The sequence below is a fragment of the Strigops habroptila genome, chromosome 8 (assembly GCF_004027225.2).
Source record: "Strigops habroptila isolate Jane chromosome 8, bStrHab1.2.pri, whole genome shotgun sequence".
NCBI classification, from domain to species: Eukaryota; Metazoa; Chordata; class Aves; order Psittaciformes; family Psittacidae; genus Strigops; species Strigops habroptila.
In genome coordinates, this window is record NC_044284.2 from 35,168,924 (window position 1) to 35,273,154 (window position 104,231).

Genomic DNA, 104,231 nt, shown 5'->3' on the forward strand with positions numbered 1-104,231 from the left:
GTTGCAGGCCCGCGGCTAGGGGTGACGGGCGGCACGGCGGCTGTGCACAGAAGCCAGCTCTCCATTCCCAACTGCGGTGAATGTTAAGCCCCAGATAAGGACACAGTCGCGCTTTCCCCAGCCCAAAGGCTGTAAATAAGCTGCAGTAAAGGACAGGCTGGTGCAAACCACCGGCCAGCAGAGAGGCCGAAGCGGGACGCGCGCGCCTGCTCCTGTAGCCACCAGCCCCCACCGCTGCCGCTCCGCCTCTGCAACCCGGGCAGCGCCCTGCGGCAGCGCCCGGAGCCAGGAGCCGCCCGCGACAGGACAGGGGCGTAGGGAATCGAGATCACCCTCGTCCTCCCCACAACTCGGCGCCGGGTCCCTCCGCTTCGCATGCGGCGTTCTGAGCAGCGCTGGGTCCTGCTCCCGCCCCACCCTCGCTCGGTGCGGTCGGCTCGCCCCGTCCTTCCCGCGCTGCGCGGGGTGCACGGTACTGCACTGCACTGGGCTGCACCGCAGCGCATTCGTGCTGCAACGCGATGCGCTGCGCTGCACTGCGCTGCACTGCGCTGCACTGCTGCCATGCCGTGCTGCGCCGGGGCGCGCACCCCACCACGGCGGCTCACGGCGAACGTTCCAGACCCACCACGCTGCGGCACGACCGGCGGGAAGCGGCTAGGCGGGGCCCGGCGGGACGGAGGGTGGTAGCTACACAGAGGTGGCCCGCGCGGTTCCTTCTGGGAAACGTAGTTCCTCGGGCGGAGGCCGGCGGGCGGCAGGCGCCGAGGCGCGGACTACATTTCCCGTGGGGCACCAGGAGGGAACGGCCGCCGCAGCCCTCGCCCTCCTATCCGCGCAGGCGCAGTGGGGACGCCGGAGCCGCTATAAGGGATGTTGTTTGGTTCTGCGGCCGCTGAGTGGAGAAGCCGCATCGGGGGTAGCCGCCGGGCGGAGGTGAGCGGGGCCGCCCCGCCCGTTACCGGGGGCAGGTGCTGAGGTGGGGTTGGGCAGCGACCCTTTGTGTGGGTGAGGGGGCCGCCGGGGAGGCAGCTTGCCCCCTCTTCTGTGGTGCGGCCGGTCGAGCAGCTCCCCCCTCCCCAGACCCCCCAGTGAAGGGGGCTGCGCTGTGCCACCTCCTGCCAGGAGCTCGGGGCCATCGCAGCCCGTCCCACCCGGCTGCAGCGGGGAGGGCCTCTCTTGTTTACGCCGGTACGGCGGAGACACGGGGAGGCGGGGAGGGAGACAGCTCTCCCCCCTCCTTTCCCCCCCTTCTGAGTTTCTTGAGGTGTCAGGTCGGGGGAGGCTGGCTTGCGTCCCTTTTGCAGGAGGGGGGGGATGGAGGGCCAGGAGGCTGCAGCAGCCCCGGGACCTGCAGCTCTGCAGCATCCTCGCCTGGCGCTGACACGCAGGGCACTGGTGATGGGAGAGCCGTGCGGAGCGGGGGGCGGCCTGGGGCTGGGGCTGCGAGGGCTGCTCTATAGGCGGCTTGTGTCAGCGGATGGGGGAAGGAGGCTCTTTCTGCCCCTTCTGCGGAGAGGTGGCAGCCCTGCGCGCCAAGCCAAGCCTGCTGATGCAGGTTCTGACTAATGTAACTGAATCAGGCTTCTTCCGTCGTCTTAGTTTAAGGCAAGTGATAAAATGCAAGAACGCAGAGTTAGTAAACAAAGCCTTGCAGTAGGAAGTGTTTTTCTTTTCGGGACTCTGATTCTCCTTCTGACCTTAGAGTGTAACTTGATAGGTTGAGGGAAAACCTGCAGCACCGAGGATGTGACTCCTTCCTGTGCATGTTAGTACTTAATGATAGCTAAAGCCTATGTAGTAAGTGAATAATGCTAAAGAGAAGGTATATATTTTTCTCTAATGCTCAATTTTATCGTGTGATATCTCCAGAAAAATCAGTTTTACAGAACCTTGTACTCGTAAGTTGTTGGGTATGTGCAACTTTAGACACTAACAAAAGATTTCAGTGATTTTGTCTTCCAAGTCAAGTTTCTCAAGGTTTTAAGTAAATACTGTAGTTGCTACTTTAAATATATCAGATTGCATAATTGTATTTCAGAGTTCTAAAGGAGGAAGTATGACAGTACTCTAGTGCATTGAGAATCATTGTACTTATTTGGTTGCTCCAGGGTATGTTTAAACTACTTCAGGAGAAGTTAGTCTTCTGTGGGTTTCCCAAGTGACACTATTACAGTCCTATTGTAATGAAAGTCTTTTACAATTGCTTTCTGATTTTTATTTTAAAAAATAAACTTTAAAAATTACTAAAAGTAATTGATGTGTCTGACATAGCACATAATGAAGTGGAATTTAATTTTTTGGATTATGTATTTTTTTTCCAGATATTTGAGGTGAAAATACACGTGTAAACCCTGGCGTTTACAGAAGATGAAAGACATTGACATAGGAAAAGAGTACATTATACCGAGTCCTGGGTATAGAAGTGTGAGGGAGAGAGCCAACTCAATGCAGCATGAAGAGCAGGAAGGGTCAAAATTTCAGCATACTAAACATCAGGTCAGTTTATTTTTTCCATTGTTTGTTTTGCAGTCTCATTATTAAATTACATGCAGCAGCAGCCTTTTTGCTGTGCCAGCTCTATATAGATTCACTGCATTGAAGGTCAATAATGAATATTCCCTTTTGTGTGAAAGAGGTCAATCCAAAGGGTATTGTAGCTATCTTGGTAACAAGTCTGAGCACTTATTAAACATTTTTCACTTTTAAATGTGACATTTTAATAACATTTAAACAAAATAAACTTTTATAGTACTCAGATCTTCATGTGAATTTGGGCAATATTTTAAGCTTTTGCACTTAAGAGGATCGTTTCAACCAAGTAAGAACAGTGAAGAGCTCAGCACAAATCATGTACCATTCAGTATTGGCAGCTGAAAAAAACCCTCTTAATCATGCTGTGGATTTCTCAAGGATTAATTTTCTAAAGCAGATGTCTTGCTTGCTCTGGTAGCAATACTTTACTTTTTCCCTCAGATGGAAGTAATTTGTATTGAATGCTGTTTTGTGTGCATCTGTGTGTTTAATATGGTGAGGTGCTGTTGTAATTAATTCTAGCTTAATTTGAGAGCTGGGTCTTGAAATAACCACTGGCTTAAAGCTTGTGTGTCCTTGTTCTGAGCTTCTAATTTTTAGGACTTGTTCTCAATGAAGAGAGTGCATATACCAAGTGCTCTAGGGCAAAAAAAGATAAATGCTCAGATAAATGGCAACACCCACACTGGTGAAAGATCTGGTCTGAAACTAATAACCTGTGCCAGATGAAGAATATAAAAATATTAGCTGTTCTGAATGCTAGCACTGGAATATTTTCTTACATGTCCTGTTCTTAACCTCTCCTAAAATACTAACACAGAACTTTCTGAAGTTAATACTGCCTATGTCTGATTTTTTGCAATGACCAGGTGCTTGCAGATGTGTTGCCAAACATTCCGTATAGATTGCCTATGATAGCTCTGGTGTGAGAGGGTTGGAAATAGGGGGACTTGTTGTATTTGTATGGAAGAATTGTGAAGACGTTTTAAAAGGATTAACTTTTAATGCATTATGTTAGACACTGAGATAGGATGTACTTCAGATATGGCTTACCTTGTTTCACTGGGGCTTAAATGGTATTGCCAGGTGTTTTTATGTGGGCTAACAGTGCTGCACTGCTGGTTTTTGAGATCAGAGTGATGTGTGCTACAGCAGGCTGAGTGCAGTTTGCAGTTGCAGGCCCTGCAGCTTCTAGTGTCCCCACAGGCTCTATGACTCAGCAGACTATTGCTAATGGTATTCAGAGGAAGGTAGAGTGATTGCATTAGAGCAGGCACTGCTGCGGAACTAAGAGCCCTCTGGAGTCACTGTACAGCTTCTTAATGGCATTTATTATGTTGATGTCATAGGCCTGCTGTCCACTGTGTCATCGTCGTAGACTGCCCAGTAGCAAGTCTGCTCTGTCAGATTACTGGTGACAACAGTGATGCTATTGGTGAACAGCTTTGTTTCCTGACCAGTGGCAGTGGAGTTAAGCAGTAATCATAGCATGTTATCTCTGTCTGTAGGTGTGCATCTTCTGATCATGTTGATGCCTGGTTTAACTTATGAGTCAAAAATCCTTATTTTACCTCTAAACCTTTTAAATGAGTAAAATCAATCAAACCAATGTGTGTATTTTATTTTTTTTTTTCTGAAGGCTGAAAGTAAGCCAAGCCCTACACGCCTGTACAGCATGGCATTAAAATCTCTAACTTTGAGGCAGCTTCAGGTTAGCTTGACTTTGTTGCTTTAGTCTTGTTTACTCTTCTACCTCTACTGTTTGATTTGATGCCTATGAATACAGGGTAGTAGACCCAGATAATTGATTGCAAAACAGGGATTCTGTAAAATTTGTGATTAATGATGCAAGAAAATGGCTCACTCTAGTTCTTACCTGGAACTTTATCTGGTTTGGTTTGTTTGAGTAAAGGAATGAACTTGACTTGTTTTGCTAATGAAATGGGCTAGTTTTGATAGGTTACCCATTTTACTTGCTAGGTCTGCTGTTCAATATACCAGGGTTAATTTCTAGCCGAAACATAGGTGCCTTCTTTTTTTTGCTAGCCTTATAGCTTGGATGTATCCATAAACACAAATAGCTCTGAGTTTGTTGCTGCATGTCAGTAAGATTATATCCTGCTTACTTGCAAAATGCTGAGGTCAAGTAAAAGGAGCTGTATTCGTAGTACCTTATCTAAGTTACATGTTCATGTTTGTGTGTACCAAGCTTCTTTCTAGTTGAAACAAGCTCTGGTTTCAGCAGCGTTCTTGGCCTTATCACTTGAGATGCTTTATTTTTCGTAACAGGGATAAGCAGAGACTTTGCTTTCATAAGGCTGAGCTTTGCCTGTCTGGTCAAGCACTTCCCCTCTGCCTGTAACAAAAGTGTAGAAGCTGTAGCTCAGCTGCTAGGAAAAATGTGTTTCAAGGGGACAGAAGGGACTGTGTCCTTCACTACTTCATCCTTTATGAAACCTGATACTGGGTCAGATGCCTTAGCTGGCTTATTGGGTGCATGTTGGCATGGCTGGTGACAGAACACAGCAATTCCAATAGAGGGGTTAAGCTGTAGTAGAACTCCGTCATTTGGACAAAACAGTCCAGTGTGCCATCAATAGAGATTCTGGGACTCAAATTTCTTGCAGAAAACCTAGCTCAGGACTTGAACTAGCTTGACCAGAAAATAAAGCTGCAAGCATGATCTATATAGCAAATAACAAGCTGCAAGCAGATTAAGGCTGTTATTTCACTACTGACTTAAGATCTTTGTAGAAGAGCTTGTGCAGGTTTTTGACTGTTTTGTATCAGACGTAGTGCATGAGGTAGACTATTTGCTAACATGTTGCATAGGTGCCTCATACCTTGTAGTGTGAGGTAGAACTGCATAGTTCCCTCTGAGGAGGATACAGGAGCATGCTGCCTCTGGTAGTCAAGGACTTCTGGTTAATGGCCTGTGGCAGTGATGTGCCTGTAGCCCTGCCAGAAGTGGTGAGTGATCAATAAAATGACTCACTGGTTTTTCTGTTGCCTGTATTGCTGCATCTTTATACACCCTTCTTAAGCTGAAGTGGACAAGATTAGTTGATTGCCTGATAAAGATCTTTATAGGTGAAAGACCTATTTTACTACGAACCAAGGTCCCAGAGCCTTTTTATATGTCTCTTTGCATTGCATAAAGGTTGTATTCAACTTTGCTCTTTTTGTTCTGAAACATCCATATTGGTGTTCAGGTTTCCTGCTGAAAGGATGCTGTAATCAGTGTTCATGACAATAATGAAAAAAACCTTGTAATTCTTTCCTTAGAAGCTTAAATGCTGTTTGGTCACAGTCTGAAAGATCACTTATTTGAGAGACAGGAGCTTTTTAAATAGGCTTCCTGGAATCATAATTGAAATCATGCTGCAATGTAAGTAGGTCTAATCCAGCATTTCCTGGTGCTTAATGGGAATGTTGCTATAGAAATTTAGACCTGTGAAATAGGCACTCAGGGACCGAAAATCAAGAAACAATTTTTGTTCAGCTTGTGAATACATATAGTCAACTCATGAATAAGTTACTGCAGTGTGTTCTTGTAACAATTGATTTTTAAGGCTTTGGAGACCTTAATGTCACTTACAAAATAGAGTGTTAACTACATGTTCCTAAGGCATAATACCATGCTAATTGGGCTTATTGTATGTGGGGGCATGGCTCTTCTGAATAAAGATGCACTTCTAGGTGCACTTGCTGCCTAGCACTATAGTCATCAGCCTTCAACTGCAAGAAGTTGTTACATTACCAGTGAATAAAAATTAAGGATGTTTTGAAATATTGATTCATACCTTTAGAACTTTTTGTTCTCAGAATGCTTGTGTGCCCTTTGTGTTGTATCTGAAGTGATTGTATTTAGTTTTTCTTGTGGAAGCAGTGTGTCCTGTGGAGGAGGGCAGATCCCAGCAGTGAGACCTGAGGAGGAGGGCAGATCCCATTGTGTCCATGAAATGTACTATGAAATGATAGATGAGTAAGAAATAATTTGTTTTCAAAGTGGCTTTGGAATAGGTTCTTAAATGTAGACTTCATGTTTATTTGATGGAACAGTAGGCGAGTGAGCATTTTGCTCTTCTACCCCATTATGCTCTCAACAACAGGAGAGGATGTAGAAGCAGCTTGTTCTCATGGTACACAATGCTTATGAGAACTCAATTCTTGAAATTAGAGTCCCTAATTCAACAATGCCAGGGCACTAATTTACAACTTGTACTCCAAGCTGTAATTAGTTCTGACTGCAATGTCTGCAGCATCTGCAGTAAGCCTTAAGTGTGGATTGTTGCATTTCAAGACACTGGACAGTGTGGAACTGTAGAGAGTGCTTTAAATATGCACGAAAAATGTGTTGCTAACTTTAACTATCGGAAGCCTTACTAACACTTCTGTCCTCACCTCAATCTCTTATCTTTCAGGTTTGTCTCTGACAGCTTTTGCCAAAGACAGCAGAGAATGTGATCAGAACTTGTTGGAGTTGATGTAAATCCTTCAAGCACTGATAGCTTTGAAGTAATTTATCACAATCTTACTGTTCAATACTCAGATCAACTCTGCCTCTCAACATCTCTGGAGCATCTGAAGTATCTGAACCAACTGTGCTGAACAACAATTTCAAAAATAGGAATGTGAATGTAGCGTGTGTACTAGTGCTGTGGTGCTCTGCTTGGAGCAGGCCTTCTAGATGGTGTAATTATAAGCTTTTCGTTGTAGCTGGAGCTGCTGGAAGTCTCTGCATTTTTTCCTAGAAGATTTAATGTTTTCATAATCAAGTAACCACATAACTTTAGGAACTGCAGCCCAAGTAGGCTCTTGAGGCCTGTAGGTGTTCTGAATCAGTCTCTAAACAGAAAAATGCTGCTATATGGTTGGCTCAGATTACAGCTAGAAGCTGTAGTAGTTTGAGCTGATGCCCATGCTCACTGCGTGTGAAGGTGAAACTGCAGTTGACTGCTTGATCAAGGTAGTGGGTGAAGTGCTTACTTCTGAGGAAAAAGCAGCCACCATAATTTGTCATATTGAGAGGAGGGAGATGGCAGGAAAAAGTCAAGGCCTTAAATATAAAGGAAGGTTAGAAATTGGAACACATAAGCTCCTATGATGGAGACTAAGGTGAACAATGCATGAAATTGAAGGATAGCATTGCTCAGACCCAGTTTCAGTGACTGAACTGCCCTGACAGTGCCTAGAATATCTGTGACTGTACCCTTTGTCAGTAGTTCTGTTATCTTTGAGAACTTTGAACACAATTAGATGTGCAGAAGCAAACACTCAATTTCTAAAAATGCATCAATTCCATGATATCCCAAAGGACTGAATGTATCTCGGTTACGATAATTTCTGTCAAGTTGTTGTGCCATTGAACTTTCTGCTACTGAAGTACTTGCCAACTTGACACAAGATTCTTGACGTGGTTGTTGATGAATGTTTTAAGATGATTCTCCAACCACTCTGAAGACGTGATATTTCTACCTTGTATTCTGTGTATATGTGCACATACTACCAGCTGAGAAAGGCCTGTATCTGTCAACCAGTCATGTACTAAAAGTTTACCTGAAACTTGGAGGGGGGGTTAACTGTATCTGAGAAGCCTTATACTTAGTAATAGGAGGAACAAAAAGGCAAAATCCTTCTCTGGGCAGAGACATTCTCTAGAGGAACACTGGTGTTCTGGCTAATTCATGGCTTCCATTAAAAGTTGGCTACCTCCTTTAGTGCACTAACCATCTTTTTGTCTAAGTTTTAGCCACATAACACCTCAGATCTTGTCACTTGCCAGCATTCTTTGACTACTGCTGGTTGCATTCCCTTTGTCCAAAGCAGATATGTATATCAGCCTGCTCATGACCGAAAGTGTATAAGGAGCAGATTAACCTTCAGTGAAGGAAAGCTTGCAGTATCTTTTTAATTATAGTGTTCCATATTAGTGCTGGAGCCATTCTGCCCGGTGGCTATCTCAGAAACTCCATGTACAATTATAAGGATTGCCAGAGGGATTTGATGGATATATATCAAATTACTGGAGAACTTAACTTGAAATAAATCAAGACTTAATTTGCCTCTTGAGTGGGGTGTCCTTTGCTTTTGGAAGCATGTGTTAGTACAGGAAGGTGAGTTGAATAAAAGGCTGTTGTATTAGGCTTGGTAAATGCTGTGGTGTCAAATCTTCTGCCATCACTCACTGGTGGTTGCACTCCACAGAAGCTTGAGTTAAAGACTCCCTGGATGCTTCTGGTGTTGTACTAAACTGATCTGCGTAGCTTCTATTGTGACCTAGTTTAAGCATGGCCCAAGTAAAGGATATTACTGGAAAAAATGTCTCCAGCATATGGCAGGCTGTCTGCATGTGGTTCAGGATAGTACAGCCTATCTGAGCAAGTCAGGATTCAAATCCTCAGCCTCCGCTATGCTGGTTTTAACTGCTTAGTGAGGAGTTAGTTTCCCAGCTTTGTGGTCCAAGCTCATATAGGATGCTAATTCTGTAGAGAAACTTGTAGTTAAGGATGATCATTATTTCCAATTCAGTTGGAGTCTGCTGTTACTATACTGTTAGTGTGCATGCACTATGTAGTTTCAGTGCTGGATGCTTCGTGTACAACCTCAGCTCTGAATAAATCCTATATCCTTTGATTACAAGATCATGAATACTAGTTCTCCTGCAAAACAATACATGGATTCATGTATACCAGAAGCCTAAGCATGTGCACAGCTGTTATCAGATGTATACATAGCAGCTACTGTTACAAAATCCCAAAATGAATGCTACGTGCCAAACTGTGCATTTCCTGGATTAGAAGAATGAATGGATTTGCCAGGAAAATTTAGAACATCTCACCTCAGTGCTAATGTTTGCCAGAATTCAAGGGCAAGGTCAAATAAGCAATGTTCCTGGAAGAAACTGATATGCCTGTCCTCAACAAGGACTTTGTTCATCAAGTAAAAGTGCTTAAGAATGTGACTAAAATATTCAGGCTCATCACAAACATGCATACCCTGATCTTGTTTGGCTGCAAAGCCCTCATATCAGTGCCAGGCACTACTGAGAGACTTCTGCTCTACTCTGAGGATGCCTAAACTCAGGCTAGCTTTGAAACAATGACTCAAATACCAATTCAGTTTCTGCTAATCATAGCCCAGAAGAGTAACTGCAGAGGTCTTGTGTAATGAAGTCACATATAACTGTGTTAGAGCAAATGACTGGACTTCAAGCTGTTGAATCTCTGAACTCTTGTGGAAAGTCAGAGCACACTCTGAACAGCTAGTTTTCTCTTCACATTTGAGAAATATGGCAGAGCTGCACTTATTCCTTCATTTAGATATATAGTTGGTGCTGTAAGGAGCTATTCTTCCCTGTGGCAGAAGCTGGGAAGGCAGCAGAGACATGAGCTTTCATTTATACTCCGCTTGTCAGGAGGTGGAAGGGAATGGAGGTCTGAACTCCTTGGCTTGGTTCATTGCAACACTCCTGGAAGCCATAACAGTAATTTTTAGGCTTCTAAAGCTATCTGGTGGTCTCATCCCTGTGCTGTATGAATTCAGCTGTGCTGTCTGTACTTTGTAGTCAATGTATGTAGGTGTCTAAAGGATCAACGCCTCCTTCCTCACACCCATTGTCTGTGAGTTAGCCCAGTGCCTGCTCCTTGCTGCCTCTCCTTCAGGGAGACAGCTGGTGTGGGCGGATGATACACCAAACTAGTCTTAAATAGTTCATGTTCTAATCGGGCAGAGTATTATAAAGCATTCTAGCTACAGAGTAGGCTGGGAGTCTAATGCTGCAAATCTTTCTGTTAATACTTTTGTAGATTGTGTACTGCATCAAACCCAGTGAAAGGAGAAGAGGAAAATTGTCTTAGTGGAATATAAAGTTCATTGAGCACTTGTTACTTCACCAAGCAACAGCAGATTTGATAATGTTTGGACCTGCAAACCTACCTAGTTTTCAGATGCTCCTGGGGTTGGTGGCTTACAGAAGTCTGCACACCAGGGCTTTAGGGGTGGCCTGTGCTACCTGCAAAAGCCTAACTACTACTACTATTACCCCCTAACTACTTTCAGGTGGGGTTATTCTTGGAAAGACTTGGAAGGATTTCTGGGAAGAAGGATGTAATTACAACTTTCAAGCAATCTCTTCCTAGGCTCTTGTTTTATTTTGGTTTAATTATCCTTAAGTTGACTGGAACAGTTGATCCTATTCTTCCCCAGCCCATACCAACTAATAACTAATCTTGTTTTGAAACACCAGTCCTTTAATGAAAACTCTTAAATACTTTAAAATTGCTGTTCATCCCAGAGTTGTAAAATGAGAATGCTTTAAGCACTGAGCAGAACTGGTGATCATCTAGTTGTTCTTCTCCCCATGTGCCTGCCTAGTTCTGAGCTCTGTCATGCTGGTTTGTTTCCCATTCGCCTCTCCTTACTGGGGACTTGAACAAAAGAGTGAGGAAACCTGCTGAGCTCTGCCTTCTAAATGCAAGAAGTGGGAGCTCCTGTTCAGCAGTGGTGCTAAGTCAGAGTTCTTTACTACTTAAATAAAGCAGTCTTACCTTTACATAATAACAAATTAACCACAGTAGGTTTTGTATTCTGTATCAGCTGCAAGAATTAATAAAAGAAGATTTCATGTCTACTCTGCTCTAGTTTCCTGTCAGGTAGCACTAGGACTAGAAGAGATGCACGTTCTTCCTTGTGGTGATCTGAACCCTGGAAGATATTCTGCTTTATGGAGGAGGAAGACAGTACTTGTTGGTGGGTGGGGTTTGGGTCATATGTTGGCAGCATATACATTAAATTCTTTTTCTTTAAGATAAGAGATGTAAAAAAAAAAAAGTCTGTTTTACTTTGCCTGGTTTTGCTGTTATCATCTGATGTTGCAGTTGTCAAGCAATAAGTTGGTACCTTCTCTGTAAATATGAGATTGCCTAGGATCTCACTTTTTAAAAAAAATTTTTTTTTTTTTTTTTTTAATTTCTTCCTGCATACCACACAGCTGCCTCCTTTCCCTTCACCCACTCCTCATCCTCAGAGATAAATGCCCGTGTTGGCAGCTTAGCAGGTTTTCAGAAGTATCCTTTTATTTCACATATGTGAGTTTGCTTGCCTTTCTGCATAATGTTCCTGATGCCCCACTTGCTTCCTACAGAACTTTCATCTTGCTAACCTCTGACGCTGTGTGTATTTGATAACATTGTAGCTTGGCTCCTAAATTTTCAGTATTTTCATGGCCTTCTCACCTGGCCTTGGTACGCAGATTGTGAATTTGGTATTGCTGTCGCAAATTTAATGAGCAAATCTTTTTCCTTGCCCTTAAATTACTTATTTTCCTTACCTGCCCAGACCTTCCGTCATGAGCCAACCACGTTATCTTCCTGGCTCTTGCATTATCTTATGTGGTCACTATTGCTATGAGCAGTTTGTTAGGCAAGACATCATAACGGGTGCTGGTAAGGTTTTGTTGCTCTCTGAAGCTGCAGAAAGTTGGAGGGGGCAGGTGTGCTCTGTGGTAGCAGCACCAGCCATGCTTCTCTTTGCCTTCTGCCTGTGAACTTGCTGTGGAGGTAAAAGAACAAGACAGTATTGTGTGTAGTGGTACTTCCTCAGTACTCTTCGTACTCTCAGGGATTGCCCTCAGGATTTTTTTCTTCATCTGTTAATTTTCCCAGTCATCTGTTGAATCGCATCATCCTGTACCCAGGTGTGTCACAGCATCGTGAAACGTGGAGTGCAGAACCATTACCTTCTGTGAGGAGCTGCCCAGGGCTCCAGATTTTTCTTTTTTTCTTTTTTTCTTTTTTTTTTTTTTTTTTTTTTTTTTTTTTTTTGAATCCATCAGCTATTAATAAGATGCCTGGTAAATGATTGCTGTTGCCCTCTCTTATGCATTTAATAATAAGCCATGATGTGCTTATTCTATGTGAGTTTAATCCTGCCATTTTTAGTCCATTTATGTATTTGAACTTTACAGCATCCTATGACAGAGAATTTTAAATTTTAAGTGTACTTTGTGGAAAAACATTAATTTCACCGAGTGTCCCCAGTTTTTTTGTTGTAAGAACAGTTGCTGATCATTCCGTAGTTCTCCTCTTCATGCCCTTCATGACTTTATGGACCTATCAAATTCCTGTACCTGATCTTTATTCCTCTCTCCTATTCAGCTGTAAAGTCTTAAATTTATGCTTGTGTGGGAGCTGTTCCTATTCCAACTGTTCTCATTGCTCGCAGAAAGTAATTTTAAGTATAATACTCTTATTGAACTGAAGTGACAGGGGACCAACTGGTGTTCAAAAAGGAGGCAAACCGTAAGATTTTAGGTGGTATGCTAATATTTCCTGCTTTATTCTTTGTGTCTTTTGTAACGATTCTTCATTGTCTCTTGGCCTTTTTGATGATACCAAGTAGTGAGCTGCTATTTTCCAAGAAATATCTGAATTATATCCCCTCTGTGCCATTAGTGATCTCTGATTTAGACTTGCTTTGTTTCTGTGGGCTTATCTTTAGAGTTATCAACACTGTGTTGTATCACCTGGTTCATTGCTTGTATTGGTGTATAAGTAAGTTGCTGAATTAGAAAAAGTGCTGTCTGATTTGTTTGATAGTGCTTGATTTATTAGACATTTATTTCAAGAGCAGTGCTGGAGCCTGTTATACCACATTGCTAATGACTTCTTCAAGGTTTTAGTTTCCAATAAAACTGTACATGCATGCAGGCAGTCAGGCTATTGCCACTTGATGAGCACCTGAAAAAACAACAGGGATTCAGAAACCTAAATGAACAGTAGTGGGGCTGTTGCTAAATTTTGTACTTCAGTCTTTTGCTCTAGAAATGCATTGTAAAACTGCTTAGGAGTCTCATTTCTTCCTGATAAAACTCTGTGCTTTGAAGGTTTTCTAACATGACACACAACTGTATGGTCTTTCTTAGAATCTTAGTTGCACAGTAGTGTGATGCACTTGTTTCTTGATAGTTGTACATGTGGGATTTTGACAACCTTTCCAAGCTGGAGATGAGCAATATTCTCAGCTAGGGGTTTGTGCTAATACTTTACCTGTATGGCAAGACTTCAAAGGCAGTGCTCTAGCCTTTTATCAAAGCGTCTTTTCCACCTTTTTTGAGAGAATTCTGTTGACTAGCTCTGGAGAGTTTAATTATTTTTCAGAGTGAGTGCTTAAGAACATTATCTTTGGACTGCATGAAAATACAGTATCTTGCAATTGTGCTTTCTTATTAAAAAGCTATTCTTGTTTGTAAGGGGTGAAGAACTTTTTTTTGCTGACAAATACAGTGGGTTTAGTTTTTGAAGACTTTTTTTTTTTCTTTTTTTTTTGTTGAACTTGCAGGCACTTTTTGTGTGCTCTGGAAAACAGTGATTTCTGCAAATAGCCTGTGGCGTCACTTACAAACAAGCATCTTATCAGCAGCAGGGTGTTTGGGCAGATTTGCCTGGGGCTCTTGCAGAGGGTAACATAGCAAACTAACTATGAATTCCTCTGCTGTAAGCAGAAAATCAGTGGTGCAGAACTTTTCCCCACTACTGAGTCCTTCGAGACATCTTTGGCAGGTCTCTTATTAATGCTGATTTGGGTGGATTTAGTAAGACGATATTGCCCTTAGTGAGTCAGTAATTTAATATAAAATGAGTGAGAAGTGTTTTAATTCAGATTGCGTGGCATATTTTTGAGTCACTTCATGTGTTATAATGTTGTAATATTCTTGTGCTTTCTTAGTACTTCCCTATCTTATTTTGTAATCATAGCTTTAGGTTTAGTGAGTATGTTTTTTGAGGTCAGGACCAGTTGCTGTTTTCAAAGAAACAAAATAACTTGCTCTGGTAAGGCAACTAATAAGGGTAAACATAGTATCTCTGTGAGACTGCCAGGATGGTTTTTCCTTCAGAACTCGGGGTTTTTTTCCCCACAAAGTAGCTCCATTTCAAAAAAACCCCAGACTACAAACAGGTAACATGGCACTGCAATAAATGGTCTATTAAATTAGCAGAACCAATAGTGAGCCCTCTGTGAGTATAGATAACAAGCTTATATCTTCAAATAGTTTTGCCACATCTAGCTTCTGATCAACAGGTTTATTTGAACTCTGCAACATTTTAACTACTCCATATCATTGCTGTTTCCTCTCTCCTCTTAGATAATTGTTTAGGTTTGCCTTTCACTGGGATGATGGAAAGACTCCCCTGATCTAAGAATTGCCTTTTAAATGGTTTTTAATAAAATTGCTGAGTTGTTTAGAAGCGTGGCAGGGAGCAGAGAAAATTGTCATAGTTGTTCCTTTTAGTTTAGGGAAAAAGAGAAAAGTAGGAATATGATAAAAGAAAGTACAATTCTGCTTAATGTGTATTTCTTTTTTGATCTAATCCAAGATATTTTTGAGGAAGGGACTTTAGTAGTATTCTGAAAACAATTTGAAATTTCTGTGAATAAGAATTTCTAAATTACACTGAGAGCATGTAAATTCATCTCAAATATATGTCTTAAATTCATGGCATAAGCCAGTCATTGATTTCCTGAACTGATGTTATAGGTAGTTGATTTTGTAATTTTTCTCTACTGTATTACCTGTGGCAGGATGCAAGATAAGTCTGGTCTGTCCATTTATCCTTTGAGTGCACAGGCACAGTACTAGTGTTAATGAATGCTTTACAAATTCAGCAATCTAATGCAGATCTAGAATGTGTGCTTTCTGTCTCTTTGCTGCTAGCCTGAAGCCTGTCCTCTAGGACATTTAAATTATAGTGGTGGTTGTTGTGCGATACTTTGCAGAAGAAAGTGGAGCAGAGTTGCTGGAGTTGGGAATCATGGACTTTAAAAGTAGTTTTGAAGTCTGACTACTCTGACTGTCTTGTAAAAGCAGATTGAATGCCAGGATGCCTTGGAAGCAGCTGCTCGGGCAGAAGGCCTGCCACTGGACACCTCTGTGCATTCCCAGCTGAGAATGCTGGATGAAGAGCATCACAAGAGCAAATACCACCATGGCTTGAATGTGCTGAAGCCCATACGGACTACTTCCAAGTAAGTCTTTAGGCTACAAAAGAACTGATACAGCAGTTGCTTTTCAAACCATTCACAAAGCAGAATTGCAGCTGTAGGTCTGCTGACTGATACAGAGAACATCAGATTTGTTTAGCAAGTATGACTGGTGTGGGCTATTTGGTACTCTGAGTACTTTCAATGAGAGGAGGCTTTGTTTTTCTCAGGGATTTACAGTTCTGTTTTCTTTTTTCATTTGTGTTTGCTTTTTTTTTGTTTTTTTCTTTTAGACACGAGCACCCTGTTGATAATGCTGGGCTTTTCTCCTGCATGACCTTCTCCTGGCTAACTCCTTTGGCCCACAGAGCATACAAAAAAGGGGAGTTGTTTATGAATGATGTATGGTCTTTATCAAGTCATGAGTCTTCAGATGTCAATTGCAGAAGGTAGAGACATCTTGTTCCTTATTTCCTTGTTTTCTTTTTTTTTTTCCCCATACGTTAGTTCACAGGCAATGATACAATATTGCCCTAGAAAAGCACCAGTGATATTTTGTTCTGTCTTTCTCAGTATAGTGGAATTTAGTTTTGTCCTTCAGAGACCACTTCCTCCTGCTGCACCGTTTCTGTACTCTTGCTGATATCAGTGAACTTAGAGGATTCTGTCTCCAGGAGTGTTTAGCAATTGTTTTTCTGATTTTGTATGTCTATTTTTTATCGAAACAAAGTTCTTAAGGCTACACTGAAGATAATCTTCTGCTAAAATAATGAAAATTAATACTGACAATAGCAAGGTGCTTTGAATATGGTCGGATCTTGTGATCAGGCTAACCTCTCATGACTAATGAGAATTTTTCTCAGGTTTTGACTCTACAACTCTTCTGTCAGATCAGCAAGGAAAGGCTGTGGCAAGTCAGTGTATTAAGATTGTCAAAGAGACTTTAGGGAAAGCAAAGGCATTGTGTTTTTCATACCTTTCTTCTGTAGAAGTAACACAACATAGAAATTTCAAGGTGCGGATTTTTCTCTTTACCTAACAGACTGTACCATGTATATATTTCTCTGATGTCTAGTAATTTTTGTTGCTCTGAGCTAGGAAGTGATTGGAATTTTCACAAAAAAGTTCCTATGAGATTGTACCTTCTCACATGGTGAAAAATTTATAACATGAGGCTTCTGTTTTTATTAGGCTAGAGAGATTGTGGCAGGAAGAACTGAAAGAAAGTGGGCCTGATGATGCTTCTCTCCGGAGGGTTGTGTGGATTTTCTGCCGCACCAGGCTCATCATTTCCATAGTGTGTCTGATGATCACGCAACTCGCGGGTTTTAGTGGACCAGTAAGTAATATCCATCCTTTTTTTAACAACCCCAGAGGGCTCCATCTCATGGCCAACTGTAAAATCTTAAAGTTTCATTGCAGAGTCACTTAAATGTTCTGACTAGCTAGAAATTTTGGGGCAAAATTCCATAGTGATTCAATAATGCAAGATAGGTTTCCTGCAGCTGGTGGATCACTTGCTGAATACCGAGGCAAGTTCTTGGAGAAGGGTGGGGGAGTGTAGGTATCTTGGAGGAAACGCACACTTGTTTTTCTCTTTGGTTTTGAGTATAGTTTAAAGTTGTTCCTTAACTCTGGTCTTTTTTGCATAGAATTCTTATGTGCAGGTCTTCTAATTGTTTTCTTTTTCTTTTTGCAATTCTGTAAATGTATCTTGGAATAAAATTCAGCCTGATAAAATACTAATCTTAGATTATTGGCTTTAATAACACAGTCTTCGAGAAGTGGAATGAAACAGTTTTATATTAGAGCACTACTTAAAACTAATGCAAGCAGTTCTCAAGAGGTGTGTGGGTATAGTCTTTACTGATCCTACAGAGAACGGTCAGACAGGAGAAGTGTTAGAGTATGTTACTGCCTTTAGGAACTGCTGCTGTTTGCTGTGGGTCATACTGAAGATAACAACATACGGGACTTGACATTCACACCATTTTTTGTCACCTGTTTGTTGCACGTGCTGTGCAGATTTACAGTTGAAATCTTGACTAAATTTATTCTCTACACATTTCCCTTGAGGAGTAGGAGCAGTATTACTGCTAGTAGTACACGTTTCAGTGTGCTGGTAAGCTGAAGGTTCATTTCTTGGGTAAGTACACTTGGGTGCACTGTTAGGTGAAATGTCTTTTTAAAATGTTTTCCTGCTTTTAAATGTCTTATCAAAATGTTCTGCTTTTTAAGACTTTTTAAAGTTTGCCTTGTTTCATGTAATGTGAATAACAATAAATGTTTCTGTGGTATTGTTTTCTTGGTTATAATTTATAGTAGCTTGTGTTATGAAATACATGAATGTACTTTGATAATTAACATAAATAATGATTAAGGTTTTAACAGCACTAGCTTTCCCCAAGAAGAGCTTCTGTCATTGTTTCACTACAGGGCTTTAGTAACTGCTTTTATCTTTAGAACAGAACTTGCAGGAGGGTTGCCCCTAATTTCTATAGTGTAATTTTCTCAATTTGTCTCAGCTGATTGCTGAATGAGAGAGAGCAGGAGGGGAAGTTGGAAAACAACCTACTTGGTTAGGCTGGGGGCTACCACTGCAATTGATGCTTGATTTTGGGTAATTTAAAATTATCTATAAGACATTTGCCCATTTACAGGGAACCTTAGTAATTTCTCTGAGTGAGGAACAATTCCCTTCTGGTTCCATCATTTGGCATGAGAAAAGTCTTTACCATCCCTCCTCCCTGTTTTTAAAAATGGCATGCCTCATAGATATGCCTGTGCTGTCTCCTCAGAAGTATCAGTGCTTCTTGTGTTGTTACACCCTTTCAGTCACCTGAAAAGGGATATCAGGAAAAGCACTTGACTTGACTTCCATATTGGTGAAAACTATAAAATGGAGTTAAACACTACTGAACTTCAAAAATTTTAATTGAAAGTCTATGACCTTGAAGTGCCAGCCAACAGCTGTGGCTTTGTCGCTTTGCTAATGAGCATTGTGATGGTTGTAACTGGAAAGGAGTTGTGGCAGACTTCCTGTGTGTTTGGGGTCTTTTGGTGTGGGTTTTTTTATATTGGATAGATCCTTCAAGGGTCTTTTCTTTTTCTTTTATTTTTTATTTATTTTGGTAAATTCTGCATCTGGCACAATATCCAAACCTGTAACCTGGTGAGACAGCTGCATGTGTCAGAATGCCTTGTAATAACCATCAGAATGTGCTAGAATAGGTGAGATACTATTTATCTCCAGTGAATATTTGCTGTCATTTGATCAGCTACCTAAACTTTCAAGTTCGGGTTGAGGAGCAAAGAAGTTTTTTGATTACTAAACATAATCAGTTTAACTCCAGGTCTGAACAATGTACCCGTTCAGAGCTATTCTTCCTGTTTGGGAGATGGGGAAACTTGCTATCTTAATGGAGTACAGCTTGACAGTTTGGTCAGTTGTTGGAGGGGGGAGTGGTAAGCTACTGGAGGTAAGTTTCCCGATTTCCCAGTTGGCTCCAGTTGCAGCCTGCCCCGTGCTGTCGCACGCTGGCTGCAGCAGGGATGCCGGCACTGCAGTGGGACCAGTGACAGAAGCTGTTCTTCAGAATTTTCAGGATGGCTGTTTTCTGCGTCAGAATGAGACAGTCCTGCTGGGCAGAGCCAACGCCAAGAGCAAAGGTAAGGTAATGTTTATTCAATGGGAATGCTTAAGACAGCCGAGCAGCTAGTACCAACTACTACAATAATAGTCACAGGAGTTCCTTTTTCCCCATTAGCTTGAGTTTGAGTTTTGTACTGTAACTTTATTGTTTTGTAAATAACTTTATGCTGGATTCTTGTCATTAAACTAGTTTGATTTCAACTAGTATGTGTTCAGACGCAAATGTTAATTCTGTGTGACCTTTTCCCCTCCCTTTTCAAAATTCTTTAATCTGCTGTTTCCTCTTTTCTTTCTTCTGGAAAAAAAAAATGGGGGTATAATGTAAGCTGGTCTCTATTTCATCACGGGAGATGCTGAATCTATAACATAGTGCTGAAAGATTGCACTAAAAAGTTTTGGGAGGAATGAGACCCCAGGAAACATCTGCTATCTTTATACATCCTCTCTTGGAGACTTTCGCAATGCTGTGGTGTACGAGAAAATGCTCTGCGACCATGCTGAGTTACAGCTCGTGATGAAAAAGGGGGATTTTCACCCCAGTTGCTCAGTGACTCGGTTGCATATGTTGGATTGAATATGGGAAAAAGAAGTGAGTAATCTCCTTTAGTAACTGCAAACCAACTGTATGCAGTTGTGGTCCAAACACACGATGTAAAACTAAAACCAGTTAAGGAGAGAGCTGGAATGCAATAGATCTGTGAATGTGAGCTCCTCATATTTGTTCAGGGATTGGTATGTAAATTTTCTCTGGCCATTCTAGAACCTGGTGGACATCTGGCTTTAATTCACAGCTGTGAAAAAGAAAGAGCAAAATTATTTACAGCATGTTTCCTTGGTTCTGACATGCAGAATTACTTTCCTCAGAACAGATGAATTTGATCTCCATTTTTTTCTGTTATTTGGTGCTGGGCTATAGCTATCAATACCTTTGCTGAAATAGTGGGGTTTTGTTTTTTCTCCTCTCTCTTCAACCTATACAGAACTCTTATTTGCAAAACCTGGTTTAGCCAAGAGGACTTCAACGGACTATGATGTGAAAGGCTTCTCAAATATTTTCTTTGATTTCAGATTTTTTTTGTTGCTTTTTATTGTGGGCAAAGGTAATTCTCTGCTTTGTACTAGCATATCAAAAGCACCAGTATCTTAAAGCATCATTTGTTGAAAAGTTCTCTAGGAAATATTTTGCTGTCTGTGAAGCCTTATTGTAGGATACTTTTTAAACCAGATTTCAGAATTTGTGCAGCCTCAGAAGCCTCCTCTGTTGGCACCTGCAAGTTTGACTTCTTTTGGACTTCATGAACAAATACTATTCTGTTTTTGTATCTTTATAATTTGTGTGTAGTTTCAAATCTAGCATATGTTAGAGGCTAAGACTGACTGTTAGATGTTAGTCCTTTATAATTATCCTGTATGTGCAGATTGTATGTTTATACAATGCTCTACCTGTTGTACAGTGTTTTTGAGATGTTACCATTTAAGATGACACTTTATTTCAAATAAAAGCCTATTGTTTCGCAGTCAATAGTATTTAATTAGTATTGCTGGTGATTGAGTTGTATGATGTTATGTTGTGCCATTGGACCACAAAGAGCTGGAGGTGGGAATCAGTGGTTCTGGGGGCTGTCCTCTTTTTGCAGGTGATGTTTGAAATGTGATTCCTGAGGTAAAGTGTTTATGATTTTGGGGGGAGAGGGTATGGGGAGGGATCAAATGGTTAATTTTTTTCCTTTTTTTTTTTTTTTTTTCTCCCCATCCCTAATGATTTGTGGTATTGCGTACCTTGTGCTTTCTACTTGTTTTTTTCTTTACTATTAAACTGCTGATGTTTATTTCCAGGAATGTTTTGCAAATGTCCTTCTCACTCTTCCCCTCTACAACTGTAGGTACATTGTTCCTTTTTATCAAATAAGCACGTTTGAAGCAAGCCAAAGATAAAATAAAAGAGGTCTTAATGTCACGTAAAGGAATGTTTCTTAATGTGCGCAGATGTATAAGTAGTGACTATATTTTAAAATTCTTCTATATGATAATGCATTGCTTTCAGCTGACAGACAGATTTATGTTAAGTTAGAAGACACGGAGGATTAGAAGCGTGCTGCGAGGAATATGATTCCAAATTAAACTCTATTTACTTACTAAATTTGACTCAGTGCTTGGCTCTCAGCAGGGCTTTGTGTTACAGTACTTCTTGTATTGACACCTTTTACTTCTAGAAAGAAGATGCTTTCTATTTCAAACGGCTCTTTTAAAAGCAAAGTAGCCTACTTATTTCTAACTTAACATAAAGTTGTTGCATGGTCTTCTGGGATGATGGGGTGTTCATGCAAGCTTGCATTTCTTCCTGTAGGCATTCGTTGTGAAACATCTTCTGGAGTATACCCAACAGAGTGAGTCCAACCTGCAGTACAGCTTGTTCTTAGTTTTTGGCATCTTTATGACGGAAGTGGTGCGATCTTGGTCCCTCGCACTAACCTGGGCTTTGAATTACCGCACGGGGGTTAGACTGCGTGGAGCTGTCTTGACAATGGCATTTAAGAAAATTCTTAAGCTGAAGAACATCAAAGAAAAGTCTCTTGGAGAGGTAAGCTGTAGCGTCATTTTGGAAACTGCAATGTGAAAAGGGATACGTGGTATATTCTCTTGAGAATGAGCCGTGCCTTAAATCTAAATGATCTGTTATGTGTATTTTTCAGCTCATAAATGTGTGTTCCAATGATGGTCAAAGGATGTTTGAAGCTGCAGCAGTTGGCAGTTTGTTGGCTGGGGGCCCTATTGTGGCCATCTTAGGAATGGTTTATAATGTGATTATTCTGGGTCCAACAGGCTTCTTGGGCTCTGCTGTCTTCATCCTTTTCTACCCAGCAATGGTGAGTTGTAAAGAGTTAAGACTTGCTTCATTTTTATTAGGTCAGACATATCTATAGTTCTGAATAGGAGGTGTTGAAATGTGCTAGATTTAGTCCATTTATGGTGCTGCATGTCATCAAAGGTGTTATTGAAGGTGTTTCTGGAGACAGTGTATGAAGCAGAAATTTGGAAACAGGAAGCTCAAAATAAATTAAAAAATGGAAATAGGAAACCTGGTAGATTTGACTGAGATGTATAGATGCATAGATGCACAGCTAAATCAAATTGCGAAATGCTAGGTGCTTGTGGTCAAGGTTGGAAAGACACAAGGCCTCCAGCTTGTGTATAGGAGCTCAGTGTTGCATGAGCACATTGCTCTTCATTTCAACAAAAGGTGTTGAAAAGCACCATATCTGGGAGAACGTGTGCTTGATTAATCCTGCCTCTACTTCTGATGAGCACTGAAATAGCCTAGTTCAAGCCAAAATCTTCTTGCCTCTAAGATGTCGTGTAAGGCTGCTGAAGATGTGTCAATGTATTCATTGTTAAAATTATACAAATTTTTATAAAGCATGGAGGCTGAATGTTGTGAGGTCCACTTTGGTCCATTTTATCTGGCCAGTAGTAAGAATTAAAATAATGGGAATAATATTTTATAAGAGGGGAATGAAGAGTGGAGTTTGGTCATCTTTCCCAGTTCTTTTCAGCAGTCCTTCTGTATTGATGGGGACTCAAAAGAGATTGCAGGAGTATGAAGAAGGGCAAGGGGCTGAAAACTTCTGAAATTACTGTGTTGGTTTTGAATTTCAGACCAGGAATGTAAGAGTAGCAAAACCTTAGAAACACTTGAACAGCTGCTTATTTTTAGATTGGTTTAGTAAAAATGTTAAAACTGTTTTACCACCTTCGTAGCATTGGCATATGGTAGAAGTTGATCTGGCTGTGCAAAGTCGAGCTTGCTCTTTTGCCTTAAGGACCAGGTTAAAAGGTTGGCTAAATTGGGTTCTACTATTCATTTGCCATGAGGGTCGACATGATATGTCTTTAGGTTAATGTGTTTATAGTCTTTGTGCTTCAGAAACTTTAACAAATCTGGTAGTATTCAATGTTGGTAAAAGCACACACCTTTATTTTCACAAATTTTATTTTTGTTAAAACTTGTTATCATGAATGCAGTGTTCAGTGCAGATGGGGTGGGAGAATATGAATAGTATTTCCAGCCTGACTTTTATGGTAGAACAACAGTTGCTTTGCCCCATCCTTGAATCCCTTTTTCAGATTCAAAGTTGGCTTTCTCTGGTAATTAGGATGAGTTGAACGTACTTGCTCTTTCTGAATTGCCATTAATGTTGCATGGTGTTGCCTTTTGTTTCAGATGTTTGTTTCACGCCTCACGGCTTATTTCAGAAGAAAATGTGTATCAACAACAGATGAGCGTGTGCAGAAGATGAATGAAGTTCTTAATTACATTAAGTTCATTAAAATGTATGCCTGGGTCAAACCGTTTTCTCAGAATGTTCAAAGTGAGTTCATACAATCTGTAAATGTTCCCTTCTGAGCAGGAGCCCTGTTGCTTAGTAGCCTGGTGTCTCCTTGCTTAGTACCGTAGATGTTGATGTATATACAATGCAATAACACTTTCATCCTTGGGGCTTCCTATTTGTTATGCATGATGGTTTGGACAAACAGACCTGCTTCTAAAGTTTCACCTTCTAGCATAATTATGTTTGTGGCTTGGCACTAATCTTAATTTTTTAATTTTTTTCAATTTTTTTATCAATTTTATCGTAAATGTGCTGGCTGCTCCATTTTTAAATTTAAAAGGTATCTATCCTTATGGAGATTTACAGAGCATTATAGTTTGCTCCTCTGGAACTGTAGTCTTTAGATGAGATGGTATATAATGTGATATATAAGTGCTAAAGCGTAGAGTTAGGCCTCTTAGTGTTTAGTGCTATGGTAGTGTCTGTTGTGTATGTACCTCCCAAATCGTACTTCAAATGTAAATATATATTTCTAGAAATTCGTGAGGAAGAACGTAAAATCTTGGAGCGTGCGGGCTACTTCCAGAGCATCACTGTGGGTGTGGCGCCCATAGTTGTGGTCATCGCCAGTGTGGTGACCTTTTCTGTCCACATGATCCTTGGCTACGATCTTACAGCAGCTCAGGTAACTTACCGCAGTGTTGAAAATATTCTTTACAATATTGCTACAAGCCATTTCTCTTCACTATGTTCTTTGCTTTGTGGCTGTGCCTGTGTGGCCCGGCTGTAGCCTTTCTCACAGAAATGAACATCTGATGGGTGTGACAGCAGCAAATGTAGTCTGATATTTTGCACAAAAAGTTCTCAGTGCTGTTTCAGTCCTGACTTCCTGGAACAGGTTTGGAACTGAATGTAAATGAGCACTCCTATTTGCTATTCAGGGCATTTGGGTTACTGGATGTTTTTGATTTACAGTGTGCCTGGATGCGAACAGCACAAATGTCTTACAACACGATTTGAACTTAGGTCTTCTCAAGTAATAGGCTAGTGCAGAATTTGCTAGCTGCTGCTTTGAGTAGACTTCCAAACCCAACTGAAGATGTCTCTCTTGGTCTGTTACAAAGCACAGGAGAAAGAGTTGGGTAGATCTGCTGTTTTCTGCCATTTGAGAATATGTTGAAAATTTAAATGGTTATTCTTGGACTGTGATCCTTTTCCACGGCTTTGGATTGCTGCTGTGACATTTCACCGTTTAAAAGGTTGGAGTTGTTAGTATATTGCATCCAAATGTGATTCTCTTTCTTGTCTCATTTTTAGGCATTCACAGTGGTCACTGTTTTTAATTCAATGACTTTTGCTCTAAAAGTAACACCTTTCTCAGTGAAGTCTCTGTCTGAGGCATCTGTTTCTGTTGACAGATTTAAGGTAAGCAGTCATTTGGCTTGCAGTTTTAACTGTGTGGGGTGTTATATGTGTATAATAGAAATTAAGGGAAGACTTGGAAGGTCTTAGCACTCCACATTATTGGATTCTGCAAAAGAGATATAAATCTAGTGAAGAAATATTAGAAATTTAAGATGATACTAGTGAGGGAAGCAAAATATTCTTATTTAATGATTTCAGGATTTTTGTGTTGGCCACTGTAGGAGATAGAATACAAGACCAAATGGCTCTCAGTATAATAATTCTTAAACTCCCTTTTAAGACCATCTGCATGAAAACAGAATCTATGGCAGAAAATTAAAACCCCTATATAAGCAATCTTATCTCATCCTTCAGTCCCTGTGGAGTGAATATGCTGTGTGTACTTCATTATGAATTCAGAGGACAAGCCTTTATTTTGGCTTCTCCCTTGAAGACAATAGTGCATTGCACATTGCAGAAATTTCCAAACAGGATTCCACAAGCATTGACAGATAGATGGATCCTTTGTAATGCATTCATGAAACACTCCTGGGTGTGAGGAGATTGGGATCTGCAGAAAGGTTTTGAAATACCATTGCTTTTGAACATTTTTGTTTCATCATCTGAGTTATGCCAAATCAGGCTTTTTTAAATCCAAGTGCACTGAAGGGAGTTTGGGGAGAGGAGAAGAGGGGAAATTATAATATCTCCCAGTTTGACTGTAAAAAGTGTAATCTGTGCAGGGAGTGTAACGAAAGGTGGGGATACTCTCAACATGACAGTAAGAATGTAATTGACTTCTTGGTTCTGTAAATGAGTATGAGCTTTCTTATGAATGTATGATTTGAGCATAACAATTGCAAGAATAAGGCTGAGAATTGAGAAGTCTTCACAAAAGGCTTCTTAGTTCAAAACATAAATTATGTAAGTGGAAAACACTTTTTTTTATCTTGTTATTAAACTGTTTAAAAAAAATCTCTTCGTAATCTGTGTTGATTGTAAATACTGATGGATGTGGTGGAAAATGTGATACAATGAACTTAATGGCTTACTACTTATTGTCAAGCAGCCTACGATAGAAAGGTCAGCTAAATTTGTGTGGGATGACTTTTTCCCAGCAGAAAAATTGAAGGGTGAAGGCTGAAGTTAAAAGTCATTCTATCTCCATCGTTCTGTCTCCTTCTATAATGAGTTGGTGTGCAGGACAAGTCCGTCACTTTCCCACAAAGTGACCTCTCTTTATCAACCGATGTATTCTACTCATGGCTTTAAACCGGAAGTTACACAGCTGCAGTTGCAAACAGTGTTAAAAGAATAAGCCCCTCTCATATCACATCCAGAGTATTGCAGTTCTGTAAAAATCTGTGTGTCAAAGTGTTTCCACCACATCCAGGAATGCCCCGGCCACCTAGCAGGCCTGGAGTTAGTTGACACTAATGAGCTACCTTTTGCTCTTCAGCTTCCTCCTACTGTATAGCCTGATGTGTTTTGCTGCGTGAGTGTGCCATAGGCTTGTCTCCCAGTCTTGATCAGGTGTCTCATCTTTACACCTCTCTCACAACTCCTATCAGAGTTTATTTCTAATGGAAGAGGTTCATATGATAAAGAAAAAACCAGCCAATCCTCACACCGCGATAGAGGTGAAAAATGCTACCTTGGCTTGGGAATTCTCCCACGCCAGCGTCCAGAGCTCACCAAAGTTGACCCCCAAAGTGAAAAAAGACAAGAAAGTCACCAAGGGCAAGAAAGAGAAAATGAAGCTACAGAATGAGGGACAGCAAGCTGTGCTGGCAGAGCAGAAGGGCCATCTTCTAGTGGACAGTGATGACCATCCTAGCCCCGAAGAGGAGAACAAAATTATCCACCTGGTTAACCTTCGGCTTCAGAGGACTCTGTACAACATTGACTTGGAGATAGAAAAGGTAAGAGAAAAAAGGAAGAAATCTGAGCTTTCAAAAGGCCTCATTTTTAGCTGTGCCTTGGAATAGAGCGCTGTGTATTTTTGCATGAAATGGAGCACATTGCTTTTGTGCACTCCTGTAATATCCACGGCAACTGCAGTATCCAGGATGCAGAGTCTGATCTTGCTGTAAACAGCTGTGCCATTTTAGCAAACTAGATCTTTGCAAGCAGCCTATGAAACAACTGCAGGTTGTATAGCTTTCAGATCTAACTGATGGTTTTGTTCTTTGTAGCTCTCTGTACAGTACATGAGCCATTTAGCTTAAAGAATCAGCAGGGCAACAGGGTTATCAGTGGGGTATTGGTAGATGGTGTGTTCCTGCAGCCATTTGATAATTTGGCAGGGTTTCAGCTATGTTCTAGGTGAACATTTTAGATGATTAGGTGTTCTAATGGAGCCTAACAGCTCTTTTCATTGAAGAACATGCAATTTTCTTCCTGGAGAATTTTTGTACAGTAGAAGGACACAGATTTTCAAGAATTTAAAAGTGGTTGGAGTCCTCATTCTAAGATGGGTAAAAGCACGTAAAATGTCAAAGAAAAAGCATTGAATTTGATACATGACATCTACAAATACAAAAGTTTTGCAGTTTGGCAGTTGGATGTTGTAGTAATGGGTTCCATGTACTTAGGGTATTTATGGTTAAATTGTCTTCTGTAGTCATATGAGTAGAGAGATAGTTTAAACTATTTTAAGCTGTTAAAAACCCTATATTTTAAATTTTGAGGAGGATGCTATAGTTTAAAAAATAGCCTTGAAAAAGGAGTATACAGTTACTTGAAAATGTAAAGGCTGTTTTTCTGTCAGAAGCTTGTAAATGAGAAGAGGCACAGCAGTGTATTCTACAAGTGGCTATATACCCTTTTTGTCTACTTTACATTTTTTACACAGAAGAAACAAAAGTAGTTTTGATTAATTCATTGATTAATGTGAGTATCAACCCATCCATTTTATTTCAGAGAAATTCTTCAAAGTGGCTGGACTCTAGCCTTTTTTTGGTATGTGTTCCTTGGCAAACTGCATCTCTTAGGCAAGGAGCTTTACTGGACCCATATATCTTAAATTCTGTTTTTCTTTCAGTCTTTCCCCTCTTTATATTTTCCCTTACCACTCTCAAAAGCATCTTGGTGCATTCTGTTCAGGCAGGCCTTAGTGCTTTTGTCTGACTGCAGCATTTTCTGGGCCTGTATCACACTCAGTCAAAGGGAAGCTGATCTTAAAATACATCAATTTTTACCTGCAGAGTTGATGTGGTTTTAGTCCACTGTGGGATCGTATTCACCCTTTGTTATTCAAGAGTTAAAATACTGTCTTGCTTTTTTGTCTATTATGTCCCTTTATAGCTGTCATTAATGTCCAGCTGTCCCCTCAGAGGTACAAAAGGTAGTCCAAATTCTGAAACAGATGGAGTATGTAAGGAATGAGTGCCATAATTTATTTTTTCTCTGTCTAGGGAAAACTTGTTGGAATTTGTGGCAGTGTGGGGAGTGGAAAAACTTCACTTATCTCAGCCATTTTAGGACAGGTGAGAATTCCTGTTTGACTACTTCTGTTCTTCTCTTTCCTCTTCTTTCATTTATTTGTCTGTAGAAGAAAGTCTGTTCTAAACATGGAATAGCATAATTTCACAGTTTTATCTTTAATTTCAGATGACCCTGTTGGAGGGTAGCATTGCAGTAAGTGGAATGTTTGCATATGTGGCCCAGCAGGCCTGGATTCTCAATGCTACACTTCGGGACAACATTCTTTTTGGCAAGGAATATGATGAAGAAAGGTTTGTCAGAACTATTTGCTGATTTTCATGAAAGCTTAGCAACTCTTGGCTCAAATGTGAGAAATTTTGATACAGAATGTACTGCAGTTAAAGCCTATGTATCCTTTTAGAGTCTGTCTTTAAGACTTTAAGTCTCATTTAAGAGCCTGTCTCTCTTGCATGTGGTCTGTATAGCTGATGGCTGTCAGCGTGTCTGTCATTGCTCATTTGTGGTGAGGGCTGTACCTCATGCTGGAGTACTGTCTGACCTCTGTTTTTTAGCAGCTGCTGTGGAGCAGCACTGCAGTGTCATTTGCTCTTGCTGTCCTGGTCTTTCCTTCTTTAAACACAACTCCTGCTTGCAATGTATTGGCATCTTCCGTGGCTCTTCCCCAGCCAGGCCCTTCCTGTGGCCTGCGCTAGCTGTCCCTGGAAATAAATTGCATCCTTACCTTCACAATACTTCACAAAATCTTTTAGGTTGGAAAAGACCTTTAACATCAAGTCCAACCAATAACCAAGCACTGCCAAGTCCACCACTAAACCATGTCCCTCAGTGCCACATCCACATGTCTTTTAAATACCTTCAGGGATGGTGACTTAACCGCTTTCCTGGGCAGCCTGTACCAATGCTTGACAATCCTTTTGATGAAGAAATTTTTCCTAATACCCAATCTAAACCTTCCCTGGTGCAACTTTGGGTTAACTCGTCTTGTCCTGTTGCTTGTACGTGGGAGAAGAGACTGACACCCATGTTGCTACAACCTCCTTTCAGGTAGTTGGAGAGTGAGAATGTCCCCCTTGACCCTCCTTTTCTCCAAGCTGAACACCCCCAGCTCCTTTTCTACTGGGCAGTTGATTAATTACTGTCTTCAATTTCCTCCTGGGAATTCAAGGCAGATCATTTGTTTCAGGCTGCTGGTATGTTTGCTATTAGTTTAGAAAGTGAGATAATGCTGTGCTAGCTAATAAAAACCCGAGTTCTTACTATTTATCTATTTGTTCCTTAGATACAATACGGTGTTGAATGGTTGCTGTCTAAGGCCTGATCTAGCCATCCTTCCAAATGGGGACCTGACAGAGGTACAAATTTTGCTTATAGTAATTAGTAGATGGAGAAAGTAGTTTTGATTTGGCAGACTAGACTGGAGTGAGGAGAACATCAGTCTGGTATGCATGTAAGCCAAATTGTTGAATGTACTATCTTGAGCTGAACTTATCAGTGCAGGCCATTGGCTGCTGAGAGTTGTGCCATGTTTTTGACTCAGATATTGATGTTTGAGAATTTTTAACTGTGTTGTAAATTTAGATACCTTAACAGGACCTATTCGAACTTGATTTAAAATAGCTAAGGAAAAAAAGCATGGATTTGTTAATACAAAAAAGTAAAATAAGCAAAATACTGCCACATCTCAAGCATACTAACCATGAGTTTAAATGTATAACACATTTCACAAAGAAGTGGACACCTAAAGTAGAATATATATATAGTATTAAACCAGTAAATAATATTGTGGGGGTGTGTGCATGTATACATACATAAATAAAAATCTTATGGACTGCTTCATCCCAGTCACCTCTTGAGCTCTGAGTATCTATGTTGCATGGTGCTGTAGAAATAAAATAACCGGTGTGTATCTGTACAGATTGGTGAACGAGGGGCTAACCTGAGTGGAGGACAGCGTCAGAGAATCAGTCTGGCTCGAGCCCTGTACAGTGACAGGGACATTTACATCCTCGATGATCCCCTGAGTGCCTTAGATGCTCATGTTGGAAATCACATTTTTAACAGTGCAATCAGGAAGCATCTGAAGTCAAAGACTGTCCTTTTCATCACTCATCAGCTTCAGGTATAACATCTCTCACTTTTTCTTTGAATTTCTTGAAATGTTGTTTAGTCAGTTGTTTTCATACTGGAAATTTCTATGCCCTGAACTGTTAGAGCACAATCCTGTCTGCCTATAGGATGCATGGTTTACAAACTAGGTTTGCAAATACGCCTGGAGCACAATCTAATTCTTTATTTGATACCAGTGCTGCTTGGTGTCTGATTGGGACTGGTAACATTTGGCTAATGTTACCAGTAGTGACTGGTAACTTTTGCTAACTTGGTTTGTTACATCAGAAAACACTTAGATTTGGTATCAGTAAATCAGAATTGATGTAATCTGAGATTTTTTTTCTCCATCTTCAGTGCATAGAAATATTGATACTTGGTATATCAGTATTTGCAATGTTTAAGTATCCTGAATTGTGTCATCCATAACAGATTGGCTTTGATAGAACATAACTTTATTTGTATATGGTGAGAGTAATCATGGTGGTCTAGTCAATGCAGGACCTTTGAATATTAGATGTGTGTTACAGAAGAAGAGCTGTGTTGTATGCAGATGCCTATAAATTACTGAAAAGTATTGTGTGGGAGTGTGATGAGCGGACATAATGATGGAGGCTTGTTCTTACTGCCATTTTCTCCAGTATCTTGTTGACTGTGATGAAGTGATCTTCATGAAAGAAGGCTGCATTACTGAGCGAGGAAGTCATGAGGAACTGATGAATTTAAATGGAGATTATGCAACTATTTTTAATAACCTACAGCTGGGAGAAACACCACATATTGAGGTACTTGTTTATTTTGAGGTGCTCTGAATGTTGACTTTTCTGATGAGATGAACCAAATGATGTAGTTGGAAGACTGGAAAATGGCTTCACACATTCATGTGCTGATGTGACCAATAGATTTCCTGTAGAACAATCTGTGCTTCATTAGCACTTTGTATTTGCAGTCAACGGTTCACGTTTAGGGAATGCCTAGTAGAAGGACTCTGCCGATGAGCTCATGAGTTGAACATGAAAGTAATGTATCATCTCCCCTGGTGATGCTCAAACTAGGAAGCCTGTCTCTTTTATTGTACACCTCACTTCTTAATATATCTCCAAATTAGCCCAGGCCTGGAACAACCTTTGTCTGAAAAATTTCTTAATGGTTTGTTACTTTTTTCACATGGGTGTGACTGAGGCACAACAAAAATGATGCAGTTTGTCAAAAGTTAGGTGTGACAGTATTTTGGAAATGTAATGAAAAATGCTTTGCTGGGGGGGGTGGTGGGGTTCTGTTGCTTGACATTGTGTTATGAAACAGTGACTGTAAATGCGAACTTCTGCTCCAGTATTTTAGTTGGTGGAAAAAACGTAAATCTAGACAATAACAAGAACCATTCAGTAGGACATGCATTTAAATTATCAGAAATCTATTTTTTTCCACTTTTCTCCTGCTTGTTTCCTGAAGTTATTCTTTGGAGTAAGCAAGTTTGCTGCTTTATATTTGACGATGATTTACTTTTCTAAGTCTTGTGTGCATTTTCTCTTTGTAAGAAGAGGTTAAGAAGCACATCAGCAGTTTATTTTTTAAGAGATGAGAGGCTCCATATTTACAAGTTGCAGACATTTAAAAAAATAAAGTTTCTGAAAAGGTAGTATTGTGATAAATACAAGATATAGAAGGTGCTGGGTGAAATTTTCTCCTGGGAGATGGCAGTTAAAGAAGTAAAAGAATATAATGCATTACTCTGCATATCCTGAGGCATGAAGATGATAGTTCTGCCATTGTAAGATTAATGTCGTGATAGTTAACATGAGATTCTCCAGTCTGCATGCTTGGCTGACCTTTGCTGTCTCTCTGTAAAGACTAGCTCATGGAAGGAGCATTAATTTGCATTCCCTGTGAGATAAGAAGAAATGGATGGTAAAGTTAGATTCTCTGTGGTTTGATATATGTGAGATGTTTCTTCTCACATCAAGTGTGGGAAGATGACCCTGAGAATGGTGTGTAGGTGGTTTCAATTAATGTAGACTGTTTCTGAACAGGTTGTAACTTCCATTTGTGGAAGATGGCTGGGTTTGGAACAGTAAGTGCAGTTTAGTGTTTGGACATTTGATTTCTGGAAGACCAAGTTAACCTGACTTCATCCTTACAGACATTTCATGAGAGCTTTCCTGAGTGAAGTACTAGAGTGTTTGGGGCAAAAAAGCCTCTTAATAAAATTGTGAGTTATTTTTAAAAGGGACAGGGGATTCTATCTTTCTCTCATTCTTCTCTGTGTATGCTCATAGTGTCACTGATTCTGGAAATTAACCTTGCACGCTACCAGTACAGACTGGTAGCAGTTCAGATTAAGAGAGGAGGAGAATTTAATCCACTAGAGTTGGCAGTCATCCATAATAACAGCAAAGTTAATACCTCCGTTATATGAATGCTAAACTATTGAAAGCTTTTGTTCTTAGGAGGCAGCATGTAAAAAGTTTGGGTTCAGATATGAAAATGTCAAAGCAAATTACTTCGGTATGTTTACTGTCATTGTTTCCCTGCAGATTAATATAAAGAAGAACACAAACAGTTCACTGAAAAGACCCCAGGACAAAAGTACCAAAACAGGGTCTGTGAAGAAGGAGAAAGTTGTAAAGAAGGAAGAGGGTAACTATTTAGTCAGATTTCTGGCTGTAATTATTTTATACACCAATAAGCTTAAAATATTTGCTTTCGAAGTGTATTAGGAATATACCTCTCTGGTTTTGAAAGCTTTTTCAAGTCATGATCACTCAACATGGATGACAGGACATGGGCAGCAGCCAAAGAACATTCATTAAATATGTGTGCCTGCACAATGTTGAAGTTCAATCAGGCTGCTGCTGGTCAGAACATCAGCACAAAGGAGTTGTAATACCCTGTTTCTCAGTCCACCTCTTCCTCCTGTCCTAAGAGGGCAATGTGTATAGCCTGGAACTCACAGAGTCTTAGCCAGGGCATGGCATTTAGGTATGAAGAATTAGAAGGTCTGACGTTTGTTCTGTGGTTCCCTATGTTTAATGTTAATTTTACTTTCAGCAGTGCTTAAAAATCTGTAGAGAGTCTGATACCAGCCTAGTATTTAAGTCTGTGCTGAGGAAGCTTTTTCAGACATACTATGATGTGAATGATTCTGCAGATGAAATGTGACTTTTTGAGAAACTGTTTGAATCATTGAGTTCCGCGTATGAAGTAATGTCTGCATTTCTGAAAGTACTCTGCAGTTTGAAAATGACTGTAGTTTTGCATATGTTCACAAATTTACAGAAGTTTCATGGAACAGCTCGCTTTTCTTCACTCCTTTTTCTTCCTCCTCTTTTGTTTCACAGGCCAGTTGGTCCAGTTGGAAGAGAAAGGGAAAGGCTCTGTCCCCTGGTCTGTTTATGGTGTCTACATTCAGGCAGCTGGAGGCCCTTTTGCATTCCTTGTCATCATGGCACTGTTTGTGCTGAATGTGGGCAGTACAGCTTTTAGCAATTGGTGGCTGAGTTTCTGGATCAAGCAAGGCAGTGGCGTAAGATAAAAAGCTTTTCTACTCTCTTTCTGTCTAATGGGCAGGGGGGTTGCTCATTGCTCTCGTAGACTAATCTCTAGCAGTCTCATGAGACCAAATGGTGCTTCCTAATTTAAGCAAGTTGTAAGGCTCCCCGGAAGGTGATCTCGCTAGAGAATTCATCTCAAAGAATAAGAGAGCTCAACTAGTAAGAAAGATATAAATAGCTCATGTGGTTTTATACTGCCCTCTTGTTCCTTGTCTTGGTTAGCCTAAGAAAAGGAAGTGAAAATGTGAAAGGGGCCAACAAGCTGCAGGAGGAATTACTAATTTTACTGCTGTTTTTTGTTTGAATGTGACCTTGAATCTAACCGGATAATCTTTTTAAAATACATAGCTTTAAGTCAAATGACTTTTGGGAGTTGCTTTGAAGACTGTGATGATGTGGGATGGTTTGGGACTTTCCCCACTCTAGGGGCTTTGATTGCAAGTCTTGTTGCATTTAAAGATTGAAATACAACTGCAAGATTTTTGGGGGGAGGAGAAGGGGAAGCAAGCTGCTAACCTCCGAGCAGAAAAAAAATGAATGAGAATGTGTGACAGTGAAGAATTTACTGCAAACTGGCAGAAAATAACTGTTTGATAAGACTATACAACGTATTCGAGGTGAGCATTGCTGTGTGTGGAAGTATCTAGCATTGTTCAGAAGAACACAAGAAAGAAGCATGAGATGAGGGATTAGGGATCAGATGAAGTAGGTATAGTGGTAGTTTTTTCAAAGATATTGCAGGAAAAAGGCCAAGGGCTACAAATCTGCAAGTCAGCAATCTCTGCTAGGGAAATCTTTCTGAAGTATTCAAAGATCACTGAAGTACTTTAAAGAAATATCAAATATAGTGGGAGGAGACACAAGACTGTTAAGTTCTACCACATGTAATGTGTACATGCTTAATCCTTGTCTTAGCTATTCACTGAAACCTTGAATTTTCTGCAGAACACTACTGTGACTTTGGGAAATGATACTGTGGTAAGCAACAGTATGAAAGATAACCCTCATATGCATTACTATGCTGGCATCTATGCACTCTCTATGGCAGTTATGTTGATCCTGAAGGCTGTTCGTGGTGTTGTCTTTGTAAAGGTATGTGCCAATGTACTTATTTTTCTTATCCTCGCCCCACCTTTTTCCCTTACTTCTGCTTACTGCTGTCACTGTGGTTCTTTTGGTCGCCTACCAAGATTGACTTTTGGACCAGAGGAAGTCAGATCAGAGGTTGTGAGGTTTCCATAAGTCATCTCTTGGGGCTGCACCATGCTTTCTATTAAACTTCTGCCCAGTTAATAGCTTCCTCCCACTAGTTGGAAGCACAGAATGCTAGGGGAAGAAAACCCTTATGGTTGGAGACTGAAAATGAGCAGGGTGTTTTGGTGCCCAGGGGAGGTGCAGTGATGGGAAGGCAAACATCTTTCATAATGCTGCAATGTTTTCTGCATTGTCAGGGAACTCTCAGAGCATCTTCAAGGCTCCATGATGAGCTCTTCCGACGGATTCTGCGTAGCCCCATGAAGTTCTTTGACACTACACCCACTGGGCGTATTCTCAACAGGTTTTCCAAAGACATGGATGAAGGTATCTCCCGCTGTATGCGCTGTAAATCCCACATTCAGGCCTCAGTTAACTCCTTAATACTCTCTGGTCTCTTTCTATTGGGGTGATCGTATCCTGTATCTATTGCCAAATGTGCACTTGGAATAGACAAAGCAGGAATTGGGACATACCTAGGTTATGATTCTCGAAGGCAGCTGATCTCAAGTCTGTCAACTTATAAAGAAGAAAATGTGCAGCTACTTTTGTAACTATAGACTGCAGGTGGACTCTTAGCAGTTAATGGTATAAGGGTGAAGCTAATGTGCAGCAAAGTAGTAATTAAGTCAATTGTATCCATGGTATTTCTGCAAATGGGAATACTTGGAAAGACTACTAGCACCTCAGAAGACAAAAGCACCCCTGATGAAAAAGTGCGGTTTTAATTTGAATAAACCAGGAGAAATCACTGTCCTTGATGACGATGTACAGCTGAACTGAGTTGCTTTAAATAGATTGGTTTAGCTTTCTGTACTCAAGATCTCTTTTTTTTTTTCCCCTCCGTCTTTTCCAGTTGATGTTCGTTTGCCATTTCAAGCAGAGATGTTCATTCAGAATGTCATCCTTGTGTTCTTCTGTGTGGGGATGATTTCTGGGGTTTTCCCCTGGTTCCTGGTGGCGGTGGGGCCTCTCATTGTCCTGTTCACAGTTCTACATGTTGTGTCTAGGTAAGTGCAGCTTCTTTGACTAAAAGTAAAGATGCTTTAACCTGTTAGTAGGACATAGGTTTCTTCAAGCATATATGCGTTTATGTAGTGGTTGGCATATGGTGGTTGTACTTGTCACTTAAAAATGGTTCTTTCCTTGCAGAGTCTTTATTCGAGAGCTCAAGCGTCTGGACAACATCACACAGTCTCCATTCCTGTCTCATATTACATCTAGCATCCAGGGTCTCTCCACAATCCATGCCTACCACAAAGGACAGGAATTTCTGCACAGGTCAGTCTAGATAGCCATCTGAGAGTGGTGGAGCACAAAGCAGGGTACAACAGGTTTACATTCAGAATGATTTATTAATGGTTCTGTAGCTGATGGCATGCAAATTTGCTCTACAGGGTGAAAGTCACTTTTCAGGGTCAAAAATAAGAGAGAACAAGGAGAAAGGGTAAGGAAAAACTCCCCTGTAGCCAACTAGAACAGTGGTAGAGTCCTAGGTGAATGCCCTTCTCTGGAGTTCTCTGCAGCACAGCAGGTGGCAATGATGATGGTGAGGACAACTTTTTGGCCATACTTTTTCTCAGGTAGTGTATACTTTCCATCAGGTCCTGCTCGTGCTTTCTACTTGTTGTTTCTCCTTTGGTATTAGCATTAGTTTAGAGCATGCTAACAAAAACTCAGTGTGCGTGTTGATGAGCTGTTAGTTTCTGTGCACATGTATAATCAGATAGCATTTATGAAGTATTTAAGTGATTGTTAGCTGCCTTGTGCACTAAGCTTGTTTTCTCCTAGTATAAACTAAAATCTGCAAAACAAATGTTAGTGAGGGAAAGTGAAACATTTCTCACATGAGTGGTAGCTGCTCATGAGAACCTGCCGTAACAGTTATCAAGGTTTTGCAGGTGCAAGGTCATGAGACCAACAGTGTTGGAGCACAGGGAAAATTGCCATAGAAGCTCTGGAAAACACTGCTACACCAGTTTAGATGAGAAGCTGTGGAGGTGCAAATAGCAGTCCCTTAGCATTGCTGGTGCTAGAGCGCTAAGGCACTGCACACACTGTTCAACAGTGATTGGTGTAAAACTGAGTTAGATGATCAGAAAATCTAGTTATTGGCTTTGTGAATGTCTCAAGTGTCTCCCCTTAAATAAACTTTCTCAGCTCTGCAGCGTCAGGGTTGTAAATTAAGTGGTTATCAATGTGTTTTAATTAGTGTCACTAATTCTATCAAAACTTACTGTAACTTTTATACGCTTGTGTATAAGATAACGCATTCTGTGCATATTCTGAAGCTCTGCTGCTGTTGCCTGTGGAGTAATTTGTAGCCATTGAGCATCCTCTGGAGGGTCTTGCATAGGTGAAGTTGTGAAAGTATGTGTAATGTCCCTGAATTTTGGTTCACCGCAGTGTGAACTCGTTGTACAGAGTGTTGGGGAGAAGCTGCCACCTGAGCATTCATACACCATTCAAGGAATTGCACAGACATAACGCAAGACTTTAGCTGCTAGGACTGAAGTCCCTTCACAGAGGTTGGCTCCAGTGAGCTGATGGGTATCCCTTTTGACTTCCTTGCATATGTGCACACCTGTGCCTTTCTAGTCCAATGGTGATTTTTTGTTCTGGGGTCTTCTAACACCTTATTGGATTCACAACCCAAGGCTTAAGCAAATACTCATGCTAAGCTAGTAAAGTTAAGCCAATAGCATGCTAAACCACACAATATTATAACTCTGACTCAAACTATTTAAAACTTACCTATTTAAGCTAAGTAACTAATATCTCTCAACACACAGAAACTTGGTAATTTGACTTCCAAGAGTTTGAACTAAATAGACATCTCACGTGATTTGTGAAAGTTTGTAGGCTTTTGTGGCCTAGTTGGAGACTTTGTCAGAGACAGGCTAGTCTTCTTACCCTAACTTCTGGTACTGGAACAGGTGTTTAAGTGGCTCTGCTATTTGTAGAATGTCAGGCTTGTGAAAGTCTACTAACCTTTTCTGTATGTGTTTCAGATATCAGGAGCTCCTAGATGACAATCAGGCACCATTTTACCTGTTCAGCTGTGCAATGCGCTGGCTAGCTGTACGGCTGGACATTATCAGCATTGCTCTCATCACAACCACTGGCCTTATGATTGTCTTAATGCATGGCCAGATTCCTCCTGCCTATGCTGGGCTGGCAATCTCATATGCTGTCCAGGTGAGTATGTCCACATACACAGTTGTTGCTAATAAGTAAAAGTAACACACCATTGGAAGCTTTCCTTAATGCACTAGAATGGAAGAAGATACTGCTGCCCATTTTGGTAACGGAAGGGAAAGCAATTCAGAGTTGGGACCTTTTGCTAGCAGCCAAATTACAAATTATGGGGAGCTAGCTGTTTAAGACTATTGTTTTGGGGAGCTGCCTCTCTTTAAATGATGAAGTGGAAACCATTTGAGTTTCTTTATATGCTGCAAATTGCAATTTTCCTGGATATTTCCAGAAATTGGATTGACAGTAGGAAAGACAGATGCCAGACTGATGTCTAAATATATTTTCTGCAGTATGTTTTCACAGCAAACAGCATCCAGCATTGCAGCTGTGCGGATTGGTTAGGCTTCAGGGCTCAGAATACTTGCAATTAAAGCTGTTGTTTGGCCTTTTCTGTCTCCTGGTGGTTGTAAGGTGAAACTACAAAACAGACAGCTAATATTTAGAACTGTTGCTTGTGGGAAACCTTTCTAAACTTATGGCTTTACAAGTGATTAATAAATTATGGTTATTCTAAAATTAACTATGAAGTAAAATTAACTTGCCTTGGGCACCTTAGCTATATGGTGCCCAATGCCAAGAGTACTAGTATCAGATATCATAAAATCATAGACAGGAAAATACCTTTAATACCATCAAGTCCAACCATTAACCCAGCACTGCTAAGTTCACCACTAAATCATGCCCCTCAGTGCCACATCCACATGTCTTTTAAATATCTTTAGGGATGGTGACTCCACCACCTCCCTGCACAGCCTGTTCCAATGCTTGAGAACCATTTCAGTGAAGAAATTTTCTGATACCAAATCTAAACTTCCCTGGTGCAACTCAAGGCCATTTCCTCTTATCCTATTGCTTGTTACCTGGGAGAAGAGACCAACTCCCTCCTCACTGCCACTTCTTTCAGGTAGTTGTAGAGACCTATAAGGTCCTCCCTGAGCCTTCTCCAGGCTGAACAGCCCCAGTTCCCTCAGCCACTCCTCATAAGACTTGTGCTCCAGACCCTTCACCAGCTCTGTTGCCCTTCTTTGGACCTGCTCCAACACATCAATGTCTGTCTTGTAGTGAGGGGCCCAAAGTTGAACACAGTATTTGAGATGCAGCCTCACCAGTGCCAAGTATGGAGGGATGATCACTTCCCTAGTCCTGCTGGCAACACCATACATTAGGTTAATCTCTTAATTCAATGCTAAATCACAGCTCTCTAAATTTGTTTTTGTTTTCTCCTGTCGCTACAGTTAACAGGGTTATTCCAGTTTACAGTCAGACTTGCTTCAGAGACAGAAGCTCGCTTTACCTCAGTTGAGAGAATTGATCACTATATCAAGGTAGGACAATAATACATTTCAGTTGTCTGTTGTAAAGTTTCTTGTTGCTGGCATAAGAGAAAAGAAAGTCAACCATAGTCTACCTCAGTACAGAATGTATGTTTCTGATCTTGTATACACATTAATACACATGCCGTAATACTGCAGAGTGAATTTGTCTTGTGAAGCGTGTGTATAAGCATTTGGCAAGATGAATGGCACAAGAGGTAGTAGGTAACTAAGCTTAAAGGCATCACTTGCCTGGCATCACTGAAGTTATGTAAGGATATTGAAAGTTTGCTGACACCCTCAGTAAGGAGTGGAGTATGTGAAAGGGGTAGCTAGGAATTCAATACAATGTTTTACAGTAAAATGATGATATTCTGGCATCCTTCATTCCAAACCTAATGGAACTCCTTCATTTAAGCGCAGTAACTGTTTGTTACTTTATCTATATGTGATTCTGCTTCATCCTAATAAGTCTACTTCTTTTTCCACAGCTGTCTTGTATAACGTATTTCTATATACTTAAAAAGTCAAGGAATTGCTCTCATTGCAGAACTGAGCATAGGTCAATGGGGAGAGTGTAGCCAGGAGAAAGCCTTCTGCTGGGTCTGGTCTTTGAGGTGAAAGGCTTTTTTACTTAACACATAATATACATTCCCTCTGAACTCTGGAGAGAGATATGTATCTATTTTGTAAATCTGGACTATGTAGTAGTTGATATTTATAGAATGCTTTTTTAATCTGTGGATTTAATACTGAAGAGAAAAAAATAATTAAACTACACACTCCCCCAGTTGAAAAAATAAATCCTCTTTCTAAGTAGAAAATTTCTATGTGGAAGACTTGGTGTCCACACAAGCTGACAACTGTGTGCCAAATACTGCATGATGTCTCTCACTGGGCTGAGATAGGTTTATCACTGTCAGTGACAAAACCTATAGTTGTAGGCTGTTGGTTTGGTTGATTAAGTTATTGTCTATCATTATATATTGCTATTAAGCAACACTTTCTCTGGTTTTTATTATTTGAATCTCTAGACAGCCATTTTACTATGAAACTGTAAAACTAGTTTGAATATAAAGCGAAGGGGTGTGTGAGCAGTGAAACACTGCAGGTTCTGTGTCTTACAAGTCCCAGGCTTGGCTTCTTTCAGTGTGGACTCTGAGGCTGCTGTTCTAAGCATCAAGCTCAAAGAACTGTAGCACTATTGTAGCAAATTGCTGTTCTTCTCAAACTTTTGGAGTACAATTAGTCTGTCTGTAATTAGATATTGCAGATGTCCACAACTGACATAGTCCCTGTGGGATCTTTCTATAGTCAATGTAGGAAATGGGGTATCTCCAGAGAGCAATTTTTTACCTGTTCTAGGTGTTTATATTAGAATGAGAAAAATCAGTAATGCTGGCTGCTTTGTAGTGACTATAAAGGAGTTGACGGGGCCTGGTTCATTTGGAGATTCTTACTTTGTATGGGTTTAAAGTTACATGAGGTGAATCCCATGGCAGGATTTCTGTGTTCTTTGAGGCTGCTTGAGCCAAATGTGGGAGGTGACCTTGGCTTCATTCTAAACATGCTATAAAGACACTTGTTTGGCTTTCTGCTTTTCTGTTTAATCTGTGAACTGCTTAATGAGGGACCTGTTAAGTGGCAGAGTAAAATTGCGAAAGTGAGCAAGCTGGAGGGGGCCCAACTGACTCAGTGATTTAATAGAACAGGGAAGAATGAAGAAAAGAAGGAAAAGCATTTGTACAATGTGTTATGTGGGTGTTCTCTCCTGTGTCAGGATACACAGAGGTGACCCTAGCATGGCATAGCAAATAAGACATAGAAATACAGTAGATCTTGCATCCAGAAGCATCCAGGCTTTGGAGTGCCACAGAACTCAATAGGGTTGTACTCATAAATAATAGGCCTAAAATACATTTTGAATTCCATTGATCAAAAACATCGTTGCATTAGAAGGACCAGTGTCATTACTGAGGCAACAAAAGGCGAATAATGGTGTGGTCAGTAACACAGTAAACTTCTGAACCACTGGGCTCACATCCAGCTATACAGCTCATCATAAAACTGCCATGAACTGATACGGGCCAAGTCTGCAGGGAAGAACTCCTGCTGAAAGCTGCAACTGATAATTTTCCTTTCTGGTGTTTTGTTTACTGGAAACTGAACTTCTGGGTTTTGGGTTTTGTTTTTGTTTTTAAAGACACTTTCCCTGGAAGCTCCTGCTCGAATTAAAAATAAGACTCCTCCTCTGGACTGGCCACAGGAAGGTGAAGTTGTTTTTGAAAATGCAGAGATGCGGTACCGAGAGAACCTTCCTCTAGTACTTAAAAAAGTGTCCTTTACCATCAAACCGAAGGAAAAGATTGGCATTGTGGGAAGGACAGGCTCAGGTAAGGAAGAACAAGCAGTTACATTACTGCTTTCACAGAATGGGGATGTAATAGCGTGGGACAGTCCTATTGGTTCTCCTCTTGTCTTCTCTGTGTTTGAGTAAATTGTTAATTGCACAAGAATGGTCCAGCAGTCTGTCAGTGGTTGATTGTTTCATGGGCATACATAAGCAGGATCCTGTAAACAATAATGAAGGCAAGTTTCCATTTAACGTAGAGGGATATCCTACTATACCTGAGCCAGTGTGCTCATAATGTTTAACACCCAAGCTGCTTATTGGCACAGAATGCTCATTGCAGCTTATTTGACTCTCTTGAAAGTTTTTTTACTGATGTTGCAGCCAGGTTTGGCTCTAAGCTGTCTCAGAAGTCTGTACTGTGAAGAATCAAACCCTCTGTCTGTGAGATGACTTAAATCAACTCCAAAACGTCATTTCTAAATAAGTAATTAATATTGCTGTATTGGGTTTATGTGGCGTGGTTTTGGTACTGGGGATGGGGCAGCACAGCAGGGGTGGTTTCTGGGAGAAGAGATTAGGAGCTGCCCCTACAACTGCTTAGAAGTTTAAATGCTGAACCCCAGCATTTACCAGCATTGTTTGCCAGGACTTTATGGTATTTAAAATGCTTTTCTTACACATGGCCATCTTTTAAAATGCTTTCTCATCTCAAAGCTGCTATGGCTCTGTAGAAACACTAATACTGCTTTTCCTGTCTCATTTTCAGGGAAGTCTTCTCTTGGAATGGCACTCTTTCGTCTTGTTGAACTATCTGGAGGCTGTATTAAAATTGATGGAGTGAAAATAAATGACATTGGTTTGGCAGATCTTCGTAGCAAACTCTCAATAATTCCTCAGGAACCTGTGCTATTCAGTGGCACTGTGAGGTTAGTGAGACCATAAGAAGTCAGGAGGACTAAGCAGGCTACCAGTTTATACTTGAACTCGGGTGCTTGGTGAGATGTTAGTTCTCAGGCATACTACCTTCTGTACTCTGTTTTTGAAACAAACAAAAAAGCACAGCTAAATTATTTCAACTGACCCAGTGCAGAACTGGATGTGATCATCCTCTATGGAAGTCTTGCTTTCCCTTTAGATTTAATTGAAACTTTTGTATCTTTGTCTTCCATCTCTACTCTTTTGTTCTTTGGCTACTCTAACCTCAGAGTGCAGGGAGCATCTGATTTCCTTGGCAAGGCACTTCTGTCAGTGGAAGGCTGGATGGGAATCATCTGTCTGGATAGATTAGCACACTGCTGTTTTGTCATTCATTGCTGAATAAAAATTCTGGTTATGTTTTCTATTTCCCCCTCCAGATCAAATTTGGATCCTTTCAATCAGTACAGTGAGGAACAAATCTGGGATGCTTTGGAAAGGACTCACATGAAGGAGTGTGTAAGTATTATGTGCCCTATGAGATAACTGTTTGTGTTTTGGCTTCCAAACCAACAAGTTCTATTAGTAGTTACTTCAGAGACCTTTAGGTAAAGCTTTTTCTTTGCAACTTTTTCCCCTTCTTGTTTATGCTTTATTTGACAGAGTGCTTTTATCACATGGACTCCTAGGATGTCGCAATGTTTCAAGTGATATTTTTCTGTATGTGCCTTACGTGTACATTCTGCATTTACATTTGTGAATGTTAATGTCACCATTGCACATTTATACTGAACTTAAAATTTGCCCTTTGTGAGGCCCCCTGCAGCAAGTCTCACTGCCATGATTTTTCCAATCCAATTCTTTTCTTGTAAGTCAGGTGGCATGTATGGCTGTGGTACATAGGTTGCAGTAACTCATGCAGGGACTAGATTCACTCTTTTCTTTAGGTCAGAAAGATTGTCAGGAGATCTCTATTCATGTTGATGTGATTTTGTGCAATGCTCTAAGATTTTTTTGCCTCTTTCTGACACAGGTTGCCCAGCTGCCTATGAAACTTGATTCAGAAGTGATGGAAAATGGAGAAAACTTCTCAGTTGGAGAGAGACAGTTACTGTGCATAGCTAGAGCTCTACTGCGTCGTTGCAAAGTAAGCATAGCAGTGAAAGAAATAGATGGAAATAGAAAACTGATAGGATTGAGGAAGCCTTTTGTGCCTGATTGAGTCTATCTGTCAGAGAAATCACACCAACAATATTGCAACCCAGAGAGGCATAGGATTAGAACAACTAGGAAGGCATCTGTAGCCAACTGCTAACTCCTGTAATGTCCTGCCATCAGAAAGGTATCGCTCATTAGTGTTATTAATAGGGTATCAGACTGGCCTAGTCATTTATTCAGAGTGTCCTGTTACTGGTGAGCATCAGATTCATTTCTTCTTCCACCTTTTTGTGAATGCTGGCCAAGTTTTTTCTTCTGCATTATGCTCCACTAAAATGTAGACTCCAAGTGGAATTTGGGACCATGCTGTGCCGGCAAAGTTAAAGGTTTTGCAGGAATGGAAGACAAATAATTACAGTGAGAAAGGGCTTTTGGATTGAGGTTGACGAGGATTCTGATTTTAACATCCTTTTTTCTCAAATATGGCACACCAAAAAATGTGTGTGCCATGTGTGATGGGTAATAACTCTGCATCTGTTTTAAAGCCAGACTACTCAGCAGAAGTTACTGCTCTCTCTGCAGTACCTGCACAAAACAAGTCTAGTTTAGCTTTGACAAGACACCTCTCCAAATCAGTTTATGTCTGGCTCTGAGAGAAAGGGTAATTCTTTCCAGCATAAGAAAGCTAGTAAGCCTAGTTAGTATTGACTCATTCCAGAAGGAATGTCACTACCAAGGACGTCTCAGTAGAATTTATATTTGAGATTTAGCTGCTGAATGTAAAACTGAAAGTGGTGGAAACTTGAGGTCCAGGTCAGAACCCAAACATCTCGTGGCTCTAGGATGTGACCATAAAATGAAAGTGTGATCCATAGGCTAAGTTTATTGAAGGCAATTACATAAAGAAAACCAAAAGGGTGCTTGTAAAAACTACGTTTGTGACCACAGCTCCATAAGGAACTTGTGGACAGCTCTTGGTCATGATAATTCTGCCACTCTACATTTATGGTTTTTATGCTCAGGGAGGGAAAGCATTCTTATGGGTAACAGCTAGGATTCTGTGCTGCTTTCAGATTTTGATCCTGGATGAAGCAACAGCTGCCATGGACACTGAGACAGACTTACTGATTCAGGAAACTATCAGAGAGGCATTTGCAGACTGCACTATGTTAACAATTGCTCATCGCCTGCACACGGTACTGGGCTCTGATCGGATCATGGTGCTAACACAAGGACAGGTAAGCAGAAAGACTTGTGGCTGCAGTTCCTGTTGCAATCTGGTGGTGCCATATGTGCAGGCTGAACTGAAGGAGCAGCTAGTATTGCAGTGTAGAGGGAAAATCCCCTGTGTTCATTCACATCCTTGGTAAGAATACTCCAATAGAGTCAGCTATTGCCTGACTATGACAAGCAAAGGACAAAATTTGTTTTACACTTCAAGAAAGTACCATAGAACAACAGTCTCTCTTTTAAAAGTGTTTTTAAAACTCTTTGTAGATTAATTCTGAGATGGGTAATAATGTAAGCATCTCTGCTGGGGCTCAGTGGCAGTTTCTGCTTACTTTCATGAAGCCCTGTGCTATCAAACAGGCATATGAGAGATCCTTTACCCACTTTTCAGGCTTCCATGTGGGAGCCATAAACAGATCGAATGTAAGAACATTTGGCAAAGCTCTTAAAGGCAGAGAGGACAAAACCGCATAGCATCTGCCCCTGTTTGCCAGAGCCACCAGATGTTGTTTCCTGCTGGGTAGTTCTAATGTTTGAGCAAGTTTGAAGCATCCTGGGTTACAGTATGTATGCATAAATGTGTGCACTTTCACCCTCTGTTGTCTCATCTAAAGATGAATGCCATGTTTTAGCTTCTTCAGTACTGTGTCATGAGTCCAAGGCAGGGTGGGAATCCATTTTCTGCTGGATTTTACTGACATACTTTACCTGCCTTCTTTGCTTTTAGGTAGTGGAATTTGACAAGCCGTCTGCCCTTCTGGCCAATGAGAACTCGCGTTTCTATGCTATGTTTGCTGCTGCGGAGAACAAGGTTGCTGTCAAGGGCTAAAATTCAGGGCAAAGTCACTTTAATTTTGGAGAGCTACACTCTCTGCCTGTGGCAGGCCAGCTCTTCTTCCTCCTCCTCCTTCAAGCAGATTATTGCCTTTTCATCTTTTAATTTTTAGCACAATGTGTCAAGCCAGAGAGTTTTTAAAACCGTGTCAGAAGAATTCTTCATGTTTTTATTATTGTATTTATTCCATAATCATATTACTAATTTTTTGTTATTAAATGCACTCTACAAATGGCTCAGGGAGCCATAGTTACAAATGTATCAGAGGCCTATAATGAAGCTTTATACATGTAGCTATATCTATACATAATTCTGTATATAGCCTATATTTACAGTGGAAATGTAAGCTGTTTATTTTGTATTAAAATAAGCACTGTATTAATAACAGTGCATATTCTTTTCTATCATTTTTGTACAGTTTACGGTACAAGAGATCTGGCTTTGTAATTGGACTGTATCAGACACCATTTTGTCTTTTACAGTTGGTCTTTTCCTAGTGCCAGATTTTCTGCGTGTCTGAGTGGAAGTGAAGCTTTGCAATAGTGTCCTTTATTGTCACATCTTTGTTGTCTAGCACAGGGGAGAAGAGCTCTGTGGTGTAACTATTGCATTGTAATTTATCAAAGCTATTTGGAGCATCACTAATGTTCACCATGGCAGCGGCTGCTGCTTCCCATAATGCTTTCCCAAAGCAGGGTTTTTAGTGATCTCCTGAGTGGAGAACCACTTTTGGGTCACATTAAGGCCTCGTATTTTCTGTGTCCTGATACAGTATTTCTTACTGTGTCAGCAGGGTTTATTTTAATGCAAGCAAGCCCAAGCTCTTCCTGCTTTGCTTACCTAACAAAACCAAAATCTAACTGTTTGTGGAATGATCTGTAACAAATTAACCATAAGGTTCAAGTCATACCCTGTATGCTAGCAGGAAAGCCTTTCCAGAGTTGCTTCAGCTGACTGACTCCTTTACCTTGAAGCTGCTAACACTCCTCAGAGATTTAGGTTGGCTTTCACTGGCATGGGTAGCACTAACTCTTTGTTCTGCTCACTTATACTAAGGTTAAACAGTATCAATATTTCCTGTTTCTTTATTGCACACTTGTTAAGGAAACAGTCCCCCACTCCATGTCTTCTGGAACTTGGAAGAGGTTCCTGTTGATCAGGATGTAACACTGGTGTAGGACATAGTTTTCTTACTGTAAAGAGACCTACCTCAGGTTACTAGGTCCTGCGTAGTACGTTGCCATGATCACTGTACACCATCCCTGTTTTACGGGACCTGTGGCCTGGTGAGGCACGGTCGCTCCTATGATAGCCGTGACTTATTGAATGGTCAGCGTTGCATGTCTTTGTCGACTTGGATATTTTGTAGCCTTAGCATGTTTGCAAAATGTTTCACCGAGGCAGAAATCTGAAAAGTAAATAAAACTATTTTGGGTTTTGTAAATTTGATTGACTTAAGTGGTTTTTTTGGGGCAATGAATCGCTTTGCACCTTTTTGAGCCCTGGAGGACAGTTTTTGCAGGCTGTTTTTGTTTGTTCGTTTTTTCCTCCTATCTATGCACCACGGCCTGATCTTTCTTCCTTCAGAGTGGAAGCGTTTCTTTAAAAGAGTAGTGGGTAATTTTTATGCCCTCCAGCATGGGGGTGGCTTACAATATATGTATGTTTGTGTTGAGTAGTACAGGGAATAATAGTTTATTGTGCAAGTATTCAAGCAGCAAGGGGGGAGTTCAGATGGAACACAGAAGATCCTTCTTAGGTTCAGATTTTTCCACTTTATTTACCTGCAAGCATTACTGTTTATAACATGGCATGACTGCAAAGTCACAGCAACAAGCCTTTCTACCTACCAATACCACAGGCAAATAATGGCATTAACAGGGCTTAGACTGTAGCTTGATGATAGCACAAAAAGCATAATTTGCTGTAGTAGTTGTTCTTTAAGTCTTGTCCTAAGCAAGAAATAACTAGCACAGTTCTTTCCCTGCTCACAGGCCTGGACCCAGGCTTACTCTGTGTCAGGGACTAGCTGCCATTTTGCTCAGTGTTACTCAATTCAAGGAACAGGACGGTATATTGTGGTTAGGCAAGGGAGATGTAACACACCTCTCTCCAAAGAACACCCAGCTAGGTGGGGGGTTTGTTTTTAATCAGAAGCTTGAGGACAAAAAGAAACTGGGGAGAAGCATGAGGCAGCAGAGGTGATAGGGCAAAGAGATAATGTCCTGCTTCTTCCCTAGAAGTAGAGCTGGGTAGAACGTGAAGGTGAAGGCTGAAAACTTAAGGGGAGAGGAAGAGCATGAAATGCATCTGCCTAAGGCTGTGGTTAAAACAGATCAGTCATTTGTCATGTGCAACTCTGTCAAGGACAGGATTGTTTTGGACCCTGCAGAACTGAGTTCTCAAGTGCTGCTGGGGTCAGAGCATTGCTTCATTTTGCAGCTAAGGCTGAGCTAATGGCAGTCTCGGCAAAAGGGGAGCCATCCTGATCTTGTCCTCCTTCTTCTTCCAGGCTGGGAGTTCCTTCCACTTCCCTGATGCCAGCACTGGCTCTTGCCTGGTCCAGCAGTGACTCAGTTCAGAAAGCTAACTTGCAGAAAGTTCACCCTCCAAAAGCAGGAATGCTGTACAAAGAAGGAGACAGGAAGGCACACCTGGAAGGGAGGTGAAGTGGGGCTGCTCTTTTCAGTAGGTGCTAACTGTAACACTGGTATAGGTACGAGAAGAAACTGTGCTTAGGATTCATTGCACCAAACTGCTGCTTCCCAGTTACGCTGCTAAAAAGGTGAATATTTTACTCTTGCTTCAGGGAGCTGAAATAGCTCAAGGTGTCAGACAAGGGCCTATGAGAGAGCGGTTAACAGTCACCTGCAGACAGCAGGGATTAACTCAACCATTTTGTTAAACCTTAGCTCCAGCATTGTTACTTTGGAATTAAGGAGAGAGACTGCCAGAGGGAAATGTTCTTTCTGCTGTAATCGCTTATCTGCTTCATTTGGCACTTGTCTCACAGACAATACACAAGTATTGCTTCTCACATGGGTAGCAGTAATTTTTTTATTGGCTTTCGTCCTGAACCACAGGAGCAAGCGGAGGCCTGGCCCAGAGCCCTGTCACTGAAGTGAAAGGAAGAAACATCAGCATTTACAAATGAGACTGAAGTATCTATGTTTGAAGCATTCTACAAGACATTGAGGATGATGGGAATTTTCAGGAGTTGGATCCTGCTTTAGAATTTATAGTGTGGTATCCCAGAGAACAGCTCATCCTACAAGGAGTAGAATAAGATTGTGGGCTTGGGACAGAGGCTTTCCTTAAAGAGATCCTACCCAAAATAGCATGGAGATCACACCTCATTATGTCATGGTTTAACCCCAGCTGACAACTAAGCACCACACAGCTTGCTCCCCCCAGGAGGGATGGGGAAGAGAACGGGAAGGATAGAAGTGAGAAAGTTGAGATAAGGACAGTTACAGGTATAATAGGTAAAGCAAAACCCACACATGCAAGCAAAACAATCCACGGAATTCATTCACGACTTCCCAGCTGCAGGCAGGTGTTCAGCCGTCCCCAGGAAAGCAGGGTTCCACTGTGTGATGTGAAATATCCCTTGGATCAGTTGGGGTCAGCTGTCCTGGCTGTGTCCCTTCTCAACTTCTTGTGCAGCCTCAGCCTACTCACAGGTGGGGTGAGAAGCAGAAAAAGCCTTTACACTGTGTAAGCACTGCTCAGCAGTAACTGATAATACATCCCTGTGTAATCAACAGTATTTCAGCACAAATCCAAAATGTAGCCTCATACCAGTTACTATGAAGAAAATGAACTGTACCACAGCCAAAACCTAGTATATACTAGTACCTAGTATACAGCACGGCTTCCTAGTATATAGCAAAGGCTGTAGCCCAAGACCAACAGGTGTGCAACTTGAGAGAGATTTGTCTGGGATATTACCCTCCAGAATTTTGATTGCATCAGTTTTGCTTATTCTGTCCAAATGCAGTGAGTGCAGCTGATCCTGAAGTGCAACTTATTATCATAAGCTTAGAGGCTCTGAGAGAATGTTTTCCTGCTCATCTCATCTATCTGATGAGTGGAAATGTTGCACTTGCTTGGGACTTCAATCAAAACGCAGGTAGGATTCTTCTAAAATTACCCAGTGGGGTTAGTGTGCAGTTAAATTGGTGCAATGAAGTCGCAGGCCCTGAACTTGGGCTAGCTTGAACGCATCAGGAGACTTCATTACCTGTGGTGAAGATCATACCAGGTCAGATCCTGGGGCTCCTGGGCTGTGGTCTGTGTGTTACCCCTACATGAAAGCCAGAGGGAGATCAAGCAGTCTTAGTACATTGCTGGGAATGAAGTTTGAGAAAGCACTATTGTTGTTTCAAAAGGCAAATGGGATGAGTGAGAAAAAGTGCCAGAAGGGAAGCATAAATGCAGAACATGCCATTTGTGAATGGAGGATGTGGAGAGAAAAGGTGGCAGGACAAAAAGTTTCTCCTAGTTAGAAGGGGATTGAGCAAAGACAAAATTGCTTCTTGAAGGTGCTTCAAAGGAACATACTGAGAAGGTGCAGGGAGGCTGTGATGCCCTCATCAAGCAAAGAGCTTTCCTGAAGGCTGCCTTGTTTCTTTTTGCTGCAACTGTAGCGTGTGTTACTATATGTAAGCAATCACACAAGATTTCTTTGTAGACCCAGCTTCAGGTTGGTCTAGAATAATAGTGTGATTTGGTTTACCCTTGTTCAGCTGGTAACAGCAGCCATCTTGTGCCAGGGCCACAGTTTCTGCCTCAAGTATGATGATATGGTGGAAACTCCACTGGAACTTGGTGTATATGCTGCTTGTCAGTAGTGTAAGGCATGGGAGGCTTACAGTGTGCCACTACGGGTTTGTTAAACCCACAATCATGTAATAACTGTTCCTGTGTCGTCCACAAGCTGTGCCTTGGAGGCTCATCAGGTGGCTGAGGTAGGCAAAGCCTAACACTGAAAATAATTTACACAAGTGTGACTACGTGGGGCAGAGATTTCCTGTACGCCGCTCTTGGGCGGCGTGGAGTTTCAAATCACAGTTGCTTCCAGCACACCTCTTTCCTTCCTTCCAGCATACTGTCTTCTACCCTTGCCATGCGGAGAAAGAAGCAGTTGTGTAAAGACGATAATTTTGTGGTTTCTGTCCTTCGCGATTTAGGCAGCAGTGGATGGTGTGTGATTGATTGCCTCGAGGGATGGGGAAAAGTGCGTTACGTCTGAGCTGGGATCTGGGGGGCAGTTTAGGGTGAGTGTTGGAGGAAGGCAACTATGGGCAGCCAAGGTGGGAGGGAGGAGATTAAAAGAGGGGGTCTCTGGGGTGTTTTGGTAGAGGGGAGCTGTTAGGGTTAGACCGTGAGCTGGATGTGAGGAGCATAACCAGGAGCAGGACAGAGGAAGCCAAATAGGTACCAGTGGGATTAGAGTGTATGGGTCAGCCCCGCTGGGAGCCGTGGGGTGGAGGGTTACGGGTTGTTTGTCTTGGAGATGGGTAGGGGCGTGAAAATGAAGCGTTCCGGCTGTGCGGAGGGGGCAGAGCTGGCGGGGAGGCTGCACCCCCGACGACAGGAGGGAACGGAGCGGGGCTGTCTGCACAGCGGGAGGGGGGGATCGGTGGGTCCGGGGTCCGGCGGCACGGCTGGGGAGGTGGCGGCGGTCAGCAGGGGCGCTGGGGGCTTCCTGTGCACGTCCCGAGCCGCCGTGTGAGCCGGTGTGCCCAGGCGCAGTGCGGGGCTGCGCGCGGTGCAACGGTGGCACGCGGCCGCCGGAGCGCGCGCCCAACACCTACGGGCGGGAGCGGGCGGGAGCCCCGCGGTGCGCGCGCAGCCGGCGGGCGGGGCGGGGCTGCCCTCGAGCGCCCCCAGCCGTGCCGCGCGGCGCCCCCTGGCGGCCGTGCTCTCCGCTGGCTGTTCCGGGCCCGGGCCCTGCGTTCCCTCAGCCGGTGCCTTTCCCGCCCCCCCCCCCCGCTCCCCCCTCCCCGCCCCGGTCGCTCCGGCCGCCGGGGCCTCCCTCCTCCCCGCCCGCCCATGGATTTCACATAGCAGCAGCCGCCTCCGTCTCCTCCTCCGCCGCTCCATGGCGGCTCCGGCTCCGCGGCCACCCGGCCTGTGCTGCTGCCGCAAGGGGTCCGCGGCCGGGCCGGAGGCGCCGCCGGCCCCGCCGCCGCCTCCCGAGCCGCCGCCGGACGTGGCGTCGGCCTCTAGCTCGCAGCTCTTCAGCCTCCGCCACCTGCACCTGGGGCTGGAGCTGCGGCCCGAGGTGCGGGCGCTGGCGGGCTGCCTGGTACTGGAGCTCTGCGCCCTGCGGCCGCAGCCCCGCGCCCTGGTCCTGGACGTCCACCCGGCCCTGCGCGTCCTCTCGGCCGCCTACCGCCCCGCCGCGGTGGGCGAAGCGCCCTGCTCCTTCGCCTTCTCGCCCGCCGAAGCCGCCACCGCCGCCGTCCCGCTGCCTCCGCCACCCTGCCCGCCACCGCCGCCGCCGCCCTGCGCGCCGCCCTGCGCCGCCAGCCCGCCCTCCACCGCCACCTTCCTCTCGGCCCCCTGCATCGCCGCCAGCCCGCTGCCCGCCGCTGCCGCCCCCCCGGGGGAGCCGCCCGCCAGCCCCCCGCCTGCCGCCGAGCCGCCGCCGCCGCCGCTGCCCGTCTTCGCCCAGCCGCCCTGCGCCGCCTGCCCGCTCGGCTTCAGGGTTGACCCCTTCACCGACTACGGCTCGTCCCTCACCATCTCCCTGCCCGCCGCCCTCCAGCCGCACCAGCCCTTCCAGATCATCGTCCGCTACACCACGGCCGACGGCCCCGCCGTGAGTACTGGGCTGCGGGGGGCGGCGGGGCCGAAATGGGAGGGTTGGGGAGTGGGAAGCCCAGTCCCGGGACGGCTGGTAGGCTCTCCCGTGCCACCCGCGCCTTCCTCCCATCTTCCTTCTGCTGTAACTGGCCGTCGGGGAAGCGCCCTGGCCTCGCAGCAAAGGCGGTGGGAGGTACTTCACTGTCAGCCCCTCCTGTTACGTCCCCGTCCCTCCGCTGCCCCTTCCTTCCTCGCCTGGCAGCCGCCTGCCTGCCTGTCAGCAGCATCTGTCTCCTGTCCGGTGCCCGCAGGAGCACCCGGCGGTGCCAGTCCCTGCGTGCTGCCAGCGAGCCCTGCGCGGTGCCACGCCGTGCTCAGCAGTGATGTTCGCACCTTCCCAGGCCACTCTGCTTCCCTCGCTTCCCTTGCTTCCGCTGTTCGTCCCCTATCACGATAGTAATTTTAAAGTTTTTCATCCTTTAAGGGTGTTGCAGTTGCTGGGGAGGAGTGTGAAAAACTGAGAACTCCTGCCTGCTTGAATTCTTCTGGACAACTTATGTAATCTCCAAGTACGGGAGTTTCCCCATGGGTTTTGCCAGGTGCTTACAAAACCAGGCCTTGCACACCTCGGCAGTTGTTCAGAAGCTTTGAGAGGAGCAGGGGGAGATACAATGTATTCCTACAAGTTACCTGCTTGGAAAAAAAAAAAAAGAGAAATGACCCCAAACACCCATTTTGATGCGGCCATGAGAGGTGCTTCTGTGTCTGCATGGATTAGCCTCCTTCAATAGTGAGATGCTTTGTAAATTCTGTCACTTCTTTTAAACCCCTGGTATTTAGAAGCACTTTGTTTTTGCTGCCCTCTTATGTGCTCTTTAGCAGATCTTGTGTTTTAAAGAAGTTCTGATAGAAAACGTAAATTTATCACTCGAGCATCAGTTCTTTTTGTTACTGTACAGTCTGCTCAGGCTGGGAATTAAACTAATGTGGTTTTCGTCACGTGGTTCATGAATCTATTTGCCAAAAGGATGTTTTTTGAGAGTCTTGCAACTTTGATGCCTCTGTCTTGCCTAATGGAATTGACTCTCAGCCTGCTGGTCTGACATTGCTGTTGCATTGGTCAGAAATGTGTACCTATTTGATTATTACAATGTTTAGCAAGAATTGAATGTTAACAGTTTCAAGTAACCCAATAGCATGTACATACCAGGCCTTTCCTTATGAAAGGAGAGTGTTGCTGAATAGAACGAGTTTGCTGGATCTTTTTCTGTCTGATTTTTATACTACATTGAAGCTCACAGAAGTGACTTCATCCTCACAATGATCTGGATAGTCTTAATACATTGGCTCACTTGGAATAGTGAGTTCAACATAAAGGTTTTTATTGACAGAAATTTCCTTTTGTTATATGGTTACCTTTTAACATACTAGTCCTTCCCTAAGAGCGCAAAAATGAGATGAAATTCTGGTGCTTTTAAATTCACATCCACTTGTAAGTACTGTTCCTTTTCAGCTCTGGAACTCCTGGATTAAGTATTTCCTTGTACCGTACTCTGCTGTGGTTTTTACACTGAAGAGGTATGTGGGAGATGTCTTTCGGGGCCCACAGTGTGTTCAGAAGATTATGTTCTTTTTTTTTCAAGATTTTATGAAGAAACCTGTTTCTTTTGCCCACTCTGTGCCTTGTGTATGGTGGGAAGGCTTTACAGCTAATTTGGTGGTGGTGTGTGCTTCACAATCATTCTCAGTAGGGCTGAGCCATACCTCCTGAAGTACATGATAACATACTTTCCTCCTCTTGAGCAAATTGTTTTATTTTAGGGTAGCCTGTGCTTTCTCCTGGGTTTTGCTAGCCCTGTTGCCAGAGGGGCAGACTGTCTTACTCTGTCTGCGGAGATGATCTCAGATGTAACAAAATACTGCTCTAACACTCAGCTTTAGAAATGATCTGACAACCACTGAAAGGTGCAGGGCTGATCACATCACCTGATTGATGTGATGTTCATTTAGTCTTTCCTTGTGTTAACACGTCTCCTTGGCCCTACACAGAGTACAGCATGAATGCTACATGTTTGAGGATGCTGAGAGTAGGGCATTTTTTCCATTCCCTCTGTTGTTTGTCTTGCTTCCCCTAGATCAGACGTGAACCAGCTATTTTTCATCCTGTCTTTTGAAGCCTATTGTACCTTTAATGGTGTGTACTGCTTCAGTTGAAATGAAGCTACAAGGACTTGTGTCAAAAGATTATTGATGGTTACAGTGTCAGGGGCATGCACTGCCCTTTTCAAGTGATACTGAAAAGCAGAAGCAGGCGTGCTCACTCCCATAAATCGTGCCCGGTTTCCTCGCTCACTATTGTAGGTTTTGGCTGGCAGAATATTTGTCCTCGAGTAGCACCTGCTCTAGCCCTTCATGTTCAGCACGCTGAACTATTTGTTTGTGGATCCAAAGTCAGTCCGCGCCATTGTAGTGCTCTCTGTCATGGTTGTTGTTCAGCCCAGTGTTGCATTTTAATAGGGATGAGTGGCACGTATGTGTATAAGGGGTGACCTGGTTTGTACTCACGTCTAGTACATTTTCTCCCAGTCCTTTTTCTCTGTGTTATTGAAGCAACTTTACAGTCTTAGACGTCTCTCTCCTGAAAGTTCTATTTTCTTCATCCTTTCTGTGAATATAATCTGTTTAGGTCAGGGTTTATTTTCTATGGGACCCTTAGCATACTTGTGAGACCCATAAAACAGTAAATTCATGTTACATTACAGTGCAGCATGGATGTGTTGGCAGTAAGATCAGCAGCGGAGACAGTAGTCTGTTTAAAATTAGAAACCTGTTGCCTTGATATACTTGGTTTGAGCCATCTGGATATGTTATTTGACTGTCCCATTATTTCTTGTGTGGAGGAAGGAGCCAAGATCTTTGGTTGTTTGATGGACATTGAGAGACAGCTGAGAGATTAATTCTGCCTTTCACAGAGCATTCCAGCTCCCTGTGCTGTTAGGAAACCATATGCTCGGTACATCACCAGTTTGCATCAGAAGTGAGACCTTCATAAACATTTCGCAACTATCTCTCATGGTGTGGGCTGAAGGCACACATTGATCAGGTGTATCAGTGACAGTAGCCTGGCTCTTTCTCTACTTCTTTTCCCTTGCCCCCTTACTTCTTGGTCCTATAAATACTTTTTCATAAGCTTTTTTTTTTTCTTTTCCTTCCCTAGAAAGAAAAATCTACATCTGTCTCTTGCCCACTGTGTCACACCTCTGATTTGGCAGTGCACGTGTTAACACCAGTGCTATTTTCTTTCCATGACAACCTTCAATGCAAACCCTGCTCTGTGTGCTGGTATAAAAAATGATTACATTTCCTCGTCTTCAGTATTTAGCACTAAGGACAGCCCTTTCTGCAGTGCTGAAAATTTCCCTGTTGTTCCATTAGATTTGTCCTGATTCCTCACAGTGACTTGCTGTCCAGGTGTGTGCCTTGTTGCTCCTGTCACAACCTCGGTGTCTTGGAAGTGTTGTTTACTTTGTTGTCAGGTGAAGTGGCTTCTTGTTGGGCTAGAACAGAAACTGTGGCATTGCAGCACTTCTTGGGAGCTTCAACAATAATGCAAGTAGAAACATGGAGAGATTTAAAACTGAAAGAGGCTTAGCAAATAGCCTCTGTCATTTGCCGATTTGGGTGAGAGATTATAATCGAAGTCAATAAAAATAATATTCTTGGCAAAAGCCTTATAAAGTGTGAGGTGCTTTGCAGAATGTGGGCAGGGGGAAGCCTGCACTGCCCAAAGCCTCTGCTTAGCAGAGGAACTAAGCAGCAGAATTTTTTTTTTTGCTTAAAACGCGTCATAGAGCAGCTTTAATGTGTGGAACAGCTCTCCTGTACATATGAAAAACTAGATAAAAATGGTGAGCACTTTGACATCATATATATTTCCAAAGGGGAACACAGGAGGGATTTGGACGTAGAGCAAATGATACTGCTCTGTCCCTGTGTAGTGCTCCACCCCCAGCAGCACCCTGCTTCACGCACTCCTTTCTGGGATGCTGCTTGTGCTCATTTTCCTCAGTCCAGAGCCCTGCCTCTGTCCAGCAGCATAGGCTGGTCTATTTATATTACAGATCTATTTATATTGTTTCAGGATAACTTTCATCATTGTTCCAAGTGCATCTGGAAAGAGAGACGGAGGCTTGCCATGTAGCTGCAGACATTAGGAAACCGGGGAAAAAAATACTTCATCCTCTGCAAATGTTTTCCCTCTTGGCCTGTGGAGCTGGTGCTTCATTTAACTTCAACCAAATGTCAAATAAAGGGGGACTGGTTGAAAAGAAATTGTCCTTAATTTTTGTAAACAAGAATCGGCTTCTCCGTTCCCCCTTGCTTCCTGCTTATGTTTTCTTCCTGTGCTGGTTGTGGAGAACTTCCCCTTATCTCTCTGCTCTTAACGCATCGTCTGTCAGCCCTTTTCCCTTCCTACGCTAGTGTTGCAACTTAGGTCTGGTGGTGTCTTATCTCTCTGTTTTCTTTGTTAGCCTTTTCTGTCTCAAAAAGCAAAGGAAGCAGGACCTTTTGAAGGTGAGTCTCTTCAGCAGGGCCAATGATACAGATTGTAAGTCAGACTTTTTGTGATATGAGCACAAAGCCAGTGATAGAGGAGTGTTTTTAAAAGTTGGCATTGGGGCAGATCTTTAAAAACTTAATTTCTGAGCCTCCTTCCTAGATCATTAGAAAGCCTCTACCATGGATTAAAACATATTGAATTTTTATGTGAATGTGTGTTCTGGGTGGAAGCTATTAGTTTCAAACTGAAGGTTTTAATGAGATGTGTCTCCAAATGTTTTCTGGAATAGTTGTCTCCAGTTCCACAACATAACATCACAGAGATGATATTCACTGCTGTGAAATGCAGGTATTCATGGAGTGGAAATCTGTAGCTACGCAGTGCACCTCAGCTCTGACCTAGGGATTTGGCCATTGATAGGCTGAAATGCAGCACATGGATTTGAATAGTCGCATAGCCTTAGCCCCTGTGGTGTACATGAGGCAGGGTTCATCAGAAGTCATGCTTTTAAGCATGTTTCTGGCCCAACAGGCTTCTAACAGAAGAGGGCAATCTTAAAACAAATTTCAAGGAAAGAATGCTGCTCTGAGATTAATTTTACTTCTAGATGAAAGTTTTTAATTTTATAATGCCTTCCACTAAAAAGAAACCAAACAAACCAACCCGCATTTTCCCGTGGAAGCGTGAACTTCTATGAATAACTGAAAGCTGCTGACAGTATGTTTCCTTCCCTTACCTTTCACTGATCCTCGGGAGCACTGCTGAAGTGGATGATTTGAGAGAGGGGCATGCTGGCATCTGAGGAGAAGGGTCTAAAAGCAAGGGAGGAAGATAAGAAAGAGTAACTTTATAGGACAGCGGGAAAGAGAGAAAACTTTTGACTTCCAGAACACAGAAAGGTTAACTAGGAGACAGAATTGTAATACGTTGTTAAAACGAGAGCAGACATAGTACCCAGGCTTCTCTTCAGTAAATATTTCATTGCTTTCTTTTGAGGACCAGAACTGAACTAGTGTCTGTGCTAACTGCTGTTCCCTGAATTCAGATTTATTGGTTGCTTTGATCTAAGATTTCAACAGACTCAGAAGTTTTATTCCTAGTGCTTGACTGTTCCCAAGACTTCCAGTGGTTACAACTTTATTGCAAGTTTCACAATATTTGATATTTTCCATAGAAGTGTAGCTCCAGAGTTCTAGGATTACAAGAAAATCCTTGTTTAAAATTGTTCCTACACTTCAAAGTTGGAGGCAGGGAGCATGTGAAAGCATAAACATTACATTTGAAACAGAAAAACCAAAAAGGCGAATAACTGCACTTTTTCATATTATTCTTAATCTGTTCTGATTGTTTGCCGAGGGTCTGACTCATGATTTATTTGCTGTTTGATACTGAAAATTGACATGCTCGGTGGTGGGTTTTGTTGCTTTTCTTTTGGTGACCACCCAGAATCTCCTTATCCACTCTGTAAAAAAAGGCCTCCAGTGTCATTGACCAGATGTTTCTTACATATACTGACTTCTTTACAGAGTGTCAAAATGCTGGATGCTTTAGCCAGCGGGGCAGTGTCAGGGTCAGAGATAATGCTGTGTACACTGTTCAGCCTCAGGGTTTTTGGTTGGTGGGTTTGGGTTATTTATTTATTTTTTTTTCCCCCCAGCTTGCATTACCTGACCCCCTACTGCTCCTGTTCATGTCAAATTCAAAACATGAAGATATTCAGAGTTCTCCCTCTGAGCAGAAGGTTGTGTCGATGTTTGTTAGGGACCTGTTACAACCAAGAAAATCAATACAACAGAAATAGCGAGTGGCTGGAAGACATTATGTTGTGTGACACCACTCAGTGTTGAGACTGTAGAAAATTACTCTGAGTAGTCACAGCAAATAAACAGGAGTAGAAAGATGTATTGTTGGAAATAGAAATGTGCCATGTGCCAAGTACTCATATGGAGAGCCAAACAGCTGAGGTGTTTCTTTTCCCCCACAATCCTCTTGATTTCAGGTTTTGTTTTTTTTGGCAGTTTGTCCTTGTGATTTCGTCATTTTCCCTCACCTCTTCTTCACATCATGTTTCAACAGATCTGGTGGCTGGATCCAGAACTGACGTATGGCAACGCCAAGCCATTTGTCTTCACACAGGGCCACTCAGTGTGTAACCGGTCTTTCTTCCCCTGCTTTGACACACCAGCAGTGAAATGTACCTACTCAGCTACTGTCAAGGTAAGAGACCAAAGGGCTGTAAATGGTTCATGGAGTGCTTAGCTGCTGTTAATTTGTGAAAGTATAGTTACATCGTGTATGTACCTATATAAAATATTAGTTGTGACAGTGTTATAAAATTTTTTAGATCCCATTCTGGTTGTTGGGCCAGAAACGGGTTACTGTCACAAAGGTAACTCTGTTGCCTATCATGCTTGGGTCTTGCCTTCCCTGTACTCAGTGCTGAAAGAGTAACCATGAAATGGATAATATAATAGAGGGAATTTGGCTGGTCATTTTCAGTAGTGGTTATTGATGGTAATATTCAACTGTATTTTATCAATTCTTGAAAGGAAAACCCTAAAAGCTTTATGAAAGCAGAATCAAATAATTTTGTGTTTTGTATAGATGAAATAATTTGGTATCTGGGCACTTTTGGGGCAGCTGGCATAAGACCTATGCAGTATGTGAGGAGTAATATTTTTGGTTGTTATGTTTTCCTGGGCTGGGTAGATGTGATATAAAAAAACTCACAGAAATCTTGCATTTTGTGTTATCTAAATGATTGATTTTAATGTACATCCTCAGGCATAGATGAAAAAACCCAGAGAGATCTGTGGTGTAGTCATTCAGCTGTGATCGTCAAGTGAGTTGATGTGTATGATGTTGGTGTTCCAGGCTCCAGCAGGCATACAGGTGTTGATGAGTACCACCCAAAGTACCTTCTTAGAAGAGGAAGGTGTATATCAATTTTACATGGAATATCCAGTTCCTGCCTACCTCGTGGCCCTGGTGGCAGGAGACCTAATACATGCAGACATAGGTCCTAGGTAAGATTTGCAGTGAGTTGATTCTGCTTTTTTTGTCTCTGTACAGTGCTTCATGTTATAAGTAGTAAATATGTTGAGCCATATGTCGATAAGGGAACAGTTGGGACTGTGAGCTGTGAGCGTTCAGAGAGTTGGTGGTTTATTTGGATGTAAATAAATTCATGGCACTGCACTGGCAAGATATTTTCCTTTTTTCATAAATGTTGCTTATTGTCCCCTTAGTCATTACAGCTATTTATGTCATTGCCTTATCCCTTAAGGATCTTTGTTATCTCTTGCCATGTATGCATAGAGCGTTAGGCTAAAGAAGGCCCAAGTCTGATGTGGGACTTCTCAGCACTATTACCATACATGGAAGTGTGGTGAGAAGTCAGGCTATTTTTTCTAAGAGATAATTCAGTTTGCTGAAGCATCACCTGATGTTTTCTGTTTTGTGACAGGAGCAGAGTGTGGGCAGAGCCTTGCCTGCTGCCAACAGCCATCAGCAAGCTTTCTGGCATTGTCGAGCGCTGGTTGACGGCTGCAGAGAGTCTGTATGGCCCATATATATGGGGACGGTGAGTTTAATAAGTCTCCCAGGAATGTGTAATGGGAAAAAAGTAGAAAGAAATGATCATGTTTTCTCCCTGTGCTAGCAATAGCAGGACAAACGAGCCTCTCAACTGGAAGCACTGTAATAGGTGGAAACAAACTGGAGTTCTGTCTCTGCACATGGCAGAGAGGATTATGGAAGCATGTGGTGGTTTTGGAATGGTGGGCAGAATTGGAGGTCTCTAAACAGTGGATCTTGCCTGAGGAGTTAAGGTTTTTCATACTATAGAGTTTTGTGATGCAAGTCCAATGTTGGGCTGGACACCATTTAAAATATATGGCAGTTTTATTTATCTTATTGATTTTTACATGTGGTACTTGACATATATTTGTTGTGCTATGCCTGAGCATGCTGAAAACCCGACTCAGGACAGTCTGACTCTGTATTACAAGAGAATGTTTTTTGAGAGGATGCTTTCTTTCTTTGGATGGGAGAAAATGTTTACAAAGGCTTCCTGTATTTCTTTGCTAAAGGTAAGCAGGAAGAACATGGTGGTGTTATTTTACAAAATGTTCCTTGAAATAATCTGAGAGCATGGCACAGTGTGCCAGTGCTGATCGTAGGTAGGGAAATGTGGAAAGCAAAACAAATAGTATTGTTACATTCTGAAGCAGACAAACCAGAGTTATTTTGCTGACACTGCACGTACACCACATCAATTTATGCTATAGCTTCCTGACCTGTCTCTTTCCTGGGAGCCTGTGGGGACTCAACACTGTGTGTGTGATAGTGTATGTAGCGTAAGCAGAAGAATTAGGCACTGCTGCTCTAGAAATCTTGTTCCTGAAGTCACAAAAAAGTCACAGAAGAGCCTTCCCTAAAGGAAAAAAAAAAATAAAAAAATATTACTGTGTGTTTTGAAATAAGCTGTAATTTACCTCTCTCCTTTCTCCTCTCTTCTTTCTTCTCTCTCCCTACTTTTAGATATGACATTGTTTTTCTTCCACCATCCTTCCCTATTGTTGCCATGGAAAACCCATGCCTGACCTTCATCATCTCTTCTATTCTGGAGAGCGATGAGTTTTTGATCATTGACGTCATTCATGAAGTTGCCCACAGCTGGTTTGGAAATGCAGTCACCAACGCTACATGGGAGGAGATGTGGCTGAGCGAGGGGCTGGCCACATATGCACAACGCCGGATCACCACAGAGACCTATGGTACAGATGCAGAAATGTTTCTCCTTATGCTAACCAATACTTGAGAGTTGGCTGCATAGAATATTTGCCTTGGGGGTTCAAAAGTCTGTAGGGAGCTAAATTTTTTGTTTGTTTTTTTTTTTTTTTTCTATTTCTGGAACACACATGGCCCCAGACTTCGCATTTAGCATCTTAGATACTTAGAGTCTGATGTTGTCTTGGCTTTGAGTGGAGTCAATAGCTGATAAGGTAACAGGGGCTTGAGCAAACTGTGTTAGCACAGTGTGGTAAGGATGTTTGTAGGAACTTTGTGGTAGGGTACCAGGGAGATGTTTGTATGTCAGAGCAAGACAAGCAGAGGATGCCTCAGAGAGAGATGTAAGAAATCTTGTCATGGTTACATTGTGAAATAGCTATCCTCAAGTGTCTTTCTAATCCTGATCAGTTGGTAGCTACCCACTTTTGGAACGAATGATAGCAATAGCACTTAAAAAACCAATGTACACATCTATGTAGCTGCCCATTTATCTGTTTGAGGCTTCCTGTAGAATTGTACAGCCCTGCCTTTGCTTATATCAGTGAATTTCACAGATCAGTTGTATGGTACATACATACAATTGTATGGTATGTCTTTAGAATATCTTATTAGTAAATCGTTCTTACTGCTTTTCTGTTTAATTGGATTTTTATTGAAGTGAATAATGGGAACATACACTTCTCTAGTTTGTCCCATTATGTTCTTAAATGCCTGTACCATGTGTAGTCTCACACGTCTGCTGTAAACAATCTTTGAAAAATTCCTGGAAATCTTGGCAGTGAGAGTGTCTAGAAAGATGCCTTTGTTTTTATTCATTTATGTTGTTTCTGGAGATGAGCTGATGATAATGAAGTTTAGAGAAGGAAGTGCTCTGAGCATATATGGAAAGGTTACAATGTATATTATATATTTTTGAAAGCTCTTTTATGTTAAGTAATTCTCAGTGTTTAGGACTGTTCTTATAACTCATATTATTCATGACAATGATATGAGCAGGTCAGAAGATATTGGCTGTTCTCTATCCCTTCTTAGTCTGTCTCTCTGACATAGGACAAGATCCTTGCTGATTTTGGTCTATTCTCTTGAAATTTAGAACTGCTTGTTTCAAGCAGCAGTTGTTCAGGAAACTAAGAGAAGCCTTTCCCTGCGCCATTCTTTAGTAAGCTCTTCTTGCATTCTGTTTTGTTTCTAAGACAAACCTCTGATCTAAATCTTGCCATTTTTGACATAATTTCTGGAGTATCTTCTGCTGTTAATAAAAAAGGCATCTTTGTAATTACATTGTTTACAGAAATTAGAGTCCACTGACTATACCACACCTCTTGGATCTTGCTTAATCCTCCTCCCTGTAGCTTTAAATAATTGCCCTTAATGCTAGCTATCCTAGTTCTTGCTTTCCCCTATTAAGCACATCCACCCCTTTCTCTGCCAGTACAGGTTCTTCTAGCTTCCATATATATCCTGGTTCTTAATTCTCATTTTGCTTATATCATTTTCTCATGTATGTACATCGAGACCCTGAGAATTGTATCTCTGTAACAAGTCCTGTTGTTGAAGTTGAAGACTTCACAAAGAAACCTAAAGTGTTAATAGTGATAGATGTTAAGTATCTTCTGAATCTGAAAATCCATTTTCCACAGCTTTTTACATCTGCAGTGGCATAGGAAAGATCTCGACTTGCCAGTGTAATATAGCTAGTTTGGCTTGAAAGCATGGAATGCTCTACAGTGCAGTTAGACCAAAGTGCAGCCTACCCAGTTACAGCTGTAGAAAAAGTCCTAATGAATGTCAGGTGAAAGCTGTATGTTACAGTTTGGGTAGGATGCTAGATAAAGCTTTAGGAAAAGATCCACAGGATCTGTAATATAACAACTAAATCTAACCCTTTTCTGTTTTCACCCAAGGGGTGACATTTGCTTAGTACTATTCTTGGCACCTAATATGGAATCGTGTGTCTACTACCAGTGACATTACTTTTTTGTGGCACTCGATTGCTCCTTTGAAAGTTACCTGTATAGTACTCATTCCAATGCTTGCAAGAACTGATAAGATGATGTCAAGGATATAAACTTTAGCATAGCTTTCATGCTGCTTTGTTTTTCAGTTCAGCCTGCTGTAGAATCAGAATAAGTAAATGCACTGGTTTAGGTTCTGACTTTCATTACAGATTGCAAGGATTTTTTGCACTCAAGTTTCTCCGCTGTTTCATTACTGTGATGCTGTCTTTCTGTTGTCTTTTACACCTTCATTAGCTTTTATTTTGTGCCTGTGCTACTTCTGCACAGGTTGGGTTTTGCTAGTCATTTTCCCCACATCTAATAAGCTTCTTTCTGCGTAGGAGCTGCCTTCACATGTTTGGAGACTGCATTCCGCCTTGATGCTCTCCATAGACAGATGAAACTCCTTGGAGAAGACAACCCAGTCAGCAAGCTTCAGGTTAAACTAGAGCCAGGTATTACTTTTGGCTGAAGCTGCTGTACACAAAATTTCTGTATATCAGTGCTGGAATATAGACCAAAAAAGACTAATTTTTCCATATCCCTTATAAAAGAAAGAATAAAGAAATACTGGTTTGTAAACCAGTCTGAAAGTAAATAAGGAAACTTGCCTTCAAGTTTTCTTCAAAGTTGGCTAACTCATCTTTGTAAATATTGTTCTGCTTAAGAACAGAACAGACTCACTGAGTAGAAACAGTATGAAAACTGCCTTGAAAGCTGTGTGGTTAGAGCTTCTGAATATGTAAAATAAAGTAGTTTAAAAATGAAAATATTTGGAAACACCACATAAAATACTGTGCTATTAAATGTTCCTTTTTTATGTGTTCATGTAAGAACTATGTACATATGCATAGCATATAGATAAGCATATGTACTTGCTTTCCTGTTGAGTGAGCTATGCAGAGGCTGTTTGGTTATCCCCTGAGCCACATGCATGTCTGCACTCCAGCATCGTGTATCTTCTTCGCTGATAGTTCTCTAGTTCTGTGGTCACCATTGGAACTGTGAAGCAATCTTCAATCTAGGTGGTATTTAAAATAACCTAAAATGAAACTGGAGGTGATACTGGAACTAAATAGAATGGAAAAGCATGTGTTGGAAGTCTCAAAAAAGGAACAAGGAGTGATTATATTAATATCTTTAAAAATTTGTGGTATGGTGGCTCCCTGAGTTTGGCACTGAGGAGAAAAAAAAAAAAAAGAAGGATTTGTCTTCATATTCCAACTTTCAGTGATTTCTAATTTGAAGTGACTTGTTCCTTTGGGAATTAATACTGAGCTTACAATGGTTGATTTTTTTTTTTTTTTCTTTTTTGTCGTCATTGTTGTTGGGGTTTTTTGTATTATTTTTATTTTTTTTTAATTTTTAACTCAGCTTATGTGTTTACTGTAGTCAATTAAATGTAGTGGCACAGGCTTGTTTCATTCTTAAGTCACTACGTCTTGACTTGGTGATCTCTAAGGGGTCTGTATACTTGGAAGGGTTGAAAATTACTGTCCTCATTCGAGTGTCTTACAAAATTGTTGTCATCTCTTTTCAGGTGTAAATCCCAGTAATTTAATGAACCTCTTCACCTATGAGAAAGGCTACTGCTTTGTTTACTACCTGTCCCAGCTCTGTGGTGACCCAAGACACTTTGACTCCTTCCTAAGAGTGAGTGTGAATAAGCATGAGTTTCTCTTGAGATTCAGAGCTGCTCTCCTCCTCCCCTGACTCCTGTCTAGTTTTGGCACTGTGGCTAATTGGTAGGGCTAAAGTTGAATACCAGTATGTCTGAGATGGGAGAATGGTTTGGGCCTGGCTGTCCACTGAGATGATTGTTTCTACAAGATTTCTCTTCAGTGAATGTGCTCATGCTCCTCTCATCTCAGATTCTGAGTTTATGGGGCACCAAATACAGAGTAGTAGTATATTTTTGTTACCTCTTGTTCTGTGTTCTAAATAATTACAAAGCTGTTCCAGCATAGATTGACTGTAACTGGAACAATGTGACTTCATTACTACTAAAAAGTAGTAGCTTGTGGGTTTTTAGCCAGGGTGACAAGGGGTATGGTTTCCTGTATTGGGGCAGGTTTTGTGCCTTGAAGTACATTTTCAAAACATATAGAAAATTATGTCAGCTATTGACTTGGTTTTTGAAGTGACACAGCTCATGCAGCTTTTTCTTTTTGCTGCATGCATGTTTTTCATCTCCTCTTCCCATCCATCTCCCCACTCCATCTTTCTCTTATCTTTAGTTTTGTAAGGGTGTCTTTAGTCCATAATCTATCAGTGAATTTTCTGACTTTCCACTAGTGTCAAGTACGAGGAAACCTTCCTGCCCTTGATACATTAATGTTTCTGTGATCTATATCAGAAGAAGAGCTCAGTGCAGTACTGGGCTGTCAGTGTATTTGCAGCTACCCAATTTTTTCCTCATCTGGAGGGAAGGAGGGAGAATATTTTTCTTGATTTTTTTTTTTTTTTTTAAACTATTTTTAAACCTTCCAAATACTTGTTTTATGCTTCCATCTCTATTTTGTTTGTTGTTGGTTTTTTAATTATTTTTATTTTTTATGTTTTTATTCTATATGTAAAATATCTAATATATAATATATACTAAAATATATTTTATTATATATAATCTATATTTTATATAGATTTATTTTTAGTTTGTTATTATTTATTATTTTTATTGCATGTAGTGGCTCGACATTGAAAGGAAGCTGTCTTTCTCCTATCCATAATTTATCCTTTTTACTGTTTCAGGCCTACATTGAGAAGTACAAATTTACCAGTGTTGTTGCTCAAGATCTTCTGGATTCCTTCCTGAATTTTTTTCCAGAGCTGAAAGAGCAATGTGTTGAGAGCAAAGCAGGTAGGAAATTTACTTAGTTAACTGTAAACACTATAGAAAATCCGGATGATAAATTTTGTGCTTGGTTTTGAGGATGCATAAGAAAATTCTAAAGTAAACGGACCCCTTTGGCAACAGCCACATGTTTGTGATAGAAATGGCTGTGATTTATTGTTACTTCCTCCAGTTGGCAAATCTTAAATTGCTGGCAATTTATGCCTTGATCAGCTGACTAGCCCTCAGTTAACTTTCTCATAAACTCATCTTTAACGCTGCAGACAGCATGATCAGTGCATGTGAGATTTACACATGCTGAAATACAGGGAAAAGGTGAATACGCTTTGAAATTTAATCTACTTGAATTACAGACAACTTGCTTTGAGAACTGTAACTTTTCCCAAGGTCCTATCCATGCAGATAAAATCTTTTCCATAATGTTTCACTCTCCCTTACATCCCCTATTTATAGCCGTGGGTGGATTTATGAAAGGTCAGTAAACTACTAGGTGCTTATTAGCCCACTTGCTTGAAGAAATGAGACCAATGTTATCCTTCCATGTGTCCATCCTGGCAAGTAATCACTGAACCTGTTGGTCAGTTTAAACCAGACTGGCAGTGGAGTACAGCTCTTAAGGATATTAGGTTCCTACAAGCTTTGTGGAGAGATGTAGATGAGCAAACCTACTGAGGGAAAAGCTGCAGTGTGAGCTCAGCAGTTGTATGTTTTATTTGACCACTGGTTGGCTAATGAATTAACCACAGCACATGCTAACTTTTGCCTGGCTAATATTCAGGGGATGCAGGAGAGAGGAGTTTTAGGATGGATGGTGTGGAACAGAAGTATTGCCAAGTGTTAGGAAAGTGCTGAGGTGGTAAAGGGTCAAGGGGAAGAGCTCTGTTGGAAACGAGGCTCTGCTGGTTCTGCCGCTTTTGGAGAAACTTTTTAGTTACTGATTTTAAAAATACATTTACAATTGCTTGGTTTTGCTGCTGGGTAGGAGTTTAGTCAGCACCCTCACTTTTTTTTTTTTTTTTTTAAATGAAGCAGGTTTTCCTCGTATTCTTCAGTCTTCCTAAAAATTCAGAGAAAGAGAAACACGTGCACAAAAAAATCTTATATTAGAAGATTGTTCGATCACAGACACTTGTTGGCCTGGCTGTCTTAAGAGCATGTGCGTTTCTTGTACTTACCCACTGTAATGTTGAACTCTAGAAAACTCATGGTTAAATTTGGAGAGTGTTGCTGGCATTTTTCCAGGTGTAATGTAGGCTAGGCTGCTGAGACTGCTAAGACACTAATGTTGCTGTAACTATGGATCAGTCTGATTTGCTGTTGTTAGAACCTCTCTTAACTGTGCTGACGAGTCCTGAACCCTGAGGCAGCCAAGCCACCTGCTCCACATTTTTGGTGCTCCTCATTCCAGGACTGGAGTTTGAACGTTGGCTCAATGCTACAGGACCTCCATTAGCTGAGCCAGATTTATCTCAGGGATCCTGTCTGACCAGACCGGTGGAGACGCTCTTCAAACTCTGGACCACAGAGCCTCTGGACTCTGTTGCTGCTGCCAGCAGCGTTGACCTCACTAAATGGAGAACGTTCCAAACCGTGCTTTTCTTGGACAGATTGCTGGATGGGTCACCACTGCCACGTGGTGAGTACTCTATCAGGATAGTAGAAAAGTATTCCTGTAATAATTAATTTAATTCTAAAGAGCCCTATCCCTCATTGACCTTATCGTTAGCGTAAAGCCGGGTTGGATGGGGCTTTGGGCAAAAAAGTCCTTTCTAACCCAAACCATTTTATGATTCTGAGATTTAAAGATTCGTTATTCTCTGATGATCCTCAAACTCAACAAAATAGGTCATAGTTCTTTCTCTCTGTGTGTGCTTTCTTCAGAGGTGATAAAAAAGCTTTCGGAATGTTACTCCTCTCAGCTGGACTCCATGAATGCAGAAATCCGTATCCGCTGGTTGCAGATTGTAGTCCGAAATGACTATTATCCAGACCTTTACAAAGTCCGTCGCTTCTTGGAAAACCAGGTACTAACTGCTGGATTAAAATCACTGCACCTCTCAGTGCATGAGACATGTGCATGAGAAATGCGACGTGAAAGACCTTGGAACTTCTGCTTCCTGGCCAAGTGTAGACCAGGTGTGTGTGAAGGGCCTAGTGTGGCTCACCTGCTAGTGGGTGGGGAGGAATGGGCAGATGTCATTTGAAATGCCTACAGATAATCTCTGCTTTTGTAGCCTAACTCAACCCTTGTCCCAGCTCTGCCCGGTGCATTTTTTGTGTTGCTTTGTAGCAGCCCTGCCTTTTCCAGACCAGATATTTTCACACTAATAAATAATGTGATTGTTTGAATATTTATACTTCAAGCAAGACTAGGGCTCATCAAATTCTTTTCAGTAGTTTTTGTTGTGCAGGAGCAAAAGGTTAATGCATGTGTTCTCTGTGGCCTCTTCTCAATCTTCTAAAAATAGTTCTGTTATTTGTGGAAGTAGCTCAGTCTTAGAGAACAAATGGTTTTTTATTATCATTCATAAAGATCTTTGCATTAAACTTATTTAGAATAGACTCGGCTGTCTTTTGAGGTAATGTATTGTTTCCAGTCTGAAGGCATTCAGGGCTGTTGGAGTGTAGCTATAGAAGAGCTGAACCTCTTGACTTTGATCGAAGTGATATTATCTAATTTTCCTTTTTTGCAGATGTCTCGGATGTATACGATTCCACTTTATGAGGACCTTTGCACTGGCACCCTCAAGTCTTTTGCCTTAGAAATTTTTTACCAGACGCAAAACCAGCTGCACCCCAATTTGCGCAAAACCATCCAACAGATCTTATCACAGGGCTTGAATCCATTTCCTGCCATTGACACTACAGCAGTCACTACAGACACACCAGCAATGGTGCTTGAGGACAAAGCCTCAGAGGCCACAAATGGTGCCATTTCACTCAGGGATGTTAATGTGTCTGCCTAGATCACCAGTTCATGCCAGCCATGAAGCTTGAAAGTGGGGACAGAAACAGAGGAAAGATACCAAGTGTCGCCTCCTTTCCTTCGGCGCTGCAGTGTGTTGTTGTAACTGGATTTCTCTCCCAAAACACAAAGCAAATGTGCCTTCAAGTATCCAGCATGTGACACTGCCAGATTTCAGAGATCTCCTTCAGCTGTGGGGTGGATATTTTGATTCGGTTTATACTGGGCAGGGACTCCTGGGCAGTTGCTTCTCCATGGAAAGTGGATAGTTCCCTTTCCTGAGGCTCTTCTGGATGGTTTCTCCAAGTCTGTGGGTTGGTGATTTTGGGGTTGTTGGTTGGTTGGTTGTTTCTTTTTTCTTTTTGTTTTTTTTTTTCTTTTTCTTGTCTGAGGCCACTGAGGCATGTCCTACTTGCCGTGTGTATGTTGCTGGGGAGTGTGTGTGTGTCAAGCTGTCATTATCCTGATATTTCGGCTGAAGTTCTGCAAAGGAGAGACTCAGGAATTGTTGGTGGCAGCAAACATGTTTTTGTGTTATGCTCCTTACTGTGACAGAAGTATTGTGATTGGGATGTAGGGGACTAATGCTTAAGTAATTAAGAAATTAATTTTAAATAGCACCTGTTCCCCTTTGCCCTTAGGTGGCTAAATAATAATAATGGGAAACCTTATGATGGATTTGAAATCCTTCTGTAGTTAACCCTACCTTCAGTTTTCCCTTTGCACTCAATGGGACAGGCAATAAAGAAATGCTTGAATTTTCAAAAAAGTTAGGTGCCCAAATGCCATCAATTCTGGTACTAGCTGGATGCCTAAATCTTTTTAACTTTTGACAAGTCTAGCTGCAACCTTTGTGTGTTAGGATGTGTAGCACGTGTATTTGTCAGATGCACTCTGTCTTCTATTCTGTCCTTTTGGAAATTAACAGGACCTTTAGTTTAATTTTTTTTTTTTTTTTTTAAGATCCCTAGTGTAAATTAGGCCTTAAAGTCAACCATGGAGATCTGTGCTAAAGTTTTACTGCCTTGAATAACATTTGCCTGAATAACAGTTGCCCCATCATACGATAGTCTGAGGGAAGCACCCTCCTTCTTGATAGAAGACTTTTAAGCCCCGCTTTACCCGAGTCTGTTTTCTGACTTGTGGTTGTGGTGGTAAGATGCCATTTCATTTACACAGCATGCTATTTCTCTTGCTCACTGGCCAGGCATGCAAGATGGGAAGACACTCTCTTCCATCTGCACCATTCAGTCTCAGGAAGGTGAGGGCAAAGCATTGTTGGGTATTACAGACTACACATGGTGGTTCTTAAGACTCTGTGCCACATTCTTTTTAATGTGTGGGTACCTGTGTGCCACTCAGTGAGCACCCACAAAGCATCTCTGAGCTGATGTATCACCAGGATGGAGAACTAGTTGGAACGAAAATGAAACATTTGGGAGAGGCTCAGCTAAAGGAGATGTGAGAAAGAAACTTTTATATAACTTGGGGCAAATTTTATTTTAGCCCTGCTATGGGGATCTACATAGCACAGGAAGAGGGGACATTAGGGAATTGGGGTTTTTTTTGGTGGGGTTTGGGGGTTTTTTGGTCTTTTTTTGTTTGGTTGGTTTGTTTTGGTTTTGTTTCTTTTTTTGTTTTTGTGGGGTTTTTTTCACCAAAACTATCTGTTTACACCCATGTGTGGATGGGGACGTAGGTGCTGTTACTGGATCTGCATTTTCTGGCTTTAAATTAATTTGGACTTCACCGTAGCCTTAGCCTGGGCTGAACTGGGATAAAGCAATAATGAACTCAGGCTTCTGTAGTGCTTCATAGTTTTCAAAATGGGTCATCAGCATTGTTGGGCTTCAGAACTTCAAGCTCTGCTCTTTGCTTCTTGAATCGGGATTATCTTTTTAATTCCATTTTGTTTTCCCAGAAAGGATGGACAATGATGTTTTCTGCACAAATCTCTTTCTATTTGTTGTTCTATTGAATGAGATTTGTGCAAGCTGATTTTCCACTTCCCAAGTTGCCACTGTTGGTGCTGCGTCTCCTGGACCCCCCTGCTAGCAGCAGCAGCCTGGCCAAGACCAGTAACCACTAGCAGCTTTTGGAATCCCAGGCCTCCACTGTAACATGTCGTGGAGAATATATGTGACTCTGGTGGGGAATTTTAAATTTACATGGATGCCTTATGATGATTGTCAAATTAAACTGAGCTTTGTGACAAGTTTAGCCTTTTGGGCAGTTTTTCAGCGTCCCTGCTATGGATGTTTGGAAGAGCTAACTTGGTACATTGTCTTTGTTTTGTCTTTTTCTGGAATGCAGAATAGAGGGAGTTTGGAAGCTATTTAAAAGCTGAACAGCAAGAAGCTGGAGAGGTGGCAAAAGCAAATAATCAAAAGTAAATATTATCTATTGTTACTACAACTGACTGAAATACATCAGATCAGCTGTGTTTGCATATACATGCATCAATGCAGGGAAATGTTGGCTGAACCTAACAGACTGTTTCTTGATTAAAGAACATGAAATCTCAGTTAGTGTTTCTGCTTTCATCTCTGAGACCTCATCACGTGGCTATTTTCGTAAGACTTGTTCTCTGAAACACAGAGCAAGATCTGTTGTAAGCATTCCATGCATCCTTCTTCAGGTATACTTGCTTGTCCTGTGAGCAAGGAGTGCATTTTTATTTTGAAGAGATGAAAAATTGGCAGCAAGTTTGTGGAGATAAGCCTTCCTTTTGTTGACACAAATTAAATTAATGCTTCAGGCTACTGTCTGTCTTGATTTGTAGTAGATTTCACATTGACAGGCAAATTAGACTGAGATTAAATAGAAACTATCTATTTGCCTTTGGTATGTTCATTTCTGATCTGTTAAAGTAAGATTAGTACAGCAAATTGGTTTTATTTAAGCAGGTGCCAAGAGACAGGGTTATCTTTATTATATTGAAAATGAAAGCTGTTACGTTATTTCATTGCAGCTTTGAGCAGGGCAACATGGGACCTAAAAATACCACTTGTGGAAAAGCTCTGAAGAGCCAAACCCTTCAATAAAATGGAATATTACTGATTTTTTTTTTTTTTAGCATTTCTTAGCCATGTTGGTTAATACATTAAGTATAATTCTTGTTAACTACACGTATTACTCTATTAAGTTTATATCAGTAATCTTGCTGTCATGATATGTTGCAACATCCTAACCATGCACTTCATTAACCAAGCACAATTCTAGCAAGCATCCCAAATATTCTGTTTTAACCCAAATTTTCTCATGTTCTTGCACTGCAATGACCTTGGCCATTGCCTTTTCCAGATAACACAGGACCTTCTGTACATCCATAATAGGCACATGTATTGCACAATTCACTTAAGTTCACTTCAGTCTGTTTTCCCTGTTTGTGTGTGCTCAAATATAAAACAACACAATCAAGTCAACTCTTATAAATCACATGATGCTTGTTTTCACACTTTTTACTATAGATTGATAAAAGCTTAAGGTCATTAGGATGACAGTATCAGACTTTGTGTACAACAGAAACCACAGTAGAAATCACAATGTGAGATTTATCAAGCCACTATCCTCTGAGACACAGAATTATTTTTTCTGTTGGGAGGACTGAACTTAAATGACACTGAATTTGTTGAAGCCCCAGGTAAGTTGTTTTAGCTTTTGATTACCTGTGTTCCTAAAATTGCATACCTAATTTCTAGTTTGGATTTGTCTAATTTCAGCTTCCGGCTCTCAAAGCTACTGCTTTGTTTGACAAACATCAACTGCTTACTGTTACTAACCTCTTTCCTGTGTAAGTACCTCTTAATTCATAAAGAAAGATCGAGTTGTTTGATCTGTTGCTGCAAGGTATGTCTTCCACATTTTATGTATTGCTTTAGCTCTGGGGTGAAGCATAATGTTTCAGCATCCTTTTAAAGTGGAAATTGCACACTGTTTCTCAAAAATTACCTCATGCTGCTGTGTATTTTGTACCACTTAAAAAGATTTTTTTATTAATATTGTGCACTTATCCTGTTTTTCATTAATTACAGTAGTAATTTGGGCAACAGTTAAAGCATGTCTTACATGGACACAGCAACCTGTTGTTTTCTAGATAAAGAAGTGTAGAGAAAAAGCTATTCTATACTCTGGAGGTGACTCTTCACTCTATACAGAGGGGGACTAGCTGGTTGCATTACGTGGCTGAACCTGTGTGAACACTTCCCCTCACTCTATGTGCACCTTCTGCACTGGAAAAATCAAGTCTTATACCTCTGATTTCTTGTCAAGAGAATTAAGGTTATGTTGAACATAGTATGCTTTGTGCCCTCTAGGGAAGGTGTTACATTAGAGACAAGTCTCTCTAAAATTTAAGAAATGGCATTAATGGGTTTTGCAGAGCATTGGACCCTTTTCTAAACACATATTCGGGTTTTGAGGAAGAGTGGGAAGTGATAGGAAAGGGATGGGATATTCTTCATGCTCTAATGATTTGGTGTAAAGTGAAGTGTCACGGATTAAGTCGTACCTGGTTGACAATCCAGGTGTGTGACCCTAAGTGTGTGACAACTTTGTGCATTGTTTTAATTTGGGTGTCTCGTACCACCTTGTTCTTGTGTGCTGTGGTAGCCAGCATGGAAGTTTGGAGCTGTGCTCTACCTCCTAGAGGTCTGCCTGAGGTAATGAGGGAGATCTTTGTCTAGCAGTGGTAATCTTCCGCAGGCCAAGCCACTCTGGAAGAAGATTTGAGTCTGTCTTCCCAGTAGCTGCAGAGAGCACTGTGATACCAGGCTGCTTCTGGCTGGCTGATGAAAACCATCAGAGACTTCTTCCTTACCATGCTCTTCTGAGCATAAACCCCAAATACGCCTCCAAAATCTCCCTTAAGCAAAATACCATTCTGTGCTGTTCCTCTGACACAGCTCCGACCACTGTCAGCCTAGTGGTATTGCAGGAACTAAGCTGCGTATCAGAATCCAAATAATTGGAAGAGCTCCCCAGTGCAATTTGAACAGCTTCTGTGGTGTGTCAGAGCTTGCAGAAACAAACACACACGTGTTGTGCCCAACCACCATTGCTCGATCACTTTTAACCATCTCCCTGTCCATGAACCACTGGAATTTGAGACGAAAGCAAACACGAGGTGATGAAACTCCAAAACTGGAAAATGATCATGAAAATCTCAAAAACTACTCTGTCAAAGAACAGTCTTCATTCACATGGAAACAAACTATTTAACTGGATGCAAATCCCTTTTTACTGTTTAAATTCCCATAGTAACTGGAGTCGACCTCTTGGGAGCCTGCTTTCCTCTTTTACATAGGAGCAACCTATGTAAAGCGCACTGAGAAACAGATTGACAAAAAGGCAAGTGTCATTTTGTCTTCAAATATTCTCTTCAAGACTTATTGTCTAAATAGACCTGTGTTTCTGTCTTCAGGAGTAGTTTAATCCAGCAGGATTGCCAAGAGGCCGCAGAGAAAATTCTCTGCTACCTTTGCTCCCAGAAGTTTGGGGTCAATAGACAAAAACCCAACCCATTGCCAGCTGCATAATGTATAAATTTGTCAGTTTCCAACTTTGCAGTGGGGCAAGGAAAGCATGTCAGATATCTTAGAGACCAAGATAATGTCTATCTCTTCTAATAACATCATAAATACTGTTACATGTGTAACTAGTTCACCGTTTCAGGTGAACTCACCGTTCCAGTTAGAGCTCAACATTCATATTGCTTTCTAGAATCTGGCCTTTGATGGAATTTATGCAGTTGTGACCTGTGACTGCTGTTGCCTAAAGAACACAGCAAGGTTGAAATCACACAGATGAGAGCCTCACTGTTCCTGATACAGAGGCCTTGTTTTTCTCTTTCCCTCCCTAACAGAGCCCTCTTGTGTCAGCTCACTTGCAGCCTGCACAGCTGCAGCTTTCTTGCATGAGCCATAGACAAGAGAGGTCCTTATTCTTACTGATGGCAATGTTTCCTTTGCTTCTGAAAGGGTGGAAACATCCAACGTGAAAAGTCTTGTTGATTAAATTTGCTGTATGCAAGGGAGAAGCCTTGTGTCTGTACAACGAGCATAAGCAAGGGGCAGAGAATGTTAGTCCGTGGTTGCACAGCTACTGCAGTTACCTGTGTTTCTGTTTGTCCAAGGCAGAGGTTCAAGAGGAGGATTTCTGCATTCATTTCTGAAAGAAATGAGTCAGACCAGTGTGTTCTGTAGATCTCTCTCACTAATACAACCTCCCTGCGCAAGGACCAGGTAACATAACCCTTAGGCTTGAACCCATCATTATAGACGAGTGTGAAAACCAGCTTTTTTTGTAAACATCATGCCCTCTCCTATTGCATCAGCAGCCTGCTTATTTGACCATACTTGTGTAAAAGGACCAAATGCAAAAAAAAAAAAAAAAAAAAAAAAGGGGGGGGGGGGGAAGGCAGCCTTGTATTTTTTTTCATTTCTTTCCTTTCTCATTGTTTATAGCAAGTCAGTATTTTTTAATGTATTTTTTCTTTATTTGATGAGGCAGTAGTAGCTATCAAAGTATGAGAAGCAATGTTATTTCCTTTGTCAGTTTAGCCCTTAGAGAATTATTAATGATCACAGAATGGTTTGGGTTGGAAGGGACCTTAAGGATCAGCCAGTTCCAACCCCCTTGCCATGGGCAGGGACACCTTCCACTAGACCAGGTTGCCCAAAGTCCCGTCCAGCCTGGCCTTGAACACTGCCAGGGATGGGGCAGCCACAGCTTCTCTGAGCAACCTGTTCCCATGTCTCACCACCCTCACTGGAAGAACTTCTTTCCAATATCTAATCTAAATCTACCCTCTTTCAGTTTAAAGCCATTCCCTCTTGTCCTATTCCTACACGCCCTTGTAAAAAGCCCCTCTACGTCTTTCTTGCAGGCCCCCTTTAGGCACTGGAAGCTGCTCTAAGGTCTCCCTGGAGCCTTCTCTACGCTGAACAACCCCTACTGTCCCCACAGGAGAGGTGCTTCAGTCCTCATCCAGGTAGTGACAAACTAAATGAAAATGTGATCTTCGCTATTATGTCGGGAAATCACTTTGTGAGGGTCCACAATTTCTCAGGCAGTTTCTGTCACAACCTTGGTTTCGTTTTCCTCCCCCTCCTAAGGACTGTTCAGCTAGGTGACCGTTAAGCTTTCCTCCTCCAGCTCTGACGAGGAGAATTTCCAGTCTCTTCCAGGTATTCCCGAGCACACAACACCGCCCAGGCTCCCCGGCCCGCACTGCCCGGAGCCCCCCACCATCCCCCTGGGGCGGCCGCGGGGCACGCTGGGACCTGCCCTTCCCTGCTTCACAGGCCGCGCCGGATTGGTGGTGCGTGCACCACGTGCCCGCCTGCCACCTTCTCATTGGTGAGCGGCTCAATCCGTTACCTCCGGGCTGGTCAAGAGGCTGAGGGGCGGTGAGAGAGTGTCCGGCGTTGCCGCGGTAACGGCCGCCCGGGCATGGCGGCGGGGCGTGCCCCGCGGTGAGGAGGTGGCTGCGCTGGAGGAGGGGGGTGTGTGTGCAGCGGTGGCCTGGTTGAGGCTCGTCGCGGCGAAGGGTGTCGGGGGTGGGTGGGGGTGTGTGTGTGTGTCTCAAGGGGAGGAGGAGGAGGTGTTTGTGGAGAGCCGCTTGTTGGGGCTGGTTGTGAGGGAAGGGGTGTTGGTGGAGGGGGGCCTTGTGGGGAGGGTTTACGGGGAGGAGGCTCCTCCTGGTGTAGGTCACCTCTGAGACTCCCCCTTTCTCTTTTCCAGCAGACCGGGGGACCTCTAGGCTGGTATCAGGTGCTGAAAGAGGCCAGCAATGGCGTGGTGCAGGGTGCTCCGTGGAAAGAGTGAGAGGCTTTTTGTTCCTAAATAAATCTGCCTTGCTTTTTGTTTCTCAGTTACGATTCCCGAGTAACGCTCACTTGTGTTGTAGGTTGGTGCTTGGCAATATAGTCTTGGAAATAGCCGGCAAAGCTATCTAGGAGTGTGTTGAAAATGCTGGGAGAGAAAAAGCAATTAATTGTGAAAAGAGACCTTTACACAGACCCCACGTTTCCAGCCAGTGATACCTCTATATTTTTTGATTATTCTACCCCGCTTGCACAGTTCAGAGGCGAGATATCTTGGTTGAGACCTAAGGTGAGTTTTAAGGTATAAAAGACTGTGATTTTAGCAGAACTGGACTGTAAGATAGTAAATGCTAGTTAGCACTGAATGACTGTTTCTGGGTATTTTAATTGTTTAGAAATATAGAAGTGATAAAACTGATGTATGCCAGTGTCAATGATACAGGAGTCATAGTTTTTAAGTCTGGGTGCTTGTTCGTAGGTTTGATTTAAATCCTGTTGAAGTGAATTTCATGGCACTAGTAGAAATTCAGAAATTTTATGTTTCATGCAAATAATGTGCATACCAAGTTAAAAAACAGGGTTAATGTCATTCCCAAATTTTTCAATATATTGCATAAATCTTGAAAACAAGTAACTGGATTTTAGAGTTTTCAGAAAGATATTGGGGGTTTTTTTGTGATTGTTGATTTCTTTAATAACGTGAAGGAAAACTTTTTTAAGGTTATAGTGTCATATGACTGTATTGCTTTTAAACTTGCAGCTGGGTTTCAGAGCAAGCCATGTGAGAGCTAAAAAGTTTAGAATGCATTTCCGCAGTACATTCGTTTAAAGTGAAGTATTTATGATACCTCATTTGTGAGGAGGGAAAACAAAGAGGCTATAAAAATGTAATGGAGAAGAGACGTATATTGATTTTAGTGGTATTGTTTTCCCCACCTCCATGTGGGGATGGCAGTAGAACTGTGGTAGAGCTGTCAGATAGAAATGGCAAACAAACTACTTTGTGGAGCCCATTGTGCAACTTTCTGCTTTTGTACCTTGCGCCTTGATTAGTCCTGAGGGCTGATCAGTTAATTCCCATCTCCTGCAGTTCTCTCACTCTTAGCACATGAGAGAACTCACTTTCAGATCCAATTAAGTGTTCAGAACTTTGCATTTGAAATTAACCTCTTGCTATCAAGTAATCTATTTGCCCTAGGAAAGATTTTTCTCTTATGCTAATTTGGAGATTTTTGTAACTTGGGATGTGCAGTTCAATGTGAATGGCATCAGTTCTATCACACTTGTTCATATGTCCATTAAGGAACCGATGAATTATCTTGTCTTTCACTTATTGTTGCCTCTGCTAAGGCCTGCACATGGTGGTGACATTTGTGTACTAAAATTCAGGTGGGAACTAGATTTACCTCACACAAAGTACCAGTAAAATAGCCACAAGGCAGTAATTTGTTACTGCTTGCTTAGGCTGTGCCTGAAAAGACAATTCCCTTATTTTGTGAGATGTCTCTGGAGCCTTCCCATTCCCTGAAGCACAGACTTCCTTAAAACGTCATGCGGGATTTGACTTTCATTCCCCATCTTCTGATTTTAGGACATTTGTTCTACTCCTCGGTTATTTTCAAGCAATCTACAGGATGTGCAAGTGAAACAAGGGATTTTGGGAGACTGTTGGTTCCTGTGTGCCTGTGTAGCTTTGCAGAAGAGTAAATACCTACTGAACAAGGTATAGAGAAGATTTGTATTTCATGTTTTATAAGGTTTTTTTTCACCTAATTCATATTTGTGTATTGTTCTTGAATCTCAAGCCTCCATGAGTATCACTTTCATCATGCTCAGTTTTACTGCTTTTGCTGTGATATTTTTCCTGTGATTATTTACAAATGGTTGATATTCAACCATTTAAACTGGCTTTGTTTTAAAAAAACAACAAACAAACAAAAAAAACCCCAAGAAAAACAAGAACAAAAAGCAAACCCCCAAACAAACAAAAAAACCTTCACCACCTAAAAACAACCCGGAACACAATTATTTGTCTTGATTTTGGGTTTTCCCATCTAGGTAATCCCTCCAGGTCAGCCCAGCTGGACAGATGAGTCGTATCAAGGCTGCTTCACTTGTCGAGTCTGGCAGTTTGGACACTGGGTGGAAGTGACTATTGATGACCGTTTGCCTTGCCTTGGTGGTAAACTCTGCTTTTCCCAGTGTCAGACCGAGGATTTGTTTTGGCTTCCACTATTGGAAAAAGCTTATGCAAAGTATGTGAACACTGATATTGAGGGAAGTAAAGGGAGGTACAATACAATACCTTCTGCTTATTTTATCTGACTGCTTTGGGCATAGATCTCTTTATTATTCAATATAAAATACAATTACTACTAGCTTTCCCATACTGGGTTGTGCAGAAGTTGCTCTTTAAACTGTAGATCTGTAAGGTGTGTTTCTAGTTGCATATGAGGTAAGATAGATAGTGTTAGGGAGAGAATTATGATGAAAAGAGCTGCAATGAATTATCAGGATTCAAACGATGTTAGTTAAGTCGCTATCCATTGGTCATATAATTTATTAAAGAGGAGTATTTTGCTAGTGCAGCAGTTGATGGCAGTTGAGGGCTTAATGGAAAGCAGAAAGTGTGCAAATGTATTCATGGGAAGCAGCAGCATTGCATAAGTTTATGCTAGTTGAGGCTCTGGTTGTGTTTCACTGCTCTCATGCTTAATTTGATAGTTTATTATTTTGAGAAGAAACGACTATCTTATTAATATGTTTGAAAATGCAGCTATTTCATGTTTTATGGCATCTATAAAAATGCTGTCCAGATGGACAAAACAATTTGGAGACCAAGTGCGCTGGTAAGATCAACATCAATGTCCAAAAGAACTTGGACAAAAGATAGTGGTTGCCAGCAGAGGGCAGAAAAAGACTTTAGGTATGAAGTAATTCAACTGTAGATTCATTGAGAAGTTGTGAAGCAGCAATGGCGAGTTAAAGCTTCTCTGTAGGTTTGAAAGGTAATATTCTTTGATTTCTGTAGAGATCTTACCATTCTATCTTGTCTTATCATTTTATTATGGTTGTGATTTCTTTTGCTGTCTTTTGCTTCTGTTACATCAGGTAGGGTAGTCTCTTGATTAAGTTGAAGGAAATACTACTGTGGTTTGTGCAGAGTGAAAGAAGAATAATTGAAGAGAAAGTAATGTTATTTATGTGGAATGCAGTTAGCGTATCACGCCAGATGATGTAGAACACTGTTAATAAGGTACAAGTGACTACTACTACTAAATTAGAGCAGTTTCTGTGTAGGATGGAATGAATTGTAATAAACTTCCTATCAAACAGTGGGATTTCTGATGGCTTTCACATTCTTTAGATGATGTATGAATAAAATAGTACGTGCTTTCTCTTGTCTGCTTGGGGATATGAGGTAGGGTACAGTCATGATTATGATATAGAGTAGGGTTGTATGTATGTAAGAACCATGTTTCTTTAGTTCTGTTGGTAGAATATTTTTTAAATTTTTTTTTAGAGTGCATGGATCTTATGAACAGCTGTGGGCAGGACAGGTGGCAGATGCGTTGGTTGATCTGACTGGAGGAATTGCTGAAAGATGGACCCTAAAAAGCCCTGGAAGAAACATGGAGAAAAAGAAGTCTGGCATGGTTTTAGAGAAAGCAGTGTTTAGAAGATTGATGAATCTGAAGGAACAGTGTGTAATAAGCTGCTCAGTCCTCGATTCCAGAAAAGGTAATAGTAAAGTTTTAGACATGTTTAAAGTGAATGTCTCTATTGAGGCTTCAGAGCACAAGGCAGCCAGCAAGTGCGTGGTGCTGATTTTAGTACCATGAGAATTTCATGGTGCAGTTTTATATAACCTTGGATAAATAAACATTTGAGAATGTTACTGAGTTCAGGGTAGAGGGTGCTTTCTAGGAGTGCTTTTTATATTAGATGCTAATATGGTCCCTTCTCAAACATGAACACATACTTCCCACCCTCTATGAAAAGGCACTTAAAAACCAACTTCAGAAATCCCAATGAATTTTGGCACCAGGAATTTGTAGATGTTTGAGATCAAGTAGTGAGTTAATGCTCTTTAAAATTTTAATTTATTTCTACATAGTCACAACTACAGTGAACTCCGGGGATTTTTGTGCGTTTTATTTATACTGATTTAAAACCAGCTTTCTTTTGTCTCCAAATTGCCTTCTTTCACAGGATAGTTTAATGTCATTCGTTGTAAAATATGGATGTAAAATATATGTATTCGATGTAAAATATATGTAAAATTTGTTTGCTTTCAAATGCGTGGGGTTTTTTTGTTTTGTTTTTGCTATTCAGGTGCAAGCGAACTAGGAGAATTTCATGCCTTTATTGTGATAGACACGTTGAATCTGTCTGAAGTGTCAGGCAAGGAAATCTTCCTACTTCGAATACGAAACCCTTGGGGGAGGCGGTGCTGGAGAGGTCCCTGGTGTGAGGGGTGAGTAGGTTTATTTTCATTTGGAAAATCATTTATGAAAGTAGTGAAGCATGAAGCATGCCTGTGTATTGTGTAGGCAAATACTGCTAATAGGCAGCCCGTTGCTTGCAAGGCTGGGCATTTTGATCAGTTCTGGTAATCTAGATTTCTTAATAACAAATTGTTGTTGTTGTTTACGTCTGAAAAAAAATGATGTTTTGATAAACGTAAGACGTCAGTTTATTTTTTGTCTCTGAGTTTTGTGGTGCTTTTTGGTTGTTCTGTAATTGATCTAAGTGTCTTTGCTCATGATTGTGACTTAAAAGTAGCCACTCAGTTTTATTCAGCTCTTTGCATTTGATCGTCTCAGTTGCAGAAGACAAGCAAAAGAGTATGTATAAAACAAAATATAGCAGAAGAAAGGATGCATATGGGTTTTTTTTTTCTTGTGTGCTCTCATTTCTGTACATTAGCATGGGTGGGTGAAGCTAGAATTGAGTAGATACAAAGAAGAGTAGATAAAAGGTAGAAATGCAGAAATATGTTTAGCGGTTCTCACAGCAAAGTAACAAGAATGAAAGGGCAGACCCTACTAACTTATTTTGAAAAGTGTTAACATCCTTTGATTGTGCAAAAGAACATGCAATTCTTGACCCAAGGAGCAGGCTTTCAGCATTAAAATATGGTAACATTACTTGAGGCCTAAGTTAGTGTATTTTGTTTTTGGCAGAGTTTTGTTTATACGCTTGGTCTCTTGCAGTTTCTTTGCCAAACAGTAAGCTGCCATGTAGTTGCATAGGATAGCATTTCATTGGGCGGCTTTAAAGCCCTGTTTTGTTCAAGCGCAGAACTGTTCTGTGTTGTTAGTGCAACAGTCAAAAATGTTGAAAGTACTTTTCATGGGCCCTAAAAAATTGAATGCTTAAATTCTTGGTTTATCATGACTTAGCCAGCAGATTCGTGGAGATAACCAGCTGCTTCACAGCTGGTGGTTTTTTTTGATGTTCACTGTACAGCATTAACATTTTTTCAGAACAGTCCCTGTGCAGCTTGCTTTACTTTTTTGTCACTATTTTGAACAACTGTTAAAATCTTGATTTTGCTCTCACACTTTGGACTGTACTGTCTGTTGTAAACAAAGTAGCTATTTCACCTAGAAGTATGCTTTGTAGCCAATCTGGCATAAGGTTCTTTCTAACTTTTCTTTGATACATTGTGATTCATACTTTCTATTATTCCTCTTGCTGACTAGCAATGTGTATACAGAAATATTCAGTGCAAGCATTTGACAGGGAAATGAAGAAACCTATTCTTATTGTCCTGCATCATAGGATAGTTGATATAGGACATTGTTATGGAACTTTATTGGGCAAAGAACTAGATGTTAACTTTTGTCTTATGTGTAGTGGCCAAGGATGGAGCCAGCTCGATCCAGCCGTTGCCTCAAAACTGCTCTCACAGATCCAAGAGGGAGAATTCTGGGTTGATGAAGAGGAATTTTTCAGGGAATTTGATGAGATTACCATGGGCTTTCCAGTCAATGAGGAAGGACAACTTCAGAGCCTCTATACAGGTATGGTATGAGAAAACATCTTTCTTGTGCAAATAATGTTATGTCAATGGGAAAGACTGATTTGAATTGCAAATGGATGCAACTAAACCATAATTTCTCAGTCTTTTCCGTTTGTTTAGACCCATAGGCTTTTTCTTTCCTACTGGGAAGAATAGAGGGAAAAGAGGAATTTGAAGATTTTTAGATATTTCTCTGAAATCTGGTTACTTGCTAGTTTTGCGAGAGATTAGCATTCTCAGTCTAGAAGGCTGTTCTGGAGAGCCTTGTGATTTATTTGTTTTTTCTAATGGGAGATAAACTTCAGATTTCTAGAATCAGTTTCTTGTAAATATGTCAGCAATCTGCTAGCACCAGCTGTGACATTTAATTCTCATGCCTCTCAATATCTCCATTATAAATATCTGCTTGGAGAAACTGTCAGGCCTACAACAGCATGTTTTCTTGAGCTTGGGAACCTCTGCTATATATCTGTTGTATAAAATTAAGTAGCCTCTGGTCTGAAATCTGCACCATGTGTTTCTTATTTTGTTAGGAAAAGTGCTGTATCACTCACAGAATCTTTTTGGATCCTGGGTGAGAGGCCAGTCTGCCGGTGGCTGCCGTAACAACAGCACCTTCCCTACCAACCCTAAGTTCTGGCTGAGAGTATGTGAAAAGAGTGAGGTGTGCATTGCTCTGCTGCAGAAACATAGGAAATACTGTGCTGACTGGGCTGGAAGAGTTAAAAATCTGATTCACTTAGCAGAGGAAAATCTGTCTTTGACTGAAGGCATACAGGGGAAGAATTACCAGGCTGTGGGATTGCATGTCTGGAAGGTAATACGGGAGCAACATTTTTCTTTTTTCAAATAGAAGGTTTAAAGCATTACTGAAACATCTGAGTAAAATAATTCATTTCCTGTAGCAGTGATATGATTTAGCTGTTCACACATTTTACATCTCTGATTTACATTAGAATGATCTCTCAATGCAGTTACTGTCTGTAAAAACTATTTATGGACTAGTACTTTCTTCTTATCACTAAGTGCCAAGTAGCAGAACTTTTTGGACTGTTCCACACTAGTGTACAAACCGACCCTGACATTTCAGGCTGATTACGTGATGACACTTCCTAAATTTACCCCTCCTGAATAGTAACTCTTCCTACTGCTCTTTGATGTTCAGCTTATCTGCTGATCTCCTCGTCCTTACTTGTTTCCTTTTGTAAATGTATGCATGTTTTAAAATGTTTTAAACAATACTTGATCATCTTTAGTTTTATTAAAAACCTCCTAATTTTTCCTAAACCACCACACATCATTATGCATCTATTCTAGGTGGAGAAGAAACGATTTAACCTTCCAAAGACCCTCTCTACTCCCCCAGTTGTAGGTACCGTCTGCCATTCCTATGACAGAGAAGTGCACGTATGCTGTGACCTTTCTCCTGGATTTTATCTTGTTGTTCCCAGCACTTTTCTGAAAGATGCAGTAGGGAATTTCTTGCTTCGTGTATTTTCAACAGGAAGGATCTCTCTCAGGTAGGTTTAAAACAGAAAACTTCTTATAGTCATTGGCATAAATATATGAAGCATAGCATTAAGTGTAAATGTTCAAAATACGTTGAAGGGTTGTGCACAGTACCAAGTCACAGTGTTTTGTCTTTGAATTCATGTAAGTAGTGTTCTATCTCCTTGGGTTTTACATGAAGTGCTAGAACCTCTTGTTAAAATATCAGTGAGAAGCAGTCAGATGAGTAGCAGCCTGACTCTGAACTGCAACCTTGTGTTTTGAGAAAGTGTGTATTTTGTAAAGAACTGAAGAAGTTTCTGTAAGTTGTGTTTCTCAATATGTGGAAGTTCTTTCTTAATGTATGGAAAAAATGAAGATGTACCATGGAAGTTAAAGCAGCTGTTGTTATTGCAATCAGTGACAGAAAAGGAGAGCGGTACATCATGTATGCCAGGAAACACGAACAGATTGCCTGACATATGACATTGTTATTGGTGAGCAGTGCAGCTTCAAGAGCAAATGGAGTGTCAGCAGTGGACTTGAATGAGATAATGCCCACAGCTTATCTTTTCAGGATGGGTGTGGAAAGCAGCACTGAGGTTTATGCTGTCTTCTTTAGCTGAATGAAGAACTGTTTTTTTAATTAAAGCATTCAATGCTGACACTGCAGCTGAACTTAATTGTAAAAACCTCAAGAAGATTACCAGCATTGTGATAAAATTCTTGGAAGGATCACTGTATATTGTGTTCTAGCTGATCTTTCTTCATAAATTGTGACACCAAATAGACTTTTATAGAAGACTTGGAAAAATCTTTTCATTCTGTTTAACACTGCTTGCTTATCCAACACAAAATATCAGCAATGACAGTCCTGTAGCTTCTGGTAACTTTTTTTTTTTTTAACTGTAGCAGACTACATAGCTCTCAGTGCTTTAAAGTTAATTATTTGTGAGTAATTCTGTGTTGGTGACCGTAGCCTGGAAATAAATACTTAAGAAGACACAATGATTAATTGTGTGGAGTCAGCAAAGTTGTACCTTCTTCCAATAAACTTGAAAAAAATCCAAGGTTGTCTAACAGTTTGTGCCTGGTAAGCTACACGCAGAGGCAAAGTGTACTGTTAGCGACATGTTTAAAAACTGTTCAGATTTTGTAATATTCTGCATCTCCTTGGAAAGAAGATGGCAAATTACACTGCAAAGCCAGAACATGCATTAATCATTTACTCTGGAATTTGGAAGCAAGGTGGCATCAAGTTCTAGACCAAATAAAGGTCTGCAAAACTGAGGCTAATTTTGCTGTATGGGTGCAAGTTGTGTACGACTTACTGGCAATATGTTTAGTTTCTGGACATATGAAATCTGTAGAACATATTGCTCTTTCAGCGATGGCATAAAATTCCTAGTATCGCTGTTATGTGTAATACTTCCTGGATGTGTGTCTAGAATGGACAGACTATTGTAACATCTGTTACATGTTCTCAACTTGAAAATTGGAAACAAGAACAGATAATATGTTTCAAGTTATTCTGAAACATGGTTTCAAATGTTGCACAACTGGTAATGATACTAATTTGTTCATAATGGCTGTGCAAAGCAGCAAAGCAGTGCTGGGCTAGATTGAAAAAGGGTTAACAATACAGCTATCAAGTCAGGTAAAATGGTAGTTTCCTTTGATTAAAGACAGTATAAAAAAGAATGCAGTGTAATCTCTGGACTTACTGAGCTGCTCATATGTACTCCAGAAGACACCGTCAGTTGTGTCACTTTCAAATAGGACAAAATAGCACAGGGGTATTGAGTTAAAATATGTAAGCTACATTACTTCATGAATGTACAAAAACCTTACCTTGTTTTAGTGCATGGTTTGTATTCACTATGTTGTTCTTGTGGAGTTCTGTGGATTATCTAAGAATTTAGAGTTGTGCAGTTCTCTTTTTCTGCCTGCTAAAAGTTTGGAGGAATTGTATCCCTCTAAGTTTATGTAATACTAATTAATTTTTGTGAACTGGTGTTCTAGATTTTGTGAAACCATGCAGGTTTTATACATCTTAGTTTCTTTTCTCTCATGTTTGGTAGTGAGCTAAAGCCACCACCCACAGATGGTACTCTCTGTGAAGAGCTCCCAGCAGGCGAATGGGAGACAGTGCAGCTGCATGGATGCTGGAAAAATGGGCAAAGTGCCGGAGGTAGCAGGAACTTCCCCTCCTTCCATACCAATCCCTGCTTTCCGCTCTCAATTCCTGCAGGACCAGGAAAAAGCAGTGTGAAAGTTACCCTCCGTCAGCACTGCCAAGATAGCAAGTGTCGTCCAATAGGTTTCCATATTTTCCAGGTAAGACTTCTGGTCAGTTCAATTGCTCATTTGCCAAGTGTGGAGGTAAGCCTCCACACTATTTATCAGGCAGTTCACTGCACTTTTCAGGGGACCTGCCACTTCTTTGAGAAACACAGGCTGATCCTATGAAGTATTGCCCATGAAGGATATGGAGTTACATAGTTACATAGTGTAGTAACCAGATAATTGGCTCCACTGAATCATTCCAATGTTCTAAATTAGTTTTAGAAATTATGAACTCTATTGAGGATTTGCAAAGATTTCTGTGTCTTAGTGATTGAGGAACAGACTTTCTGGTAATTCATCATTAAGTCTTACTTTCTTCATCTCTAATAACTATTTATTTGTCCATTGGCAAGTTGATGTGGGATCTGCAAACAAGATTAGAATTCAAAAGAACTGTGATATGTTGAATGGATGATCTGAACGAAAACAAGCTATGATTTGATGTGGACAGGTTCTACATGTATGTGCCAGTAATCAACTGCATAAATGTAGGATGGGAAGCTTCTGGTTAGGTAGCTATATTGCAGGGAAAGCTAGCTTTATTTTTTGAAAATGTGCTCAAAAAAAGGTGTTGCTTAAGTGGAGAGTCTGGAGTTGAGCACTGGGAATGATCATATAGCTTCAAATATACAATACGTGAAGAATGACTGCCGTTTTCCGTGCCTGTAGGAGACTGAGGAGAAGTCTACTATGAATTTTTAGGACAGGAAAGGCCACTAGAAAGAGAAGGGACAGTCTGCTCATCATATCCATGAGGTGAAAACCAAGTGCATTAGGCTGCAGCAAGGGAGAGTGAGGTTAAACGCAGAAAAAGCTTTTGAGCTATGTGGGTAGTGGGTTGTATAAATAGTCTACAAACATACTAGGAATGATTTATATGTACCCAATATTGACATCTGGGTTATCTGACTGCCTTCCCATCCCTCTTTTCTATAGCTCTTACAGAAGAGTGAATATTGGGAGCGGAGTAGATAAGGAACGTACCATACTATGGCATACTAGGAATTTAACAGTGTGAGGCCTGTTAGATAGATGGCAAGATAGGCATGTTTTCATTCTTTTTTGCAGGTACCTCACAGCAGCTGGAAACCACATACTTCCTCTTTTCTACACTTGGAGCCACTGGTTAGCTGTGTACCTCATTGCTATTCACAGGAAGTAAGCCAGCTTTGCAGACTTCCTGCAGGAAGCTATGTAATTATACCTTCTACCTACTTGCCTGATACAGAAGGCAATTTTACAGTGGTGATAGCAACCAAAATAGACAGGTAAAAATCTGTTGCCTTCTATTTGCATTTCTAGTATTTTTAATGTGTGTATTACAGGATGTTTGGAAACAGTAAGTGTAGTAACATATTCTTTGATAGAAAATATATATATTTTTTTAAGTCTTTATTGCTGTTGTGTTTCAAGCACTGTTTACCACTTTGATCATTGGAAAAATGACTAAAAAGAGAAGCATTTGTTAATCTTGCATCGGTTGCTGAATAACAGATGTCTACTGCTGGAGAAAATGGCACTAAAGCAGCTAATTATCAGCTATATCTGGATGTTAGGATTTATGCTGAAATTTTACTAGGCTTTTTAATAAACAGGGTTGTTTTAGAGAAGATGCAAGGAGTAGCAGGCCTTATTCCAGGTAGTTCCGACCAATGTGAATAACAACAGGTCTGAAACAGAGGTGGTAGATTTAATAAGATTGCAGTAAGATTCCATGAGGGAAAGGATGTGGAGCAAAGCCTAGCATAACAGTCTTCTCTTTTTGAAGTGGGGTAAAGATTGATGTTTACAAGATCCCCCAACGCTTTGTGCAGAAATAAGTGTGTTTTTGGTTTCCAACAGGAAGCGCATTCACAGCCGTGAGACACTTGGACAAGTATTGCAAGAGGTAAGCGATACATTTTTAACTTCAATTGTTCTAAAGGTGTTGCTGAGGCATCCTTGAGGTTTATGTATTAAGTAATATTGAGAGTCAAGTACTAGTGGACTGGACTTTGAATGTTCTTATTTACTTGCTGCAAACGGATAATCAGTAAAGCAGTTAATATTCGGGTTTTGTTTTTCAGCCAGAAAAGTAGCATTTGTTAGCAGCTAATAAAGTTTGTCTTTTCACACCATTCAGCTATTGGAAGCTTCTATATAACTATTTTATAAAGTCATTATTTATCCCTGAAGTCATTCCCCAGTACCTACCTCTGCTGTAACCTCTGTGAGAAATTGGACTATTAGTGCTGAGTAGTGGTAGAGTAGTCATACTTGACTTTTGCTTTCAAGAGTGTAAACACTCTTGATGCATTTGGATATATTTTGATGTATTCATTTTTCATGTCACCACAGACCTGCTAGCCTTAATCATATATTGTATCCTTCCTCCATCTGATTTGCTTTGATGTTAATTTGGGATTCTATGTATTGTGATCTAGAAATTCTAATGATGTTATAATGTTATAAAGACTTGAGAAAATACAGCAAAAAGAGAAGAAAAGCAAACGGGAAATCCAGACATTGGCTTTCACCACAATGGAGTTTAGTATTTTATTTGCTTCTTTACAGCCAGCCCATACAATATCCTCTCATTAGAATCCTTCTTTGCATGCAAGCTGTTTGGATCAAGTTAATGCCACCTATTTAATATTTTGGTATTGCATTTTGCTTGATTAGATATACATGTAATATTGAAGGGTTGGATGTGAATGCTGAGTACCTAATACTTAAGGTGTTTCAACTGGGTGCAGAGGAGAATTTTATTATTTCAACAATTGTTTAAAGATATTTGATTTGTTTGGTGGATCAGAGCAAGCCCTTGGTAATACTCTGCTTATTACGTGAGAACAAGACCATCTAGATACTTGGCCCTTTCCTTTTGAAAAGGGGAACTCTTAGGAAAAACCTCTTCACCCAAGATTAGAACTGGTTTACTAATTTTCTTAGTGTAGGTCATGTTAACCAATGATTACATTTTGTAAATTAAACCCTGACAAACGGTATGGATTTTGGGTGCTTCACAAAAATGAGCAAAGACCTGTATGTACTTTCCTCGCAGTGCTTGTCATTTTAATATTTAGAAGCTGAAGTATGTAATGAAGTTGTTTATTGCTGCTGTTTTGGAAACAAAACGTTGCAAGACCATTTTTACAGAAGGAATATATTCAAAGATACATTTCTTATATTAGTCCATGAAAATGGTTGGACTTGGGCAAGGAGTTCACCCTGACATCAAGGGAACAAGCCATTTAGAGTCTTCACAACTTGAAAACTTGAGGAATTTGGAAATGGTAGTCACAGGTTGCTTATCAGTGGCAGAAATTAATGCCTGAATCTAATCTTCAGCAGCGTTGGCTTTTCTAAAGAAGATAGGAATTATGAGTTTTAATTTTTTTAGATATTTCACAGGAAAAACTTGCATTGTGTCTTTAACTTTTAAATATTTTCTCTGATCTACTTTAATTCTTTATTAATGTCTTCTCTTTCTTGACAAAAAAGGCTAACTCATGAAATAGCTTGCTTCCCCCTCCCCCTCCTGCATTGTTCATTTTCTTACAGATTTCATTTACAACTGTGATGAAAAGGTAATCTGGAATTCGCACACTGTTATTTTGAGAAACACCAGAAGGCACAGGAATTCCTCACCTCTTGCTGTTTTCAGTTTTCAATGGAATAGCAGGAAGAGACTCTTAGCCCAGCTGTTTTCACTGGTACCAACTGTCAGGTGTGAGGCAACTTCTTTGTAGAAATACCTCCTTAATCATGTACAGTCTGAATATTTGTTCCTCCCATGTTTTTTAGAACCAGCATTGTACAGCAAATCATAATGTACCTCAGTTTTTCAAAAACACAAGTGAAGAATATGTGCATGTTTTAATCCAAGCTACAAGTTTTGGAAGAAAACCAGGAAACATATGTGCATAATGAAATAATATTTGGGGGGGGGGGGAGGGGTGGCGGAAATCAAGCTTACAGAGTAACTTCAAGAGGCCAAAGGGGTGAACATAGAGGAAAGAAACTGGAGTCTTTTTCAGGTAGGACATACCTCAAGAACCATCAAAATACACTGGAGTAGAGAAAGTCCAAGCTTGTACCCTACACTGCCAGTCACGCTGCTGAGCACTTTATCGAACCATGCAAATGGTGGGTTGAAAAGGAAGATTTCACCGGCAAGTTTTCCTTTAATGAACACCACAAAGGAAAAAGATAAGACTTGAAAACTTTTATTTATGGACTGTCACATCAGACTGCTTTTGTAAATCTGTAAAAATGTGTTTTATGCAAGATCTTCCCCTCCCTGCTGCCCCCTGTAAGAAATACGATGTTTAAGAGATTTTTCTTAATTTATGGTTGAAAGTATTTCTTATTCAAGGAGGATTTTTTAAATGTTATATTTTCCTCAATAAAAATGAAGTAACATTGAAAGTTTTAAAATGTCTTTTATTAAAAAGCAGAAACTGACGATGATGTCAAGTCTGCATTTGTTCTGCAGTAGAAACTTTACAGTATGTTGGAGCCCTGGGGTTTTCACCAAATGTAAGGGAATAATTGGAAATATTTGAGAGGAGAATCAAGTCTCCATTAATTTTATGTCTGAGAAATATGTAAAATTCTACTTCTGCTTTTAACTGTGTCCTACCATCATTTATGCTTGTTCCTCTTGAACATTGAAGATTGAAAGCATCTAGGATGCTTGCAGCTGAATTTTAAGTGGTCAGAACTTTCCACATCTATTGTGGAATGATGAGGCAACAAAAGAAAACACTAATAAATCTCTATTATGCCTGCTTTAACAAATGTTGGCACCTTTGGTTATTTTCTTAATTTCTTGAAAGGCTGTTTCTTTCCCTTCAGATAGGAAATTACTGGAAGAAGGCAACGCTCATGAAAGAACCTGGATCTGAGAGTTGTGATGAAATAGGAATCAGATGCTGAGGAAGTAAAGAAAAAAAGTGTAAGGTTTTCTAAATGGGCTACGATTACAAGAGGCCCCATTGTGCAATCATTTATGCATATGTGAAGTTTATACCATAATAGGTGGTATAAAATCTTTTATGGGAGTGTGAAAGGAAAAGGAGTGAACACTGTGTGAGGTAACTGCAAAAGGATGTAAGGGAAGAGTTTCTGTGAACACAGACGAGTAACAGCATAATGAAGAAATATTTTTATTTTTTTATTTTCTTTTATTCAGGTATTGTTGCAGCATCAGAACAGTTGTGCCATTTTAACAGTGTAATACCTGACTGAGCACATATGCAGGAAGCTCTCAAATCCTACATCTAATTCATTGCTACCATGAGTGTGAAAATCCATTTGTTTGGTAACATATTGTTGCATACATGGATATGCCTATGATTATATGAGCTTTGGCAAATACATTTATTTTAATTTCAAGGAGTTCAGCTATATATCAGTCCTAAATAAAACTACTCTATAGTAATTTGCTATGCTGAGCCACCTACATTTGAATACAAATGAGATAGTGATATGTGTTCTTAAAGTATCTGCAATTACTGACTGGTTGAAGTCCCTCTGCATTGTAGCACGTTGCAGATTAGCGTGGGATAGCACAGAGTTTATATGGATGTGGCTGCAGTATTGCGCCTAAAATGTGCTCTAGATTGATTTCCTTTACTCCCGCAGGGAGCTGGAATGTGAATGCCCGAAGGAGGTTAGTAAAGAAGATGAACAATTCAACTCGTGCCATCTGTTCCCCCAAACATACACGGTGCCCTGCAGAAGAAAGGAAACAGAGTTAGTTGTATACGGTTAAGTTCTGAAAAAAACCTGAAAACAAAATTCTACTGAGTTCCATGAATTCTGTTAATGTATGATAGTTATTTCCCATTTCCTTCTGTAAGGACAGCAAATGCTTTTGGAGGTGGGGGGAAACATGTATTTAACTGAGAAACTGTGCATCTCTAATTATCAGTCTTTTGGTTTGGTATTTTTTGCCCCTACTACCGTTTTCCCCCCCAGAGCATATATGAGGTTCTCCATTTCCATTTTTGCTTCTTGTTCTGAGAACCATGAACTACTGCTCAGTTAAGACAGGTTTTAAAAGGCTTCATGTATTTCAGTGTCTTGTCTTTGGTTCTTGAGGAGGGAGGACTGGAGCATTGTTGGGTGCAATTCTGAAGCTAAGAGGAGGGATGCAATCAGGGTTTCTTCACAGAAATCAAGGTGGCTACATTGGGTCCTTGTAGCCCAGTATCTCTAACACTGTCCGGGGTAGGTATGTAAGCTAAGGGAATGAAACAGGTGTGTGCAGTGATGTACAGACTCAGTGACTCATTTTGGCATATTGTTTTCACAGTGTATTTTAGTGTTTTTATATATATATATATAGTCCAGACTAAAAAAATAAAATATACATATTCAGGATAGATAAGTACTCAGATTAGATAAACAGAAAACAACCAAAACAAGTTAAAAAAAAGAAAACTTCCTATGCTGGGTTGAAATGCTAGTCGAAGTCAGTTGTCTTGAATCATGTAAACTAGTGGATGTTTGGTGAGTAAAGGAGGTAAGATGCTAAGTACCTGTTTTGCAAGTATGATTTTAGGATTTGCAGGCAATTTGGGCAAATGGTTTTAAAATCTAGATTTACTATGTTTAATCTTATTTCTTACATTACTTAGTATACTATTTGCTTTTTATCTACAACAAATGTATAATAGTATAATCTGTCACAGTAACATAAAAAAATCTCAACTGTTTCCCAGTGGTTTTATTGTTAAATTTTTATATTTTATTTTCCAGTAAATAATGCGAGCTTCCTGCTTTGTGCTGCTTTTCTTCATAATCTGTTTATTGGAGAAACTGGTAGCCTAGAGGAGCTCTCTGAGTTACGTTTTATACTGCTTTTCACTCTTCCCATTGCCCCATGTCTTTGAATGACTACATTTTGCATTGTAAATGAGGTAAGTTGTACATCATAATATGCTTTTTTAAAGTTAGAATTATTTTTTTTTTTATTGCCTGATATTCTTCTGATAAGACTGGATTTAGCTAGTTTTCTGGAGTTACAAGAGAACATGGTGCCAGACTATTACTGTTGGATTTGGGAGGCTGAGGTTTGGTTTCCTGCTTTATCACACATTTTCTCTGTCTACTTTGACAAATCAAATTATTTTTGTCTTTGGGTTTCCTGTTTGTAAGGTGAGAATAAATTAATTTTATGATTTGAGAACTTAATACATTAGGGATTAAGGAGCTCAGATAGCTTTATGCTAGGAACCATACATACCAAGGAAAAAACATGGTGTCTTTTAGGTGTACTCATCCTCTGTTTGAATGTATGAAAAAAATAAAATGCAAGATTACATTTTTGCCTCTTACAGTACAACTACTGTCTTTAAATCTTTGTGTCAAATATGTTTTTATAAAAGTATGTTTTTAAGATGTTAGAATTTAGAAATAGTGTGTTAGTCTTGCTGCACAACACAGTAAACAGGAATAGTCAAACATCAGGACATTACCTGCTGAGAAAGGTAAGAATGCCTCTTTGTTCACAAAGTTGCCATCCAAATCGAGGAAATGGTTTGGGTTGAACTTCCAAGGGGTTGCCCAGTGCTCAGAGTCATACACAACGGAGTGCAGGTTTGGCAGTACAAGTGTGCCCTGCAAGAAGCAACAGAGATTATATTTTCCATGTACAATTGCTATTTTTTTTTTTTTTTTTTTTTTTTTTTTTTTTGACTTCTGTCTGGTAGGTAATACGCCATCCTGTGCCTGCAGCCCAGGGCTTGGATGCAGCTCATTCTTTTCCTGTGCACATCCAGGCATGACAAACTCTTATATCTTCTGTTTGTCATAAATATTAGCTGTTTGCCTTTGTTAAAGTTAATTTCTGTCGGGACTACTGTAAGTGTCTTCATGTCTAAGCTGGAGAGAGCTTGGATCATTTTACGTACTTGGCTAACAAATCATAACACCTTCTTTTTTAGAAGGATCTTTCAATTCCATCACATGAATTTTGTGCTTAATATGTTTGGGACATTTGTATCATGCTGATGTGACTGTCACATGTCTTGCTGCCATCTTAAGCTTGTGGGGCTTTTGTGTATGTGTTTTTGTTTTGTCAAGGATGACAGTAGGTTGCTCCAAGCTGCTCTCTTATGTGTGAAAGTTAGCTGGCTTGACGTTCATTAATCCTCATTTCTTCATCATTCCTTAAAAAGCATGTTCAGCTTTGATACCCAGACATCATCCATATTTGACTACTGAGAAGAAAGACTTCAGTTCTCTCTGTGTTTGCTACTTGTGCTGTTAGCCTTTTCCCAAGCTTCCTTTTGCATCTGCTAATGAAGACTTAGCCTTGGTTCAAAGCACTCAGCTTTGTTTTGTGTCTGTGACATGCTACCACTGCTCTCTATGCAAAGTTAGGATTTACAGAAGCTAATGTCATATAAATAGTAAATATGAATAGCCTAAAGCTTTAAGAAACACGGAGGTATACTCTGTACCTTCTTAATGTGAAAACCTAGCAAAGTTGTATTCCTCACACATTGTCGAACGACCCCAACGGAAGTAACATTGCTGTACCGCAAAGCCTCGTGAATCACAGCATTTGTATAAGGCAGTTTCTTGCGGTCTTCATAACTGATGAGATGGGAGGGTTCCAGAACAGTCTCTATCTCTCTCTGAACATTTTCTGCAGAGAAATGAAAATATTTTAACTTCCTCCCTGCCACCTTTTCCAGCAGATTTCTGTATGAGTATGTCTAGGACTGAGAGAAAAAACCCAGAAATTATGTTGCTATGAAATGCATTGGCATGTGGTTTGGTTGCTCTGTTGGTTTTAGTTGATCAAGAAAGTGCATATCCTCAAAGCACACGATGATTTCTTATTTAAGACACATCCTACTTTGTGATGACAATAATACAGTCCTATGTTCCAAAAAAAAAAAAAAAGGATTAAAATTTGAAATTACAGGTCTAATTTCAGTTATGTTTATACATACACACCAGAGCTGCTATCTTTTTTAAAGCTTTTCCACTTTGAATGTTAGGAAGAGACTATGAAATGTCTTTACCTTGTTATTCTGTCTTTGCCATCCCCTCCTACTGTGATAAAACAGTGGCTGCTACCAATACTACTAATTTGTGATAGTGTTGCTTCTTAGTGAACTAATGGGGAAAGCACATTTATTTCATTTTCTAGATTTTGATTCTTGATGTACCACCATTCATATTCATTGTTAAGGGTGATTTTGATGTGCTGCTTGTGGCTGAGCTAGTACTTGCGTCACAATGAACGTCATTAAAATGTAATGGTGAATGCAGTGTTTTCTGGCAATGCCTTTGCTCACCTTGTATTTCTGGGTATTGTATCATATAGAGCAGTGCCCAGAGAAGGGTGGTACTTGTTGTTTCTGTCCCTCCCAGCAAAAGATCAACCACAGTCTGCACCATATTATCTGTATTAAACGTAGAAGTAGGGTCGTCTTTAGTCTGTAGAGTATATTCATAAGAAGATTATGAAGTGAAAAATTTCAGACATTTTATCAGTCACATAGAAATTGTCATTATTTGATGAAAACAATGAGCAGCCCACTGAAAAAAGTTGATTGCTAAACAAATAAAGCATGCATATAAAAATTCTGTAGCAGTTACTTGAACAGCAAGTATGTGTAGTAGGCATTGAGGCCAAGGAGCAGGCAGTGCAATAAACAGATACTTACTTTTGTTATTTGAGCTAGGTAGAAGTCAATGAGATCCTGTGGAACACCTGTGTTCTGTCTCTCATGAGCTTGGACCTCCTTCATAACTAAATGGTGCATGAAGTCACTGTATGCAAACACTTTCTGATGAGGTCCTGGGAGGTGGTGCATAAGCCATGGGAAAGCATCATACATCTGTGATTTTAAACAAAAAGGAAGAAACGAGCTCTTCTAAACTGACAACCCAGTTCTGATTTCCTGATAAGTCTGTGAAGTCACTGCCACACATGGGCTCCTCATTAGGATAAGAGGCAATAGACACAAGTCAGAAAGATATTAAATGTTGGGAACAGGTTTCCCAGAGTCTGTGTGAAATCTCCATCCTTGGAGACTTGTGAGTTGGCCAGAGGAGTCCTTAAAAACAATCTGATCTAATTAGACCTGCTTTGAGCACGAAGTTGGATTAGCTGACATGCAGAGGTCCTTTACATTGTAAATTATTCTACATTTGTAAGAGGAATTATGAAACCTCTACATTGCCCTCCAAGTGAACTTGGAAAACTTGTCTGATATTTGTTAATGAGCTATTAGTAATATGCAGCAGTCAAAATTGTTATGATCAAGTTGTAAACATTCAATAATCAGAATTTCTTTCTTTAATACATAAACTGAAGATTGAAGAGGTATAGAAGCTGACTTGGCCTCTCAGTCTTAGAAGACTTTCCTCCAGGAGAAACTGGCATGTGTATTCGTTGAGGGGAAAAATATTTTTTTTGTTTGTTTCTTTGTATAATTATGCTTTGTGAATGGACTTCAGCCCCTAGGGCTACCGGCAGAGCCTTTGTTTTATTTATGGCCTGTGATGAGGAATCTATTGGCCAGTGCAGACTTCTTCATCCCCATCAGCTAACCAAAATGTCAACATTGTGTAATAGTGGATATCAGGTCACAGGAGAGCAGGAGAATGATTATATTTTACCTTTTGGGTGCATATCTAATAATGCAACAAGAGCTTCTGAAAGTGGGTGAATCAGAGTAATTGAAGTGAATCTGGCTCACAAGCAGATTTTATCAACCTTGATTTTTATTCTGATGTATTATTTTATTTTTCCTAAGACATCTCTGTATGGAAGTGTTGGAGATCCTGGTAGTGTTATGGAATGCCAGTGTGCCAAAATCTGCACAACATAAGCAACAGCTAGGCTTTCAAGAACTTAAAAGTATTCTTCTTCATGTGATGATATTGTCACCTTTATCTTATAGGAAGCTCAGATCTTAGTGGTAATATGAATTACACGAGAAGCAAGATATCTTCTGGAAAGAATAGGACTGTAAAGGCTTAGTTCTTTTTAACTGCACTTCTGTATTCTTCAGACTAAGTGAAAATTAAATTTTACAAGTTGCTTTCATATTAAAGTTTAAGAATCTTACATACATACTACTCTGCAAATGATTACTTATTTGAAATACATTATATATTTTGGAAATCTGTGAAAACCAGCAATGATGTAGAATTTATATTTAAGGACACATGATTTACTGAGATAAAGAAGGAATATAAGGTAGTAATGACATATACAATGTAATATGTGTTAATTTATTACTGCACAGTGGCTCACAGAACAAGGGTATAAAAACGTTTGGGAATCATCTCTTTGTTTGTTTTGACTTGCAAAGTGCAAATGCACTTTAAGGGGTAAGAACAAGAGAATGAAAATCTTACCCTGCCCCAGATAGTAGCTTGAAAGTAGATCACAAAATAAACAGCTTTGATAAGCTTGCTGAAAGATTCATCCTCACTGGAGAAGCGGTGACCAAAGACAACAGCACAAATTATATTTGCAATAGCCTGGACAATGGCAGTGTGGGGGTCGAAAGGTTTGCCTGTGAGTATAGGAGGTACCATGAATATTGATGTACAGTGAGAAAAAAGACTTTTTTTTAATGGTAAAAATAACAGTAAATCAGACTACTTTTAGATAAATATCACACAAGTAAACTTTAATAGAATTAGTTTAATACAAATGAACTGTATGGATTGTAAGTGCAGGGAATCTTTGTTTTCAGTCTGCTTTTTACTTTTATAGAATACAGTGATTATCAGTTTTGAGAAGACAAACAATGTGTCTCTTTTCCTCTCTTTGACTCATGGTCTGGGTTGTGTGGAAACACAAGCAATTAATTAGAACATACGCCTTCAAATCTGGAGGCAGATATTTTCAGTTTGGCAATTAAAAAACAAATCAAACATCCTCCCTCCAACCCCAATCAAAAAACAAACCAAAAGACAATTTGGAAGTTTTAATTTCTTAGACATGTTGAAATGAGTTGTCGCATTCTGGTTTTCAAGTACAGCTTAACAGTTCAACAACATGTATTTCCCTCCCCGCCCCCCCCGACTGAAGAGGCAAAACCAAAATGGGTTAAATCCAGAAAAAATGAAATTAAGTACACATTTAAATGACGAAGACAACCTTTGAATTATACTTCTATGCAAAATGGTGGATTATGCATTTCTGACTTCAGTCTAATGCTTGTAGTCCTTCTGGGAAAGAGTAAATACAACTACTGAGTCTAAAATTGAGGAAGGATTGCATGGAAGGTAAAGATTTGTGCTGTGCAGGGGCTCGAGTCAGTGGTTTGTTCATCTTGTACGTTTTAAAGGTCTGTGAATATGTTGCTCTCAGAATAGAAATGGGCCGTTTTGCTGTGTCCAGTGCAAGGAGAGTTGGAGAGAGACCTTAGGGCAACTTCTCTGTGTTTTCACATCAGTGTGGAACACAATGTGGCTGAAGGATTTGGCTGTTCAGAATATTTACATTTAATTGCCTTATTTTGACATAATTCTAAAATTCTTTTGGTTTCTATTTCAGTCAAACCTTAAAAAGAATTTTTGTTGGACAGCTGGATGATACATTCCTTATGTTGGGGTTCTTCCTCTGCTAAATCCTAAAGGCCTTCTGTCCTAGAATGACTCGCAGCAGGTCACAAGTTGTGTATTTTATGGAGAACAGCATAGAGTTTTTCTGTACTCCTTAAACGTAGGAATTTTTACCAGCTGTCCCCAAGACTATGTTAATAATAAACATTTTTTCACTATCCTTATTTCAAAAAATAATTTTCTGTTGCCTGCTGCACAGACAAAACTTTTTTTTTTTTGAAAGAATGCAATTACGAAGCCAGTGAAAGTTCCACTAATATGAAAAATATCTATTACTTGTAAAAATGTATTGTGAAACTTTTAGTCCCCTAATCTATTATATTTCAGAAAAAGCTGTAAGTGTTAGTTTTCTAGTGAATTTACCTTTTGTGTTTGCAAAGATTTCCACAAGGTGACAGGCCTCTGCTTGAATTTGATGCTCCAAATTGTTCTTGCCGAGTGCCAGACTTCTTATAATGGTCATGCCAAAACGCCTCTGTTGCTTCCAAGTGTGCCCACTTGTCAAAAAAATACCTGAAGAACACAGAAACATTTATTTCATTGCTGGGAAGGGAAATCCTTTCATGCAGGAGGCAAAATTTGATGTACGTTATATTTCACTAACAAAGAAGATACCGTGATTTCAGATACTGGCTTTTGGTTTCTACATTAGGTTTTTATGACTGCCAGGTTGCTCATAAATGTGACCCTGGAAGATGAGTGGTAGTCAGTTTTGGTAAGGACAGGTCGGCTTTGTCTATAGATGTGTTCTGGTTTAGAAGTGATACAAGTGAAAAGCAGCTTCTCTAGGTAAATATTCCTTTGAATCTATTGGGAAGAAAAAAAGTCAGTAATATGCTTTATAAGAGGAGAAACTTTTGTTTTTTCCTTTTCTTAATATACTAGCTCTGCATGGAACTTTTTTACTTTGTAAGCCCTGTTATGTACTTGTATAGCAGTAACTCATGAACATGTGCATATGTAGGAATGCTTCTTTCTTCTTTACATCTTGTTTGTGTTTCAGTATTTTGGAACATTTTGTACCTTTCTCACCCATCATATCCCTGTAGAATGGGGTGAGAGGTCTTCCGGAAACTTCCTCGGAATGGGTGATGATGCCATCTTTCACTGCTTTGTACCCGTTTAGTACAACCATAGGTGTCTGTCCCATCCACAATGTGTAGATACTTCCATAGATGTTGGTTAACTGAAGAGTTAGGAACGGTAAATTAATAAATATAAACAGGGAATGCATACATTTAAGTACTTATTTTAAGAGTTTACTGTAATTGTAACTAAACCCATTTGCCCAGATTGAGTTGAATTGCAAGTTTCAGAAAAAAATTTACTGTTCCATTGTAATGTGCTTTGGGAATAGAAGCTAACTGTACTTTATGGAATAAATACAAAGGACATCTCTCAGAAGATAACCTCTGAAAATTTCACAGAAAGAGGAATAAAGGTCTTCTCTGCCAGCTCAGAATCAAAGAATAAATCAATACAGAGCTTTTCTGTTTATTTTATTAATGAACCAAATTATAGGTTTTTCTTGCCTCCAACTTCTGAAGAAAGCAAAGAAATGATTTTGCATTCTTCCCTGTAGCTTCCAGGTTGGTTTTTTCACATTTTTCTCTATTGTCTTTCTTCAGATCATGCCTGCATTTTTCCTTAAAATAGTTTGAAGCAAGTTCCTTACTTTAAAAAACAATTTAAATTGGCTTATAAAGGAATCATGCTGTGAATATAACAAACAGCAACAAAATTTTCCTGCTTTTTTTTAGTAATAATCCATTTACTGCAGATAATCTTTCTGCTGTACAAATAAAAAGAAAAAAAAAAAGAGTCAGTTTAGAGTATGTGTTTGGTTTTCTAATGGAAATGGGACCACATGTGACCTGGACATGTTTCAGTGACACTGGTATCAGGCAAAGGAATTTCTGCTAGAAGTGGTTTACAGGGCTAGATATCAACACAGAAATAGAGAATGAAACTGTCCATGGAATATCATGCTATTGATAGTGCTTGTGATAATGTTATGCGTGGGTGTTACTGTATCCAAAAGAGAAAGAAAATAACAAGGAGTAAAGCAATTATGGTGTTTATTACTCAGAAATATTTTTAATAATGCAGGATCCTTGTATTCTTTGAAATTGGCTGATAATCGAGCTTGAGGTTAAAAAGAAAATTCCAAGTTTAGACTGTTCCTATGCTGTCAAGTCAAGTGAAAATACAGTACAAGTCAAGTTAAAATAGATTCAGACTGATTTTTTAACCATAGTGATAAATACCTTAGTGAGAGTTTCTCGACGAAGTTTGAAGTCCAGCAGCCACAAGTTTCCAATGATGGGGAGGGGAGCTGGTCCTGGAGGAAGCTGGGTGCGCATCCATTGCAGTTTTAGGAACTGCAAAATCAGGAGACACACTACTAGAGCTATAAAAAACTCAGTGATTCCCAACATCTTGTTAAAAATTTTATCTTGTCACTTTTTAATACGACTTCCTCTGAAAGTCTGGAGTTGTATGGGTGAGTTTGCTGCTTCTGAGGCTAAACTCTTTTTTTTCTAAAGAGTCTGCTTTAGCCCTCTCCCTCTCTTTCTGACAACTACAAGTTTTCCCAAGCTGAAGTCCTTAGAAAACTGAAATATGTGATCCTTTGCAGTTAGCCAAAGCCACACCTACTCTTTTGTATGATCCGTCTCTTTTTTCACTTAGACCCAGTATCAGTACTAAGAAGGATACAAAAATCTAAATGCTAATTATTGAACAGTTATCCAAGGATATAAAGGATATAATGGTAGCACCTCATGCAGTTTCCTGTAGTTAAACATTAAAATACCAAGGATATGTGACTTAGTACCTTTCTGAAATACTACAATTCTTATGTGGTTTCTTTTATAGAAGAAGAAACATCTACACAATACCTGGTTGTGGTCTCTAAGGTGAAAAAGAATTGAATTCATTCAGCTTAAAGCTAAATTAATGTTTTTTTTTTTTTTTTTTTTTCAAACTTTTAAAAAAAGGGTGCAATTTAAGTATTAGAATATCTACTTTCCCCTTTTATTATATTCTAGGTTAAGTTATGGTATTATGTGGAACACAAATGAGAGATTATTTTTCAGTGCATTGTATGATGTTTTCTGAATTCATTTTATTTTTCATGGTAAGGATTCAAATTTTCTGATGCAAATTTTGGAAGTGAAAAAATGCACAGGTTCTTTTTTATCTGTGGAAAAGAACCAATAAAACAAACAAAGAGGTGAAACTTTTTACTGATTCGTGGACCCCACAAGCTTTCCTGGAGATGTTTGTACCAATGTGTAGCAAATTTTAAGTTAAGAGATTTACTTCTGTGTTATTCGCCGACCTTGGTGTTAATCTATGGACTACAGTAGTTTGCTATGAAAGTCTGGGGAATCTCCACCATTGGAAAGCAAACAGAAATGGCATAATTCTGGTGTTTTGGGACAAGATGGGATTTAGGTAATCTCTTTAGTTTCCTTTCAGAGGTTTTTTTTTTGGTTTGTTATTTTTTTTTTTTCAATGTTATTCATTTAGGACAGGATTTCAGACCTCATCTTTCATTTTACCTACTCCTGTTTGGATGGCAAAATCTGTTTTCTCCTTGCTTTCAATGTATAAATTGGACTTCGTGCTGATTCAGAAACGCCAAAG

At 40.6% G+C, this 104,231-nt stretch overlaps 3 protein-coding genes and 1 long non-coding RNA gene across 21 annotated transcripts; 2 read left to right on the forward strand and 2 right to left on the reverse strand.

The window, feature by feature from the left end:
* Positions 1-832: 832 nt before the first annotated feature.
* Positions 833-72,825, forward strand: ABCC5 (ATP binding cassette subfamily C member 5). 11 transcript variants are annotated; one of them, XR_003992946.1, is made up of 40 exons: positions 833-936; positions 2,325-2,499; positions 15,401-15,561; positions 15,810-15,965; positions 16,708-16,855; positions 21,516-21,749; positions 21,862-22,035; positions 23,391-23,538; positions 24,036-24,184; positions 24,817-24,924; positions 26,475-26,825; positions 28,320-28,391; positions 28,516-28,640; positions 29,630-29,702; positions 30,266-30,469; positions 31,098-31,241; positions 32,991-33,093; positions 33,795-33,979; positions 34,953-35,099; positions 35,459-35,588; positions 36,118-36,271; positions 36,414-36,542; positions 38,273-38,459; positions 39,752-39,841; positions 42,033-42,222; positions 42,949-43,108; positions 43,538-43,616; positions 44,131-44,244; positions 45,329-45,493; positions 46,213-46,296; positions 59,771-59,911; positions 60,569-60,720; positions 61,161-61,277; positions 62,237-62,472; positions 64,827-64,940; positions 66,026-66,138; positions 67,234-67,342; positions 68,745-68,972; positions 69,218-69,472; positions 70,030-70,115. XR_003992946.1 is itself a non-coding variant. In XM_030496484.1 (40 exons), exons 2-40 carry the CDS (start codon positions 2,371-2,373, stop codon positions 70,300-70,302), a joined length of 5,919 nt encoding a protein of 1,972 aa, XP_030352344.1. In that variant the 5' UTR covers positions 833-936; positions 2,325-2,370; the 3' UTR covers positions 70,303-72,825. The 11 variants fall into 11 exon arrangements, 9 of the variants coding, with proteins under 9 accessions (XP_030352344.1, XP_030352349.1, XP_030352350.1 ...); XM_030496484.1 differs by having other exon boundaries at positions 69,218-69,360; positions 70,030-72,825; XM_030496489.1 differs by having other exon boundaries at positions 15,404-15,561; positions 69,218-69,360; positions 70,030-72,825.
* LOC115612327 lies at positions 48,076-52,081 on the reverse strand. Its single transcript, XR_003992952.1, has 2 exons — positions 49,822-52,081; positions 48,076-49,436 (listed from the first exon to the last, which is right to left on the reverse strand). It is a non-coding gene; the product is annotated as an uncharacterized LOC115612327 (long non-coding RNA).
* A 4,776-nt stretch (positions 72,826-77,601) lies between the features above and the next one.
* On the forward strand, positions 77,602-92,771 carry CAPN10 (calpain 10). Of its 8 annotated transcripts, none has more exons than XR_003992951.1 (15): positions 77,677-77,776; positions 78,045-78,124; positions 78,211-78,416; positions 79,719-79,850; positions 80,186-80,382; positions 81,651-81,868; positions 82,463-82,604; positions 83,990-84,156; positions 84,689-84,972; positions 85,473-85,675; positions 87,725-87,980; positions 89,058-89,257; positions 89,832-89,877; positions 91,533-91,698; positions 92,009-92,771. XR_003992951.1 is itself a non-coding variant. In XM_030496499.1 (15 exons), exons 3-15 carry the CDS (start codon positions 78,273-78,275, stop codon positions 92,010-92,012), a joined length of 2,019 nt encoding a protein of 672 aa, XP_030352359.1. In that variant the 5' UTR covers positions 77,677-77,776; positions 78,045-78,124; positions 78,211-78,272; the 3' UTR covers positions 92,013-92,771. The 8 variants fall into 8 exon arrangements, 6 of the variants coding, with proteins under 6 accessions (XP_030352358.1, XP_030352359.1, XP_030352356.1 ...); XM_030496499.1 differs by having other exon boundaries at positions 91,533-91,558; XR_003992950.1 differs by having other exon boundaries at positions 89,832-91,698.
* Positions 92,772-93,132: 361 nt separating this feature from the next.
* Positions 93,133-103,018, reverse strand: LOC115612326 (cytochrome P450 2J5-like). The gene is made up of 9 exons (XM_030496500.1): positions 102,848-103,018; positions 101,604-101,766; positions 100,944-101,093; positions 99,363-99,523; positions 97,661-97,834; positions 97,289-97,430; positions 96,443-96,630; positions 95,456-95,597; positions 93,133-93,707 (listed from the first exon to the last, which is right to left on the reverse strand). The coding sequence occupies exons 1-9, from the start codon at positions 103,016-103,018 to the stop codon at positions 93,529-93,531; spliced, it is 1,470 nt and encodes a 489-aa protein (XP_030352360.1). The 3' UTR covers positions 93,133-93,528.
* Between the last annotated feature and the right edge of the window lie 1,213 nt (positions 103,019-104,231).

Coding starts and splice junctions, on each gene's coding strand:
- ABCC5 (XM_030496484.1), top strand. CDS start 2,371: ATGAAAGACATTGACATAGGAAAAGAGTACATTATACCGAGTCCTGGG. Junction 2,500..15,400: donor TTCAGCATACTAAACATCAG/GTCAGTTTATTT, acceptor GTCTTGTAAAAG/CAGATTGAATGCCAGGATGC. Junction 66,139..67,233: donor ACTTTGACTCCTTCCTAAGA/GTGAGTGTGAAT, acceptor TTACTGTTTCAG/GCCTACATTGAGAAGTACAA.
- CAPN10 (XM_030496498.1), top strand. CDS start 78,273: ATGCTGGGAGAGAAAAAGCAATTAATTGTGAAAAGAGACCTTTACACA. Junction 85,676..87,724: donor ACAGGAAGGATCTCTCTCAG/GTAGGTTTAAAA, acceptor CATGTTTGGTAG/TGAGCTAAAGCCACCACCCA. Junction 87,981..89,057: donor TAGGTTTCCATATTTTCCAG/GTAAGACTTCTG, acceptor TCTTTTTTGCAG/GTACCTCACAGCAGCTGGAA.
- LOC115612326 (XM_030496500.1), bottom strand. CDS start 103,018: ATGTTGGGAATCACTGAGTTTTTTATAGCTCTAGTAGTGTGTCTCCTG. Junction 97,835..99,362: donor AAGCTACTATCTGGGGCAGG/GTAAGATTTTCA, acceptor TTAAAATCACAG/ATGTATGATGCTTTCCCATG. Junction 96,631..97,288: donor ACAATACCCAGAAATACAAG/GTGAGCAAAGGC, acceptor ATTTCTCTGCAG/AAAATGTTCAGAGAGAGATA.